Genomic DNA, 126,693 nt, shown 5'->3' with positions numbered 1-126,693 from the left:
TAAACATGAACACAACATCACTGGAATAAACTGAAACATAACATGTCATACACTCAAGTGCAAGAAAGAGCCCTCACCAAATAAATATAATGATGAATCAAGGCATAAAGACGAGATCAAAAGATAATCTAAAAGAATTACTAATATTCAATAGTGAGGCATAATTATCCCACTGGAGCATTCAAAATATATCCCTAAACAACAAGGAAATCAACCTCTTGCTGGAGCAACACTACGAATATGCACAACCCTCAACGGTAAGGCATGAATCTTCCTACATATTCCATATAAAAACATGAAAGGATCAATATCAAATCAAAAACACCTTTGAGAATATCAACATGAATCACAAAAGCCTTTGGTACAAACCCCAAATCTGAAAAAAGTGACCAATTTGAGCAAAACTGACAAAACCAACTGAGAAAAGCAGTTTAGCACAACAAAGGACCAATCTGGCGCATCCATAGGCCAGATTAGCACATCTGAGGAAAACATTAGCGCATCCATGAAATAATTTAGAGCATCCATGGCATACTTTAGAGAATCCATGGAAAAATTTAGCAAATCCATAATTAAGTGCAAAAATGAAAGGAAATGAAGTCAATAGGTGATGAATGCACCCAAAATTGAATATATGCTTACAAGTTGACTAAAAAAAACTCCCAGAAGGTGTGGGAGGATGAAATAACATAAGGGACACACTTAAATGAAAAATTATAATCATACCAAAAGGATTTGTCATCAATCTCTAGCCATAATCGCACTCAGAAACACATAGATCTACCACATCCAAATTTGTTCAATGAATTTGAGAGATACAATAATGCCAAGAGAGGCAATAAACAACATTTCAAAGGTTTCCCAAGACCAAACATAAACCAATACATCCACAAATAGGATCATGACAAAATGCAACACATAAGGCTTCCCGAAAACAACTCCCGACAAGGCCATATTTACTCCAAATTCCAAATAAACACAGAACCACGGAAATATGCAGAAAAAGCATAAAGGATCATATAGAAATCCAAGAACTCTTAAAACTCAAGCAAGATCTTAGGGGAAAAAGAAAATAGAGATTCAATCAGGAAAATGCAGAATATGCATTCCTGACAGCACACACAATTCCCAGATTTACACCAGAATCATAATATATTATCATTACTTATAAATTTTCCCCAATCAAAATGTAATATTAAACATCAATCTCCAAACCCCCAAACAATCATTCAACAGTCACAATGTATACAATCTTTTCCAAGTAGAAATACAGAGAATGGAGTTTGAAGCTCCAACCTGGAATCACAATCCCGACAAGATAACTAACAAAGAGCAAACAATCCAACAACTTCAATCCAAATCTACGAATGAAAATCTCCCAACAATCCAATCCAAAGACTCAATTGAAAATTGAAAAGCTCTGATTCAAAATTGCAGAAAAGGCAACCAAGCAACGCACGATAAAACTCCATTAAATAAAAATTAAACTCCAAACTATAGAAAATCACCAGCCAATCAGAAAATTCCAATAAACTATAGATTATACCTACCATGCACATTACCGAGGTAAGTATTATTAAATAAAATTATTTACTTACCCATTCAAAATCGACCAATATAAATAAGGGGTAGGTAAACTATATATTATATCCAACCATGCAAATAATATTAATGTAACGATACAAATATAGATGGGATAATAATAAATCAAATCCCAATAATAAAATAATAAATAAAAGGCTTGTATAAATAGAAACTAATAATCAAAACATAAGAATCACATTAATAATAAGACATGAATATTAAATAATTAATAAATCAATAGCTAATAAAACAATAAATAATTAACACAAATCAATTAAACATTAAATCAAATAAATTAATAAATTAAGTATCAAATAATCAATTAATCAAATAAATCAAACTCAATTAATTAAACTTCAATAATTAATCCAAATAATTAAATACCATACTATATAATAAATTAATTCAAACATTAATAAATCACATTAATCCAATTATTAATTAAATAATAAACACACACTCACATCACCTCAAGCAACCCGACAAAGGGTCAAAATCGGCTCGAGACACTAACCACCAACTTACACCACAACATAACTAACAAGGTGAACAACTAAGCCTAGAGTATGAGATGGAAACACATGACATCTCTGACAACTTGCCATTGGGATAGGACACACTCAGACCTATGAGACCAGGTGGAGTTGATGTTCGGTACCTGCAAGCCTGCAATCACCACTAAAGCACAATACGACACACGCATATACACATACACATACACACACACATCATGATAAACAGGCAAGTGAAAAGAGAATCACAACACCTTATCATGCTCACAATCAGTGATAAGGCGTTGTCCCTTTCACGAAGACAACCACACAATAACAACATCAATGCATCACATGAAATCATAATCGCGAAATAGGGGTTAGGACTATCATAACATCATAAATCATATAGTCTACATAGGAATATCAAGTGCATATAATCCATCCAATGTAAATCCATCCATCAAATAATCCAGAACGTATCATCAATCATATAAATCATCCAACATCACAAATCATATCAAATATCCATAATCATCAATGAGTATCTAAGGTCTAAATAATATCATAAGTGTCGAATGAATATCATCAAAACATCAATCATAAGACTAGATAAGTCTATCAAAACATAAATCAAAATGTGAGTCTAGGAGGGACACTACATTTTCTCTCTAGAAACAGATATGGATGACAAAGGAATTTGTCTTAAGGTTTCTAATTTGATTGTTGAAAGCTCATCCTCTAAGTTGGTTAATGCTCTTATTTATAATTTTATAGGATCTAAACCAAACATTCATGTGGTTAGAATATTTGTATGTTGCCATGTTGAGATCATAATTATGAGTAGTTTTTTTTTCTTTGTGAACCATAAGGACTACATTATGACTCTACCAGACAATCATTGGTTTGATTGTAAAATATGGTTTTCCTTGGAAAATAGAAATAATTTTCAACCTAAAAATGGAGTACATCTATATATCTAATCCCAATTTGGATCAGCCTTCTAATTCTAACATTGGAATATGAGGAGGATGAGTCAATGGTGGATGTGTAAATATTTTCACAAAATTTATACATTTGATGTAGTGACCAAATCTAGAAAATGACTATTTATTACTAGATTATATGTGAATGCAGATATGGAAAATGAACTTGTGACATCGATCACTTTGTTCTCTAAAATGGTTTTTAGATGTAATTCATTGAGTATGAGCATACCTTGATTGCTTATCAAAAGTAGTACAAGTCTAGGCACTCTATGATTGCTTGCTAGCCCAATATACAAAAGAAATATATATGGGGAAAGGATACATATGCATCATATCTTCATTAGGTGAATGAAGATATGTTTTCTATGGAGAAGGATAAAGTGCAAAACCACTTAGCTGAAATAGAGGGATTTGCTTCAATTTTTAGAATGGTGAAGGTGGCCAGTGGGGAGATGGAATTGTGGTTTCTTATAAGATCCCTCCCCTTCACAAGTAGTTTATCATTCTTTGTGTCATCTCTCTCCATCCAAGGAAAAGAGAAAATTTAAGGATTCAAGTCCAAGAACATAATCTAGCAAGAGGATTTCAAGAATCGCTTTGAAAGATTACAAGTTAAGTTTGACAAGTAAAAATTAAACTTTCTTCAACAATGTAGTATCTAAGACTACTATTAGTGTTCATGAATCTCAAGAGCTCTACAAGTTTAATCTATATTAATAGCTTTTGTTGGACAGCATGTCCTAAATTTGATTCTTCAATTTAATTTTGTGAGTTATGACAATGTTGTTATTATTGTTTGAAGTTGTTAGTTTACATACCTAGTCTTGTTTCTCCATGTCATAGATTCGTTGTTGTGTTTAGTACTTCAATGTTACATCTATTTTTTTTAGATCTGTAAAAGTGTTTGGTCCCTTTAAAAAAATGATCTTTACCATTGAGTCAACAAAAAAAGGGAGATGATTTAGTGAATTGCATTATATAAATAGATAGATTTGAAAGTGTTCATTCTTTGATATTTTCCAAAATGAGAGCAAGAAAGTTGTGACTTAACTTACCTCATATTTATTTTCTATTGAAGAATTAATCAATCACAACAATTTCATCTTTTAACAATGCATTAGGTGTTTCATGCACTTTTCAACTCTTAATGTTCAAGTGGTTTAATCATTTATTGATCGTATTATTTGCCACCTTTGAACCTCCTATAACTATTATATTTTTCCAATTTCATGAAATGAGCAACTCCCAACCAAGCAAGCAATGTTTCCAACTCTACTTTTTTATTCAACTTAACACCAAAGAATATCAAACTATTGTAGACCACAATAGGATTCCCTTTAAAAGCCCCATTAAAATTATGTTTACAATAAAATAAATTTAAGAAATTCCATCACTATATACTACTTTTATCTTTACTTTTATTCCTTTTTCTTACAATATATTTCTTTCTTATTCCCTAAAAAAATCTTTAATAACATTACAATCCATCTATATTTAATTAACTAATTTTATTATAAAAATGTAAACTCAACCATGTATGACAATCCTTACTAAGAATAAAAATAGAAAATAGAAAATAAATTTTACAATAAAATATTGAAGTCCCATGAAAAGATTTAACAAAAACTAATAGGTTAGAAGGTATGAACTAATATCCAATTAAACACTTCAAATATCCACCCTATCTAACAAGCCTAAAATACTTCTTTCAAAAAGTCTTTTCATTGGTCTCTTTCAAACTTTTCATACCTTTATAATTACTGGCTACAATCTAAAATCCATATGAAGACGAATAAATCAACATAAAACTAAAGCATTTATTGGCTATTAATGCTTATAAATGCATTTAATTGCTATCTTCTTAAAGTTTCAAACCTTATTTTATGGTACACCACTCCTTTTTTCCATTTGGCAAAAGCCCTCGCAAAAGATAAGTCAATTTTATGGCAAGTGTTGTGAACTTGATATGTGTTTTGCCATCGCAAAAGATAAGTCAATTTTATGGCAAGTGTTGTGAACTTGATATGTGTCATCAACATGTGTCCCTAGTCAAGGGAGTCATATGGCGGATGTCGTTAACAAGTGTCGTCATCATAGGTGTTTGGGGTGAGGCCTAGAATTTGATGGTCATTCTTATCTTTCATTTAAATTTTTTGACGGTTTGGTTAAAAAATGTTTAATTTATTAAAAAAATATTAATTGTATAAATTAAATATGAAAAAATAAATTTATATTTTTAATAAAATGTTACAAATTAATTAATTATTATTTTAAATATATACAACATTCTTTAAATTGTCAATAAACAATATACAATATAATAGTTTGATATAAATATTTAATACATATAAAAAATTCAAAATTCAATTTTTGTATGTTATCTTCCTATATATCTAAAAAATAAATGCAAATTTAGAAAATAATGAAAACTTTAGTGATAAGTGAAAAAAAATCAATTTAATGTTACAATGCACACTAAGTTTCTAAATCCATATTTAAATAATTCAATATAACTTGTTAAATGATATATATTAATATTATAAATTAGAATACTATTTATATTTACTTTTCATAAATTTTTAAAAGTTTTGCATATATGATTATATAAAAATATTGTTAAATCATACTATCAAAAAAACACTCTTAACCAGTTTTTTTGGATGGAGGTTTCATATGTTAAATTAAAAATTATTTTTGCAATTTGAATTGGGAGCATAAGTTTAAGTCAAGATCTTTTTATCTAAGAGTCAAGGATTGAGGGCTATGGATTTTGTCAAAATTTCAAAGGTCACGACCTCACAATCTAGACCTTTGCACTTAATAAGACATGATCCTTGGTGGGTTCAATTAAAACATTCAACTTCACTAGTAGATCAACAACCTTTTGATAACAAAAATAACTTTAATAAATTTATACAATACTAGCTGTAAATATATAAGATTTTAATTAGTATTGCTTGTTTCATAAATTCAAAGAATATATAAAAATCAAAATACCATTTTTATTGAAAAATATACAAACGACATGTCGGAACCATCAAAATTATATTTTTTATTATTATTTTATTCAAATTGTATAGATTTTCAAAAAAATCCATAAATTTCAAAGACAAATCTATAAAAATATTTAATCCCTTGTCTTAAACCCAAAAACAAATCCAAAATTGATAAGCCCACACTACCCTACATTTGTTAGTACTTGGTAAAAAGATGTAGATAAATGATAAGGGGCTTAAAGCATTTAGATTTGTGTTGATAGTTGATATCATTTCTAAATTGAGAGTGATGACTAGATAATATTTGCTATTTATTTGGAGATCCATGATCCATTTTGTTGATGGGAGATGAAATATATGTATTTAAGATCGCTAATTTTTTAAAGAAGTCTCTTGAGCCTCCAATGTTAAAATTGAGGAGGGATATTTATATAATGAAACTAAAATTTATCTCCAATCTTCAACACAATTAAACTATTGAATAGGAAAAATCCCAATAGAAAAAATCCCAACTCATGGGTGATATATATATATATATATATATATATATATATATATATATATATATATATATATATCACTCCACGCCACATGATATATGTGTATGTGTGTGTGTAAATTAGAAATTATTTTTAAAATAATAAATTAGAGTTTATTTATAACAATTTTGGAAATTATCATTGAATATATGTCTTAGAAAATGACATAGGAAATAGAAAGCGGGGCTTTGAATCAAGCTAACCTAGAGGGTGTCAATGAGGAAAATGAACAAAGGATCATTGATATTATTTATATAGTGCTTCCAATTAAAAAATTATATGGAGAATGTTAAGGCTCACCTTGAGTATTTGAGTGGAGAAATTTTATGGGGATTCACTGAACTAATTGTTATCTAAAATTTCATTACCCATGTAATTTTAGCCAAAGGATGCATATTTATCAAATGATTGCATTTACAAAAGGTACATTGCAGTGTTTAAAAAGAAGAAAGGGCGTATTTTTCATTTGTATTGAACAATGATAGATTACAAATTGAGTTCATGCATCTGAAGCATATTTATATACACTGAGTTTCTTAAAACCTCACACAAGCCGTGAGCTTAGCATTTCTATCTTTCCTACATATCCAAAACAAAAAAGGATAGAATCAAATAATGAGTGTGAGGATAACCAGTCATTGCCTTGGGTTGCTTTGACTGGTTATTGGCTGCCCCGTTGCCCTTATGAATGTTTTCTCGATCTTCAGACTTTAAAAAACTCCTACTTTCCTGCACAAAAAAGAAGAGGTGTTAGATCCAACCGATCTAAGCAATGAAAGATTATCCTACAACATATCATTTATTATAGCCTATCATATTTCTGTTTTGAAAGGGCGGGAAAGATAAAGACAAATCACTGCTTCAGGAAAAAGAAATGTTTATGCTAATGTGTTTGTTTCATGTGCAGATAATTAGTTACTCTAATTGGCATGTGCCCCTGACCGAGGCTCCCTTCGGCTATGAGCCCGACATACCCTTTAGAGTAACTAATTTCAGAATATCAAGTGGAATGATGAAGAAACCAACTGAAGTATCAAAGGGACATGTTTGTTTTAAATATGAAACCTTTTACTTTACTATCCATGATATGCATAAAAGAAGATATTAATGAATAAACTGTTTTAAGGGACATATTATTTCAATGTGAAACCTTACAGTATTTAAAAAGGGTCAATACCACATCGTGAAGATAAACAATTCAATGCAGCAAGTTGGTAAAGAAACAGAGTATTTGAGTTTTAAATGCATGTTCAAACAGTGAACTTCAATGAAATCAGAATCAACTGGTAATGAAATGAGTGTCACGAGCCCGTGCTCGAACTTCATTTCCTTACATGGAATTGAATTGCTGTGACGACAACTTGGATAAAAGGATATGAGGTCGAAATCTGGCTGCCCGCTATGATCTATGTTCTTGCTGGCTGCCCTGGGTCTTATATTTTATGGAGAACTACCACAAGTGTCATTGTACGTGAATCACATGTTCAAGGACCAGGTTCTGTACAGGATGTTGAATATAAAATACTTAATGTCTTGGAGTTTAACAACTCAAGGAAACGGCAGTCTGTTATATGTGATCATCCAACTGGCCAACTGATTTTATATTGCAAGGGTGCTGACTCTGCCATTTATCAGAGATTGGAAGACAACAAGAGCCCAATTGCAGTTGCCACCTGGAACCACCTAGGAAAATTTTCTTCAGAAGGCATCAGAACACTTTGTGTTGCTTACCGGTTTCTTGATTTTAGTATGTACCAATCATGGAATGCAATGTTTCAAGAAGCAAGGTCTTCTTTAACTGACCGAGAACAGAGAATACATCAAGTTACAGAGTTAATCGAGGAACAATTTATTTTACTTGGGTGTGTAGCAATTGGTGACAAGCTACAAGATGGTGTTCCCATGTGCATTCATATTTTGCTGCAAGCTGGTATCAAAATTTGGGTTTTGACTGGAGACAAGATAGAAACTGCAATCAATGTTGGTTATGCATGTGGTTTTATTGATGGAAATAGAAGGCAAATAGTCATTATTTACTAATGATTCAAACACAAAGGGGATTTTGAGGGTTTTGGGCAATCGAAACTGGTTACACTAGCGCAAGTGGGTGGTTACTACAACTGATCTTTTGGGTACGACAAAGCTTGGGTTTTGTTGTCGTGATTCAAATTTGAACGGCCATGACGCCGTTTGCAGGAGTATTGATTATTGTGGCAATGTATAGCCGATTTGCAGAGTCTGCAATGGAGCTCCCTGGATGGCTCGGTGAAACGTATAGGATACCATTGAGAACTAGCAAGGATGCATCTAAACTTTCCATATTGAAATATGGTCCACCTTCTGGCTTTGATCCAGCTCGAGTAACTCAGTTGTCTTGGCATCCCAGGGCCTTTTTGTACAAGAATTTCCTTACAGATGAAGAGTGTGATCATCTCATTGCATTGTCAAGAGACAAGATGGAGAAATCCATGGTTGCAGACAATGAGTCAAGGAAAAGTGTTATGAGTGAAATCCGAACAAGCTCAGGAATGTTCTTGAGTAAAGGCCAGGATGAAATTGTTGCAAGGATCGAGGAAAGGATTGCAGCTTGGACATTTCTTCCAAAAGAAAATGGAGAGGCAATGCAGATTTTGCATTACGAAAATGGCCAGAAATATGAACCTCATTTTGATGATAAACTCAATCAAGCCATGGGTGGTCACAGAATTGCCACAGTGCTGATGTATTTATCTGATGTGGTGAAGGGGGGAGAGACTGTCTTTCCTAATGCAGAATCAAAGCAGAGCCAGCCAAAAGATGATTCGTGGTCAGAATGTGCCAAGCGTGGCTATTCAGTGAAGCCCAACAAAGGGGATGCCCTACTGTTCTTCAGTCTTCACCCAGATGCTACAACTGCTGAAACTGGATGGGACTTCAGTTCACGATGGATGAGTAATTAGAAGAATCTTACAACATTGCATACCACTTCTATCATACCTGTAGATCTGAATACTTATTTATTGCAGATGGAATTGAATATAGTTTTTTTTTTTTTTTTGGCCAAAGCTCTTGGTAAAAATTCAGTTGCTAAAGATTTCATTCAAGCTCTATTGCTCGGCAACTTGCAATTGATGCTATCTTTTGGAACAATGACATGGGCCAGTGGCTTGATTATTGGCTTGACCAACACAAATGTGAAAATAGATAGCGTGCATTTTTTCTGTTAAATATGTATGCAAACTATGAAATACAAACAGATCATCTCACGAAATGCAATGATTGTAAGTTACACACAAAATGTTTTAAAAAAAAAAAAGAAAAAAGGGCTTTATACAGAGTTGAGATCTCGAAGAAACAAAAGGAAAAAACCCTCTTCGTACTTCCAGCAATGGTATATTAACAGAGAAACATTCATCAGGAGTCATTTGTGTACCTGTGAAAAACGAAATTTGCATTTAAAGAGAAGACCCAGAAAGTCCAACAACCTTCATCCATGGCGGCACCAAACCCTCGAGAACCTTCCAAGTTGTTTTCATTTTGCAAAATGAGGAAAATGCGATGGGAGTGAGATACTTTTAGGGTTATAAAACCCTTTGTCATATTTGATAATTCTTCCTCAAGTCCGTTGGGATTAAATAAATGTTCAAAATATAATAAAAGTCAGACATATTTGATAAATGGATGTTTATTAAAATATCAAATATGTTTTATTTTTATTATATTTTTGTTTTCATTCTTATTTCAAAAGCTGGTATTTATTTGTAAAAGATATTTAATTACAATGCAATTATAAATTGTAATTAAATATTATTCGAAATGTAAAAGGTATACTCATATGCAAGAAGGAGACTAAGTCTTTTGACTTAGTTTTTAAGGAGGAGTTAATTCAGGAGAGATAAGGCTTTTATTGAAAGAAGTCTTTTCAGTTTGGAGACATAAGGAGAGCATATAGGATCACTCATAACCACTTGGGAAGCATTCAAAAGGAGTTGAGATATTTTTGGAGACAAGAGCGTCTTTATAGGAACATGAGGTTGTTTGAAACCAAATGGAGCAAATCTAGGGAGGTTGGAGCATTTTTAGGTAAAGGGTCGAAGTTGGACTTTTCCACCATTTTGGGGGGCTTTTATTACTTGGTTAAGTGTTTTGAGGCTGTTTCTAGTGCTCTTTTGGGTTGATTATTTATTAAGGAAGACTTTTCCAGGTTTATAGCCCTCTTTGGTGTCTTCTAGACTCCTCTTTTTGAGGCATTTTTCTTGCATCCGACCCAAATCAGTTGGGGTTTTTTGTACTTAGTGCCTAAAGACACTTCATTTGGGGGAGTTCTGATTATGCAGAGAAGGCTCTCGTGACAACATTTTGTCCTTAGCATATTTTCTTGTATACTTTCTGTAACTCAATCTTGGAGACTGAATATATGATGACAACATCTTTTGGAGCAAGGTTTTATTAAGTTTCTTTTTCAAGCCTTCTTTTCTTTCTGTATCTTTGTGTTCATAGCATGATTGATAGAGGTAACCAGTGAATTGTATTATTCCTTGTTATTTTGTCTCATCAAGAGCCTAGTTGCAGAAGTGTATTTTGTTTGCAGGTTGCAGTTTGTGTCCACAAGAACATGGAGCTTTTATGTGAATATATATTTTCCTTGATTGCTCAGTCTAGGACCTTACTGTGAAACATTTATGCAGGCCTATATAGAACAGAAGTGTTACCCACTAAAATAGAAATTTTTTGCAATTAGAGACCTGTCATTATCATTTTAGTTTCCCTCAAAGTTTGGTGAATCACCTAGTTACTTAGTTTATTTTTATTTTTCCTTTTCTCTTCCCTTTTCCTACCAAGTTTTCAGTTGTTAGAAGAGCAAATAGGCGATTTATCCAATAGGAACCGGCCTAGGAACCGGAGGCTTCATTTCAAGTTTGTGCATTGCCCACATGCAGAAGTGAATCCCATGTTAGGCCAAATTACTAAACTTGTAGTTTAGTAGGGTGCAAATTTGAGTCTTAACACTAATACTTGTGCCATTAGGTCATATTTTGTAGTTGAGAATGGAACAAGGCCTATGTGGATGTTGGTATGATCAAGGGTTTATAGTTAAGTTTTCTCCTCTCCTCAAGATATATTTCTTGAAAGGATAGCCTTACACTTGTTGACCTTGTTGATCTTCTAAAGACCCTTCTAGGGCTTATTCACTAGACATTTCATTTGAAGAAATATGTGAGTCTTCTAGACCCTCTATTCGTATTAGTGGATGCATCATTGATATTTTAGGTTTAGTGGTTAAGAAGGAAATTGATTTGGGGGGTTTCTAGGATGCCTTCTACTCGAGGTTGTTTTATAGAGACCCTTGTTCATTCTTCCTACCATAGAGATAATTAAACATTAGAGATAAAGGCTCTCAAATATTTATTCTTGGTAGAAGTGTTTAGGAAGATAATTATTTGAGGTATCATATTCATGCTATTGAGGAGAGGATTTAGACTTCAAGAAATGTGGTTTGTTAGAGATCCTAGGTGTATTTGAGCAAAGATAATTTGAAAACCATAAATTTTATTTATCTTTCTATCAGAAATAGATATGGATGACAAGGGAATTCATCTTAAGGTTTCTAATTTGATTGCTAAAGGCTCATCCTCCGAGTCAGTTAATTCTCTTATTGAGAAGTTTATAGGAGCTAGACCAAACATTCATGTGGGTATAATATTGGCATAAAGGGAATGGAAACCATGTGACCATGTTGAGATCATGTTAAAATAGATAGCATCAATCGGATAAATCAAATGACTAATTGGCCTTACGACCTTAGAAATTTATTTTGTAGCTATCCGTAAATCTATTCGGCTTATTCTAATCACATATAGATGTACATTTATCTGTGTATGATAATCTATCAATTTGTCTTATGATTAATATCATAATCAATGCTATGAATGATTAGTAACAACCTTGTGTTACTAATCATTCATAATATTAATTATGTTATTTCATTAGAGACTCTAATATCGTGGGATATGCATATAAACACCGACGTGACTCCACATGGGAGTCACGACTCCTTGGGGAACCATGTCGGTTCCACAAGGCATCGTGAATCCTTTGTGGATCACTACTTGCTTAAATAATTTGCTATCGTTGGAAGCAAAGAGTGAAAAATACGAAAAACGGTGAAGATAAGAAAAGCTCTGCAGATCGGAATTACTTTCAACAGTCGTCATCATTAAGAGAGCAGTTTGCAGCCAAATATTATTGTGATAGTAAACAACAACAATCTGTAAGACAATAAGTTGTTACATTAGACAAAATATTGTGTGATATTCAAATAAAATTAAAAATATCAACCTATATAAATCTGATCCAAACTTTAAAATGGTATCAGAGCCAACATAAGGATAAGATAAGATCAGATTTATTTAGGATAATCTTCATACACCCTTGATTTCTCATTATCTTCTATAAGTCACAATGGTGAATGGTGTTAGATTCGAGGATTGCCTTGAAGGAGCTTCCAATTTTGTATCTTGGAAGTTTAGGATTATGATTGCCTTAAGAGATAACGAATTAGATGAATTCGTAAAGAAAGTTGTACCTGAACTAGATGACAAAGGTGAGAAGCCTCAATGGATAAAAAGAATAATAAAGCCATGAAAATGTTAGTGGATGCAGTAAAAGACCACATTGTACCACTTATCTCAAAATTGGAAACAACCTATGATATGTTCAAGTCATTAGAAAGTATGTACGAGATAAATAACACTAGTAGAGCTCTCACATTAAAGCAACAACTCCACCATGTTAAAATGATCAAGGACGAAATGATCACCGCATACTTCATGAGGATAACTGAACTAAGAGACCAACTTTCCACTATTGATCATACCATTGACAGTAAAGAGTTAACCATGTTGGCTCTTATTGGATTCCCTTCTTCTTGGGAAGCTTTCATTCAGGAGATAAGTGCACGATCTAAACTACCTAAGTTTGATCACCTAAAAACTGATTGCATTCAAGAAGAGTCAAGACTGGTCACAAGAGGGATTGGACAAACCTCCACAAATGAAGACATTCATGTACTAGCCGCAAAATCCACCAAGAAGAAAGGAAAGAAAGGATACTTCAAGAGGAATAAAGACAAATAATCAAATGGTGGTTCTACGTCCAAGAGAAGGAAGAATATGTCAAAAGTACAATGTTTTAGATGTGACAAATATGGTCACTATGCAATGAAATGTCCCACTAGGACCATGCCTCAAGCCTTCATTGCACATGTTGATGAAACCCTTTCTCAAGGAGATTCAGATGTATTCATCTTCTTTTCAGCTCTCTCAAGTCATGTGGCCACCAGTCACAACACATGGATAATTGCTAGTGGATTATCACGCCACATCACAGGATTTAGAGAACATCTAGACAACTTGGTGGAAAATACCTCAAATGAGAAAGTTACCATTGGAGATGAATCTAGCTATTAAGTAAGAGGATTTGGGAGTTCTACCTTGCATCTAAATTCAAGCATCTCTATACAATTGATTGATGTATTATTCGTACTAGGGATAAAACAAAGTTTGGTCTCCATATCAGCCTTGGAAGACAAAGGTTATAGAATTGCTTTCATAGATGGCAAGGTACTTGCATGGCCTAAGAAGACAACTATCAAGAAGACTCAAACTATAAGAGTTCGCCATGGGAGCCTCTATCAACTTAACACTACTTCTTATCAAGCACTAATCCATGATTCCACAAATTCATGTGAGATTTGGCATAGGAGATTGGGACATCTTAATTTTCGTGCTCTACCCTTGATGGAAACGATGGTGACAAGACTCCCCATGATTAACCAAGATAAAAAATGAACTTACAAATGATGTGCCTTAGGGAAGAACACTAAAGGTACTTTTCATAACAGTGAAAGTAGATCTAAATATATTTTAGAACTTGTTCATTCAAACTTATGTGGGCCAATGACAATAGCTTCCTTAGGTGGATTCTTGTACTATGTTACTTTCATTGATGACTATTCTAGGAAAACTTGGATATATTTTTTGAAAAGTAAAGAATCTGACGAAGTACTAATGAAGTTTAAGGAATTTAAATCCCTAGTTGAAAACATGTCAGGGAAAAGAGTCAAAGCCTTAAGATCAGATAATGGAGGAGAGTATAACTCGATTAACTTTAGAAACTTTTGTAAAGATGCTGGGATTAAGAGGGAGTTTAGTGTTCCCCATAATCCTCAACAAAATGGTGTGGTAGAAAGGAAGAACAAGACCATTGCAGAATCAGCCAAAGCCATGATCCATGACCAAAATATTGATACCGCTTTTTGGGCTGAAGCTTCTAGAACTATTGTTTACATTCAAAATAGAAGCCCTCACAACATTTTGGAAATGAAACACCTGAAGAAGCATTCACAGGAGTAAAACCTATTGTAAGTCATTTGAAAATTTTGGTTGTCCAGTATACATTCATATACCCAAAGATAAAATATCGAAACTAGAACCTTCAGGCAAGAAGGGAATGTTTGTAGGCTATAGTGAAACAGCTAAAGCCTATAGGATCTATATTCGAGGACAAAAGTTGATTGAACTGAGTAGGGATGTGATATTTGAGGAAGATGTTGCTTTCAGAAAATACAACGATATTCATGAAGACATTGAAGATCAAGAGCCTCAAAGCATGGAAGAAGACCACGCTCCTAAGATTCAGAGGGAGACTCATGACCTAGAGACATTGTTGTAAACTGTAAAAGACCTCTTTGGGATAGAAAAATGATAAAAGAGGATGAAGGATTTGCAACACCAAAAGGAACCTTCAGGGAAAGTAAAAGACCTCATAGATTCTCCAGCTATGTTGCATTAATGAGTAATATCATTGAGTTGGAACCCTCCAGTATTGAAGAAGCCTCTAGTCTTCAAGTTTGGAAAGATGCTATGATAGAAGAATATCAATCTATTTTGAAGAATGATGTTTGGGACATTGTTTCTAGACCTGAAGGTAAATCAGTTGTTTCCTCCAAATGGCTCTTCAAAATTAATCATGCTGTTGATGGAAGCATAGAAAAATATAAAGCCAGATTTGTAGCTAGAGGGTTCTCACAAAAGGAAGAAATTGACTACGAAGAAACATTTGCTCCTATTGCTCGATACACCTCTGTCAGAACCGTGATTGCTATTGCTGCATCTAAAGGGTGGAAAATTCATCAAATGGATGTAAAAACGACCTTTCTCAATGGTGTGATTGAGGAAGAGGTCTACATTCAGCAATCTGAGGGTTTCATGATTCATGAAAAGGAGTCTCATGTTTGCAAATTAAAAAAGGCATTGTATGGTCTTAAGCAAGCCCTTCGTGCTTGGCATGAGAGGATTGACCAATATCTTTTGGGTTTAGGTTTTTTCAAGAATGATACAAATTCTAACTTATATTTCAAGAAAATTAATGGGGAAATATTAATCCTAATTCTTTATGTAGACGATCTATTAATTACAGGAGAAGACCATCTCATTATCAAATGTAAACAAGAACTAGCATCTGAATTTGATATGAAAGACCTAGGTCTATTGCACTATTTCCTTGGTTTAGAAGTATGGCAGAAACCTGATGGAATCATTCTAAGTCAAGGAAAGTATATCATTGAAATTCTTAAAAGGTTTGGGATTGCATCTAAAGGGTGGAAAATTCATCAAATGGATGTAAAAACAACCTTTCTCAATGGTGTGATTGAGGAAGAGGTCTACATTGAGCAACTTGAGGGTTTCGTGATTCATGAAAAGGAGTCTCATGTTTGCAATTTAAAAAGGCATTGTATGGTCTTAAGCAAGCCCTTCGTGCTTGGTATGAGAGGATTGACCAGTATCTTTTGGGCTTAGGTTTTTTCAAGAATGATGCAGATTCTAACTTAGATTTCAAGAAAATTAATGGGGAAATATTAATCCTAATTCTTTATGTAGACAATCTATTAATTACAGGAGAAGACCATCTCATTATCAAATGTAAACAGGAACTAGCATCTGAATTTGATATGAAAGACCTAGGTCTATTGCACTATTTCCTTAGTTTAGAAGTATGGCAGAAACCTGATGGAATCATTCTAAGTCAAGGCAAGTATATCATTGAAATTCTTAAAAGGTTTGGGATGATGAATTGTAAATCCATGGTCACACCTATGGAAACAAACTTGCATAAGTTAAGAGAAGATGCAGCTTATTCAAAATTGGCAGATCCCACTCTTTACAGACAATTGATTGGGTCCTTGATGTACTTGGTCAATACTAGATCATATATTTGTTATGCAGTTAGTGCGCTTAGTCAGTTCATGAGTGAACCAAGACTAATACATTTGGTTGTGGCAAAACATATTCTGAGATACCTACGTGGCACAATTGGGTATGGTTTAAAATATGATAATGTGGACCTGAACCTTCATTGGTATATTGATTCTGATTGGGCTGGGAGTGTAACTAATCGAAAGAGCACATCTGGGTGTTGTTTCAGTTTGGGTTCAGCTATGACTCCTGGTTCAGTAGGAAGCAATCTTCAGTTGCACTCAACTCCATAGAAGCAGAGTATATTGCAACATCCTTGGGGACTCGTGAAGCTGTGTGGCTCAGAAAACTTCTTGTAGGATTGTTTGGACAATCCTTAGACCCTACTATCATCCATTGTGATAATCAGAATTGTATAAAGCTTTCTATCAACTCTGTGTTCCATGACAAAACTAAGCATGTGGAAATTCCTTATCATTATGTTAGAGGCATGGTGGAAAGGAATGTTATTCAATTGAAATATGTCAGTACACATGAACAGACTGTAGATATCCTAACCAAGCCTCTTGCTAGAATAAAGTTTGCATACTTTCGAGGTAAGCTTGGTATGGTAGAAAGTATAGCTTTAGCTAAGATTGAGTAAGATACATTGATTTGGTTTCATAATACTAATGTATTCCATTAAGATGTTTAAAGAGTACTCTTATTGATAAATTTTAATCTGATATGGCTCATGATTAAGTGTCATGTGTGTGACTCCGTGACTACATTGGGTCAATGCTTGTTGAGCCCCTGTGATCATTATTTAGAGGTGATGATCTCTCAATAATGGGCACTTGTATTTATGATCTTTATTGTAAGATGATGATCTAACAATATTGATCTTACCATCATGATGGATATCATGAGACGTGATATCCATGGACATGTCATGATGATTTTCATCTCTAAGTAATATATGTTCATGGTGGATGTCATGAGAAATGATATCCATGGATATGCCATGCTAGATGATGTTACTAATGGAGATGTTCATGGTGGATATTATGTGATGTAATATCCGTGGACATGCCATGAATCAATATCCTTAAATTTGCCATTAAGGTGGATATCATGAGACATGATATTCGTGGACAAGCCACAATGGTGGGTATTACATTATGAGATCATGGTGGATATCGTGAGATGTGATATCTGCAAATATGTTGTATCTCCTAATATCATAGTGAGGTGATATATATATCTCTCTCTTATAGATGAATCTATTGTGATCACAATAAAATATTGTAGGATAGAAGATTATCCTCCCTTGCTAAGAGGGAGTGTTAAAATAGATAGCATCAGTCGGATAAATCAAATGACTAATTGGCCTTACGACCTCAGACATTTATTTTGTAGCTATCTGTAAATATATTCGGCTTATTCTGATCACATATAGATGTACATTTATCTGTGTATGATAATCTATCGGTTTGTCTTATGATTAATATCATAATCAATACTATGAATGGTTAGTAACAACCTTTTGTTACTAATCATTCATAATATTAATTATGTTATTTCATTAGAGACTATAACTGATACTATGTGTTTGACTGCATATAACTAATGGTTTAAGTGACCGATCAAATGTTTGAAGAACCCGATACTATCGTGGAATATGCATCGGGCCATAAACACCGACGTGACTCCACATGGGAGTCATGACTCCTTTGTGGATCACTACTTGCTTAAATACTTTGCTATCGTTGGAAGCAAAGGGTGAAAGATACAAAAAACGATGAAGATAAGAAAAGCTCTGCAGATCGGAATTACATTCAACAGTCACCATCATTAAGAGAGCAGTTTATAGCCAATATTATTGTGATAGTAAACAACAACAATCTGTAAGACAAAGCTGTTACATTAGACAGAATATTGTGTATCAACCTATATAAATCTGATCCAAACTTTAACAGATCATAACCATGAGTAAGTTTTTTTTCTTTGTGAACCATAAGGACTAGATTAAGATGAGCTCCTAGACAATCCAAGTAGTTTAGTTGCAAATTGTAATACTTTTAACCTAAAATGGAGTACACCTATAGTATACCAATTTGGGTTAGGCTTCTAAGTCTACCATTGGAATACTAGGAGGACAATGTTAGTGATGAATTTTTAAGTCTTTTCACAAACTTTATACAATTTATCTAGTGACTGATTCTAGAAAGTTACTATTTATTGCTAGATTATATGTGAATGCAAATATGGAAAGGAACCACTCTACAATTCCTTGATTGCTTTCCAAAAGTACTACAATTCTAACCACTCTACAATTGCTTGCTAGCTCAACATATAGAAGAAAAATATATGGAGAAAGGTTAAATATGTATCTTATCCTCCTTAGGTGAATGAAGAAGTGTTTCCAAGGAGAAGGATAAAGTGGACAACCACTTGGCTAAAATACAAGGAGTTGCTTCAATTTTTAGAATGGTGTAGGTGGCTAGTGGGGAGAGGGAATAGTGATTTCTTATAAGATTCCTCACCTTCACAAATAGTTTAGCCTTCTTTGTGCTCTCCCTCTCCATCCAAGGATAAGAGAAAATTGTGGATTCAAACCCAAAAACTTAATATAGTAAGAGGATATCAAGAATCTCTTTGAAATATTATAAGTTAAGTTTGACATCTAAAAAAAATTGCTTTAGCAAAGTAGTATCCAAGAATACTAGTGGTGTTCAGAACTCTCAAGAGCTTTGCAAGTTTAAGCTATCTTAATAACTTTTGGTGGATAGTATTATGCTTCAATTTAATTTTGTGAGTTATGACAATTTTATTTTTATTGTTTGAAGTTGTTAGTTTACAACTCTAATATTTTTGCTGCATGTCTTAGATTTGATTTTTTTGTGTTTAAGGCTTCAATTCTATATCTATTTCTTTCTTTGTAAAAGTGTCTAGGCCTTTTCAAATATTGATCTTTATCATTTAATCAACGAAAAAATGAGATGATTTTGTGAGTTGCATTATATAAATAGATAGGTTTGAAATTTTTCATTCTTCGGTATTTTCCATCTTAAAATTGAGAGCAAGAAAGTTGACTTAAATTACCAAGTATTTATTTTCTATTGAAGGATTAATGAACTGCATTAATTTCATATTTTAGAAGTGCATTAGGTGCTTCATACACTTTGAGTCTTAATGTTCAAGTTATTTAATTTTTTTAAGTGCTCTAATGAAATGGGACATCCCATTTCATGCCTTGCCCATTATTCCATTTGTAATTATTGGTACTAAATATATAAATATGCATGTGTAAAAAATATCTCGTCATGAAGAATTTTTGAGAGCATCTATGACAATGATAGAGGTGTAATAGATATTATAACTTGTAATAGCATTGATAAGGAGGTTACATAGTAAAATTATAAGACAATTTTCTATTATTAGTTGGGCATGACATTTAATTAGTGCTTCATGGGGGAGTGCTTGCAAGTTACAAATACCAACTTGCATAATGTAAGTCAAAGATGCATTTGTTGAGAGTTGCATTCTATTTTGGAGGATGTTCTCTTGAGTGGGTCACAATAATTCATACCATGGTATTTTGAGATCCTGTTTGGACCCATGATATTTTTTTTGGTGATTTTCTACGTCTTTTTTAGTCTATATATTAATGGTATGAGATCTTACATTAATAATAATCATAAATAAAATATAAAATAAATGAAATGAGAATTACAATATCTTCTTAGATTTAATACATTATACAATATATATACATGGGGAAAATCCTTTTGGGTAAAAATATCATAAAGCATCATTATATTCTAAAATACAAAGAATTTTATATAAAATTGTAGACACAATCAAGGGATATCACTTCTCCTCACTTCCACATGGCCAATGATACCTCTTATTCATAGTGACAATATTCACTATATATCCAAATTCAATCGATTCTTAATGTGAGAGAATATTTTTAAATATAGGAGAAGGGTGGTATAATACCTAGAATGGTATTAGTCACATCTATTCAAAACTACTAGTATAATAATAATTATTAAATGGTATATGATTTATAAATCATAATAGTCATAACCTTATATTATTACATATGGGCATTGACCTCTAATAATGTAATATTTTGTAGTGTAGCAAATTGTATCCCCTTACAATTTCACACTCTATTTGGGCCCTTGCTTTAGTGTGCTCTCTCCTAGCTTACTTCAAGCCTATTTTGATCTTATCTTGCCTAACTATCATCATATACTAAGATTAAGACTAGATCTACTGGAAACTTGAGTTGTTGTATTGTGTTGTCATTGATGTCGCCGTGTGTTGTAGATGGTCCAAACATGAATATTCTAATGTTGTTGTGTGTGGTATGGTAGTGATATTGAGTTAAAATGAGGTGTTTCTAGAAGTTTGGTGTAGTGGAAGTTTCAATATGCAAGAAACAATATTCATATAGTAAACAATTTTTAATGTCTCAATAGAAGAATGCTTTGCATTCCTTCGCTATGTGAATATTATGTAATATGATTATGGATAAATGTAATGTCCCCTTCTCAAATTGCACTAAATTTTATCTAAAAACATAAATTACACAAATTAGGGTTAGGGTTTGAACTTACCAATCAACAACTTGTTAAACAAAATGAAGTCTTGCATGTAGATCCCGCATATAAAGCATAAGAGAAAATACAAATACATATTCATCTTATTGTTAGGGTTAGGCAAAATACTTAAATCATAATACATAAGAGTTGGAGAGAAGAGACATGAAGGTTTTCTTGGAGTCATTTCTACACCAATCCCAAGAGAGGTTGCCTTGTACAACCTTCTTACTTCACTTGGTGGCTCACACTTGCTACCTATCAAGTCTATTCCTCTCATGTTATCACGTCTTGTAGGGAATGGGTAGAGAATGTTACTAGGTTCCTCGACTCCTCTATGTAAGAGCCCTCCAAGTTCTAGATGCCACTTTGGTCATCCTAGAATGGCCTACTTACAAGCCCCTTGTTACCCATTCATTACATTCCATACCTTCCCCTACAAGATGAACTACCAATAAGCCTAATTTCTATCCTCTCTCTTGATGTATATTATGAAGGTCGAATATGTGAGAGTGAATGGAAGGATGCAAACATGCAAATAGAAGAAGCCTAGTAGAATTATTTGGCGAGGACGAAAGCGATTAGAGTTTAGATCAATAAAAGTAGGATGGGGGTTTGAACTGAAGGAAGAAGAAGGAATTGAAGTGTGAAAAAAGCGATAGGAAGTAGCGAGGTTGAATAGGTTTAAGGCCTACATAGTGATGAAGAATGTTATATTATTTTATTGTAATCATCTTGACAAGTTACATAAATAAAGTATTCATTGTGTTGTTTGTCTCAGAAATGATATTTGTGTTGCTCTGCGTATTTATCCATTTACTTGAAGTTCCTATCGTCCAAAATGTTTTGTTACAAAATTCAGTTATTTACGGTTCTGCTCTTGGCACTATTTTGATAGGAAGTCTATAGAAAATTGTAATTGTCTAAAATCATAGCATAGGTGTCTGGGTGTGAGTCATCATGTGAGAACTGTGTAGATGTTTGAGGGTGGTTGTCATCAAGAACCTAGGGGTAGACCAGGATTGTACTTGAACCAGGCTCAGACCCAACTCCAATTCCCGGGGGTCCCAAGAGAATCCTATATCTTAGGTTGATATTTGTTTTGTTCTAGATTGTTGTTATTTGAACTCTTGGGATGTGACTCTTTCCACCACCTTTTTTTAACTCTTTCCACCACCTTTTTTTAAATGTTTGTAGATCTATTTTATAAAGTAATATAGACACTTACTCATAAAAAAAAATCAAGAACAAAATATATTTGAATAAATTTCTATATCTTGATCTTCTTCTTAATTTCTTTAGTTTAGAAGATACATCTTTACTAGAGAAAGGAGTTTAGACCTCATTATTTCCATAAATATATTTCAAGTGGAGAATTTTTGAACAAGCTTAAAGACCATATAGAAGAGTGAGCAATAATGATATCTTAATTGTATGTTCACAAAAGCTTTCCAGAGTTCCATAGTTTGAGAAAGGAGATTAGACGACATTATTTTCATAAACATATTTCAAGTGATTTTTTTTTTAAACAAGCTTAGAAACACATACACGAATAAGACCATAATAGTATTTTAACTGAATGTTCACATAGGCTTTCCAAAGTTCCACAGTTTGAGAAAGGAGGTTAGACCTCATTATTTTCATGAATATACTTCAAATGATATTTTTTAAAATAAGACAATAATAATATCTTAACTGAATGTACAAAAAGGATTTCCAGAAATCCATGATTTGAACATTGAAAATGCTTCTCTAGGCTTGTATTCCGGTGCTGTATGTCCAACTCCCTATGAAAAAAATGTTTCAAACACTTCAATATCATACACAGATTAACCATCCCTTATTTCAGAAAAAATTGTGACTTTCTATTCAAATATATAATAAAATAAACTTTTGAACACTAACTAAAAGTAGGATTATAACTTTCACCTTCACAGTTGCAAATGTTAGGTTGTGATCATATGTTCTTGTGTATCTAGAAACCACATTCATCAAACATCATTATTTCTTTCTATAAATAAGCGTTATTTCTCGCAAAATATACTTAGACAATGTAATCTAGAAAAAAACAACATTAGTAACGAAATTATAGATAGTAGAAATTTGATGTCATTAAGGATTATTTCTAGACACCACAATCTTGATTCTATCCTTTCGGTCATATTTAATAGAAAGCAACTAACATTACACTAAGTTACTAAGTCCGTGAGAAAGCAACTAACATTACACTAAGTTACTAAGTCCGTGAGAAAGCAACTAACATTACACTAAGTTACTAAGTCCGTGATTAAGGAACAATATAGAGCCTTACCCACCAACTTGTCCATCTACACACCATGTCCTCCATTCCACAATCATTGAATACCCTAATGATCTCATCCATGCCTCAGTTCGAACATATGGTACAACCATATCATGATCACCACTAGTACATAAAAATCAATCAAATTCATTGGTGAGCATTGAGCTTATACTGATATATGACATGCAAGCAAAAAGATTGCATTTGTATAGTAGCACTTTACCTGAAGATCAAAGCACAATAACCTCTCATGGTCAAATTTTTGTGATATTTAATCACACTTAAGATATTAGGTTTATATATAAAACGAGGTGTGCATCTTTTCCATACCCCTGTTATGTTTTCTTGTAAGGAAATGAAGAGAAAGAAAGAAATAACTCGCCATTAATTTCTCATTACATTGTAAGGTTTGAACATACAATTATGACTCATAAAAGAAGAAGAGTTAACAAAATGATAGACAATAATAACTCTCTACAAAATATATGCGCAATGTAAATTCACACATTTGTGAGAATATGGTAATTTAATTTTTACAATTTTTTTATAGTATTTTCATTCTATTTTTCGCTTCTGTATTTGCATATATTTTCTATAAAATTATAATTTATGGTTCTCAAACTTGCTAGGTACTTGCTTGACTAACTAAGTCTAAACCAAGCTAGGTCATTTGATGCATGTAGACTAAGTTGTGGGTCTTTGTGAATTTTTAATTGGAACATCTAAGGTTTAAGAACAATCTTGCATGAACAAAAAGTATTTTCATTCAGGCTTGTTTTTTTAGGTCTCCAATAAATATCATTGTCATCCTACACTTACCTCGCATCAATTATTATCACAATGTTTTGTTCTTGTTGTAGTCCACATTAACACATCAAACTTAAGAAAATTATTTCTACTATGCCCTATCACATTTGCATTGCAAAACTTTCAAACTCATACCAAAGCTTCAAAGAGGTGCATTCTACAAGGCCACATAATTACAGGTTATTTTCTCAATGGCTAATGCTATGTGACAAATCAAATTCACTCAAGGAAGGTCTAGTTTAGTTGTGCATCAAATATTTGAATCTTTTTTTTTTTTATTGGAGTAAGCACAAATATTTGAATCTTGCACCAATTCCTAATCTCATACATAAGGTTATTAGCCCCAAGGAGGTTAATGGTTAAGACCAATTTTTTATTTTGATGCACACTCATCTTAACAAGGATCATCTACACATTCCCTTGTGACGAACAAGGGTGACATAATCTAATATTGGTCTCACGATTCCTACTACTTGTGTACAAAGTAGTCTCAAGGGATTCACCTCTAAAGAAATACCTTATCATGTGCATATTTAACAAGGTTTTTTAAATGATCAACATGTGACCCAATATTTTGCTTTGGTATTAGTGGGAAAAAGAATAATTTAATCAATGTGATATGGGTAGGTATCGAGAGTTAGGAAGAATGCATTGAAGGGGGAGGAGCATATATAAGTGGCATTCTAAATAATCTACTAGTCACTTTGCTTAGATCAATTAAAGGAAATGTCATTTATTATATTGATCTTGTCAAGATAATGAAGCTAGCTCTCTCTACATCACTTAATCATGTATTATGTTAAAGCTTTGTAATCGTAGGTGTTCCTACTTAATCCCAACTCTTATGCAATTAACGAAGAAAACAATGACCACATCAAAGTTGTGCAATTTCAATACAATCCTATTCAAATTTCCTAAAACCAATTAGTTGAGATCTTTTGGTAATATCGTGAACCTACCCAAAAAATCACTTGTATCTCTAGAACCCTTTCATTATAATTTAGATTATTTATAGTATAATTGAGATATTTTTTATTAGGGGGATTCACTATTAGAGTTGGTGTGGCAAATATATGGGGATTTTGATGCATAAATACTTTTAAATCAAATTTGTCTACAAGATGACATATTTGTTAGAGTTCATCTATGCTTTTTTATCAAGAAGTTAATGTATAGGATGAAAATCAAAACTATTTTTGAGTTAGATGAAGGTGTGAACAATAAGCATAGTTAATAGGGTAGAAATAATACGAGGATATAAAAATGTAACAAAAAAATAGGTACATTAGATATGTAGTGAAAATAGAAAGATGTTCTAATTTTATAAGTGTGTGCAAAGGGGTATCAAAAACATTAATATAAATGAAAGAAATGAAAATAGAGGTGTTTATTAGTGCCCTATGAATGCATGTGCTATTACGTTAGTTTATGAAATAATTCCATAGGAAGGTACCATACCACATTTCTGGCCAACACTAAGTTATTTCATCCTTGTTTGCTATAAATGATCATTCATTTCACATTGCAAGATAGGAAGGAGTTACCTTATTACTAGCTCAGGGAAGTTCAATAGCAGATCTATAACAAAGAGGAGAAACGAGCACCATATTATACAATATTAGCTTAGAAGACTTAATATTAAGGGATCACATATGGATTGCAGTTGTATTTCAGAGACTTATGTCATATTCTAATTGTGAGCCCTTGCAGTAAATTTTTACTAGAAGTATTTCAAACAATGAATCAATAAATTCATTGTTCTATTCATATCTTGTGTGTTACATTTCACTATGGAAGCATGTGATTGTTTTATGTTGAGGCTACATGGTTTGGTAGTTCTTAATTGAACACTTTGTTCATAACTACAAAAGTAGTATTAGAGTAGAAATTGAGTCTTAAAAATTTGAAGAAAATTGATAGTAGATATCTTCTAACACTATGTTGGTTATAAGGTATTAAGAAAATTTGGTTAACATAGACCGCTAAATTCCAAGAAATTTTCATCTTAAATTAATAAGTCAAGATGCCTCCAGGGAGAGTGGATAGAGACCAAGATGTTAATAATTTTGGACAAATAGAAGAAATGTTTGAGATGATGAGGAATGTATAGATTGAATTAGATAATTACTAAAAAGATAGATCAAGAAATCATAACTCTAGAAATGATAAGAGCATGGGAGAAGAAAATGAGAGAAGAGGAAAAGAACAAGTTCTTGAGCCAATTACAAAAGAACATTAAGAAATGGTGGGGAACAAGTAAAAATGAGGAAATCTATTTCAAAAATTGATAAGAGACCTAAAATTGAAGTTCTTAATTATTTTTGTACTTTGTAATGTAAAGAATTTGATAGATTGGAAAAATGATATTAGAAGAATACTTTGAATATGATGGAATTTTAAATATGGAAAGATATTATCTGCTAAAATAAAATTGGACATGCTAGATTATGGTGGAAAAAAGTGTAATTAACAAGAAATAGAAGTACAATAAATATTGCTAAAGTTGAGATTAAAAATTAAGAACGTGAATGATTACATTGAATATTTTTATAGGATGACAATTAATGTTGAAATGTTGAAATTGGTCAAAAAAAAATGTGGTGGAATAAAGAAAAGAGAAAATACTTAAATTTTGATAAAGGATGGTGAAAAACATATTACTACATTGAAAGAGAAGGAAGGATAGTTACATGGTAATGCTTGAGTTTGTTTATTGAATGGTATAAAGTTTTTAGATGATCTAAAGCGTGAAAAGGTGTGTTTTAAATTGATGCCAATAATATATAATAGCATAGATGAAGTAGGACAAAAAAAATATGAATTTACTGTTGTTAATAAAGTACAGCGATAGTGTTAGATAATATGCTAAATAGATTATAATCAATGAGGTGTATAATCATCAAATGGATTTGATTTTAGAAACAAGTTTACCAAATTAAATTGCACATAGAATGAAATTAGTAGAAGAAAAAATGTTTGATCAAAGAGACTTTGAGCCCCTGCATTACCAACAATTCTAGCACCAAATAAAGGAATTGAAAGGAGAATGTGCATAGATTCAAGTGCAATAAATAATATCATAATAAGGTATACATCTCCATTGCCAAGAATGGATGAGCTGATGAAATGTTTGAATGGAACAATTTGAATTGAAGATAGCATTTCAAACAAAAGAATTATAATATAAAGAGTTGATTATACATGTTGGGTTGACTAGTGCACCAAGCACATTTACGAGATTGAGGTTAAAGTCACATTTGGTAAATTTGTGTTTTTTTACTTGGATGGTATCTAAGTTTTAATAATTAAGGACTTGGACATTTGGAGCATATTGGGTTAGTATTGCAAATATTGAGAGGAGAATGGTTGAGAAATATAAAAAAAGTATAGTTCCATGAAAGATGAATTAATAAATTTGTAGTTTGTATATTTCAGCTATTTTAAAAATGGGATTTAGAAAAAGGTGAAAGCAATTGTTGATTGGCTTACATCAAAAGAGTGTTTTAAAGATTACAGTTTTTTTTGGATTGGGTAATTTTTATAGATATTTCAATCAAATATATGTACTAGTGATTGAGACAACAAGATGATATAGTCAAGGAGTTCAAATACTATTGCAATAAACAAAAGTTTTGAATTCTTAAAGAAGGTTGCTAAACAAATAGTATAAGAATTGCTAAACTTTGATAAGGTATTTCAAGTGGATAGTGATGAAAGAAATGGCGTAAATAGAATAGTATTGAGTAAAAAAAGTGTTGCAAGAGCATCGAAGGGGTAATGACACTTTTGTTTTTTGGTTTGCTTATTTCCTTCCTTAGTTTCCTTGTAGGATTTGATCATTTATTTTTGAAAAATTCCAATAAGTTCTTGGCCATGACACTTTAAAGTTAGGCCAAATGGGTGCTCACATTTCAAATTTGATTAAGTTTGATGAATTTGGAGCAAGTTATGAAGTTAGCCTATGTTCATATATTGCAAAACTTTTGGCTCATCCTAGATGTCTTTGAATCCCCATCAAGTCCTCATGGTCATGGAAACCCCATCTAAGCCTTTTCTCATCTCGACTTGCGAAATTTTTTCTAGTAATTGGGGTGATCCCATAATACTGGGTTACACTTCTTGGCCAACTTTGACACTGGAATCAACATTTTGCATCAAATCTTTACTTTCGAAAACCTATAGCAGCTAAACCATTAAGAATTTGAAGATGAAGTAAACTACTAATTTATGAGATTTTTCATATAGATTATAAATATTTTTTAAAAATAATTAGAAATTAATTGTCCATATTGTTATGTAACTTTTAATAACTCAATATTTATAGTAATCAACATTTTTCAGAAGTGATATTTATTTGGTAATGCATAATATTTTTTATAGCAAGAAGGAAATTATAATTTTAGAAATATAGAATTGTCACACCAATATCTAGTGAATGGATATTTTTTCATCATTTTTGTTACATATATATATTTTTAGTTAATTTTTGAAGACAGAGTAATTGTAATTTGGACAATGTATATTCTGTAATGCATAACTTTTTTGTATGCATTTGAATTAAAATATTCTTTTTGTGTTGAAATGAGGATATCAATACTTGGGGAAAAGATAGTTTTTATTCTTTATTTTTCAATTTTTTCATGTGTGAAACACAATCTTTAATGTTTGATAAAAAAACTACATTCATAAGAAATAAAACATAAATATATTAATGAAATTAAATATATTAAAAATTATACTTTTTGGAAAGCTTATAATAAGGACCAAATACTTAAAAAAATAAATCTTCTAAATGAAATCATTTGACCCCCAAAAAGCTAATGTAAAAGTGGGTTTTTATTAGGATTTTGATAGGTGTGAAGGAGACTCCATTGCAGGTATGATTTAGAAGAAGAGATGTTCTATCCAAGAAATTTTGATCTAAGAGCCTTTGATCTAATTCTCCTTAATTAATTACTTCAAATGGGACCTCTTAAAGCTTAAATCATTATATTTTCTAAAAAATGTATGATTTTAGCAAAAATCAGAATGTACCAAATGTGTAACTCAGTATTGTGGGATCACCCATTGTATATTATAGAACTTTTTTCCTGTTCTAGATTCCTTCAAATTACCACAAGCCCTCTCGAGCATTGAATTTCTGTTGAAGCTTGCTTTCTAATCCTTTATAGAATTTTAACAAGCATGTGGAATGCAAAAGTTTAAGGGGTTCCTGAGAATATGTAAAGTCCTCATTTTATGAAATATAGTTTTGTGAACTTTTGACTAGTCTAGTTTCCCTGTAAGCTTCTAGGTGTGATGGGGAGAATTAAAAAATTCTTGTAAAATGAATATTCATTATTTTTTATTTGAGACATTGAGCTCAATTGGCATTATGGATCATGGTGACACTTTTAGAAGCATATTCAAACTCTTGGGATTTTCTTCAAACTTCTTGGAGAGAACATCTATTTGTAGTAAGTCTTTGAATTGGCATGAATCATCATTTGATTACTTCAGTTACTTCATGGCATTATTAGAAATGGATTCCAAAGCCTTGGTAGTGCTTTTAGCAACTTGAGTGTTTTTAATGTTTAATGTTAAAAATATTTTCTTCAATGTTATATTTTAATCAAGTGTTTATTCCCCCCCTCAAAAGTAGATGCCTAAGGAAAAGTGAGGGGGACTCACACATGAAAAGTCATTTGATAATTCAAAAAGGTCTTTTATGAGAAAATAAATTATTTTATATTATTTCAATTTTCTTTTTCCCTCCTATTGTTTCCCAAATCAACAAAATATCAAACGATTGCCAATTCTAAAGCTCAAGTTTAATACTAGAAATAGCCAACAAACAAGAATCAGTTCACTTGAACCTAATTTCTCTACACTTCTGAATCTATTAGACCTTGGAGGGTAATCCCTTTAGCAATAACCTACTTAATTTTCTGCACCTTTGCAGGTATTGCTTATATAGATGTGCTCTCACATATAGACTCAATAACCATAAGATATTCAACAACTTTTGCAATAATTATTGACACTTTGATTCTTTGATTAGAGAGCATGAACTACTTAAAACTAATCCAGATACTCTAATAAAATTGGAAATGAAATGCTCTTCAGATTATAAAGCGATTCAACCATGACAAAGCTAGAAAACTATGGCCGATGCCTATCCAAGGTTATGAAGTCAATCAAGAAAGCAAAGAAGATGATACAATAAGAGATTTTAGGTTCAATAGACTTAGCACTAACACCTTGTAGTAATACTTCCATATTAAAATACGGTTGCAATTCTTTCCTATAGATCTCAAACATTCCACTCATATACTTATAATTTATTTAGAGCTACATTTAAGCTTTTACTATGAGAAGAAGCAAAGAATAAATCATACACCATAGCAAATGCAGAGAGACTTGAACAAAATGAAACTATTTTCATTAATATTTCAAAAGTATATTTGATAACAGATGATTGCAAGGACTTGGTATATTTTCGTTGCACATTGTGAACCAAAACTTTAGATATATTGATATTCAAATTTGCAAGCTTGAAGCCTCTACAAATAGACATAGACATGCACATGACATAGATGTCTAGACTTAATAAAAAATCAAAACCCAGAACATATGGCCTTGATTTCCCTTTTATAGAATAATGGAGCATACAAGATTCAAGCCACTTACAATTAAGAGTAACCATTTAGGGGCCACTACAAGACAAAAGACCTTTTACAAACCTAGGAAAATGACAAAATACTCCTCACTTCTGTAAATTGTTGAAGAAATTAATCGACCTAGTGAATCATCTGCTAAGTGAGTTGCTTGATCCAAAACTAATCTGATTTACTTGACAACTCCTAGAACATATTAATTCCTTCATCTGGCGCTATAACTCTCAAAACTATTGAATTAACACTTCTAAGATAAAACTCATTTACTCCATTCCTTGGGATAAAAAAGTGGCGGTTGTGATATGATCGATTGAAGTGTAGATCAAATCGTGCACTTAATTCATTCTTCATAAAATCTCAAAAGATCATATTTTAATATTATGCTTCTGACAATACAAATTCATTCATTCTATCTGCAAAAAACACTCATATATCCTCTGCACACCTTGTTACAAACCATAGAAACATCAGGAGACCATGTGCTAAAGAATACATCGGTCCAGAGGAAGACACTTTTGTAGCCAAACCTTCAAGAAAAATCACGCTCTACACACACAAGTCAACACTAGCATTGTGAAAATAATAGTTTTTGAATAGTGTTGTATTGAATTTACTATGTCTTCCCTACATAGAATATTTAAATCATAAAAGTGATTTAAATAAGATCAAATGTTAACACTAAGTGGCCATCCCCTTGTAGAATAAAGGCATCGAACATCTACTTGGTTCTCAAAACCTTGTCGAAGTCTGACAAAGGTTTGAAAACCTCCTTTGAACTCTACCTTTTGACTAACTTTCTTTTTTCCTTTGTCTTTCTTTGCTATCACCCTTTTTTGATTTAGTTGTGGAAATGATTTCGGAGTTTGAACCTTGTCAGCATCTGAAGCTAGTTTCAAAACTTAACACCTTTGCCAAAAATTGACTTAAAACTAATCTTTCCCCTATGCTTTCAGAAAACCAATCGGTTCCAAGAATTTCATTGGAACCTGACGTTGGTTTCAAAACCACTCATTCGTTTTGCCCCTAGCTTTATTTCTTCCCCAACCCTTTTTCTTCAAGTCTAGAAATTACTTCCGATTCTTGCAAAGTTATGAGAACATGTCAGAGTCTGAACCCACTTTTGAAACCAAATTCCATCACTGAAACATGACTTAGGTTTTTCTTCTCTATTTGCTTTATTAAGAAAAAAATTGGTTTTAAGAGCCACATCAAAGCCCAATGGTGGTTTCAAAACCACAAATAAAAGCCACCGACTTAGAATTTTGAAGGAAAAAATAGCTAGTTGAGACATGGGGGGGTTTCAAGAACCTTGTTAGAACTCGATATAGGTTTCGAACCAAGTGAAACCTCCAACTAACTAGAAGACTAAGCCAAATTTTTAGATTTTCAAGTGGGTTTTTAGATGAAGGCTAAGGGCAGACCCATTTATATTTTTTCAGATCAGTAATCAATGATGGGTAACAAAAGGGGCATAAAGTTGTAACTTTTTGCATAATTTTTTAGAAATTTTGAAGTTGTTAACAATGGTTGTAGCTGGGGACATATGCCCCTTGTGGGCATGGTGCAATTCCAAATCTCTAGGAAAGCGCAAACCACAAACAAAAATTAACAAAAACCAATTGAGACCAAGAAACAAAACTTATGAACAATAATTCCAGTATGATATAATTTTTTTATTTTCAAAACATGATTATGCAAAATAGGGCTTAAGGAATTGGCCATGTACTAGCAACTCCCCCATCTCACCATTTAGACTCCACAAAAAGTATGAATTATGTCCATGTAATTCAATGATAACATATGGGCTTAACCACAGCCTAAAACTTGCCATGCTTTCCTTTATCCTATGACTTCGCATTCCAAAGCAAAATAAGATCATCAACCCAAATTTTTTCTCTAAGGTCCTCTTATGAAACAAGTATTTGACATGTTGTCTCTTCACATTGACATCCTAGGCTGATTGTCGGATTTCATCCAACTCAACCAATTGGTCAAACCTTTCTTCCATAGGATCAAAGATGTCATCATCATTCTCTTGAATAAATCTCTAGACCGACAACCTTGTAGTGGCACCATACACTAATTCAAATGAGGATTTATTTGTTGCTTTCTTGATGGTAACACTATCAGCCCCTAGTGCCATCTTGAGCTTAGAGTCCCATGATCTTTTGTTTCTTCCCAACATTCTCATTATGATTTTCATCAAACTCTTATTGTTTGATTCAGCTTGACAATTTCCTTGGGGATGGTATGGTGATGAATATGACAAAGAAATACCATAACTGTTGCAGAAAGAAGTGAATTTATCAGACCTGAAACACATAGCATTATCAACGATAATCCTTATTGGTACTCTAAATTTGACAATAATGCTGTCTAAGAGAAAATCCATTACTTGTTTCCTTGTAGTTTTTCTTGTTGGGATTGCTTCAATCCACTTAGTAAAATAATTAGTAGCAATAAGGATCCATTTATGACCTCTACTCGACTTCTTAATGATTTCCCCAATAAAATCTATACCCCATTGATAAAAGGGAGCCTCAACTTGCATTGGTCTTAGGGGAAAAGTACCTGAATATTTTAACTTACTAGAAAACTTTTGACATGCTTCACATTTCCTCACCTTCTTATGCACATCAACAAACAATGTGGGCCAATAATAACTGTTATCAACAAAGTTGCACCCATGATTACATTCACAACTTAACCACCTATTGGTGCATGGAAACACTCCTAGGCCTACGGGTTCCCTAAAAGTTGGAGTGGACCTCTAGAGTAGGCTGGTTCCTTTATCTAATTACCTGAAAATGAACTAAACTACTAACTTCTTGATGGAAAAGAGTAAGAAAAAAATTAAAAGTGACTTTAAATTGCTTGGAAAATGAAAACAATAGCTATCTAGGTGATACACTAGACTATTTTTGAGACTTATATCATAATCTTGACACATAGACTTCAATGAATCAGATATTTTTACACAACTGAAGCATCACATATATTCATGCAAAAGTGTTTTGCGTGAAGGCTTGGCTGTCTACACAGTTTTTGAAGGAAAACAAAGGAATTTTCACAACTAAAAGTTTGATTTTCACCAGTGTTCCACGGAAACGCGTTTCCCCCTCCCAGGCCCAAGTCCCCCCGTCCCCGAAACCCGTCCCCAAAACTTTTTCCCTTTGTCCCCCCGTCCCCGAAGCCCGTCCCCACGTCTCCCCGTCTCCCCGTCCCCAACGGCCGTGGAACACTGATTTTCACCCTACACAACTAGCAACCTGCACTAATATAAGTGTTTGTAATATCTACAATTGAAACATTACTTGAGGTTTTGATGAAAAGACACATAAATATGCAACAAGTACAATAGAACACACAAAGAGAAGGCTTCTTGAAAGAAAAACAACTGATTTTTATTGACATAAAATGTTCTTATAGTGATATATCTTTGAAAATGTTTGACATCGCTTGTAAAAATGAAATCTACACTTTACTGTTTAGTCATAAAATGACTGGTTTTCAGTTACAATTCAGTCTCTTTTGCTTGAAAGAGATTGAAAAGCTACAGGCTTTGCCAAAATGAAAAGAAAGAACTACTCAAGAGATTAAAGAAGGGGTCCCATGGGGGGCTTAAGCTTCCATTTTTAAGGAAGAAGTGGTCTCATGAAGAAATTATTTTGTTGCTACGGGATTATTTGGAATCTTTTCTTAAAAAATGGAAGCCCCTACTTTTTAGGCTTAAATTTAAGCAGGTGAAAATGGGGTGGGGCTAGAAATTGCCCCACCAACTGAGGGATATTTATGCCACTTGTCAAACATCTAAATTTTAGAGGGAAAACTAAATTTATTTACCACCATCTTGCTTAATTTTAGGAGCTTAAACTTAAGCTGATTTGCACTACAAAGTTCATGAAACTGCTGCATCCTTAAATTTAGGAGCTTAAACTTTTAAGCTGAACTATAATACAAAATTCATGAGACCGTCATCTTTAAAGAATTCCTAGAAATGAATGCCAATGAACTGGTCCAGCTCCTTGTCTTTAATGCATGACTTTATCTTTATGTCTCCACTTAATGACCTTGCTGATTTGTCTTGCAACTGCTGTTAAATCCTTGGAAGGTGGTTGAAAGTTGGTCAAATGCCTTCAAACTACCCCTAGATTTTCTCCTCAAACTTCTAAATTCCTGCTCCAGCTTGATGAAGTGTTCAAACCTAAGTTACCGGTTCTTCCCCTTTTGGCCTAGGTTCCGGTTCTGGTTCTTGCCCAGTCCTGGTTCTCCCTGGGTTCTCCTTGGGTTCCTCCTGGGTCCTTCCTAGGTGGTCGGGTTCCCTACCCTTGGGTTCCTCCCGGGTCCTTCCTAGGTGGTAGGGAACCCGACTACCTAGGAAGGACCCGGGAGGAACCCAAGGAGAACCCAGGGGGACCCGCGTGAACCCAGGCCTGTGGTTTCCCAAAAACGGGGCCCACAGGTCAAAAAAAAAATAAAAAACAATAAAAAAAGACTTTTTAAAATAGTTTTTTTATAATAAAACTCTAATTCACCCCTTTATGACTTTTTAAACAAGACTTGAAACTTGAATATTATCCTTTTTGCAAATTATGAATATGATATTAGACTTTAGTTATTAGTTTACTGGTTACATTTGCGATATATGAATATTTATTGGCATTGGCAATTAATAATTATGGATTTATGATTTATGATTTATCATTTATGTATGAAAAGTCACATTGTATATTTTATTTTTGTATGGATTGTATATATTGACCATATATATAGTATATGGGTATATATATATATATATAATTAAAATATATATATATATATATGGACGAACCTGTGCCCGTACCCAAGAGTTTTTTTTTTGCCGAATCCGCGAATCCGTACTCGAATCTGAACCCGAACCGGTAACTTAGGTTCAAACAAACCCTACAAATTTGCAAACCTCTCCCCAACTGCCTTGGGTCGGATGGGATTGAACTTGGCCAGTAAAGTCTTCTTTAATTACTTCAAACTAGCTAATAAAGGCTTAAAATTGCCACTCACATGTGCCCCAATCCTTATGGTATCTTTTTGCAAGTGAAAAAGCCACTTGGACTCGTAAAAAAAACATCATATTCCCAGTATATGTGATGTAAACCAAAACTGTCAGTGACACTTCATCCTTTCTTCTTCATAGTTGTAGCTCTTACATTGCTACAAACATGTCACTCAGAACTTTGAGCATTCACAGGCTATTGTCCTTGATACCAAAACTGTCACTTTAAATAGGTCACTGCTTCCCTTAAGACTACTGCCCATGATACATTCATGACTTATGTTCTTGACAATCACTGTGATGAAAACTGCCTTTTTGAAGTATGCCAGGCATGTTATAGGTTATCTTCTTTCCAAGGTCTGAACGTCACCCATTGTTCCATTGTATCTTGCATTTTATAGTCACTCTTGACTAAGACCTTATCTACTGTGTCGTCTATGATGAATGGAACCACACATGATAGGTGTTCTTGTGTCCTTGAGCTATATCCACTAATCACAAGGAGTGTCACACTTGTTTGTTAATCATTGTAAATATAATGATGTGACTTGTAGGCTGTCTCTTTTCTTTTCATTCATGCAAGGATTGTCTTTCCCCTTCCTCTACGGTGGCATTCAAACTTTATAGATTGCCTTCTCATATTTAATATCTGCAAGAGGAGTGAACAAAATGATGCACCAATAACATTGGACTGCCTTCTATCCCACCTTCGACAATTGAAATGAATCTACATACTGCTAATGTGATAGTATTAATGACCATTCCCTCTCTTTCTTTCTCTTTAACATTCTCATTGTTATCTCTGTTGTGCACCATGCCAACTTTTAACTTAACTCTTAGTAGTGTGCTGCAATTTTTGTCATTTCTTTTCTTTTATGACTTTCATATGAGAAATTCATTCTTCATTTATGCACTTAAGGTAATTGTCCTCTAGAAAACTGTGCACTGTTGTTTACATGTCAGTTCCTCTTACAAGAATTCTGCAAATTCATTCTTTCTTTTTATTCACTGCCCTATTGTTGTGGCTATGATTCTCACTGTATATCAATGGCTAACTACCTTAATGATTTTGTTTTCATCCATGACTTGACATTATAGAAGAAGCACCCTGTCACTTGGTTGAAGGCATTATCAATAGTCTCATTTGGTATCACTTATAGCATATAAAACTATCCATTAACCTTGTATTGTCAAACTGTCACTCCTATTTCCACTGTGTCTTGGCACTCTTGATGACAATTCTTCTAAGACCCTAATGCAGCAATCAGTTCCTCTTCGTATGCACAAGTTACTGCCTTCATGTTTTTGCTGCCATATATGACTGTTCTTCGACAACCACCATGATTGCCCAAAGTTCTTTTTGCAGGCTGTAACCTATTCATTTGATCTCACTGTCATTTTTCCTTAGAACTGTCCTTTGGTGCCATTCTTTCATATTTGTCTTTGCACATGACGCTATAGAATCTAAGAGCTTCTTTTGACTATCCATAAATGTGTCCATATGGGACTGTCTTTTGTGATTATCCATTGTACCATGCCACCGTGTTGTCTCATACCCCTAATATGCATTCATGTTTGACCTTTTACCTCTATCATGACCATCGGTCCATGTCATATTTCCTTAATTTTGATCAACAATTCAATTTTAACCTCTGTCAAGTAATATTGTATCAATACTGCCATCCTTATAAAGTAGCATGTATCCTCTTGATCTGTGGTTGAACTGAGATGTTCTTCGTAATATTAATGGTTGTCAACCCCCTTTATTCCCTTGCTCTTTCTGTCCTCTTGAATTTGGTTAATCTTTCAGGTAGTAGGTTTCTTTACAGAGGCTTGAGATGCTCTATATTCATAAAATACTATAGCCTTGGATACTCTGTTTCCCACATGACTGAGATATCAAGTCTCTCTGTCCTAACCCATCATGACCATCAATCTAAACTATTTGTATGCTTTTCACTATCATTTGACGTATGCTCTATATATCAGTTACAAGCCATTTGCATCTCCTGAGTGCTGTTTTGGCACATCACTGATCTCTGATGCTTGCAAACCTCCATTCAAAGTTACTTTTGGTTGTCCATCTATCTATCTATGCATTGATTTTTCTAAGGAGTCTGGGGTTGTCATGTTCTTACACAAATCTAAGAGAAAACTTCTAAAACTCTTGCAAAAAGACTTCTAGCTCCAATTTTTCACACAAAGTTCAGCAAAACTTCAGGCACGCATTCATTTATGATAACGAAAAGATTGTAACAGCAGACACTTACCAGCTTTGATGATGGATTCCACGTGTGATAGGGCATAAGAACTGAATAAGTTCTTTTCAAAGACCTTTTCAAAGCCTTCCCGTGAATCAACAACCTCCAAACTGCTTCCCAACTTTGTGGCCAACATTATAGCTCGTTCCAACTACTAGAAATGATGAACAAAGGAAACTAGGTTTTTCCTTGCGAGAGATCTTAAACATGATCCAGTGGACAAACTAAACCTGGTTTTAATACAATTGTTTCCCTCCAAAGCTTTGCAACGTGACCTTTTTCTTGACAACTAGTGCAATGTGGATCCGAAAACTCTCAAGCTTTGACACTTAGAGGCTTTGACAAAGTCCAAGAATTTTAAAACCTTAACAATTGCTAAGCTCCCTTTCTCACGAAGTAAAAGAAAAATGACCCAAGGATCTATTAAACATGACATAAATAACATATATTTTATTTCCTCTAAGAAAAACCAATATTGCCATTGAAACATTAGGACCTAATTGACCTTGCAATCCCAAAACTCCCCTGCCTAGCTATTTTAGGTCTAGATCACAAAAATAAGTAACAATAACCAGCCCTCAAAATTTTATGTGTTGTAGTTTTTGCAGTGAAATGACCACCGCATCTCATTCAACACTTGATCTGCCTGATGTTTATCTAAATAGAATAATAGCACTCCATCTCTATTCCTCCAATACAAGTTCCCTTGAACAAACACAGTTTATTTCTTGAAGTTTCAAAGTTCTCTTCTGATTATTATTCAGTCCTTCAGGACAATTCATGTGTTTGACATAATAAATGATATTTGTCAACCAGGGGGTCATCTTGAAACTGTAGACCACATTATACTCATTCATAGTATTGAGTTGAGCAGCCTCAAGGTTTCAATTGGCCATTAATCTCGCCAATCCCTGACCTCTAACAAGATTTGTAATCTGAATTTCAATATTAAACTCTATCTAATTTATCCGTCTGCATCTTCTACTAGTCACTTCTTGTTATAGAAAGACATCTGTAACCACTGCATTAGGTACATAAGCAATAATTCTTGAACCTACCAAATATGGCCTAAAAGTTTTAATAGCTTTTACTAATGCTTAAGATTCTTTTTCTATGATGTCATACTTTAGCTCTGCAGCTTGTAATGATTTACTAAAAAATGCAATGGGCTGCTCAAAACCTTCACCATTCTTTTGCAAAAGAATAGCTGCTATAGCATGGAAAGAAGCAAAAGAATTTTTTTGAAAAGGCTTACTAAAATCTGGTGACTTCAGTACTAAAGGTTGTTTGATTGCTTCTTTAATTGCTTTGAATCCATTAACAGCTTCTTCCTCCCAAGAAACCTTTTCACTTTTTCTTCAACATTTTAGAAATGGCCTTTGTAGTTTCTGCAAAATTTGAGACAAATCTTCCAACCAAGTTAAGCTGACCAAACAAAGATTGAATACCTGTAATGACCCCTTCTCAAACCTGATCCTTTCTGCAACCGTTGGTCTCTTTCTAGGAAGCTCGGAGGCCAGTCGGAGGGTAAAATTAGGGTTTCCTATTTTTGAGGAGGTCTTTTTGGATGGGTTCATCGTCGGCTTTTTCTGATGGTTCAGAGGGCTTCGCAACGATGTCTTCATCTCAGTTTTTGGAGCAGTTTTCAGAATTTACTATTTTTAGTAAGTTCTATTTTTGGCAGGGCTCGCGTGGCATCGGGCAATCTCTAGATCCTGTTCAGTTAACTCCAGGAGCATGGTCAGGTTCTAGCTTCAGATTTTGGAGTTGTGTGGTCAAGTAACTTTATTTTAATTAAATAATCATTATAATTATAAAGTTGCTTATCCCCCCTTGGCCTAGTCCAACAACTTAAAAACATCACTTAAAAGGGGGACTTTATGGGTGGCGCCCTCATGGAGGATTTATTTAATATTTTATCCTTGGCCAAAGTCAAAACATGGCGAAAACTTACCAAGGTGATATTTTTATATTATTTCATTTGACTTTTTGGCTAGGTGTGATGGCGCCATGTTGAGGAGGGGATTAGGGTTTGCCTTGGAAATCGAATTAGGGTTTTGAGGAGGCAAGTGAAGCTATTTATTGGAGTCTTGGGAGGATTGAAGGGATCTTTTGGCAGAATTTGTATTTGGGCAGCCGTCTGGCTCTGGACATGCTTCAAGGAATGGAAGCCTTCTAGCATAGGCATCTCTTCTTGCTTGAAAAATAGCAACTAGGGTGATTATATTCTCTATGTAATTGCATTTAGCCGTAGTTTATCATCAGAGTTTTCATTGTAATCATTTAGGCTTATAGTGCATTCAGTTTTCTGCATCTAGAATTCCCGCGACTAATTTCATGTTTTGTTCACAACCAGAAAATACAAAAAAATTGCATTGTGGGTATTAGTTCTTTGCATTTGCCTCAACTAGGCATTGCATTTCCTAGGGTTTCAGCAAGTTTGGTTAATGCATTTATTTTTAATGACAAATCGTATTTTGCAGCCAGCCGTACCATTTTAAATGCATTGGAAATCGTGCCATTTTTCATTGTGAGGGTTTTGCAGTGTTGTTTGAGTCTTTCGCAGGTTTCCACGTCACCAAGGCATTTTGCAATTAGTTTCCGGAGGAAAGAAGATTGTACGAGGACGAAATGAGCTGTTGGCAGTGATCCATGGGTTCGCGGCTGAATGTGCAGATTTATGTTGAATCAGAAACTCTCTTCTAAAAGGGGAGTTGTGAAAGAATTTCTTTGATTGTACTCTGACCAGTAGTACTGGCAGTCTTGAACTGTGATCTTGATTGTAATTGTCAAGCTAACCAAACTTATCTTATCTACCTCCATCCTATGGTAGCTCCTCTCCCTGTTGGGATTGAAAGCACATCCTGGATGTCGAGTGTCTTTTCAATTTCTGCAATCAATTAAATTCAAGCATTTAAGTTTCACTCCGTCATATGGTAGCCCCTATCCGTCTGGAGTGGGTAGCACATACTTGGCGTTGAGTTCCTTCCAGTTCTAGATTTCAGGGACCCTCTGACCAATGCTCGCCATCCCGGTGCCATACTGGTTAGAGTTCTTTGCATAAGCAACTAAGACCCTCTGACCAATGCTAGCCATCCCGGCGCCATACTGGTTAGAGTTCTTTTCATAAGCAACTAAGATCCTCTGACCAATGCTCATCCATACGGTGCCATTCTGGTTAGGGTTGCTTCAGCAAATCAAATACTTTTTCTCAGAACTAATTGATCACTCATATAGTTGTTGTAATTAAGTTGATCAAAAATTTCAAAAAAAAAATTGGCTAGGGATATTTCAATACCCCTTACATTCTTAGGAATAGGAATCTTGTCTATTGCTGCAACTCTTTCCCGATCAACTCTTATTCCCTCTTTTGACACAATATGACCAAGTATTTTCCCTTTTGTAACTCCAAAGTACACTTCTTTGGGTTGAGTGCTCCAAGTAGTTTTTGTCTTTTGTTCCACATTTTTTTAAATCCAATTTTTTCCCGTTTAAATCCTGATTTTTTCAAAAAAATCTTATACTTTTAGTATGTTGTTTTTTTCCCTAAAACATTTTTGGTGCTATGATATATATTATATACTATATAGTGAAAAACTATCAAATTTTATTAAGGGCAACCTATATAGCTATAATATGCAGCAAATAGATATTGGAAATTGTACTAATGTTAGAAAAAGTAAGGTTTACATTTTAATAAAGTCATTTTAGTGACTTAAATTAGTAATTAGTTAGAAGTTAGTTCCTATAACTAGTTTGGCAAGTTGTACCAGAATACAATGCTTATATATATGCATTTGCACAATACTTTGTAATCTCCCAATGATTAATAATAATATTTTATTTTTGTTGTGCATATTATAGATTAGATTAAATTTGCAATACTTTTGTCTGCAGTTTTCAATGTGATATCAAAGCCAATAACTTAAAAAGTATATTTCTGTAATTTTTTCCATGCTTCAGAATTCTCCTAAAAAAAATCATGAAGGGTGCATTTTGTTAGAAAATAAGATTTACATTTAATAATCTAGTTAGTTAATTTTTTAGTTGGGTAGGAAATTATTTCCATAATGAAAAAATAATGACTTTGTAAAGCCAATCTACTGAATGTAATAAACATAATGACTAAAATGAAATTCTTTTTATTTTGTTATTGTTTGCAAAGTAAATCTTTTCTTTTCTATTATTGCTGTTTAAAATTGGTACCAAAATAGTTTTTATTTCTGTCCACGTGGAGTTGAAAGACGATGTCTGGCGTAGCATTGAAATGAAGCTTTATTGGAAGGGAGAATGGCATAATGGAAACTTGGTGTGTGTAGAATTTTGAAGGTGTTGAACAATGGATTACAAGCGTTGAAGGAAGAATGTCAAAAGCGCTACATTTAAACATTGAAGCGATTATCTTTCTATATGGCATGAACACTATAAGTTTATAAAAGCTTGTGGATTAAAAGGATTTCTACTCACAATCACTTCTGTAGTTAATTTCTCAAAGCATTGTGGAGATATGAAGTGGCGTATCAAAACTCATATTCCTGTGCATTGATATATTGTTATGCATGGTTAAAGGTAAGTTTGAAAGGCATATTAAAGGGCATTAATATTCATTGCTAGACATATTTTGAACATTATATGATACTGTAGAGAAGTGTAGATCATTATCTTGTTGTGCATATAGGATTAGTTATGAATTTTGTTACTAGTGGTAATATCTGTTATAAATCACTTGGAGTTTAAATGTGCTTGAAATTCTAGATTTAATTGTTGTTCATAAGAGAAATATGTCATTTAATTACTTTTTAAATGCCTCTACCAAAATAAAAAGGAGAAAAGAGGTAGTTTCTAACTGTATGAGTTGCAGATTTAGAAGTTTTAAAATTTGAAGTCATATAATACCATTTCATAGATTCATTTTCTAATAGATACCAAAGTATGTGAAATGAACTTTATGAATGTGGTTGGAACATTGATTGGTAAATGATGAATTGAGGAAGGAGGTGAAACCAACTCAAGGAATTAATTTGAAAAACAAAATTAAAGCATTGGAGTTTTGGTCATATTATAAAAGGTGCATTTTCAATTGAATTTGAAACCTTGAAATGGAATTCTTTATCATGCTTGGACTTTTGGGATCATCATTGCTATACCTGACACAACATACCAAGATTCACATGCAACGTCAAATGAATAGAGTGTAAAAATAACAAGTTGGAGGTTGGAGGAAATGGAGGCAAGAGGACATCCATCATCCTGAGCAAACTTCTCATTCAAGGATGATTCATTGCATGAGAAGCATATTTTCATCACTAATCCTTTTAGGAGTAAGAGGGGACATGCAATGGTTTGTTGGTTCGTGGCTAGTTGAATCCATAAACTTGGTGGGTTGTTGTTGGTTGGTGGATTGTTGAATCCACAAACTTGGTGAGTTGTTGGTCTGTGGATAGTTGAATCCATAAACTAAATATGTATAGTTGTGTGTTGGATAATCAAAACATTTTCCCAGACATGATGATACAGAGAGACTCTCCCTCCCAAACACCCGCATTCTAACTAGAAATTATCACGAATAAACATGTTGCAAATCAGCAAACAACTTGAAATAGTAAATCTCAAACAAGAACCTTCATCTATTCCAATTCAAGAAAATGGCCTCAAATTAGCCTTACATCAAAAATGGGATTCAAGAACTTCAATCTATAGCAACATGGGCTGCATTACATCAATTATTTCTACACTTTTGGAGATGACAAACATGAAGTTTAATTGCAGCTTCACCTGCAAACAAATTTGAGGTCTTCCCCTACCCCATAGCTGCAACTTCAATACTTATTTTCCCAATTCTCCAACTAGCTCCTCTTTATCAAGCTCTCCCCACTCCCTTTGACCTTATAATTTTGTTACGAATGAGATTGTTTTGTTGAAAGGTGCAGTTGTCAATGACTACACTACTTACCATAACCCCAGATTTGGTAACCTTCCCAAGCGCTACACCAAAACAAGAGAACGTTGTTCACACACTTAGAAACTTTACTCAATTGCTCAATGATGTCTTGACATCTCCACCCACCAACCTGATAACAATAGGAGTCAACTATGACTCCCACTTAACTCACCAAGACCCCAAAATAGCAAAACAAGACCCACTCATTCTTAGGTGCCTATTTTAAATGTTTATCATTAAAGGAAAAAATATGTGAGTTATGGCGAGTTGTAAATCTCAAAATCTGCACCAAGAAAGACATTTTTGAATATTTGCCTTAAAATTGCCTCCAAAATGAATTCAAATTACAGTACTACAACTGTAATGTCCTTGATTTTAGCCTAGAATTGTTTGAGGAGAAATAAGGGGGAAAATTATCTAATTTAATATTATATAGGTTGTCTCATTATATTTATTTAAAATCACACGTGAGATGACTTTACATTTTATTAAATTAATAAAGTGACTAAAGTATAAAATAAAAATAATTAAAAAGTCAATAAATAATAAAGTGTACCTACCCTCTTCTAGAGGGAATCTTATGATGGGTTATGAAAAGGATAAATAGAAGAGGGTGATTCATGATCAGGCATGAGTTGTTTTGTTATCTCGTGTTGAATTGTGGAACCTGGGGGTTGTCTACAGAATAGATCCTAGGGAATGATACCTCCCTTCGATCAGCATAACTGAGGAGGTGAAAGACCCTCTGAAGGGTTGCTTTGTGAGTGAGGAGCACTCGTATTTTCACATCGGGCTTAAGGAGATTTCATATCAGTTTGGGAGATTTGCTTCAGACTTCCACTAGCTACGATTTTGTCTTAGGGGAATGTTAGATGCAAATCTTCATAGTTGGGATCAGCAATTTTTTGTCTAGGAAGGAGGCCGAAGCTATCTTGGAGTATTAGAAGGTGAATCGAGTTGAATTGCTGGCTTACATCAGATTGGTGCAGACTTCTTGTTACCCACGATTTGGTTCATTGCTCATGGTTGATGCATCGATTCTCACCTTGGAGGACAGCAACTTCATCTAGGAAGCAAGGCGATTCTTTTTGGACATTTTGGTGTGAGTTTGGTAAAGGTTTGAAGACACATTGTTGGTGAATTATCAGTTAGGCTCTCAGCAACTAGAGACCTTCGATTAGGGGCATGACCTCTTAATTTGGCATGGATTTCCATCATTGAGTATAGCACCTATCCCTAGCATTAAGTGTTAATTCTGGTAACGTTGGTCGTACAATTTCATAATTCCGATGCTTACATGTTAACATATTAGTTTATACCTAAGTCACAAGGTTCGAATTTGAATTCGAATTCGATTGCCATGAAATTCGGATGAAATTCGACAAGGAAAAAATTGGGAAAAAAAAATCGGATAAAATTCGCCTTATATAATTTTGTTTATTTTTAAATATATGTATACTTCTTATAAACTATCAAAATAGCTTAGCATTGCTAAATAGATTTGAAGTCATTATAAAAAGATGGCACATTTATAAAATATAAACCATAAGAAACATGTGAAATCACTAAACAAAACATTATATTGTCATTATATAATTGCTTAACACTATAAATACATTAAACAAAACATTATATTGTCATTATGTAATTGCTTAACATTGCTTAACATTATATAATTTCTTAGCATTGCTTAACATTATAGATTTGAAGTCATTATATTGTCGGGCAATATTGAATACGGATTATATGAATACTGAATATGGATTATATGAATACCAAAACATTAAACATTAAAAATTGGGGCAAACCAAAACATTATATGAATATTGAATACGGATTATATGAATACAGTCGGGCAAACCAAAACATTAATAATTGAAGAAGCCTTCCTGAACACGGTTGTTGGCAACGATGGAGGAGGTATGCATGGCAACAATGGAGGAGGTATGCATGACAGCGGCAACAAACAAAAAGATAACCCGCCACAAACACAAAGAACCCACCGCAGACACAGAGAACCCACTGCACACACAGAGAACCCGCCGTAGACTCAGAAATCGCTGCCGTAGACCTGTTGTAGACTCAGAAACCCTAAAAAACTACTTTTCAGATTTTTCCTTCAGTAAAAAAAAAATGATGTCCTTGTCCGTACGAATTAATGGTCGAATTTAAATGAATTTTTTATAGATGTTTGAAATTCAATGAAATTTGAACCTCATCCATGAAAATCGCTGTATTCTGTGACTTAGGTTTATACGATAAACAATAAATGTTATCTTATGTCACCGGTTACACCCCTTCATGTTAACGGGCTGGGGTTAAACGATTTATAATAAATCGTGATCAGTCAAGCAAGCAAATTGTTTGTTAACGTGCGGTGACATTAGGAGTGGTACGTAGGGAAGAGATGTGTCTTCCCACGTGGGAAGACATATCTCTTCTCTACGAACCCTCTCATTCACATATATAACATGCATACAATGGGAGGAGGACAATACCGAAATTAATAAGTGTTGTGCTTCCGTTCCATTCACATTACTGCAATTCGAAGTAAATTCCAGACTATATATTCATCTGTTCTAGCGTCTTGATCACAGAATTTATATAAACTTAACATGGTATCAAAGCTACGTTAAGGAAGATCAAATTAAATTCTGTAACGATCATATAGACCTTCACCCGACTCTTAGTAGATCACATTCCTATAATCCTAATGGCAACTGGAGTTAGGTTTGAAGATCGACTAGATGGAGCATCAAATTTTGTATCTTGGAAATTCAGGATCATGCTTATTTTGAAAGAAAATAAAATTGACTCCCATGTCAAAAGTGAAATTCCTGAACCCTCTGATGATACGGAGAAAATTCAGTGGAGCAAGGACAATGAGAAGGCTCTTAAGATAATTGTGGATTCAGTGAGAGACCACATTGTGCTAGTTATTTCTAAATATGAGATGGCTTTTCAGATGTTCAAAGCCCTAGCTGACATTTATAAAATCAACAACACTAGCAGGGCTCTCACCTTGAAGAATCAACTACACCATATGAAGATGAATAAAGGAGAGACAGTTACATGCTATTTTGTAATGTCCCTACTAGTTAGAGATCATTAACCTGCAAAACAGATTGTTAGAACATAACAAACATATATATATATATATAGATAAGTAATCCAAATTGCAATCTAACTTCAATGCTCAATTAACATAATCATAATTCCTATCTAAAAAAAGGATACAATGCCATACGTAAGTATGTCCTTAGGTGGCCGTGAGGCTCACCTTCTTGGAACCCCTTGGTCCCAAGCCCTCCCAGGAAATCGAAGATGAATTCGAATCCCGTCTTGGGTGTAACCTCTTACACCCAAGCCCTCCAAGGAAGACCCTTGCCTTTCCTTGCCTTGGGTGATGCCTTCATCATCCAAGTCCTTAGAGGGGATCGGTCCGACCTTTGAGTCCTGTCTTGGGTATAACCTCTTACACCCAAGCCAGCCAAGGAAGACCCTTGCCTTTCCTTGTCTTGGGCGATGCCTTCATCATCCAAGTCCTCAAAGGGGATCGGTCCGACCTTTGAGTCCTATCTTGGGTATAACCTCTTACACCCAAGCTAGCCAAGGAAGACCCTTGCCTTTCCTTGTCTTGGATGATGCCTTCATCATCCAAGTCCTCAGAGGGGATCGGTCCGACCTTTGAGTCATGTCTTGGGTATAACCTCTTACACCCAAGCCAGCCAAGGAAGACCCTTGCCTTTCCTTGTCTTGGATGATGCCTCCATCATCCAAGTCCTCAAAGGGGATTGACCCGATCTTCCTCTTCTTGGTTGAGTTTGAGTCAACCAAGCCATGTATTTGCATAACATTTTCAGTTCATAAACGATCCTTTATGTTAACATGAATTCTTAATGCATTCTTTAATTAATTTATATATATATACATCAACATGATTTTTCATCCTTCACATTTGCAATATGTTTCTTAAAATACCTTGTATTCATAATCCTTCTTGATATGCAACTTATGTATATAACATTTACAAGATTACATTTTATCCCTATTTTATGACTAGTGAATACTATACCTTACAATGTGTATAAATATTCACTAGACCACCTTGAACATTACCTATCAATGGACCTTACCCATTACCCATTGTTCATTAATTAATACTAACTAATATTAATGAGCCTTTACCCATAATACTACCTATTAATATTAGTAATAATAAAAACCTTTCATATACTATACCTTTTATTTAATATAGGGCAGGATTCTTACCTTGTTGTTCGCTGACCTCCTTCCTTTTCCCTGCAGTCTGCTCTCCTCCCTTCCCCTCCTTTAAGCTTTGACTACTGCCTCCCTTTATAACCCGTGAGGGGTTGTGCCCCTCCACGGGCCCCTTCCACGTGAAGGGGTGCGGAGGTAATCGCAGCCTAGGCTGCGGTTACCCACACACCACTTCGTGCGGAGGTAACCCAGCCTATTTTTGGGATTACCTTTATAATGTTTGGTATATATTAAATATATTAATTATTATGCGGAGGTAATCGCAGCCTAGGCTGCGGTTACCCACACACCACTTCGTGCGGAGGTAACCCAGCCTATTTTTGGGATTACCTTTATAATGTTTGGTATATATTAAATATATTAATTATTATATCTTGTTTCCTTTTTTAAGATTTTAAATATTAATTACATTTCATTTTAAATATATAAAATACAATATATTATTTCTTTTTAATATATTAAATATTAATTGCATCTCATTTTAAATATATAAAATACTATATATTATTTCCTTTTAAATATAATAAATATTACATAACATTTCTTTTAAATATACTCAATATTACATATCAAAATTATATTTAAATACCTTTCCATTTAAATATATATTAATTATTTAAATGACATTTCCTTTATTAAAACAAATTAAATATATTTCCTTTATTTTTCATAAATTACTTAGATTATTATTTTAATTTATTCATTTACAATATCCTTATCCACGCAAGTGATTTTACATCTCGTGATACCGTAGGGGTTATCACAAAGGATGTTCATACGTTGTACCCCTCTTGCAATTCTCTCACACCCTCCTTCACCATTGTATATATATATTTATTATATAGTATAAGTGATAAAGAATCAATGTACATATCATGACAGTAGTTGGTTATGGCTGAACCCATTTATCATATTGATATTAACAATGTCACTAACAACATTATATTGTGTTGTATTATTAACATTATTCTATGTTACTTGCATTTTATTACATTCCAGTATTGTATTACATTGATAATATCTTACCATATTAGCAATATTATATCAGATTTGATTAACCGTATGAGCTTTAGATTTTATTAACATCATTATGTTATTTTGCCATCTTTATATTATATTACATTAACAATATCACTATGTTAATATGTGACTGAATTAATGTATTGTATTACATTAACAGTGTTAACAGTTATTATATTATATTAGCAGCACCATAATATATTAACAACATTGTGTTATACTAGCCGTATCATATTGTATTGATCATATTAAATTGTATTATTAATATTAAATGTAATAACCAAATTAGATTGTATTAACAATACCATCGTATGATATTGTTAACAGCCTTTATATACATACCGTAATGTTTTCCCGGACAGTATGTCTCCAGACCCCATAGTCTTCCCCGTATTCCTCCTATCTTATTCTCTCGTGGTGACCTCTACCTTATACCCCGTGAAGGGTTACATCCCTCCACGGGTCCCTTCCGCACGAACTATAGTGTATTAATATTTTAATTAATAATACCTTTTTCTTTATTATTTAATACATTAAATACCTTAACCTTTTAATCATTCATTTAATAATATTTTTCTTTATTATTTTATATATTAAATACATTAACTTATTTATTTATTTATATTATTATAGTTTTATTGTTTATTTTTATTTGAATATTTCAGGATTAGTAATAATTATTAATAGATATTACTTAAATAATACATTTAATAAATAAATAAATTTCAAATAGAAATTCGTTATTATTATTATATTAATTAATAATAATAATTACTTCCTTAGGATATATATAACGATCAAGGAGGGGACATGACATATTTCTTGAAGATCACTGAGCTTAGGGATCAACTATCCACTATTGTACATCTAGTAGACAACAAAGAACTTGCTATGATGGCCCTAAATGGACTTCCTACCTTGTGGGAATTGTTCATTCAAGGAATCAGTGCTCGTTCTGAATTTCCTAAGTTTGATAGATTGAAAACCGATTGCATTCAAGAGGAATCTCGGCTTGTCACAAGAGGAATAAAACAAAACAATGGTAATGAGGGCATTCAAGTTCCAAACTCTAATTCCCACAGAAAAGGAAAGAAGAACTTTAAGAGAAAGAGGGACAACAACTCAAATGGAAAGAGGTCTTCAAAGAAGAAGAGAGACATTTCTGAAGTACAATGTTTTAGATGTGACCAATATGGGCACTATGCAATGAAGTGCCCAGACAGGATCAAGCAACAGGCTTCAATGGTAGAAGTTAAGAAAGGGAGTGATTCCGAGAGACTAGTCTTCTACTCAGCCCTCTCTAGTCAAGTCACCTCCAGTTCCAACACATGGGTGATTGACAGTGGAGCATCTCGACACATCATTGGATTTCGTGAGCACCTAGATACACTTGTGAAAAATTCAAATGAAGAAGTAACAATTGGTGATGACTCAAATTATCCAGTTATGGGAATAGGAACCTGAAATATTAACCTAAAGTCAGGCATATCCCTATAGCTGACTGGAGTTCTATTTGTACCTGGTATAAAGAGAAACCTTGTCTCAGTTTCTGCACTTGAAGATAAGGGTTATAGATTAACCTTTATGGAAGGAAAGGTACTTGCTTGGCCAAAGAACTCCACCATCAAGAAAGCCCACACCATTGGTGTAAGACAAGGGAGCCTCTGCAAACTTTGCACAGCTCCACCTCAAACCTTGATTCATGAGACTCCAGATTCGAATGAACTCTGGCACAGAAGATTAGGGCACCTTCATTTCCATGCCCTACCTAAGATAGAGAAGATGGTAATTGGCTTACCCAAGCTAAGTCATAGTTCTGAAGGAGCCTGCAAGGGGTGTGCCTTGGGAAAGAATACTAAAGGGTCTTTCAATTCTAGCAACAGCAAATCCAAAAATGTATTAGAATTAGTTCATTCTGATTTATGTGGACCCATGTCTATACCCTCCTTAGGGGGATTTTTATATTATGTAATATTTGTAGATGATTGTTCTAGGAAGACCTGGATATATTTTCTGAGGTACAAAGAGTCTGAAGAAATCATTTCTAAATTTAAGGAATTCAAAGCTCTTGCAGAAAACATGACAGGTAAGAATATCATAACTTTAAGAACAAACAATGGGGGGGAATACACTTCTGATATGTTTAAAGATTATTGTATAAATGCTGGGATTAAGAGGGAGTTAACTGTACCTTATAACCCACAACAAAATGGGGTAGCTGAAAGAAAGAATAGAACTATAGTAGAAGTTGCTAGGGCTATGTTGTTCGACCAAAATATAGAAACCTCATTTTGGGCTGAAGCATCTAGGATAGTTGTGTACATTCAAAATAGATGTCCTCATTCTCTTCTTGATAATAAAACCCCCGAAGAAGCCTTTACTGGTAACAAACCTGACATAAGTCATCTCCAGATCTTTGGGAGTCCCGTCTATATTCATGTTCCCAAAGAAAAGAGATCAAAGTTAGAACCTTCTGGAAAGAAAAGGGTATTTGTTGGGTACAGTGAAACCTCTAAGGCTTACAGAGTATACATACTCGGACAAAGGCAAATTGAACTAAGCAGAGATGTCATCTTTGAAGAAGACATAGCATTCAAGAGGTCCAAAAGCTCTAATGAATTAGAACACCAAGATCCTCCTACAAGCATGGATGAGGATGCCATCCCTGAGATTCAGAAGGAGACCCCTGAAAACGTTGAACATGAAGTTCAAGACTTACCTTTGGAAGAACATTATCCCGAAACTAGGAAGAGACCACTTTGGGCTAAGAAGATGCTTCAAGAAGCTGAAAATTATGTTGCTCCAAAGGGGACCTTCAGAGAAAGTAAGAGACCTAACCTATTTTCCAGTTATGTTGACTTGATGAGTGAGACCATTGATGTAGAACCTTCCTGCGTTGGAGATGCTCTCAAGCATCAAGTTTGGAAAGATGCTATGTCAGAAGAGTATCAGTCAATTCTGAAAAATGATGTCTGGGATATTGTGCCTAGGCCTAAAGGCAAATCTGTGGTATCTTCTAAATGGCTCTTCAAAATCAAACATGCAGCAGATGACAACATTGAGAAGAACAAAGCAAGGTTTGTTGCCAGATGTTTCTCACAGAAAGAAGGTATTGACTATGAAGAGACATTTGCTCCTGTTGCTAGATACACTTCTGTCCGAGCAGTTTTGGCTATTGTAGCATCTAAAGGATGGAAAGTCCATCAAATGGATGTTAAGATTGCTTTTCTGAATGGTAAGATTGAAGAAGAAGTTTATTTAGAGAACCCTAAAGGTTTTGTGATTCATAAGGCTAAATCACATGTCTGTAGATTAAAGAAAGCCCTATATGGACTGAAACATGCCCGCAGAGCATGGTATGAAAGAATTGATCACTATCTCTTGGAATTAGGGTTTTCCAAGAATGAAGCAGATCCAAATCTCTACTACAAAGCAATCAATGGTGAATTATTAATTCTTATTCTTTATGTTGATGATCTACTAATCACAGGAGAGGATAATTGTATTTCTCGATGTAAGAAAGAATTAGCCTCTGAGTTTGATATGAAGGATTTAGGAATTCTTCACTACTTCCTTGGATTGGAAGTTTGGTAGCAGGCAGATGGTATAATCCTTAATCAAGGAAAATACACCATTGATATACTCAAGAGATTTGGAATGATGGATTGTAGATCCATGACCACACCTATGGAGACAAATCTGCACAAGCTAAAGGAAACAGCTGCAGAATCAGAGTTTGCAGATCCTACCCTCTACAGACAAATTATTGGATCTCTGATGTATTTGGTAAACACAAGACCTGATATATGTTATGTTGTTAATACACTAAGTCAGTTCATGTGTGAACCTAGGGAAATACATCTTGTTGCTGCAAAGCATATTCTGAGATATCTTCGAGGAACTATTGGTTTTGGTCTGAAATATAAACATGTAGACCTTGACCTACATGGATTCACTGATTTTGATTGGGCTGGAAGCGTAGTTGACAGGAAAAGCACATCAGGATGTTGCTTCAGTTTAGGATCAGGAATGATCTCATGGATATGTAGAAAACAGTCTTCAATTGCTCAAAGTTCTACAGAAGCTGAATACATTGCAGCCTCCATGGGAGAAAGAGAAGCAGTATGGCTCCGGAAATTGCTTGTAGGACTGTTTGGTCAGCCCTTAAATCCTATTGTCATCTATTGTGACAATCAGAGTTGCATCAAGCTTTCAATGAATCCAGTATTTCATGACAGGTCTAAACACATTGAGATTCCTTATCACTATGTTTGAGATATGGTGGAAAGGAATGTGATCCGACTGAATTATATTACTACAGGTGATCAGATTGCAGACATTCTTACCAAGCCTCTCTCTAGGATCAAGATTGAACACTTTAGAGATAAACTTGGTATGGTTGAAAATGTTATTTAATTTTGAGATAGAGTTTCATTTATTTTGATATACTAATATATTTAAGATGTTTAATGTGTAAACTCTTTCATTTGTCATGTGTGTGACTCCATGACTTCACGGGCCCCCTGTGAACATTATTTAAGGGTGACGACTTTTCAATTTGATGGATATCATGTGACTTGATATCTGTGGACATGTCATGATAGTATATATCTTTGAGACATTATGGTAGATATCAGTTGGTTGGTATCATTAAATAAACCATAATTATGATAGAGATCTTCATGGTGAATATTATGGACATAATATCCATGGGCATGCCATGAATCATTATGAGTATGGTAGGCATCATGTGACTTGATGCCAGTGCACATACCTTACTTGATAACTATGAGTTATGGTGAGTATCATGAGACTTGATATTCATTGTTGAAACATATCTCTGAATATCACTATGGTGTGATATCTCTTCTCTCCACAATGAATGAATGAATTGTGATGTTTTCTCTAAACATGAAATATGTCCTCCCTAGCTAAAAGGGACTGTTAATTCTGGTAACGTCAATCGTAAAATTTCATAATTCCAATGCTTACATGTTAACATATTAGTTTATACGATAAACAATAAATGTTATCTTATGCCACCGGTTACACCCCTTCATGTTAACGGGCTGGGGTTAAACGATTTATAATAAATCAGGATCAGTCAAGCAAGCAAATTGTTTGTTAATGTGCGGTGACATTAGGAGTGGTACGTAGGGAAGAGATATGTCTTCCCATGTGGGAAGACATATCTCTTCTCTACGAACCCTCTCATTCACATATATAACATGCATACAATAGGAGGAGGACAATACTGAAATTAATAAGTGTTGTGCTTCCATTCCATTCACACTACTGCAGTTCGAAGTAAATTCCAGACTATATCTTCATTTGTTCTAGCCTCTTGATCACAGAAATTATATAAACTTAACATTAAGATTGATCAGTTTGGAGTGGAATTTGGACATTTTGTATGTAGATTACATCTGGTTCTCAGACCTACCATTGGCAGCAGCAGGGACGACACTAGGCATGGTTCGATATTGTATTTTGGAGGATCTTTGATCTTGGATATTGTTGCTTCTTCATCACCTCACTTGGGCTAAATCATATCAGGTTCCAAGGCATATCATTTTGATGTAATTCCAGTTGTTTGCATGAGTCATGTGAGTGCTATTTGTCCTCAGAAAATCTGAGAATTAGTAATGATTATTAGACCATTTGTTTTGAGCTTGTAATGATTCATTGTGCTATTACATGAATAACGATCAAGCATATAGGGCTACACCATATATAATTGAATTCTGAGGTTGTATGTCACTCATTTGACAAAATGTCAGCAAGTATATATGCCTGATTATAAGCTTCATTGATTTCATAATACATTTGGGGTTTCTGTCCAACATTTCTATATTGTTATACTTCCATTTTGAGAATGTTCTTAATTGAAGAATTAGCGTTAGATGTCCCTGATATAAATCTGAAACTAAGATCAGCAGATTGAAACAATGTTAGCCAAGTGTTTGACAAAATATCTAAGTGAAAAGAATTAGAAGTTTATATCAGAGATAGCAAGGGGCATTACAGTGGTATCAGAGCTTTCATCCTGCCATCCTGTGATCAAATTTTGGTGAATGAGTGCAAGAGAAGTAAGGTACTATAATAGGGAACAGTGGAGACAGAAGTACCAAAACCCACAAGTTCCTGAAGTGGACACATTATCAGCAGCATTGAGGGATAGAGACGCTGGTAAAATGGCGGAAGAAGATAAAGATGCTCGGATAGAAAGGAAATTTGACACCATGTTGGATATGATGTTATGATTATTGGGCAAAATGGAACAACAGTCCAACAACAATAACAATTACCAAAGAAATGAAGCTGAGCATAGTGGGAGCAATGAAAATACTAGGAATATTGAAGGAGATAGGTTTGTTCACAAAACTCCTATTAGGCGATCAACCTCTAGACCCCTCTTCCCTACTTTCACACCAAGGGAAGATCCTCCTATAGTTGCTGCTACCACATTTGGAGAAGACGCGAGACAAACTTACCAGGAGTACAATGCATTACTTGCTGATTTGAAGGACCAATGGACCTTTGACCAATATATGAATCAAAGGAATAGGAGAGGAGCTAGAAATTATCATTTTGTTCCAAGGAATGATTATCAGTAGACACTTGGTAAGATCACGATGCCTTATTTTGATGGCAGCAATAAAAGTACAACTAGGTCTTGGGTGCAGAAGCTTGACAACTACTTATCATTAAGACTTATGCCTGAGGAAGATGCAATAAGGTTTGCCACCTCACATTTGGAAGGGGCTGCCCATGAGTGGTGGTACCATGGTTTGATCACACTTGGACACAATCTCATTACCACTTATGCTGAGTTTACGGATAAGTTGATTGAAAGGTTTGATGTCAAGGATCTTGAAGTCAGCTTTCGTGAGTTGGCGCAATTGAAGCAACATGGGACTCTTGATACTTATGTTGCTGATTTTAAGAGATTATCAGTTATGGTGCCTAGCATTAGTGAAAGGAGGTTGGTTGTCTTGTTCATGGAAGGATTAATGGAGCCACTCAGAGGATGGTTGAAAGCCTTTGATCCACCTACACTACAGGAAGCAAGGAGCATGGAGTTCGCAGCACCTAGAAACAAAAGTTATAATAAGGAAACTCCTTCTACCAGACAGGAGAGTCCTCAACAACTTGTTGAAAAGAAAAAGAAACCGACACCTATGATGGATGAGGAGACACGAGAAGACCTAAGAAGAAGGAAAATATGTTTTTGGTGCAAGGAACCCTACAGTAGAGAGCATGATTGCCCCTTAAGACCTAAGGGTAAGGCAAATCATGCAATGTGGGTAAACTATGAGGATCCTGATTCTGAAAATTTGGATCAACCAGCTGCTTCAGAAGAGTTTGAACCAGATGGAAATCTTTCTCCTATGGCCCTGTTTGCTGAAAAGCAGGATGACGTTACCTTCAGATTCTGAGGAACATTCAATGGGCAACGTTGTATTGCACTCTTAGACACTGGAGTATCACACAATTTTATTGATGAAGGGTTTGTGACTATATGCAGGTTGTAGACAGAGGACTTCAACGGATTTAGAGTCAGAGTAGCAGATGGTTATACCCTCATGTGCACCAAACAGATAGGTAATCTTACTTTGCAGTTGAATGATTATGAATTGCAAACTGATTTCTATGTGGTCAACATGGGTGCAGTGGATGTAGTCTTGGGTATGAAATGGCTCCAAGACATTGGAGTATTTACCCTCAATGTGCCTAAGATGGAAATGAAGTTTGAATTGAATGATAGGACTCATGTATTTAGGGGAATTGTAGACGGGAGCTTGCATTCTATGTCTCTTTGTAGGGGGGAAAGCAGGAAAAGGGATCATATGATTATGCAGGAGAAGCTTGAGTTGATGGACAATCCCTTGTTTGACATGGTTGTTAGACAATCCACTCTATGATTGGGATGTGGATCATTCTCTTGACAGTGATGATTGGGATTCTTCTTCTAATATTTCAGGACTTCATATAGGTTCCCCACAAGGAAACTCAGAAGTATATATAGTGAGGAGTCTCTACAGTGTCACTTAAAATCCTCATTCATGTGCATGACTTACTTCAGATACATAATTCAGGACTACAAGTGGTGGATGGTTTATTTGATGATTTACTTACAGCAAAGATTGGGAGCAAGAAAGATCAGCCACTTGATTTGCTACCTCGTGAGATTTGTACTCCTGTAGCACATGATGATGTTATTGATTTGATTCAGTGGATTCAGGTGATAGTGCAGCAGTTGTGTGGTGTTCACAGTGACATTACATAGTTTTCCGTGGGATCCAGGTGGGGGAAGAGTTCCTTGCAGCCGTGATTGTTTGGGGACAAGCAATTTCAAGAGGGGCGGATTGTATTGTCCCTGATTTTAGCCTAGAATTGTTTGAGGAGAAATAAGGGGGAAAATTATTTAATTTAATATTATATAGGTTGTCTCATTATATTTGTTTAAAATCACACGTGAGATGACTTTATTTTTTATTAAATTAATAAAGTGACTAAAGTAAAAAATAAAAATAATTAAAAAGTCACTTAATAAATAATAAAGTGTACCTACCCTCTTCTAGAAGGAATCTTATGATGGATTATGAAAAGGATAAATAGAAGAGGGTGATTCATGATCAGGAATGAGTTGTTTTGTTATCTCGTGTTGAATTGTGAAACCCAGGGGTTGTCCGCATAATAGATCCTAGGGAACGATACCTCCCTTCGATCAGCATAACTGAGGAGGTGAAAGACCCTCTGAAGGGTTGCTTTGTGAGTGAGGAGCACTCAGCTTTTCACATCGGGCTTAAGGAGATTTCATATCAGTCATAACAGTTTGGAAGATTTGCTTCAGACTTCCACTAACTACGATTTTGTCTTAGGGGAATGTTAGATACAAATCTTCATAGTTGGGATCAGTGATTTTTTGTCTAGGAAGGAGGTCGATGCTATCTTGTAGTATTAGAAGGTGAATCAAGTTAAATTGCTGGCTTACATCAGATTGGTGCAGACTTCTTGTTACCCACGATTTGGTTCATTGCTCCTGGTTGATGCATCGATTCCCACCTTGGAGGACAGCGACTTCATCTAGGAAGCAAGGCGATTCTTTTTGGACATTTTGGTGTGAGTTTGGTAAAGGTTTGAAGACACATTGTTGGTGAATTATCAGTTAGGCTCTCAGCAACTAGAGACCTTCGATTTGGGGCATAACGTCTTAATTTGGCGTGGATTTCCATCATTGAGTATAGAGCCTATCCCTAGCATTAAGATCGATCAGTTTGGAATGGAATTTGGACATTTTGTATGCAGATTACATCTGGTTCTACGTAGCACTGGCAGCAGCAGGGACGGCACTAGGCATGGTTCAATATTGTATTTTGGGGGGGATCCTTGATCTTGGATATTGTTGCTTCTTCATCACCTCACTTGGGCGAAATCATATCAGGTTCCAAGGCATCTCATTTCAATGTAATTCCAGTTGTTTGCATGAGTCATGTGAGTGCTATTTGTCCTCAGAAAATCTGAGAATTAGTAATGATTATTAGACCATGCGTTTTGAGCTTGTAATGATTCATTGTGCTATTACATGAATAAGGATCAAGCATATAGGGCTGCACCATATATAATTGAATTCTGAGGTTGTATGTCACTCATTTGACAAAATGTCAGCAAGTAGATATGCCTGATTATAAGCTTCATTGATTTCATAATACATTTGGGGTTGCTGTCCAACATTTCTATATTGTTATACTTCCATTTTGAGAATGTTCTTACATGAAGAATTAGTGTTATATGTCTCTGATATAAATCTGAAACTAAGATCAGCAGACTGAAACAATGTTAGCCAAGTGTTTGACGGAATATCTAAGTGAAAAGAATTAGAAGTTTATATCAGAGTTAGCAAGGGACATTACAACAACATTAGAATGTGATCAAAATATTTGGCCTTATTGCTTCAAATTATTCACCTAAAACATTTATCCAACTAAACTATAGGAAATTAAAAATAAACATAGTTTTGGTTGATGAGGATAGCCCTTACACCGTGGATGCTCCTGCATCACATGAGGAGTTTGGGTTGATGTTGATGCAGGGATAGTCAAGAAATTTCCCAAGATAGAGAAGTTTGGGTTAATGTTGATGCAGAGTTGGATAATCGGGCCATTTGCCTAAACTAAGAAGTTTAGGTGAATGTTGATACAGTTTTTTTTCTGTTTCTCTTTTTTATAATGTAAACCTGAAGGGAGTTGATAGGAAATAAGGTTTACATTTAATAATCTAGTTAGTTAGTTTTTTAGTTGAGTAGGAAGTTATTCCCCAAACAGGAAAATAATGGCTTTATAAAGCCAATCTATTGAATGTAATAGGCAGAATGGCTATAATAGAATCCTTTTTATTTTTGTTATTGTTTGCCAAAATAATCATTTCTCTTCTATTATTGTTGTTCAACACAATTTTATGAGTGCATAGGTACAAGTAGCGTTGAACTTCTAATTTTTTAATTTTCTACAGATGTGTTTAAGTTTCTACAGAGGCATTAATAACGACTAGTAAAAATGATGAAAACAATTAATTTGTTGCTGGTAAGAGGTGTTGAGTGGTGAATTCTCAGTCAATTCATATGTAGTCAATTTTTTCAATTAACAACCATGAGGAGCACATGGGAGATCCTATTACTCAGTTTAGAGGCTGGTGGTAAATTTTGTTTCTACATTTGAGTGTTTCCATCTCATGTCTACAATGGATGCCTATGTGGAAATGTGGAGGTTTTGGTAAGAGATAGTTATTTTTATTTTTAAATTGAAGTGGCATGTTTTGTTTTTATACATATTATTTATTTTTGAGAAATAAGGGCGTAGTTGCATCATTGAAACAGTTGAAGGCTTATTTTATTTGAAGATATAAGGTTTATCTTTTTGTAATTTTAAAATGTATTGTAAAGATCATTTGTGAGGCTATTTTTTTTCTTGTTGGAAACGTAGTTATTGTATAGAAACATTTTCAATTGAACCCAACATCCTATTGCATTATAAGCTTTACAAACATGTCCGAAAATATTTATTGTGTTGATTGTGCTTTCAAAAATTGTAACACTACCTCTGGTGCTACCTTTGGAGGGTAAGGACTAGCAAGTGCCAAATAGGAGGTTGGGGCACTAGACGCTACATGAATCTCATCATCTCAAGCTAGCTTCTTGCTCAGAGATGGTGCTTTGTTAGAACTTAGAAGCATACGTTTTAGTTTTAGTTTTTGATGCTAACAGTATTGAAGAATTAATCTATTATGAAGTTTATATTTTGAAGATAGTAAGGGATCTAGTATAAAATCAACATTTATTGTTTCCCAATTAGTTCAAAAGACTAAGGATCTTGGGAATCATATCTTTACAAGAGTTATGAAATAAATTCATAGAGAACTATGGATGTAGCTCAACATGGATTGTTGTGGACAATAATTTGGGAGATCTGTGATTCTGGAGTTTGGGGAGGTTGGTAACCAGAGAATTGGGAAATTAACCCTAGAGCTAAACCTTTATGAGAGTTACAAGGCAACTTGCTAGATTTCTACCTGGTCCAACAATTCTTTTCAAAGAAAAACTTCCAGAGAATATTTATTTGTATTTTTAAATCAGTATGTTTTGTTGTGTTGTAAACTATAAGGGGAAGTGGGGGTGGGGGTGCGGGTGGGGGTATAGGAAAAATTAAAGTTCTCATTTTAATCAGTTGCAAATTAGTTTCTCGTGGGGTAGTTTGGGAAGTTTCACAAGAATGTAATGCCTATATATAAACATTTGCACAATTGCTTTATATTATGAATAATTAACAATAATATTTTATATATTTTTGTTGTACACATTATATATTAGATTTTTTTAAAATAATTTTTCCTGCATTTTCAACAAGTAACAATGATATCATAACTCAACATATTAAAAAATAATTCACTAGGGTATTAGAATCCTATAATTCTAACAATGTGGAAATAAGGAAATTAAATTTGGTTCACCTGTCAAGGGAGGAAGTGAGTTAAAGAGACTACCGGTAGGGCACGAATTGTTTTTCTGACGAAAGGACTTTTTGCCCAGATATCTGAAAGGATATATTTCTCCTGTTTCACAAGATGAAGCATTATATTAATAGAATGTATACAATGTTTGGTTGTAATTAAACATCTAGCACAAACAATTCCTATCAATATGGCAAGTCGATAATTCTTTAACACCAAAATTTCCATTTTGTTTATCATTTCCAACAAAAAAAACTGTGCCGTTAAGGATATCTTTATGAAAAACTAACAGCTATAGTCTGAAGGTTAAATAGATGGGAATATTAAGTGTATACAAAGATTAGATTCTTATTGCATTGGATAGCTATACAAGAAGCCCAAAAGAGAACTGGAGATCAAAATTCTTGCAACATTGCAAATATAATATGCTTCAAATATATGCCTGAGTGCAATGTGCACTATGCAATAGGTTGAAAATTTGTTCAAACAAGGATTTTGCTTTCTTACATCTCCTAGTGCTTCTAGAATAAATAAATGAAGGCACCATGTTATTGGATTCCGATATGTAAGTTTCTACCTTCATTGCAGGTTATAATATGTATTCTCAAAGTTGGTGACAATATAAGTGTTGCAAAGATGCATTAAACCATTTACAGTTATTATTCAAGCTTCCAGTTTTATGTATCAAAGAAGGATGATTTTGATTTACCAGAAGAGGGCAAGACTTGTCATCATAACCAAGTTGAAGGGGAATTTGGAGAAATCCATCTTGAGCTGCAAACCTTCTGGACCAAACTTGAGAAAACATTCTTCTCCTTGCTTCTTTAAGTTGATCTAGTATTTCCAACTTCTCGTATCTCTTTGCTGGTTTTTTCTGACCACTTACATTTTCTTGCTTCATTGAAATGGTGTAACAAGCTGGGTCGAGGATATTAGCTTCATTGAGATGAGAAAGAAATTGCTGTTTCAAAACAAAATATTAAAACAAGTTTTAGAAAGAGACCAGGAAATTTGGATTACTAAAATGTAGTAGTCATAGAAGTAAGGTAGGGGTTGTGAACTTCACCTCAAATATTGAGTGTATTTTGGATTTGACATGAAGAATTTGGGGATGAAAAATTACCATTGCAAGCCCCCTTGGTTGCCTGCCATGTCAGAAATATCATATCAAGTATTTCCTAGAATAATAAATGATTGAAATATTTGAGGCATTACAATATATCTTTAAATTTATCAGATTTTCACAATTCATATCTGTATCATTTAGCTGCTTCTAGATTCGATTGTGTTATTTTTTTTGCATCAATGTTTCGGATCACACTCCGTGATCCATCATCAAGATGATAGATAGTGCCGGGAGATGTATTATTGGTCACTTACAATTATACATCTCCCCGCACTCTCTATCATCCTGATGATGGATCATGGAGTGTGATCCGAAACATTGATGCAAAAAAATTCACACAATCAAATCCAAAAGCAAATAAATGATACAATATATCTTTATCCAAAAAAGTCCATTTCAAACTAATATTCATTTTGTACCACAAAATTGCCTTGTAATTAGCATTTGTTCATGAAGAATGTATAAATTACAGACAACTTTTAAGCTTTCAATGGATCTCATGGATAGAAACCTCGTATATTTCATTTGGTATGAGGGCCATTCCATGTGCAAAGGGCACCTGTGCATTGCCAAATATTTTATCTGTCATCCCATTACCAATCAAATAGCCCTGAAATATACCAATTAAAGACATCAGTCTATGAAACCATCTAATCTTGAAGAAGTGGTAATGCAAGAAAAATAGTTGGTCCACAGCCAAAAACACAATTGGATGTACTGAACAAAAGAACTTTGGCCTTCACTTAATTCTATCAAATAATTTGACCTTAATATTTAGGATTGGCTTTGCACCGACTTCAATACCTGTCACAAAGAAAAGGAAATATATGGTAGAATGCAAGCATGTAAATATAAATCGAAAAAAAAATGCAACAAATTTTCTCTTACTGAATAAAGCTATGTTAGCAACATAAACAATGTTATACACAACAAATACACTATTCATGATCCCATATTTCTCCAAAATACAATAATGATGGGACATCCCAGCCCAGAACTTCGTATTTATGTCCTACACTAAATCTTTTACATGTAAATTCAACTAGGCCATTCCTCGCTAATTCATTATTTTAAGTATTTTCTAGATTTTTTTTAATTAAAGATAAAATAAAAAGCTAAATAACCTCCCCAAGTGACATCTTGGCATGATAGGCATTTTGAAGTGATTATTTCATAGGTGATCCTTGTGCAGCATGTTTTAGAAATGTAAGAGGAAGCAAGTGTTAGAGAACATCTCAAAACTGAATTATAATAGTGTTGTGTACGTGTCAATAAAGATTTGTAGAGGTGTTGGTTAAGCTTGTTACCATCACTAGTCTTCTCTGGTTGTTGTCAATAATCACAATTTGATGTCATCAGTTTATATTTTGCCGTTGAATACACAAGTTAGTTGTCATATATATTAGCTTTTATAGGAAAGTTTTTGGGTTTATTGGAAATATAAATATGTACATATGTTATTTAATAAAATGAAATGAATCATACAATAGTTTCATTCTCTGTTTTTTTACTATTATCATATTTTTTGATTTGGTATTAAAGCCATCATGTGCTCCTCCCCTTCTTGCCGAAGAGTATGTTCTGAAGTCTTCGTGACAGTTTGAATGTTTGGTGGGAAGTTTAAAGATTTGAATGCTGCAAAGAAGCTGATCCATGATCTGTAACTTTATGCTCATAGAAACCAATACATAGATTGATTGGAGGAAGTTGCCGCCAATGTGTTTGAGGGTGCTACTATGTGGACCTATGATGGATATCTAAAATATTGCAGAAGAACTACTTATGCTTTCTAGCTGCCAGAGGAAGCAATAGAATACAAAGTAAAAAACCAAAGTTGCTAAAACCCCTTATGCTGCTGCGAATCCTTCTATTGTGATACAATCATAAAAGTATTTTTTTTTGTTTTCATCGTAGAAGTATCTAAAATGGAAACACTTCTAAAAAACATTAATGATCATAATTTTTACACATGGAAGGTGAAAATACAAATGCAATTGAAGAACAAAAATTTATGGAATATAGTGTATAGCATAGAAGTAGTATCTACAGATTCTAAAAGGAAGATTGATTGGGAAAATAGAGATTGGATTTTATAGTGAATAGCATAGAAGTAGTACCTACAGATTCTAAAAGTAAGATTGATTGGGAAAATAGAGATGAAAAATCCAAGTCCATTGGCCTTTCTCTTTTGGATTAAAAGTTACATCATGTTGATTTAGAAAAATCATCTAAAGAAATTTGGGATGAATAAAATAAGTTGTTTGGAGCAAAAGAAACAAATGTAAAGTTATATTTAAATGTAAAGTTCTATTTAAAGTTACAATTATTTAGATTCAAGATGTTTGATGAAAATACTATGTCTAACCACATAAACAATCTAAGATCTCTCGTTAAACAACTAGTAGAAGTTGGTGTTGTGGTAGATAAAAGGATGCTAAGGCTATCTTGTCAAATAGTTTGTCTTCAAAATATAGCAATGTTATTTTTACTCTTAGTTAGATGCCTTCACAAACTTTAAAAATGTGATTCAGTGCTCTTAGTTGTAGAAAAGAGAGCAACTATAGGACATTCAAGAGGATATACTCAGCAAGAGCTTGCATCATACTCAAAGAAAAGGATGGGAAAGAGAATGTCAGGTAAGAATAAAATTGAATGTTACTATTGTAGGAAAATAGGTCATACTGCAATCAATTGTAAAATTCATGGAAGTGACCTCAAAGAGAAAGTTAAAGAATTAGTAATTATAGTTGTTGAAGAACCTCTAGATATTGATAGGACCAACACTTTGAAGATTGGGAGGTATGCAACAAAGCATAGATAGACGCTCAATAATTTGAGGTGCATGTGGTTTAGAGAAACCATACCTTAGTGGGTTATGACACATACATGTGAGGATTGGTGTCCGATAGTTAAGAGGATTTGAAATTGGGAAGTTTAGCATCATACCTTTACAAGGGTGTGAGACACTTCATGTCCAAATGGTGTCCAATAGTTAAAAGGAGGATTTGATATTTGGAAGTTTAGCATCATACCTTTACAAGGGTGTGAGACACATCATGTCCAAATGGTGTCCAATGATGTTGGGAACTTCGATGATTGCAAGGTGACTATATTTGCAGTTTTGCAGTTGGGAAGCAACTTGAAGATGTCTTATTGGTCCAAGAACTGTTTTCAAAGAATAACTTCTACATAATATATTTTCTATTGCTTTGGTTTATGTTGCTAGTTAGTTTATTTTCTAGTTTGTACTATGTAGAGATATGTTAAGTCCATCAAAATTCAGTTTTCATTAAGGGGGAGTGTTAGAGAATATCTCAAAAATGAATTATAATAGTATTGTGTATGTGCGAATAAAGACCTGTAGAGATGTTAGTTAAGTCCACTGTTGTCACTAGTCTTCTCTAGTTATTGTTAAGCCGAGAGGCTTCTTACAACGACAGCAAAAGTATTAGTTAACATTTGTCTTTTTGAGTAAAATTGACAGCCGTTTGCTTGTCTTATAAAGTGAGTTGGCAAAGTAGTGAAATCGGTGGACATGAGTAGTGAAAGAATCTACGCATGAGCTCAATAGCTTGGCACCACCACAACCTCAACTCAGTCTCTCATTAAGGTACAATAAGATATCTCTTGGCTTATTTTATATATATTATTAAATATATATAAGCTATTTAATAGTCACAATTTTGTCAACAGTTTGTAGTTTGTTGTTGAACACACTATTAGTTGTCATAAATGTTAGCATATTTATAGGAAAGTTGTTGAATTTGTGAGATCTATAAATATGTACATTTTTCAATTAATAAAATGAAATGAGATACAAAAATTTCATTCTGTGCTTTAACTGTTCTCATATATTTTAATTGTAAGGACAATAAATAGTTGCTTGTCACATCACCACCTCAAACCCTTCCAACGGAATATTAAATAGATAAAATATTAATACAAATAAAATAATGGAAAGGATGGACATGTAACAATCTTCGTGTAGAAGGTAAGGAGTAAAAGCTGCGATGTCATTTCAGCTAGCTCTACACGCTAGGGCTTTGGTGAAAGGGCATTCCTGTTGGCAATTGACACTCATCCGGTGGATATCGATGCTTGATTGATGGTTTAGGGTTGTCATTGATAGAAAATCTCCTTGTAAATCCTATCCGATAATCACGGATTTTGATATCCAAAAGTTATTGTGGTCGGGTAACTAGTAATCTGGCTCCGATATTTCAGGATAAGCAGTGCAATTTTGGTCCGGAAGCTTTTCGGTGATTGTGGTGGTGAGAATCATGTATGGGGTGAAAGGGTCGACTTGTGGAAGTCATTTTGACATCATTTGATGGATCCGCATATGTTTTAATGATCCGGTTCAAGCCGGCTCATGATTACACATTACATTATAGGCCGACTTGATAATTGCTTAATTTGTGATTGTGGATATATAAGACCGGTGTAGAAGATCTTTTTGGTGGGTGGTATGAAGTGGTATGAGCGAGTTGTGATCGAGAAATCCTTTTGGCGCAGTTTCACGTGCGCATTCTTGATTCGGCAGTTGACTGAGACAGAAAACAAAGTAAAGTAGCAGAGGTGGTATAGTCAGACTTTGTGCACTTAACCGAAACCCATCCAGGCAATGTTTGATTCTATTTTGGAGTTCATGAATTGTAATTCATCATTGTAAATGATTTGTAAGGCAGTGAGCCTTCTGGATTATTGTATCTTGAGCTGTAAGCTCTAGGTAGTGTGCCTGAATGCTAGTGCATTCCCCTTTTGTAATATTGTTTTGCTACTAGCCATAGTAGAATAATATTGTGGGTTCAAATCCCACCATGGTTTTTCCCATTTGGGTTTTGTAATATCCCAATAATTTTTTTTTTGTTTTTTAACAATAAGAGTTTGCAAGCAAACACCACAACCCGTTAAGGTTAGAGAAATAATCCAAACTACTGAAAGGGAACCCTTCCACCTTTTGTTCACCGAGAGCCCAATCTGGGAGGGTGAGAGCATATGGTGTTCCGGGGATCGTTAGCACCAAAAATCAAACTAAAATTACAATGCCTGGGTGGCAAGCCAACCCCTTTTGCTTATCTAGTAGGATAGAAACCAAACTCTTGGCGGTAAACTAGCCAAGGGAAAATGACAAGAAACTGAAATTCAATCACTCTACCGCATATTTCAGCGGGAGGACATTACATTAAGCTATCACTCTACCACATATTTCAGCGGGAGGACAATTGCATTAAACTTATCACTCGACCACCTATTCAGTGGGAGGACTGAGTACATAAACTGAATTCAAAGCAAGAAGGCGGCTAAGCCAGCCTCTTCCACTTATGCAGTGGGAATTACAAATAAGGACAGCAAGAATGATTGATCAATACTACTTGAACAACCTTACAAAATAGAGATAAGATGAGAAGAGTGATGCAGATTATAATATTACGAACAATGAATTTCTGCTACATCCAAACTACAGGCTGGAATTACAAATCAGCAACCTATGGAAATGCTAGAATGCTCATAACTCCCTCATTTTACATCCGAATCTACTCAAACCAGTCCCAAACCCACCATATAACATGTGCAATGACAACCAATTAAAGCCACAACCCAAACAACCCCTTATTTAATTTGCACGCATCCCAATGCAATATTAGAAACCCACGCCATACCTAGGAATTTCGATTTGATCTAGGAAATTCAAAGCTTAATTAAAATTTCTATAAACTCACAAAATGCATCGCCATTGTTGGGAAGGAGGATAGAGCTGATACCCATAATCGTCAGTCACTCTAGCAGAGAGGTGTGATTGAAAATGTGCTTCAGCCATAAGCAAAACAACAAGTCTCCAGCATCATTTCAACACCAAAAATGTCTAAGCAAACTCTGAGAATGTAAAGAATACAATGCACAACTAGGTACTGTATTTCAAGTACAAAACCGGGTAGCACTAGGGAGACGCACTCCGAAGCCTCAAGTCCCGTTGCCAAACCGACAGCATAACATTACAATTTTTCAAGATGGTGCAAATGGGAGCCCAAGTCTCATATTTATAACTTCACACACCTCAAACCCAAATGCAAATTCCTTCAAATTCAACGCCTTTCATTTGCATTTCATTCCACTACATGTGGACCCCAAGTGTGGCGCCATTTCCCAAAAGTCAAACTCCACGCCCAAGGCATGGACCCACGTTACACTTTGGCAAATATTAGAGATAAGTCATAAAAATAATATCTCTCTCAAATATTTCGACATCTCTTTAATAAACATGAAATTCGCCAAAAACTTAGGAAAAATATAGACATTAATCCCAAATTTGATAATCAGTAGCAATTAAACAGATTAATTGAATATTAAACCTTAGGATAAGGAAATAATATTTAATTATATCACATATGACTCCCGTACTAATTATTATCAAAACTAGGATGAAATTGAGCCAGGACGACCACAAAACTGTTGCAGAATCAGAACCCTGTCCACTGCCAAAAATAGAATTATGCCACATTGCCACTTACTAAAAATAGTAAGTCAAGAATTAATGCTCCGAAAAGCATGATCTTCACGTCCAGAGGCAAAGCATGGAGAGCTCAAAATGACAGTATCACCAGAATGGCCATTCCCTGACTTACTAAAAATAGTAAGTCCTTGTTTCATCAATGCTGGACCCTCATTCTTCATTCCACCTAGCCTACGGGTCTCAAGAATAGGCTAGTGGACCACTAGAAGGTCGTCAATGAGAAGGGGCCATTACAGGTTTCCACATAAAAATCTTGGTGTTACGATTTTGTGGTTGATTATCTTGTGTTTTTGCATTTTACTTTCTTGCATATGCTTCCAATGGTTTGAGATTAAGTTAGAAAATTTGTTTATCGGGAGATCACTAATTCACGCCCCCCTCTCAGTGATCCTTGATTCCAACAATTGGTATCAGAGCCTAGTTCCTCCAAGGAAGCCTAACTGCTTGAGGAAGGTCTGGGAGATTGAATCAATGGATTTCGGCTTTCAAAGACAACTTTGTGTGGCACTTGAGGATCTTGATGCAGAAAGAAATGAGATAAGATCCTTAAAGAGAAACTTGAATGCAGCTGGAGACTTCATTAATGATTTGAAAGATCAGGTCAACACTTCAAGAGACAAGAGGAAAGAGTTGATGGACAAGCTGAAGGAGAAAGAAGATCAGAGCATGGAAAATCAGGACAAAACCGATGAATGTGACAAGCTTGCTAGTGTAATGTCCCCATTTTAGCAGACTTGGATTTTGTGAGATTAGCCTATTATCCTGACCCTCGTAGGCTAATGTGTTGGATAAAGGGTCTTTTGAGGATTGGTATCATCTCCAGTGTTCAGAGTGCTTCAGTTTGGTCTTCGTTCGGCATCATTCGGACATCATTTGCTCTACTTCCTATTTTTAGTAAGTCTTGGGATGTTAGAGATGGACCCCTGCTATTTTTAGTAAAGGGGGTATGGTCATATGCAGTCTCCTCATGTTAGCTCCCAGTTCAGACGACGTTTGAAAATACAAAGTATTCATGGAGATATTAATGTTTAATTGGCTCAATTAAACATTAATTATTTGGAGATTATATTATTAAGTTATAAAATGATTTTATATTATAAAGCACTTAAATGAGGGTCTATTTATCATGATAAGGGGGCCAAGTTTATTAATAATTTATGAGCACATAACCCAAGGTTTAATTACATTATTGATGCCAATGAAATATTATAACATTTTAATGTTAATTAAGAGCTTTTTGAAGAAGTTCGAACTTCTTGAGGAAATATAAGTGTGCAAAAGGAATCGAACTTCATTATGTGATTGGAGTTTTTGATTGAAGTTTCTTTGGAGCATTGAAGTGTAGAATACCAAGGGTTTCTGCAGGATTCAAGGCTTGTCGGCATTGGAGAGCGTGGCTTCTTCATTGTAACAGCATATAGAGGGTGTGCAATATCATCTGATTATGCTTGTGAGAGTTGGCTTCATTCAGAAGTCAATATTGAGCTGATTGGAGGGTTTATTTCAGAGTTTGTTTGCAGATTGAAAGAGACTACAGTGCGCTATAGTGCCGTGAACAGTGCGCATGAACAGTGCGCTATAGTAGTTTGAATTCTATAGAAAGGGATTTAGAAAGGTGAACAGCTATATATATTTGACAAGGGCTTTGCGTATGAGGAGAATCAAACCAATATATCAAGGCAGCCATTGAAATTCCAGGTTTTCTACCTATGGTTATTGTATTAGAAAATCATTACTTCATTGCATCATTTTCTATTATGATTATATCATGAAATACTTGGAGGTTGCATATGTTTAATGGAGATATAAGTTGCATATTCCACATTCATGGTAACATTCAACATTGATCAGCCACTTAACTTTCATGCCAATTGTTTGCTTAAATGCCTAATGGCTGTAGGTATACATTGGGATGCATGACAAGTGTTTGTCTTAATGTCAACTAGCTGTACTAGTTAATTTCAGTCATTACATGTGTGTGTAAAGGTCTAAAACAGCTAGTATATCATTTCTATAACAACTTTGCATTGTTAGAAGCTTTCCATAACTTCATTTGCAGCCTACAAACCCAAAGAAGACAAATAAAGAATTCACTACATCAGCTTCAAACATTGTATGCCAAGTGTTTGACAATATTCCTTGGGGTTCAAATAAGCGAAACAGGGTCAGATTAGCCAAGGGATATTACAGTGGTATCAGAGCGGTTTCCTGCCAACTTGTTGGGTAGATTGATTCAGCTAGTTAATCATGGTTACTTCAAGTACCCAGAATCAGTGGGACCAGAATATGAAGCAAGTGTATTCCTCACTAGAAAAGTTAAAACAAAACCAGAAGAAGCTGGATGAATTGATTTCACACCCTGCAAAACTTGATAGAATTGCTCGGTATATGACATCTATTTTTAAGGATAAAAAGGTGAAACTTGAAGAGAATGTCGTGATTATTGGCACTCAAGAAGTTGTTATCAGTCATGATAACAAGTCTGATTTTCATGACAGCAGCCTTGCACTTGAGCGTAATGATGATTTGAAAGTCATGGAAAGTTCAGAAAGTGTTGTGGGAGTGACCTTGAGTATTGACACTCGTGATACAAGTGTCAAGAATGAGGATTGCATGGGAATTTTGGCTCATAAGAGTTTTGATCTACATGACAGCAGTGATGAAATTTTGCATCAGCATGAGAGAGCAGTGACTACACATGTGCAAGATGCTTCTATTAAGTTGCCGCATGAAGGTACTCGAGATTTGGGTACTAATGGGGTAATGTGTGATGTGGATTCATGTCATTTAGAGTCTGATTTTTCAGATCAGACCTTAGAAAACAAGTTTGAAGATTCATGCTTTGGCATAGGATCCCAGAATCATAAGTTGGATGGCCATGTAGTTACATTGGAAGTGGAAGTGTGTGAAGATATTGTCATAACAACAACTTCTACCTTGCCAGTTGAGCCATCCTACGAGGTACATAGCAGTAATACCTTAGATATTGATGTGTGCACAATTGATTGCATGCATGATGTTGTTGATCACGAGGTGAGTGATGTTGATTCAGTTTCATACCATAGTGCAGATTTGGGTGGAAAGAATGAGTCACAGGGGTATCATCATCTGGCTGGGCAGTTGAAGGTTAATGATGATATGATTGCTACAGCTTTGAAGCATTTTGATGTTGCTCGACAAATGTTGGCAACCTTTGGTTGGAGTACTCCTGAGACATATGAGCACGGTGATAGTAGCCTTTCCCTAGCAGAGTTCCATGCACTCCGAGCAGCTATTGGGATAATGAAACAGAATTACTTGTTGATAGGGATTATCTTCTCGAGTGGGATTGCACTTGCTACGATGCACTAAAGGGAAAGGAGGAGGAGGTTGATGAGCTCACCCATGAGCTTGTGGTGACTATGGACTCGTTGGAGAGCACTCAATCAGCCCTTCGTGAGTCACAGTCACAGGTTGAGGAACTTACCGTGGCATTGAGTTTAGCATAGTCTTCACCATCTATGGATACACTTGAGTTTCCTATAGCATCACTTGGTGATGAGTTTACACCCACGGGTTGTAGTGATGGGTGTGTTGAGGTTGTGGTTACATCCGTCACCGATGCAGGTACAGGTGACTTAGCTGGGATAAGTATTTGGGTTGAGAGCAGTAGAGAACCACTTGTTGCATCAGGTTCTCCCGAGGTTAGTGCTATGACAGATGATACAGGTCAGATTGTTGATAGCTCTTGTGTGGCAATAGTGGACTCTCCAGAGAGTTGTGTGTTAGTACACGACGTTACTCCATCCACTTCACATGGAACTCGCATAGTGTCATCTGGTTGGGAGTATGGCTCTCATGTAGATTTGTTTCCCTCTCCTGGAAGCAAATCTGTTACTTCATCCCATGCAGCTGATTTTGGAAACCAGCTTGTTGTTTCTCAGAGTCAGAGTGATCAGCTGCAGGTCTTAGAGGATAAGGTTGACTTAGCCTTATATTGTTTTTACTGCACAGATTCATTTATTGAGTACCTTCTTGAGAGTCCTGAGTTTCGAGAAGGTCCATTTGGAGCCACCAAGGATACTCTCATCCGAGGTTCTCTCGCCATCAGGCGTGGTGTGGGAGTAATTATTGATACTCTGACTACAATGCTTCCTAATAGAGATTTTGTGATTGGGTTTGCAGAGAGGGTTACCAGAGCCCCTACCCAATCAAGTGTTTGGGGTCAGAGATTGGAGCCATCTCATGATTCCAGTATTGTTAGAGATGAGCCCTTGACCGAGGTTGGAGCGTTTTATCGCAACTACACAGCGAGGAGTGCTCATCACTTTTCTTTTGATCCACACGTGGAGGACTTGATGATGCATCGATGTGGATTGGCTTCAGGATTATACCATCCATTGTGGGATGGAGAGTTACCATTTTCAGTAGATGGAACTAGCAGTTGCAAGTACCCGACTCAGTTGATTGTTGGTGGCTACTTGCTCGAGCAGTGTTCAGTTTCCCATCATGTTGATGTGTATCCGGTGGAGATTGTTACTCCTATGACACAGAGGCTATCTTTGGATACATGGCTTCAGAGAGACTATGGTGACAATGGGCATGATGGTTTAGTTGGATATCACATCCATGAGGGTTTAGCAGAGGTTGTGGAGAGATGTTGCATAGCAGATGTTTCCAGGTACTCCTATCTTCACAGTACAGATGGATGTGTGTATAGATTGCACTGGGATCCAGGTGATGACAGAGTTAGTGTTGCAGTTTGGATAGGTCTCATGGGTTGGCTTCACCACATCTCGCATGGTGAAGTGGCGATCACTGTTGAGCAGCGAAAGTCTGAGGGAGGTTTACATGGCAGATTTCTACCCTGGATTTGGAATCCAGGTATACTATGTGGGACACTAGCGAGTATGTTGAGGGATCCTTTGTGTGCATCCAAGTTCCTGTTAATGTTCCCTGTTTTGGGAAGCAAACATTGTCAGTTTTCAGAGTTGCTTCCACTTGATGTTCATGTTCTTGTGACACCTGCTATTGAGGTTGATTTAGTTTGGCAGGTCTTGTTAGTTGTGCCCTTGGTGTGGGCATTACAGGAGTTGGTTGGTAATACCAGGGACATTACACAGGTCTTCATTTGGGATCCAGGTGGAGGAGTTTATTTGCAGTCGATATTGCTTGGGGACAAGCAATTTCAGGAGGGGCGGACTGTAATGTCCCCATTTTAGCAGACTTAAATTTTTTGAGATTAGCCTATTATCCTGACCCTCGTAGGCTAATGTGTTGGATAGAGGGTCTTTTGAGGATTGGTATCATCTCCAGTGTTCAGAGTGCTTCAGTTTGGTCTTCGTTTGGCATCATTCGGACATCATTTGCTCTACTTCCTATTTTTAGTAAGTCTTGGGATGTTAGAGATGGACCCCTGCTATTTTTAGTAAAGGGGGTATGGTCATATGCAGTCTCCTCATGTTAGCTCCCAGTTCAGACGACGTTTGAAAATACAAAGCATTCATGGAGATATTAATGTTTAATTGGCTCAATTAAACATTAATTATTTGGAGATTATATTATTAAGTTATAAAATGACTTTATATTATAAAGCACTTAAATGAGGGTCTATTTATCATGATAAGGGGGCCAAGTTTATTAATAATTTATGAGCACATAACCCAAGGTTTAATTACATTATTGATGCCAATGAAATATTATAACATTTTAATGTTAATTAAGAGCTTTTTGAAGAAGTTCGAACTTCTTGAGGAAATATAAGTGTGCAAAAGGAATCGAACTTCATTATGTGATTGGAGTTTTTGATTGAAGTTTCTCTGGAGCATTGAAGTGTAGAATACCAAGGGTTTCTGCAGGATTCAAGGCTTGTCGGCATTGGAGAGCGTGGCTTCTTCATTGTAACAGCATATAGAGGGTGTGCAATATCATCTGATTATGCTTGTGAGAGTTGGCTTCATTCAAAAGTCAATATTGAGCTGATTGGAGGGTTTATTTCAGAGTTTGTTTGCAGATTGAAAGAGATTACAGTGCGCTACAGTGCCGTGAACAGTGCGCATGAACAGTGCGCTACAGTAGTTTGAATTCTATAGAAGGGGATTTAGAAGGTGAACAGCTATATATATTTGACAAGGGCTTTGCGTATGAGGAGAATCAAACCAATATATCAAGGCAGCCATTGAAATTCCAGGTTTTCTATCTATGGTCATTGTATTAGAAAATCATTACTTCATTGCATCATTTTCTATTATGATTATATCATGAAATACTTGGAGGTTGCATATGTTTAATGGAGATATAAGTTGCATATTCCACATTCATGGTAATATTCAACATTGATCAGCCACTTAGCTTTCATGCCAATTGTTTGCTTAAATGCCTAATGGCTGTAGGTATACATTGGGATGCATGACAAGTGTTTGTCTTAATGTCAACTAGCTGTACTAGTTAATTTCAGTCATTACATGTGTGTGTAAAGGTCTAAAACAGCTAGTATATCATTTCTATAACAACTTTGCATTGTTAGAAGCTTTCCATAACTTCATTTGCAGCCTACAAACCCAAAGAAAACAAATAAAGAATTCACTACAGTAGCTTCAAACATTGTATGCCAAGTGTTTGACAATATTCCTTGGGGTTCAAATAAGCGAAACAGGGTCAGATTAGCCAAGGGATATTACAGCTAGAGAGAATGTTGTATTGAAGAATGAAATGCAATCCATTGTGATGAAGCTGACTAAAGAGATTTAAGACCGGAAGAAGAATGAAGAAAGTTTGACTCAATCATTGAAGGATAGAGCAGATGAATGCTTCAGGCTTACCTATGTGAATGATCAGTTGAAGCTTGAGTTGATACAATGAAGGAATAATGGTCAAGAACTTAAGAGATAGATTGTTGCCCTAAGAGATGAACTTGCTACTGCAAATGAATACAAAGACAAATTCAATGCTAGCTTAGCAAGGCTTGATGAGATGCTGGAAGGTCAGAGACATGGAAAGGACATGCGAGGACTTGGATTTGAGAAAGGTGAATCTTCCAGATCTAGACAAGGCAATGCAAAACCTAATCATAAGAAGAACAAGAATCCTCCGGTAAGACAGCCTAATGCTCATAAATTCAATGGTAGATGTTTTACTTGCAATAAATTTGGTCATATGGTGAATCAATGCAGAAGTAGGATGAATAATGGAATGAATAATATGAACTATGGTCCTACCTTTATAGGTCAGTGTTTCATATGCAATAATTTTGGTCACAAGTCAAAGATGTGCAGAGCAATAATGAATAACTTTCAGAATAAGAGATGTTATGCTTGTGGGATGTTTGGACATATCTCTAACCAATGCAGGATGAGACCAAATCGGATGAATTTCAGACCTATGCAAAGAAATGTTGCATCTCGTGCATGCAACAAAACTGATCACATTGCAAAGTATTGCAGAAGCAAGAATAATGATCTACTAAACAAAGGCAAATCAGATGAGAAAGACAAAGCGAAAGTAGAAGAGATCATAGACAAGCATGAGAAGATGTGGGTTAGAAAAGATGAATCCAAGGCAGACAATGGATTTGCACCTGAATCTGGTGCAGGATCTTCATCCGGTAACTAAGGCATTTGGCCTTAGGGGGTAGCATCTTCATGCACAATATTACTGAACCCCCTGGAGAGATCTGTGATCGGTCATGGTTGATTACAAATGATTATCCGAAATTCTTCATATCAATCTTGGAATCCGGTTGAATGATTTATGTTGAACAAGGCATCTGGTTGAACCTTATCAGTACATTTATGTCAACTTAAAATTAGGGTTTGTGAGGTTAAAAAGGGATAATGTGAATCATTTCTCATATTGCGAGTGAAGAGTTGAAGCAGAAGAGCGAGGCAAACCAGTTTCCAAGGCGATCCTAGCACTTTATAATAGACACCTCTGGGACAGAGATGGAAATCTCAAACCAGAATATGCTCGGTTGTAGAGGAAGGGTTTCACGCAATTTGTTCACTTCCCATTATTTGATGAAGATGAGTGGGTGAGATACATTCTAAGCCAAGTGCACGATGAATTTTATAGCTGGACAGACCTTACAAGATGACCAAGAAGGCCATCCATGTAGTCACTTGCCTGAATCAAACTGGTGACAAACCTAATTTGAGGATGGTAATGAACCCTACTGTCACTAAGCTAACCAGTGCGCAATTTGATAACAGATCCATGACAATTGATGATATCCTAGAGCATGATGTGAGATTTGCATCCATGATCATCGGATATAAAGTTTACCAGTCTAGCAGATTGAATTTTGTCTCTGGTACAACAATTTATGCAACATATCAGATGGTGAAGGAAGATGTGCAATATGATCTATGTTTAGTCCTTCTTGAAGAGATTCTCAACAATTTAAAGAAGATTAAATCAGATAAGAAGAATGTTTTTAAATTTGGTTCTCTAATCATCTGTCTTGCACTTTATTTCATGAATGAGATTCCCGGAATAGGGAGAGTTCAATGGGCATTTGACTTACCAGTGGCCACCCAAATCAAGCAAGGCATGCAGAGATTGGGAAATAGGGAGAATTAGACTGCTGCCCTGTGGAGCTTTTTCAAAATCTTCCAAGGAAAAATGAAGGATAGGGAAAGGATTCCTAAGCAAGTTGTGGAGAAGTATGAAAACTCTATCTGTTTCATGTTCGACAAGGACCAAAGCCATATGGAGGCAGTAAAGCCCAGGTCTGTATGGATTTTGCGAATGGGATATGAGTTTGATGCTCTAACACTTGAGGTCTATGTTCAACATCTTTTGACCAAACCAGTGGATCCTAATGAACCAAGATTTGGCACCTTCAAGGAGAAAGATATGGAGCTTCATAAGAAGTTCACCTAGCCGGCAAGAAAAATAAAAGTATCCAAAATGGATGAAGAAGTGGCTGTGCAGATGGATTCACTAGAGAGACAATCAAGCAAGCGAGGGAAAAGGCGGCACAAATGGAAGAATCAAAGAAGCCTAAGGCTGAACCGATCCCTTCCAAGGCAAAGCCTAAGGAGACCAAGTCTGCCCCTACTCCAGTAAAGCCTTCTATAACACAAAGCTCATCCGGCAAAGGAGTTTTGAAGCAGAAAGAGAAACCAAAGAGAACCTATGTAGCTGTATCCCCTGTTGCTTCCGAAACCGAATCAAATGAGGAAGCAGAGAAAGCAAAGAAGAAAGGTGAATTTGTCAGAGTAATCAAGAAACCTTAGTCCGGTGGTGAGCAAAGACAGAAGTCAAAATCAAAACCCTCTCTAACCGACAGGCCTAACAGAGGAAGAAGGCTAAGAACAGATTTTGATAAGGACCTTCAATCTGGCAAGGTAGAGGGTAAATATACCTTTATTCCTCCATTAACTGTAAAAGAACTAATTGATGAAATTGTTAAGGATGGTAATCTTAAGAATATCAGTGTATACTATGATGATTTTGATGAAAATGAGAAAAGGGAAGTTGAGGAAGTTGTTGTGTTGCTTCTACATAACTTCAGCAAGTCACTAATTGAGCTAGAACACAACATTCCCAAAGCCTTGTATAATATTCTTGATGCTAGGAGGCTAACAACAAGCAGATTAGATAAAGAAATGAAAGAGCGAGAATTGATAAACATAAGTGCTTGCATATCTCAAGAAGAGGTTGATAGACTTATGGAGCTGGCCAACGAATCGTGATGTTGCATTAACTCTTCTAGATTTTCATCGCAGTGTTACAAGTTCTTGTTCAATGACCGATTTGTTGGCATCATCTTCCCATAAGAAGATGAAGTACAAATATGACAAGTACCAGAATGAGATCTCTCCTTCCCAAGTTTCTTCTTCACTGGATGAGATTAAGGATACAAAGATTGGACACGCGGATATGTCATATTTTCTCAAAAGGATTAAAAATCTCGTGGATCATGGTATGCAGCGCTTGCTGAACAGTCATCTCCACCTTGCTTCTTCTTTTCTAGTGGCTGCCCTAGATCCAAAGTTTGTGCTTGCTTGTGCCTCACACTTTGATCAGGAAACTAGAACTATAAGGGATGATGAGGGTGAAGTAGTTTTTTGTCTCGATGCTGAGACTATAAAAAAGATTTTCAAAATACCCATAGCTCCTGTTTATGTAGAGATTTCAAAGGAAAGTGCAATGGAATACTCCATGAAGAGGGAGAAAGAATGTAAATGTCATATCAACAAGTGGATTCAGGAACCTAGAACATGCCTTACCCGACGGGCAAAGCTGTACCGTTGTGATTTCAAAGAGGAAATTGGTGATACAATTACCCTTTTGAGCAAAATCATGGGTTTAGAACATTCAAATGTTTTTGAACTATGGATGTACCAGTTTATTGTACTCCTTAGACAATCTCAACACATCTTTTGGGGCAAAATCATTAGTGATACTTTGTGTGAGCAGCTTGCCAAAGTCCCCACTACTTTGACGTTCTACATGAACTCATACATAGTGTACATAGCAGCATTCGGTGACTTCATTGGTGCAGCAATATGATGAACTCCTAACAAAGAAAGACAAGCTAGAGGAGGAAAATTTGTGACTTATCTCAGTCATTCAGAAGATCACCAAGTCTTCTAAAGAAGGGACTAATCCATCAACTTCTTTCAATGCCAAAGAATCAGTTCGGGAAGTTGAAAGAGCTGCTCAAAAAGTGCAAGCACTAGATTCTTGGGTAAGTCAAACTATTGATTCATGTATTGGGGTTTTGGAGGAATTTTTCCAGGTAGTAGTCAAGTTGGAAATGATCAAAGAAAAATTGAATCAAACTTCTGCAACTTTCAAACAAAATCTGGAGAAAGTTGAAAGTGACTTGAGAGTTTGGCATAGGATGCCCCAGGAAAAGTTGAGTGTTCTACAAGAGAATGGCATCCTTCCTACTAGAACTATGATTTGGAGAGCTGCTAGAAAACAAATCCCTTGTTCTAAAAGCACTTGTTGAAGAAATTGATGACGCTTTGGGATTGCGCATGGAAGTGCTGCAAGATATTATTTCTCACTGTGAAAAGGTCTCTTGTAGAATTGTAAATCAGATTATGGAGTTGATTTCAAAAGAAGAAGTCCTTTCAGATTTGAGAAGGAAGATTCAGAAGGAATGGGAGGATGAACAATTTTCAGCTGCATCGATTCAAGCTTTGATGAAATACCAAATCTTCTTGCAGGAAATCTAGACCATTCTTGAGAAGCATAGCCCTACAATTCTTGATTGCAGCGATGTTATTGTGAAAACACTGATTGTTGCAAAGAATACTCATGAACCGGATCCTAATGAGCTGCAAATGATCATCCAGAAATTCGAAGGATATATGGCCAAGCACGCTTCCATATAAGTGTTTTCAACACTTAGTTTATATTTCAGAATTGTAGTTTTTCTTTTGACAAGTTTACTTGTATAAACACTTTTGTAATTGCAAGTTGATCACTCGCACTTTAGTAATTACAAGTAAGTTGATTACAAGTCAATTTAGAATAGGACTTGTAATCTTGAATAAGTCTTAGTTTGTAGTTTGAATAAGTCATGGTGCTTGTTTGGATCCTCCCACCTTTTTCTCAAGACTTCTCTCCTATAAATGCTTGAGGGGGTCTATTGTATCTAGGATCTTTTGAAAAGCAAGCAAGTAAACTCTGCTAAATTTACAGCAAGAAAGACTTTGTTCTTTTTATGTGTAAATTGAAGTTAATAGAGGAAGATTCCTCAAGGATTGAGACTTTGTGCTAAATATTTTGAGTTTGTGTTCAATATTATCTTTCTTGCTAGTGTTTCTTTAAGAGCTTAATCAAATTTGATTTGCAAACTTTGTGTTGCGAGTATTAGGGATTAATATCAGTTAGAGTAGATATTTTGTTGAGAGAAGTTGTAGGACTTTGTGCCTACACTTGTTCTTGAAATAAATTAGAAGTAGATTTCATGATAAGGAATAGTTGTGAGACTTTGAGCTCACACTAGTTATTGCTGTTTTATGTAGAGAAGGATAAGATATTTCAGACTTTGTGCTGATATACTTTATTCTTATTATCATTAATATAGAAAGGGGTAGATAGGATTTCACATATTTAAGCCTTTGAGCTTGATATTCATGTCCCGTCCCGAAGGAAGTGACGAAAGTCTTTGTGCTTTCAGGAAACTTCATTTCCTTTCTCTCACTTTGTTTTATAAGTTATTGCTACTGTTATTTTCAATTGCTATTACTTTTTTGTGAAGACAAAAGGATATAGTTTTTCTTGAAAGAAGAAGAAAGGTTGTTGTCTCATCCAGTTTTAGTTTAGGTATAGTTTATAGATAGGGGGAGCCTTCCCTTAATTAGGAGAGTATCATACTCACACATTGTGGCTGAAACCACAATTTTGTACATCCTTCAGGTGTACAAAATTTTCAACCAATGCCCTCCAAATGACAATGATGAACATCCTAAATATTAACTCCTCTTAAATACTTATGAGTGAGGATGCAAGCCCAAATCTGATTCTGACTAGTACACCATCACTAATATGATTTGGCTGCAACTATATCTTGTACAACTTTTTGCCAACAACATAAGGGTTTCTCCCATCAGTGTACAACATCTTGGTCAACTCATCATATGGCAAAGACACCTTCTCCTTTGGCAGGTTTGGTAATCATTCCTTCTGATTGGACAAGGCCCCTCCTTGTCTCCTCCATCATTGATCTAGTTTACACTGTTTGGTGCCAAAAATTATTTCCCCTGTACAATGCTAGTCTCTCATTCACCTTACATTGTACAACATCCTTGGAAACCTTTGTACATTGTATTTCTGAACATGAAGATGAATAAAGTTCTCACCATATGACCTAGGCATCAATTCCTTGTCTGGTGAACATAATCTCACACAGGTGTGGTACGACATCATTTAGCATTCCATTTTTGCATCATATGGTCCCTCACATAGCTAGGCAGTTATCGCAACCATTTTTTAAATTGGCATGGGCAATTAAAACAATTCATTCAGGCATTCTAGCAAACACATTTTATAGAAGCCATGGATAGTAGTAACAAAGGAACGAGCAAAAGATTGTTACAAACCAAGAAGTCTATCAAGAAAAATTGGCAAAGGGAACGACGGAGACAATACAGTGGATTCCATAACTTGGGAAAGCCTCACATGTAGCAAATGCTGGATGTGGTGGCTAAACAACATAAATAATCATCCATTGAAACTTGCACTCCAACATGCATAGGTGGACAAGGGTTCTCAACTTCCCTTCTTCAATTCTCAAGAGTTCGAGCCTCAATTGAAATCTATGATTGCTAATTATAATTCGGATACACACAAATCAATAATTGACTATATGGGTTGCTCAATCACAATCTCCCTACAAGGACGACTATGCGCAAACTCATTGGAAAGATGCCAAAACTAAAAGAATCCTCCCTTCGTCGATTATTGCAATTTGATTTAACTCCATAGGAAAAATAAAGCATATGGAGTGGAAGAAACCAAGGGCTTCATAAACATTTATTAGCAAATGCAAAATGGAAGTGTCTAATGGATTTGATCAAATGTTGGTTGATAGTGATAGGAGATAGCCATGCATTTGGCATTGCCATTTGGATGGTGGATTACATAATTGGCCTCACCTTAGGGAAGATTTGTAATTGGGTACGACTTTTGGATCAGATAAGGGAATTCTTGTCCCTTAAGCACAAGGCTTCCTACATGACACAACATGCTATAGCCTTGTTTTTGGATGCTATCTTCATTCAAGTTCCTATTGATAAATGGGGTAAGTTTCAGTGAGCCCCTCATTAGGATTCCTCCTAGCCATTGGAATCCTTTAGATACCTAGGCTCAATCAAGGGAAGAGGGTAAACCTGCACAAAAGAAAACGAAGCATAAGGATGTGTCAAGTGAAGGTGAAGATAGAAATGACAATGATTATGAGCCCATTGAGTTGTTATCATCTACATCCACCACTACACCTAGGGATACTCCTATAGCAGAAATTGTGTCTATAGTTGTCGATGCTTAATTCCTTGTTCCACCAAATATTGTTGTAGTGGAGGCCATTGTTGTAGATGGAAACATTCCTACTTTATCAATTCCAACCACCTTGCTTGTATTAATTGAGCCCTCCACATATCAATAGTTGGTTAAAAATCCTTGGAATTCCCATTGATGTCCAGGATTTTTCTCCACTCAGCCCTCCTCGAGACATAGTTGAAGGGATAGAGAAGCCCATGATGGTTCAATCTACTAGTCAGAGTGCTCAACCATGCACAACACAAGCAACTATTGAGCCAAGGCAAGAAGGTGATCCTTTCCTACTGTAGCAGTTGCCTCTAGCCACCTAGGAGCTACCTCCAGGCACCCACAAGATACCTCCAAACATCTAGGAGCTACCTACAAATGTCCTTTTTGACTCATATGAAGGATTCTAGCGAATTTGAGGGGATTATTATTGAAATCTCTAAACCAAATGAGGTAGAACCCTTGGGTACCATTCAAAGGTACATACAAGATTTGGAACGAGTGGTCATTGTCATATAGGAGGTAGTGGATATTTCTTGATGGTTGGATTATAGTCATTCTCATTTGGTTGGGAAAAAGGCCCAACATATCCTAGATTTCATGAAGGATGGATGTGAGGTAGAGTTCAACAACGTATTCGCGTCTTGAGGATGGCCTAAGATTGAGACTACTGAGATGCTGACAACATGGCAACCTACTAGGCCTGTTGTTGGGGGAGGGATGGTAATGTAATTACAATTTTATTTGGTATGGAGGCCACATCCTGAGAAATGTACTATAGGCAGAAGAGACAAACAGTTTCCAATATCCAGCTAAAAATCAAACTAGATGCTGCCATATAGACGTTAGAGAAGGTACACGTGGAAACAGATGAGATTACTCAGAGGTTTCAAGAGCAATTAGCTTAGTGATCACATTTGACAGAAATTGAATAGGCAAAAGTGGCAACCAAAGATATAGAATTAGTTGAGAAAGGTGGCTAGCTAGCAGAGAAAGATAAGGATCTTGACTATGTGTCAGTTGGTTGAGGCTACACAAATGGTGAAGGCTATGAGGGAAAGGGAACTGTTAGTGGCTTATCATCTCAAGATGCCCATAGAGGAGGTTTATAGGCTACACTATCTCAGCTCTCAGATGTCCCCTCCTTCATCCTTAGTGTATCCAGCTCCAGGGACATCCTCTCACCCTCAATAAATACAGTAGACCATTAGTTTTGTTGTTTTGCCTCCCAATTTTGTTTGTCAATTGTCCAGAAGACGACTTTATTTTTGGGGGGCTGATGTAGTATTAGTATTATTGTAATAAAAAAAGTTAGTTCCTCACAATTGATAGTTGCCAACAGTTGGTAGTTCTCAGTAACCGTTGGCCATCCTATATATCCTTTTGTTGGAAACATGTTCAGGACCGCAATTGTGAAATTTCTGAATCATATTGTAATATCTTGTTAATGCATGAATGAATTGACAGATCTTTCTGGAATTACTGTTGTAAGTTAGTATTGTTTTCTGCTTTATCATATTGTTTACTTTGCAATTTTCATTCCAGTAGCAAAAGAAGTAAACATAGATCACCTGAGAGAAAAAAGAAAAAAATATTCTAAAGAAATAACACAAAGTGCGGAGTCCATGTAATACCATCTGCTATTTTATGTGCCAACATTGGTACAATATAGCCTGAATAAGATTCTCCTCCAATGTATAGTGGATTAGATAGAAACTCAGGGTATGCCTCAAACCACTGTATTGTACACAATTATCTATGTTCAGCTTGTTGAAACTCTTAAAGATGATAAATATTGATAGTCTTTTAAAATTATTTTTCTATTAAGACAGAGCTGGAATACCTTCATAAGAAAAGTGTATGCATCTGAGACAGTCTTAAAGTCTCCAGTAACAGTCTTCGGTTGAATTGGAGTAGGAAAACCCAGTCCCAGCCGGAGAATCAAGAAAAATAATGTTGCACACCTAAGAGTGCAAAACAATTTAGCGGATATGTTACACGAAAGAAAAAACTGCTGTGATACATTACATTCAATGCCATACAGGAAAATTTTGAATTAGGAATACTCTCTGTACTACAGTAATTATTTACAAATGGAAGAGTTACTAGACATGGAAACAGATTATATAGATCCAAATTGGAAGACCAATCTGCAAAGAGTTGTTTAGGGTTATATTACAGTCTAATAGGCCTTCTTGGCCCGAGTAAACAGTGTATGAGATAAAATGTGCCATGGAATACTAATAGTAAGTTGTTGTTAAAGTATTCTAACAAAAACAGGAATAATGAATCAGACCTTAGTCCAAGAATGTGGATTATCAATGAGCTTGGGTAAACCCCCAGTATAATTGAGATCAAAATACATTGGGCCTGCAATAAGTGGAAGACAATTGCCATCAAAGTCAATATAAAAGGTAAAGAAAAGAAAAAAGGCTGTACCACCATTTTAAATTTTCATGAAGAATAAGGAAAATCGTTAGTGTTACTTCAATTTGTCAATATAAATACACGGGGATATAAGTCAACAACCTATTTACTAGAAAAATACAGTAGTGTGAGAGAATTGCATATAATATAATCAATGGTTAGGTTTGCAAATAGCATCTTATACCAGGATTGTTGTGTTACTAGACACTGTTACATCTTACACAGTCCAAGCGGCAAAAGAAGGATCCAAGGCACTCAATTTTAACTAGAGTTTTCCTGATTTATATTATCAATCCTTAGCCGCATGAGACAATAGTGGAACCTTAGAAATAACATTGGGTGATCTAAAGAACTGTACTTCAACTGCGTGCCTATTTCCTAGATTCTCTAGTGTTGATATATATTTCATTGGAAAATGTAAAATCACTTTTTAAAAATGGCAATATTGGAGCATTCGAAAAAAACAATAATGGTAATTCAAGGTTCCAATTAACTAACCAATCTCATAGACAAATCCAGTGAAACTTGAGCAACCAGAACCACCAGTAAGCCACAGAAGAACTGGGTCTTCTGTTGGATTTCTTTCGGATTCAACAAAATAATAAAAGAGAGCTCTACCGCGAGTCTCATTGACTGTTATATACCTGAACCATATAAGGAAAGATGTTATATTGATGTATGTCGATCAAAACAGATTAATGGGACTTGAAAATACAACCAATAAAGATAACATGAGCAAGCAAATTGAATCGCTAAAAATTAGCTAAAATTTAACTGAAAACACCTTATTTCAATAAATGGCTACTCATTTGATAATTCAATATATTATAAGCATTAAAGAATCATATATTTCAAAACTCTTTTGCATATCAAATTTTCACTTTGATTCTGAAGATGGCAAGATCAATCTTTAGAGTATGGATTCAATTAGAACTTCTTTTTGGTATTATATACATTAAAAACTTTTCTCAAATAATATAGAACTACTCCATATATAAATTTGTTGAAATGGAGTATACCATTTAAATCCAATGCATACCAAATAATCGAGATATCTCAAACAACTTCTATAATTTCTAAGAGAGATATTCTCGGTGACAGCCTTAATGCATTTCTTGAGTGATTCTACAGAAATGTTCAAAGGTTTGAAGGAGAAAGTATATCCTTTGCATTCATGCTCTGCACTACGGGATATCCGCTTACCATGCTGGGACAACTGATTGTTACTTGGATCTATGCCAAGCATGCAAAGAAAATAGAAATCGTCCTTGTGAAGAGGCCATTCCTTTTTCGAACAATAGGTCGGTCCTGTAATTTTTATTCTCATTGTCCACGAAATCTATGGTCCGTTTTGTATATGCAACGGTCCTAAGAATATATAATATATACCTGTTGTAACTACCAAATAGTCAGGGACCATTTCTTGCACATGATAGAGACACAAAATTCAGCTTTCAACTCAGTGGAACTATGGAATATGAAACTCTAACAACCAAATTTATTTTTTCAATGCTATTTCAAACGTTTTACTTGATATTTTAAAATTAGTTTGGGTTTTGACAGAAATTTTAGGAAAGTGAGAGAAATTAAGATGTACTTGAAAAACCCCTCAAATTTATGGATCAAACACTCATAAAATGAGTTTGTTCACAATCTATTGGTTTACGCATGCAATTATTCAAGGAAAAGTAATCCATAGATGGCAGGAGGTGGACATGAAGGAAGTAATGGATAGTTCAGCTTCTATGGGAGACACTTTATTGGATAGTTCAGCTTTTATGGATAGTTTGCTTTCATTCTCTCTTCAAACAAATTGATATCAGACTTGTAGGTAAATTCTCTTATTGCTCAATGTTGTTTACAATTCATCCATAAGAATGAGCTTAATTCTTCCTTCAGCTTAAATGAAATCTAATAGAAATATTGAATTTTCTCACATCAATTTTTTTTTGGAAGAGCTTAAACAGTCACACATTCAAATGTCCAACTTATTGAAACAAAAGGATATACTGTTCTTCTTGGCTGAAGGTAAACACACCTTGTTTATTATTTGAGATTTTGGAAATCTATGATAGCTAAGGTTTAGCCATTTAATACTCTTGATATTCTTATTGAATATCATTCAAGGAAAAGAGTGAAAGCATAGGTCAAAGTTGGTTTCGGTTGAAAAACTCGCAGAGTTATCGCGAAACTCGCGAGTACTCGCGAGCCAGAAATGGCCGCGAGTCACTCGCGGACGAGTTTTAGGTTAATCACGCTGCGATTTTTACCCTAAAAATCGCAGAAAAACGCTTGAACTCGGCCAGAAACTCGCCGGAAGTCAACACCGAGCCATTTCCGTCGAACCCTAAACCTTTTTTTTTTCCCGACCTTCATTAACGACGCCGCCTGCATTAACGACGCCGCCTTCATTTCCGACGGGAATCAAAATTTTCATAATTAAATAGGTGGTTATAAAAAACTATGACGCCAAGTAAATACTAGTTTTCATTTATATCTATAATTTTATTTATAATTAAAATATTATTAATAATTGATATTATAAAAGAATTTTGAAATTTAATTATTATATACTTTATCAATATATTGTTTATTAAATTATATATTAACAATTATGTGATATGATTATAAATTAAAAATAAAATAAAATTTAAAAATTACAAATTAAAAACTTGTATATTTATATACATCGTAACATTATAAAATATATATTATAACTATACTTATTTTTAATTAATTTATAACGTATATATCAAATTTTTAATACATATATTAATTTTAATTAATATATTTAATTATAATATATATTTTTCATTTATATATTTTTTTAAATATTTGATAAATTTGTTGAGTTATTGTCGATTTTTCCTCCAGTTTTTGGGAATCCCGAATTTTTAAAATTTTTTGGGATTGCCGAGTCCGAGTTTTTCAACTCAAACTATTATAAGAACTAAAAGAAGTTACATCCAATGTCATATATTGATTCTTAGATCAGACTCACAAAAGTACAAAAAAATACTTTTTCATTTTAACTTTTTAAGTTAATTATTTGGAATGCTCAACAATTTCAAAAGTTTATGCACTAGACTCAACTGAAAATTTGACAATTTAGTAAATGGTCACATTGCATTCATAGAAGAAGAACAACTGATATTTATCTCACTGTTAAAGTTTCATCTACCAATTCTTACAACATATTGTCTGCAATTAAGAAAACATTAAATTTCTAGATAATAGTTTTTGATATAATAGTTTATTTTAGAATGACTCATCGTCAAAAGACAAAGTTCAATTTCTTTAGAAATGATTTGGACATAATTCAACATTTCATCCTAAAGTGCACTTTAGTTATTTTCGTGAACATATATAATTTAACTTTAGGAAAAAATAGTCATAAAATAGATATACAACTTTTAATAACATAAAATATTAAAATGTTTTAAAAAATCAAATAAAATTTTTAAGTATTGAAATAAATGTTAATATAAGGCAATTTTAATTATATTGATATTGCAATTAGCCATTATAGCTTATTGGGATATTCATTTGGCTAAAGAGTTAGATGTCATGGAGGGTGACTTCTTAAACATTGTAATATGCCTAAAGATAAATCCCTATTGTTGAACTACTCAAAATTTTTGTGTATGATACCCTAATATTGATTCCTTCAATGAGGTTAGGGTGGGACACATATGCATAGAAAGCAACTTTGTGGCAGATTGGGTTGCGAAAGAAGGAGTTTCTAGAAATGGACATATTAAATGGTTTGATGTGAACCATTTGCCTAAAAGCGAGGTTAACCTGATTAGCGATGATAGATCCTCAACTTAGCATTGTTTGACTTGCTACCTTTTTGCTTTAATCATTTCTCTTTCATGCTAATGATTGTGGGTGAGCTCAAGGCTAGCATTCCACATCTTAGAAGAGCCTCTCTCTCCTATGGGTACTATAGTGTCCCTTTCTCCTCAATAATCACACGTGAGTCGATTAGCATATTTCACGTCATCCCAATAGGTTAATTTGGAGAAATAAGGAGTGATAAGCTGGACTTGTCATTAATTTTCATTGGTGGAGAAATAACAAGGTGAAATATTATTTTACTAGGTTTAATATTAATATTTGGAGAGGAAAGTCACTTTATGCTATAAAATAAAATTATAAAATTAAAGAGGGGAAAGTCACTTTATGCTATAAAATAAAATTATAAAATTAAAGTTACTTTTATTTATAAAAATGACAATAAAGTCATAAGGTGACTTTATAAGGTAAAAATAAAATAAAAGTGATTTTTTAATCCCACATTGAGGGTGGAGGCTCACAAATGGTTTGCAAAGTCTTTATAAAGGAGCCTCGTCCTTCTCCAAGACACATAATATGTGACCATTTGATTCTTGAAATTTCTCCATAGTTGCTCGTGTGACAATGACTGACATTTCCGAGAGGTGGATTCATTCGAAATTCACTACTAAGCTTATTCACAAAGTTCTGGATTGAATGATGGAGCTAATGTGCAGATTGGAGGTTGTATGAATCTATATGATCTTTCCTAGTTTGGGCTTATTTGCAATGACATGAACAGTGTCGTGAACAGTGCATGAACAATGTTGTGAACAGTAACATGAACAGTGTTGCTATAGTAACATGAACAGTGTTTGCAGCAGAAATTTCAGACTTGTTGGAGTCCAAATTTGAGTTTGTTTCATTATCATATGGTCTTGTACATTGCTCATCTCATTACCAATGGCATTATGCATTGTCCAGGTATGTTGTAATTGTTGAACAGTCAAATACTTAGAGTTCATACTTGTTGTTACGGTTTAATAAATACCTGATTTATTTGTAATCAAATCTCATATTTCACCAATAAAGGGTTCCTTTGGTATTGTTAAGTTGTTTTTTATGTTCTCTCTTATTTGGTACATGTAATTGTAACACAATCAATCCAGCATTCAAACAACAAAACTCAAAAATTCATATCAGACCTAGAAAAATCAGAATTCAGAGGTTTGCATGCCAAGTGTTTCACAAAATGACAAACCATCAAAACTAAAAATGAAGGGCAGAATAAGCAGGGGTTCTTATAGTGGTATTAGATCTTGGATCCTGCCATACTTTGGGTTCAATTTTATATTTGTTTCATGCAACCAAGTGACAAATATAAAAGGTATGTAGCAAGGGAAGAGAGAAAGCAATTTCATTTGCCTAACCCTCATTCAGAACATGACACATTATCAGAGGCTATAGCTGCAAATTAGCAACATATTGAGATTGGGACATTGAGCAAGATGGATGATAGGAGATATAATATTCCACTACGCAATGATGATAGAGAAGCAAGGGACATTATGAGAGGTATTCAAGCAGTGCAGCAGTAGGTAGCCAGTGTTTTACAACAACTCGCAGTTGCCATTTGACAGTTAAGCACAAGACCTAGAAGACAACAACACGGTCAAACCGATGGTGACAGTCTGGTTGGTTCCCAACATGGAAGGAGAGCTCCTACACGCACTACATATAAACTTATGATGCCAAACTTCTTGGCTGGAAATGAAGAAGAGGAGGTCAATGTTGATGACGAGGTGACATTTACGCATAATGTTATGACTATGCATGATGAGTGGAATGCTCTACCTCAACATGCCAAGGAAGTATTACCCTTTCACCAGTATATGGGACAGTGAAGAGAGTTTAAATATGCTACAAACAAACTTACTCTTCCTACATTTGATGGTAGTGGGAAATCTAGTGCAAGAGTCTGGATTCACAAGTTAGACACCTTCTTGACTCTTAAGCCAATCAAAGAGGATGAGGCAATTAAATTTGCAACCATGCACTTGGATGGTATTGCGTATGATTGGTGGCATCATGGTTTGGTCACTCAAAACCATGGTTTGATTTACTCCTTTGAGGAGTTTAGCAATAGATTGATTGCTCAATTTGATCGTAAGGATGTGGAGGTGTACTATAGAGAGTTGGTACAATTGAGGAAAAATGGGTCTTTGGATTCCTACATCAATGAATTTAAAATGATTGCTGTTATGGTTCGGGATGTGACTGAAAAAAGGATGATAATGTTGTTTATCGAAGGATTGAGTGATAAACTTAAGGGACTTGTCAAGGTGCTCAAGCCTAGTTCACTTCATCATGCTATCAATTAGCTTTGGACCTTGATACATCATCTTCAACAAATTAGCCACCTAAGAAAAACTTCAGGAACAACAAACTAGATGACAGATTAGATGAGAGAGATCCCAATCAGCCTAAAATGACATCCCCTAATTTGGACCTTGAGTCAAAAAATGAGCTAAGAAGAAATAAATTGTGTTTCACATGCCAGGAGCCTTGGGCTCCTGAACATAGATGCCCTGGTAAAGGCAAGATACATTACATTGAGGTCAAATCTGACAATGAAGACACTAATTCGGAAAGTGAACATGAGGAGCAGCCACCACCTTTTGAGCATGCTGACCTAGCACAAGGTACGCTTGCTTTTCTTTCCGATGTTTCTAGAAATTATCCCTTCATGTCAAAAGGAATTGTCAAAGGACAAAGAGTCATGTGTATGGTGGATAGTGGTGCTACATATAATTTTATTGATACAAGTAGAGGACTTTTCCAGATTCAATGTCATGTTGGCAGATAGATTCAAAGTTAGTTGCACAAAAAGGATACCAAGGTTGAGTTTACAATTAGATGGCTATGCATTTGATGATGAATACTATGTCATTGCTATTGGTGGTACCAAAGTGGTATTGGGAATACAATGGTTGAGATCTCTTGGAAGACACATCCACGATTTCAACAAGATGGAGCTTGAGTTCACACATGAGGGTAAGAAAATTATTTTGAAGGCAATCACTGATGAAATACTCAAAGATGTGGCAGCCAAGAGTATGCAAGTTCAATTTAGTGTTGAAGGTTTCAAATGCTGCACAAGGGAAGGTGATGACAGTTGTAATTTTTTGATCTGGGACAAAAGCACTTTACCTTTTCTTAATCAGGAGTTAGCAGCCCAAACTCATGAAGAAGACGATGAATCGAAGTACCCCAATGATAGCACTCAAGTTTTTGAAGATGGTCATAAGACATTGGTTGAAGATACAACTAGTAAGAGGACTGATTTTATACATTATGACATAACTGAAGCAAAACAATCCTGAAGAATGTGTAAATGAAGACATCTGTATTGCACATTTGATGAGACACCTACTTCTCTTGGGAATGTGGATATTTGAATGATAGGTGACTGTCCTATATGGCTGTTCATTACATTTTCAGAATTGTTTGGATCTACAACGCTTTCGGTATGCATGGGAGTGTGGGGGAAGATGTTTACTTAATGGGTAATCCTCATGAGGTGAGTTTTCTACTCTTGCTTTGGTATGATGACATCATTGCCATCCTATTTGTCGCTGGTCTGAGTTATAACAGCAATATGTGGCGGCCTAATATATTTTTTTTTGGAAATGTGAGAATTGCTTATCACATCCGTTAGTTGATCTACGCGTACAGTTGGATGGTCGATGATGACTTCTTGGAATTGGATTACTTATTCATCTCATACAGTAGGTTCTATATTTAGGTTTTGGAACCAGGTATTGATTTGTTGGGTGCATTGTCTCGTATGGATTCCATTAGGTTGCTTCACAGTTTGTGGTACTTTAGCATTTATATCAGAGTAGAGTGCAACAGGGTAATATATTGTTCTTCATGCAACTAGTTTGGGATCCTAGTGGTGCAACAAAGAATTGCTTGAGGACAAGCAATATTTGGGCAAGGAGTATTGTAATGTCCCCTTCTCCTTAGTAATCACACGTGAGTTGATTAGCCTATTTCACATCTGTTGTGCCTTGCACACACTCCTCGTCGTCGACAAGGTCCCCCCTTTCTGTTTTCTTGTCTTGTCCTCACTCAGGTCTTGAGTAGGAAGTTTTGGTAATTCGCAGAGAAGATTCAATAGTTAAAAAATTTCGACAAAGGAGATGATCCTGTAGGAGACTGAACTAGCCTGAGTCTTAGGTCCTAGAGAATTCACCTTGGAAGTTGATTGCGATTTCGTTCGCAAAAGGAAAGTTGAATGAAGAGCCTGAGGTAAAATCACAAATAATGTCAACTTGGCATCGTCATCTTAGGCACACTTCAAGCCTGAAACCAGTTGAGACAAGTGAGCGAGGCAGCTTGGAAGACTCCCAAGATAGCCTTTCGGGTTGAAGATAACTTAAAAATCTCCAAAATCGGCTTTTAAAGCCATGACGCAAAGTTAGAAATTCAAAAAATTCAAGCCAACTGTAAAAAATCAGCCTCCTAGGCTAAAATGGGAGACAAAATTTGCAAAAAGGCCTTATAGGCTGAAAACGACTTAAAATCACACAAAGTCTTCTTGTAACCCGAAAATGTCATATAAAGTGAGAATCGCGAAAAATTTGTTTCTAAGCCAAAAACCCAATCACTAAATGAAAGTCGCGAAAAGTGAGTTTTTGACCTGAAATGAAGGCAATTAGAAAATCTCTCAAAATGAGCTTGTAAGCCGATACAATAACATGTTGGAGTCCATGCGTCTTCCCTCCATAAACCGAAATGCATTCAAAAGTTTGAAAATCGGCTCACAAGGCCGAAATATGAGAAACAAAACAAAGCTAAGAGTCTCACAAGACGCATTCAGGCCGAAAACAATTAAAACTTGCAAAATCGTGATCTAAGCCGAAATTGCCAAGTGTGAGCTCGCAAATACATCATTTAGCCCGAAAAAGGCTTAAGTGTGGAATCACGCGAAGTCTACTCTTTTGGCCTGAAAATGAAAATGAGAAAAGTTTGTGGAAAACGGTCTTTTGGCCCGAAAATGAAGAAGCAAACTTAAAACTTGCAAAATCGTGATCTAAGTGGAAAACATTAAACTTGACCGAAAATGAAGAAGCAAACTTAAAACTTGCAAAATCGTGATCTAAGCCGAAAACCTCGAAAAGTTCACATCGCGCGATATAATCATTTGACCCGAAAATCCTAAGGAGTTCACAAGTTCGCGTGAAGTATCTTTAAGCCGAAATTCTGAAAATCAGCCTATTCATCCGAAAATGAACTTAACTCCAAATCGTGCGAATAGAGCTCATAAACTGAAAAGAGAAGTTTGCAAAAGGCTTCAAAAAGCCGAAAATAACAAGCAATGAGAAAATCGCGACAGAGCTGATGAAAGGTTGAAAACGTGAGAACTCTCAAAATTGTTTAAAAAACCGAAAAGTTGCGAATCGACCAAATTAGCCGAAAATAGACAAAAGGTCACTCACATCCAAGTCATATATTTCAACCATTTAGCCCGAAAATCATCAGAAGAGAAAATCACGAAAACTATCCAAAAAGGAAATCAAGTTAAAAGCCAAAAGAGTGAGAAATCGTTCAAAGAGGAAATTGTGAAGAAAGGTCTTCTTTTAGCAGAAAATCGCGAGACCTTGTGCATCGCGCGAATCATCCAAGGAGCCCAAAGTTGGAAGTGGAGGACGTGATAAAATCATACATTATTCCCCAGCACTTCGAGTTTTTTAGAGCAACGAAGACGCAAATGAGTAAAGACTTTGCCAATTTTGTTTAAAATTCACAGTCAGTCCAAAAGGGATATTTTGACTTGGAATTGAAAATCGCCCAAGCTAGTAAATCGTGCGAATTTCTCAGAAGGCGTTCTCTCATTTCGTTATATCAAGCCAAAATCGCAAAGATTCCCTAAACGTCGAGTTTCACCATTAGCATTTGCAGTCGATAAACCTCTTCATTGCACTTCCAAGTAAGTTCGAATTCCTCCTCCAAATGGTTTAGATTTGTGCGAAATGGTTATGTTTCTAACGTAGGGTTTATTGTACAAGGTAAGTTTCAAACTAATTTCTGAGAACCTAAACACCCGAATAATCAATCCTCCTCTGTCAAAATTGGCCTTCAGACTGAAATTTCAAACTTAGGCAAACATTAGAACATCAATTCATTATTCCAAGTGCCTTCGAAACATTTAAATCTTCCTTCAGTATCCGATAAAGCAAACAAGTCTTTAAATGAACGCTTTTAAACTAAAACCCCCTTTTTTTTCAAATCAGCGGCATCGTTTAAAGACGCTCATTCAATATCAACGACCCAACCAACAACTTTCAAATTTCAAACTTTCCAAGAGTCAAAACATGTAGGATCGTCTTTCTAGAAAATTGCATGCACAATCATCTTCAAAACAATCAGCGCAGATCAAAACGGAAAACTCAAAACGCTGAATCACGCAACCCAGAACGTTTGCAACAATTTCCGCACCAACAAAACAAGGAGCAACGAAAGCTTGAAAATTCACTCCTCCAAACCAACTGATTTTCAACTTCAAATTACACTCAATCCCCAACGATCATAATTCAAACTATTTAAAAGGCCTGTTTCAGAATGCTTTCAAATTTTAAGTTATCTTGTTGATCATCTATTTTAATGCTAACGCCGTCTTCTGGCCTTGCTAACTTGCTTTTCCTTAATCTCGTCTCATAATCCATGTCTGGCTATGTAGGATAAATGCCTAAATCAGTGGCAGAGTCTTCAAAGGCACCTGACGCGACCGAAGCATCATGGACTTCCAAAGCTGACATTCCCCGCAAGGTTGAAAAAATAAAGTACCAGTACCAAGGAGGAGTCAAGGAGTCAAAGATCCAAAGTGTGTGGGACAACATAGGAGATACAGACTTGGGACATATTGATATTCAGGACTTCAGAAACAGGGTATACTCTCCTAACGCCTATGGCAAGCCCAGATGGATGTTGGAGAGTGGTATGGCTCAGGCAGCTGGTTTCCCTCTGGCCGTGCAGATTTATGAATTAGTTGTTGAGGCTGCTAAGCACTATCAGCCGGAAACCAGATTAGTGGTATTGAAAGGGATGGTACTGGCTGACTTCACGCCTGAAGCCCTTGGGGAAGCATTTGATATCCCGTTTCCTGATAATCCCACTGCCACAACTATCGATGAAGCTCAAATTGCTTATGACATGAATCCTGCTAAGTGCAAAACATTGATAAATGAAGAATGGTTCAAGGAGAGAAGACCACCAAGCACTAGGATCAATAAAGACCCTTAGAAGCAATTTCTACAATGAGTATGGTGATATGGTTACCTTACTTAGCCGGGTCATGGGACTTCCTCAATCCAATCTCTTTGAGGAATGGATGTTCTACTTCATCGAGCAAGTCTTCGTTGGGAAGTCTAAGTTCGACTGGGCTCAAATCATCAACGACAATATTCATACGCAGCTGGTTGAGATTGAAGAGAAAGTATTTTGCCATGACTTCCTACTTGGTCTACATGTTTGCTCGACATCAGCCACTGTCGAGATTAATCAAGAAAGGTGAGATTGGGAACGGGCTGAATCAGGTGAAAGTATACGACTACTACCCTCAGTTGCATTACTATGACATTGCACAAAAAGAAAAAAATAACATCACATATGTGATTGGTCAATACGAGCATGTTAATGATGCTTTTACAATGCGCCTGGTTAGATTAATGCAAGGAGGATTGCATATAAGGCTGTCAAAGCAGACTACCACCCTGATTCGGAAGTACGGTGCATGGTTCATCCAGTTTCCCAGATTCACCTACATTAGAATAGCTGGCTTTGAGGGAACACCGTATCGGCTTCCGCGTTATCCATCAGATAGATTAGTCCTCATGGAGGTCGCAAGGCAGGCACACCCGACAGGCAACATACTCAAGGACAAAAAGCAATCAGGATTCACCTTCCCCATGATTTTAGGTAATTTTGATTTACACTTCAAAAATTCGGTGCAAGATGAAGAATCATTTGCCGAATTAGCATCCTATTGCTTACAGGAGCATATCCCCAAGAAATGCTTTGACCATGATGGATTGGGAAAGAAGGCCTATGGCAAGCATTACAGGGCCAAGGCATTGATAGAGGACTATTGGAGCAATTGTTCAGATGATTTTGAGGTCCGTCGGCGGGAATATTCAAGGTTGAGTATTCAACAAATGCAGCTTTATGAGTACCGCCAGGTCCTAGATCAAGTAATAGACTATGGAAATTGCTTGCAAGTCCAGGAATTCGAAGCAGTCAAGGACCTCCCGCCAGCCATTGATTGGACTCAGGTTCCTATCACAAATTTTGGAGCGGTCATGGAAGGTCCAAGAAGGTACACAGATAACTGGCTATCACAACAAATAGAGAGGCTAACCCATGAAGGAACCCAATTCACGTACAATTTGATGGGTAGTCTCGATTCCCAATCTTCAAAGGACGAAGGAACCTCAAGCGCGCCAAAAGAAGAGGTTGAGAAAACTGAAAAGAAGAGAAAGAAAGCAAGGGCCAATAGAGGGACTCGGACATCGAAAAGGACTAGAAGAGAAAAGATCCCAATCAAGAGGCCAGAGGTTACTTCCTCATCCAAGGACCCCAGTTCAGAAGATGATGTGATTGAGCTTGATCACCTTCCAACTTCACCTTCACAGGATGACCCCGTTGCATCAAAAACAAATGATCGGCAAATACAGAATGAGCAAGAAACACAGGTGAGGATCATTGGTTTGGATAGACCTGAGAAGCAGGTCGAGGAGGGAGAGATTGCACTTGATCAAGGGATTGGTAAACAAGGGCTCACACAAGGGAGCAGGCATGAGTTACAGAAGGAAGGCGACAACAAGGAAGACACCACAGTTGAGGGAGAAAGGGAAGAAGATAGAACCCAAGAACCTAGCAGAACTGAAGAACAACCACTACTAGAGGATACCCAACAGTTGCTCAGTGAAGTAGGAGAGAAATCAGCCGTGAGTAAAGGATTAGATACTGCACCCATTCCTCCTATATCCGATCAGTTACGGATAGGCAGTGAGTCAACTGAGGCCTCCAAAGAACAGAGTGGGAATCTAGCAATTACATATGGAGAAACCATCCCTCAAGACTGGTTAATAGCTCATGCACAATGGAAAGCGGTTGTCAAGCCAACAATTAACCTGGAGGATATCTTCTCTCGGATAGGAGAAATAAAATCTAAAGGCAAGAAAAGGCCAAAGACCTACTCTAGGATGATTACCAAAGATGAAGAAAGGAACCGTATGATTCATATTACTACCCCACCAATAGACAAACCAGCAGATCAGGTTGCCTTAGCTGACTATAATGTCACGACCATCCCGATACGGCGAGCAACCAAAGAGCAGGAGAGGGAAAAATTCAAAGATTCCGTGCAAAATATGCTCAGACAGCTAGACGAAATGGCTGCTGAGAGGGATATGTATAGAGCTCGTGCTGAGCAGGCTGAGGGTTACATAGACCCCCTGTTAAGGCCGTTACAACATATTGCTGAATCCCATGTTCCCCCATTGGCGTTAGCAGAAAAGACAATAGCTGAATTCGACGGAGTGCGTGACACCGCTAAGGTTGTCAGGGAATGGATTCGGGGCATTAAGAAAAAGGGAGAGCAGATCATCAAGGATGTGCGGAAAATGGCCCACGACCAAGAGACCATTTGCGTCAAGATGTTTGAAGTAAAGAAGGAATGTTTTAAAGTCTATGAGATGATTGGTATGGTTTTGCCCCTCATGAGGTCTCTTTTCTGGACCCACACTCAGATTCCCACATTGCATACTATCCTAAATCCCTACGACATCAACACTTTCAAAGAGTGGTACTGGACTGCCAGCATGAAAAATGATATGAAGGACACCATAAATAAAGAGCAGGATGAATGGAAGGAAATTTTGTCAAACATGAAGGATCTTGGTGAAAAGATCCTCAGATCGATGGTCCCTGGTTGGAAGAGTAGCATGAAAGATAATGAGGTACGACCACAGTGGGAGGATAGATTGAGAATTGATAAAATCACGTACTCCATAGAAGACCTGGAATTTGCGAGTGAGCTGCATGCAAACATATTTGGTTTTGAAGCTTGTCGATTGATCTAGAGTGATGAGATGAAACATGTAGATCGCCACTGAGAGGGTATACGGTACAAAATATGTCATCCTCTTATGCCTCCCAATTGTGCATGAGATTTCAGGATTACGTCCGGGTAGAACGTGCAGTAGATCGAGACATCTGGAAGAGTTACTTGCAAGGGGAAGTTGAATTTTTGGAGAAAGAGTCTACCTCGGGGAAAGAGAAAGTGTTTTTTTGAAAATATTTATTTCTTTTAAAATTCTAAATGCACTTTTTCAGCATAAAGTTTCTTTCCAACTACCAAAGTCATTGTAAATTTTTGAGCTCCGTGCAAGTGCACTTTTTGGAGCAACTTTATGTTTGGTAGTTGGTAGCTATTAGTTACTTTATGGTTGGCGGTGATATTTTGTTTTCCATTTATGGGTATGGGCAGCCATGTTTGTAGGATGAATCTGGGCCATTTGTAAAATCAAATCCTAGCCATTCATCAATTTTTGAGAATCTATATAAGGGATAGTCCCTTCCTTTTTTTTTAGTAAGAAATTGTGGATTGTTGCAAAAACTCTGCAGAAATACATTCAAACTTAATGGAGATTAAAGTTGTTATGGTTCCATGTGAGTGCATGGTCTATTTCTTCACTCTGTGAATTTATGTATGCATTTTGTTTTACAAAATAATATGTGCAAGTTGATATCTGATAGAAATCTTAGTTCATACCATTAAGGATTGACTAATTGCCAATTCCTCTGCATGGTTAGTCTGAACTCACTAGTATGCTTAGTTCGGTTATTAAACATAGAATGTATGAATGTCTTAAATTCAGCGTTTATGTTTAAAAGCATGAAAATTTGTTTCCCCTTTGGAGATTACATCAATTTTATCTAGTTGTGTGATTTGCTGGCGAAATAAAATTTGATTATTGCAAGATTTCTATCTATCAGCTTGAAGGTGTTATTTTTAGGTAAATTAATTAGGCTTTTTTTTTTCTACCTCTTTCCCCTTCCTTTTTCCCTTTTTTTTAATCAAAGTTGAAGTCCAAACAACATCGTATTAAGGCAAAATCTGATGAAATCAAATCTGTAGGATCTTAGGGAATCTGTGCGAACAAAACCAATTCTGTCTAATTGGAAGTCCCCTTTGTGTTTTCAGCAAAACACATCAAACCATTGAGCTATCCTGCAATCAAGACCTGACAACCGAAACCTTGAGGTCGTCCTTATTGATCAACTAAAACAGCATTAGGGATTTCCTTATCTCAAGAGAGGATAGGATACTTAGCATTATATTATGCGTTGATCAGAGAGAGTTGTAGCAACACGACTTTAGCCACGTCAACAACATCATCCCGATAGGCTAATTTGGAGACATAAGGAGTGATAAGTTGGATTTGTCATTAATTTTCATTGATGGAGAAATAACAAGGCGAAATATTATTTTATTGGGTTTAATATTAATATTTGGAGGGGACAAATCACTTTATGTTTTAAAATGGAATTATAAAAAAATTAAAGTGACTTAAGTTATAAAAATAATAATAATGGTATAAAGTCACTTTATGTTATAAAATAAAAGTGACTTTATTTATAAAAATGATAATAAAGTATAAAGTGACTTTATAAGGAGTAAATAAAATAAAAGTGATTTTTAATCCCACAATGGGAGTGGAGACTCACAAATGGTTTGGGAAGTTTTTATAAAGGAGCCTCGTCCTTTCCAAGTCTTATAATATGTGACCATTTGATTCTTGAAATTTTTCCATAGTTGCTGGTGTAACAATGACTGCCATTTCCGAGGACGGAAAGCCGACTCTACTTGAGAGGTGGACTCATTCGGAATTCACTACTGAGCTTATTCACAGAGTTTTGGATTCAATGATGGAGCTAATGTGCAGATTGGAGGTTGTATGAATCCATAAGATCTTTCCTAATTTGGGCTTATTTGCAGTGACATGAACAGTGTTGTGAACAATAACACGAACATTGCATGAACAGTGTCATGAACAGTATGTGAACAGTGAATGAACAGTAACGTGAACTATGCTGCTACAATAACATGAACAGTGTTTGCAGCTAATTGTAACTGGGATGAACCATCAAACTTATAACATTTTTAGGCTCATAAGCCATGTCCAAGGGATTTATATTCAGTCCAATTTGCTTGGAATTTGCACTTAGTCTCATTTGGATGCAGTCCAAATTAAAACATGTAATGTAACACACGGAAGATACCCTGAGTGATTAACCTTGCCACTAAGACCATGATTAGCAAGAGTTTAGCTTTAATCTTTTGGTGTAACTCTGTTTTTTTTGGTCAATCTGAGTATATACAGCTATTTGGGATGCTTATAATACTGTTTTTAACTATTTGGCCAGTTTTAGTAGACATTGCTTTCTGAGTTGGTGTTTAAGAATATATACTTTGGGGTCTGCTTCTCTCTGTGAGGGTTGGTGAGCAAGAATTCAATCTGTCATTTTATATAGAAAGTTTACAATTCTGACGTATCAAAGTGTTTTAAGAGCAAGAATCCAGATTATGTTCTCAATTAAATATATATATATATATTCTTTCTTAATTATTCATATATAAATTGAATATAATTGTGAATATTCATACATAATACATACATTGATCTGTTCATATATAATCCTCTGGACTAATCATATATACATTGAATTTATGCTCTTTAAATATCCATATAAACATTGAGCTATACACATTGTGTATTTCCTTAATTGTTCATATACTCATTGAATATACACTTTGAATCATCGATATACATTGAACTATATTCATATACTTTGAACTATCTATATACGATTTGAACTAAATATACATCCATTGAATATAGAATTGGAACTGTCCACCATAAATATACTCAAATATTCAATACATAATTCTTGAATTTTTCATATGCACATTGAATATACACTTTGAACTGTCCATATACATTCAATTACGCAGATTATCCATATATGCATTGAGAATACTCTCTAAACTACCAATGTATATTTGAAACTATCTATATATGCCTTGAATTCAATATATAACTAATAAATATGTACTTGAAACTATCCCATATCCATATCTATACACATACATATAACATGAACTGTCCATATAACTTCTCTGAACAATCCATATATAAACTGAATACAGACTTGAACTATTCATATAACTTCTCTGAACTATCCATTTATGAACTGAATATAGGTTTGAACTCTTCATGTAACTATGTTTATATATTCATATATACAATGAATATATACTTACAACATTATAAGGATGGATACATACCCGGTATATATATTGTAATGCTGGCTTCCAATGTAGCCAGTGAAGGACTCGACCCATGCATCTGCTGGTGCTTGTTCAACCACCTGAAGTGAACCCACTAACAAAAAGTAAACAACAATGCACAAAAATGCTTCCCGAGTGCATTTGTTAGAATACATTCTTGCAGAAGCTGCCGATGCAAGTATAACATCACAGAAGTTGGCATTCATATACTTAAATGATTCACAGTAGTTTCTAGAGTCTTCGATTCAATTAAGACTAACCGTTGTACTTTTTTTGGAATTCTAGTGCAGTTATCGACATCTCTTTCATTGTGGGACTGGGTGTCATTGTTGAAGATATTGTAGCTTTAGTCAGATTAAACTGAAGCGCCAAAATATGACACGAATTAATATCTTTGTCTAAGATAAACTTGAGATATATATGAATTAATATATCAAATGCTGGAGGTGCGATTGAATTACCATTCGATCCATGTTTGTATTGATAAACAAACTAATGGTTAGTTAGTACTAACTAAACGGATTCATATGAATCGGGTTACTAACCATTAAGACACACCGTTTGATGATTGAAGGGACACAACCGATCATGAATCGGTTCTAAGCTTCATATTATCCTCATTCGATGGAAGAATGCAATCATCGAAATCAATAAATGACTTGCATTCTTCTGCAGAAATAATCCCAGCGACCTGAATAGTCATTCGATATTACAGACTGATAACAATATCCAAGGCAGTTTATACTACAGATCGAATACATATTATAAGTGTTGGGCATTCACGTTTAGTGAATTAATCATCATAACAAACATTACTATACACTTACCTGCATATTCAAAACAGAATTTGATTTAGTTAACGTTCATCTATATCTTTATTAAGTTCAATTTGCATTAACATGGTATCAAAGCCAAGTTATAAACTGATCCTAAATTGAACTTGAGTAACCTAAAGATCACACAATTTGAAGACTAATCAAATTCCTTCATCAAACATGGCAAGCACGATCAGATTCAAAGATCGATTAGATGGAGCAAATAACTTTTCATCATGGAAGCTAAGAATCACTATGTTGCTAAAGGAAAGCAAAGTATACCCATATGTATGGGATGAAATCACCGAACCTAAAGATGAACTGGAAAAATCTCAGTGGATAGAAAACAATGAGAAAGCCATGAGATTGATCATAGATGCTGTTCGAGATCACATTGTTCCAATCCTAACTAGACAAGAAACTGCACATCTCATGATGAAATCACTTGAAAATGCATTTGAAATCAATAATACTGGCAGGACACTCGCACTCAAGAGGCAAATAAACAACATAAGCATGAATAAAGATGATACTATAAATGCTTGCTTCATGAGGATAACAGCACTTCAAGATCAACTATCTTCAGTTGGATGCAAAATTGATGAAAATGAATTAACTTACACTGCCTTAAGTGATTACCCAACTCATGGGAACCTTTTGTGCAAGGCATAAGTGCAAGACCTGAACTTCCTAACTTAGACAGACTAAGATCTGACTGTCTTCTAGAAGAAACTAGACTACTCACCAAAGGGAGCAAACAAAAGGGTTTAGATGAGGACATTCATGTTCTTAACACTAATTTCAACTCTAGAAGAAGGAAAAGAAGAAGAATTTCAAGAGGAAGAGAAAATTTAATGGAAAAGGCAAACCAAGAAAAGATGTCTCTCAAATTCAATGCTTCCGATGCGACCTATATGGACACTATGCTGCTAACTGTCCAGATCGAACAAAGAAGCATGCAACATATGCCAAGGTTGGAAAACCATACTTTCAAGAGGAATCTGAAATGTTCACATTCTACACAGCACTTTCAAATCAAGTTTCCAACATATCCTGCACCTGGGTGATTGATAGTGGATCATCCCGACATATCACCGGATATCGAGAAAACATGAAAGATATGGTGGAAGAAATTGATGAGGAAGTTACCATTGGAGATGATTCTGCACATCCAGTGAAAGGAGTGGGGTCCTGTACAATCAAGTTAGAATCAGGAATAACTATTCAGTTGAAGGATGTACTATATGTACCAGAAATCAAAAGGAACCCGATATCCATTTCTGCCCTTGAGGATAATGGCTATAGGGTCACCTTCATGGATGGAAAAGTCCTGGCATGGCCTAAAACATCTATAATCAAGAAAGCTCAAGTTATAGGAAAGAGGCATGGATATCTTTACAAATTATGCACTGAACCTAAACAAGCCCTTGTTCATGAAACTTCAGACTTGAGTGAAATTTGGCATAAAAGATTAGGGCATTTACATTCCCGTGCTCTAAACTCTTTAGACAAGATGGTAACAGGATTACCTAAGTTAAACCTCTCACACAATGGGACCTGCAAAGGATGTGCTCTAGGAAAGAACACCAAAAGTTCTTTTCAAAATAGCTCAAGCAAAACCAAAGATACATTGGAGCTAATCCACTCAGACTTGTGTGGACCTATGTCCAAACCCTCCATAGGTGGAGCCTTATACTATGTGATTTTTGTGGATGATTTTTCAAGGAAGACTTGGATCTATTTCTTAAAGTACAAAGAATCTGAAGAAATTCTAAATAGATTCAAAGAACTCAAAGCCTTGACTAAAAACTCATCCGGGAAGAAAATCAAGACTTTGAGAACAGATAATGGGAGAGAATATACTTCAGAATTGTTTAAAGAGTTTTGTGCAATCGCAGAGATTAAGAGGGAGTTTACAGTACCTTATAATCCCCAAACAAAACGGAGTAGCAGAGAGGAAAAATAGAGCTATTGTGGAAGCTGCAAAATCAATGATGTTCGATCAGAACTTAGATACCTCATTCTAGGCGGAAGCATCTTGAACAACAGTTTATATCCAAAACAGATGTCCACCTTCTCATCTTAACAACAGAACTCCAGAGGAGGTATTTACAGGCCGGAAACCAGACATAAGTCATTTAAGGATATTTGGTTGCCCTATATATATTCATGTTCCAAAAGAGAAGAGAACAAAATTGGAACCTTCCGGAAAGAAAGGTATTTTTGTGGGATACAATGAGACTACAAAGGCTTATAGAATCCACATTCCTGGACAGAGACAAATAGAGCTAAGTCAGGATGTAATATTTGAGGAGGATATTGCCTTCAAAAGGGCAAAGAATTATAATGAGCTGGAAATACAAAATCCTCCCTCAAACGAGGAAACATGTTACTTCCCTGAAGTTCAGATGGAAGCTCCTAAAGACACGTCTTATGAAAACCCACCTGAAGCTGAAATTCAGAGGGAGTATCAAGAAGAAAATCCAAATATCAACAAAAAGAAACAACCACTTTGGGCTAGAAAAATAGTAGAGGAAGCAGGAAGCTTCACGGCATCTAATGGTACATTCAGAGAAAGCAAGAGGCCCTGGAAACTAACTTATGATGCACTGATGAATGAAATCCTGAACTCAGAACCTAGAAGTGTTAGTGAAGCCCTCTAAAGTCAAGCATGGAAAGATGCCATGAAGGAAGAGTACCTATCCATCTTGAAAAATGATATTTGGGACATAGTGCCCAGACCTAAAGAAAAATCAGTTGTGTCCTCCAAGTGGTTATTCAAGATTAAACATGCTGCAGATGGTAGTATAGAAAAACACAAGGCATGGTTTGTTGCTAGAGGATTCTCACAAAAAGAAGGTATTGACTACGAAGAAACTTTTGCACCCAGTAGCTCGATACACCTAGGTTAGAATAGTATTAGCCATTGCAGCATCCAAAGGGTGGAAGGTTCATCAAATGGATGTTAAAACTGCCTTCCTAAATGGAATTATTGAAGAAGAGGTTTACTTGGAACAACTTGAAGGCTTTATAGTTCATGATGCCACAACTCGTGTGCAGATTGAAGAAAGCTCTTTATGGGCTAAAACAGGCTCCCCGAGCCTGGTATGAAAGAATTGACAGCTATCTCATGAACTTAGAATTTTCAAAGAATATTGCAGATCCAAATCTCTATTTTAAGGTTATTAATGGTGACTTGCTGATCCTAATACTTTATGTAGATGATCTCCTAATCACAGGTAAGGACCATCTCATTATCCAGTGTAAAAGGGATCTAGCTACAGAATTTGATATGAAGGATTTGGGACTCTTACACTACTTCCTAGGGTTGGAGGTATGGTAGAAACCTGACAGTATTTTCTTGAATCAAGGAAAATACACCATTGATATATTGAGGAGATTTGGAATGATGAACTGTAGAGCGATGTCTACACCCATGGAAACAAACTTGCACAAGTTGAAGGAATCTACATCAAAGTCCAAAGTGGTGGATCCTACTCATTATAGATAGATCATTGGATCGCTTATGTATTTGGTTAACACTAGACCTGACATATGCTATGCAGTTAATGCTTTAAGTCAATTTATGTGCGAACCTCAAGAAATACATCTTGTAGTAGCAAAACATATCATGAGATATCTACAAGGCACTATTAGATATGACCTTAAATATGAGAAAGTTGATTTCGACTTACATGGATACACAGATTCAGATTGGGCTGGAAGTGTGACTGATCGTAAGAGCACTTCTGGATACTGTTTCAGTCTAGGATTTGCCATGATCTCTTGGACAAGCAAGAAACAATCCTCTGTAGCTCAAAGCTCGACCGAAGTAGAATACATAGCAGCCTCTATGGGAGGCCGAGAAGCAGTGTGGCTTAGGAAGTTGATTGTGGGACTATTTGGAAAGCCTCTGAAACCTACCACTCTTCTGTGTGACAATCAAAGTTGTATAAAGCTTTCTGAAAATCAAGTATTCCATGATCGATCCAAGCATATTGAAATCCCCTATCACTATGTAAGAGACATGGTGGAGAGACATGTTATTCAATTAGAATATGTTAGTACAAGTGATCACACAACAAACATTCTCACCAAGCCTCTTTCAAAAGCTAAAGTGGAGCACTTCAGGAAGAAACTTGGTATGGTTGAAATATAATTGAAACACAATCTCAAAACTATTTTATTTGTACTTATATAAAGTTTTTTAATGTTTAAACTCTTTATTGTCATATTTGTTGACTCTATGACGGTTATGGGCCTGCCCCCCTGTGCAGATTATGGGAAGGTGACGATCTTTCTAATAATGAACACTTGTATGCAGTATTGTAAGGTGACGACTTTGCAATACTTATTATCATGACGGATATCACGCTGACTTGATATTCATGGAAATGTCTTGATAGTAATCATCTTTTGGAAATATTGATAGATATCATGCTGACTTGATATCGAGTATGTATTAATATTCCTTATGGATAAATCAAGATGGATATTATGCATATCCATGGATATGCCATGATGAGTTATGGTAGACATCATGATGTTAGGACACATACCATAACCAGGGTATTTAAATATCAAGGTGACTTGATATTCAATATACTCCTTGATATCACAAGTAGTGTGATATCTAAACCTGTTCATACTTAGTTAATCTTTCCTAGCTAAGAGGGAGTGTTGAATATATTGTAGCTTTAGTCAGATTAAACTGAAGCACCGAAATAAGACACGAATTAATATCTTTTGTCTAAGATAAACTTGAGATATATATATGAATTAATATATCAAATGCTGGAGGTGCGATTGAATTACCATTCGATCCATGTTTGTATTGATAAACAAACTAATGGTTAGTTAGTACTTACTAACTAAACGGATTCATATGAATCGGGTTATTTAGTAACCATTAAGACACACCGTTTGATGATTGGAGGGACACAACCGATCACGAATCGGTTCTAAGCTTCATATATATCCTCATTCGATGGAAGAATGCAATCATCGAAATCAATAAATAACTTGCATTCTTCTGCAGAAATAATCCCAGCGACCTGAATAGTCATTCGATATTACAGACTTATAACAATATCCAAGGCAGTTTATACTACAGATCGAATACATATTATAAGTGTTGGGCATTCACGTTTAGTGAATTAATCATCATAACAGATATTACTGTACACTTACCTGCATATTCAAAACAGAATTTGATTTACTTAACATTCATCTATATCTTTATTAAGTTCAATTTGCATTAATAGTTATGAATTGCTTTATGTTTTTTTTTTTGGCTGTTAAAAAGCATATGTCTTGTGCCAATTCCTGGACGTTTGTCTTTGAAAGCAACCATTTTCTTCTCGTGGTGTATTGGAATCGTCCTTATTCTGTATTGTTGCCAATAAATATGAAAAATTAACACATGCTTATCATGATGATAGATTTTCAGATGATTTGGCTTACCTCATGACAACTGTTAGATCTAGGTAGAGGTGTTTACGACGAAGGGTAGATAGATAGATGTGTTTATGATGAAGGTAGAGATCCTTTTGGGACTCTGCTGGGGCATCTCTATTGTCACTGTAAGTATAAAACAGACTCACTCACCAAAAAGATAAAGGCAATAAATTCACAGAATTATATATATCTATATATGTGGAGAGGAGCCATCAATTGACGGATAGGTAGATGTGCTTTCCATTAATGGGAGAGGAACTATCCATTGAATGGTAGATAGATAGATTTGCTTTCCATAAATACGTATGTGTTTTTTCATAAGATGGATAGATGTGCTTTCCATAAATAGGTGAGATAGATAGATGTACTTTTCATAAATAGATGTGCTTTCCATAAATAGGTGAGATAGATAGATGTACTTTTCATAAATAGGTAAGATAAAAATACTTTTCTTTTATCTAGAAAAATTAGAGTAATTTGTGTTGGTAGTTTTAATTTTTTTTTTATGTATCATAGATGTGCTTTTCATAAATAGGTAAGATAAATAGACTTTTTTTTTTATCTAGAAAAATAGAGTGATTTGGGTTGGTCGTTTTAATATTTTTATATATCATCTAAATTAGTATATATATTTTAAATATATATAGAAAAGAGAGGTCATTAATCAAATAAGCTATTTTTGTGATTATATAGTGGTTACATGAAATTTAGTAGGACCACTATTTTTATTGATATATGATATGGGTCTTCTTGTTTATCTAAAGGTAAGGTTTGAAGGTTTGACTAATTATATAGCTTTCCACAAATCATATCTAGTGAGAAATGTCTTTAAATTTTATATTATTTTATAAATTTGACCAAAGCCTTGTCATAGAATTCCTAATAGTTGAGCTTAAAGATATCATTGTTGTTACAACATCATTTTTTAGTTTAAAATGTAACTTATATACAACATAAATGATCTCAATACTTTGTAGAATCTTGTTATGTACATAATAATTAAATAAAATATTGTGTCATAACAAATTTATTTGATCACAAAAATGTGGTTTGAATTAGCATATTTTGTCCAACAAAGGGTGAACACGTAGAATGAGTGCCACTTAGACACCTTCATTTGTAGATGCTTCATATGAAGGTGATCTTCAATCTACAATTTTTCATTGAAACATTAGCTTCAATTGAACACCATGTGAAATGACTATAATATATAAAGCTAGCATGAACTCGACCCTTAAAATGATATTTTACTTGGTCACATTTTTACAAAGCAAAAGATAATTTGGTCATATTTTTGCAAAGGAGAATATTATTTCATCACATTTTTGTAAAACAAAAGATTATTTGTTAACAATTGAAAAAAAATGGAAAAGAATTTAGATTTGTTCATATTTAGTAAAAAAAACATATGGAGTTAAATGAAGAAAGGATTTTTAAATATTAGAAAATAGAAGATATGTTTTCAATTTTATTTTTTAAATTTAAATCTCAAATAATTTAATTATGATGAAGATGCCAAGTAGATTATTTTATCTCTCCTTCTATGGTTTATGCTTCATCTACATCTTTCTTGAGTACGTCTACTCCTTCCTCTTCTTCATTTATACCCATTTTCACTAAATTATTACAACCACTAATGTACTAACACATTATACATAAATTATACACCCACAATTGCCTTTAATTCCTCCACTTTAAGCCATCTTTATGGCCTATCTCTGAGCTATATACTTGTATAGGTCACAATTCTTGAAAGATGGGTTAGTTGATTATTTTATTTACTTATAGGCTTCAATTAACTAAATTCTTAGATAAGATTCATATAAATGATTATAATGTTTGAAATAGATTAAGAAAATAATTGCATTTTCTCTAAGATCAAAGTGTATTGTGAACCTATATAAACTACTTTTATTTTTTAAAGATGAAAAGACTAAGTTTTTTTTTTCTTCAAAATACGGAGATTTAGATAAATGAGAATTACATGGAGAGAGCCTAGTAAATGAGTTTATAAATAAGGATATGAGCAAGACTAGAACCTAGAATAAGAATGAAAAGAAAAATATACTACAAATGATAGTGCACTTTAAGGACAATAGAACAAGTGCATTTACATTTCTACAACTACAATATATTCAATAATGTATGAAAAGCTATACTTCATTATGAAGATAGAGAAATCTACAAAATGGGAACAAACAAACAAACAAAAAAGCTAGTCACATGGAATAATGGAAAAGACAAATTACAACAAACTGTAAAGTATAATTTGTTGTTAAGTGTTTTTTCTTACTAGAATAATAGTCATGCATTCATACTTTACAATCAATTCAAATTGACCTAATGAATACTCAAAAATGATTTCACTTTCCTTAAGATATCTCTACTAAAAATGAAGAGAAATTAGAAGAATAACTCAAGTGAAATTAGTCAACCTTGTAGCACCAAGCTAGAATAAGACAAAACAACATAAAGACCAAATAGAAGACAAAAATAAACACAAGCTATGTACAAGAAAAATTTCCAAAACTAAAGAATCACTATGTACTTAAGGAGATGAGAAAGCAACTCTAAAAATTGACCCACCTCTACTTATTCAATGCACTTTATAAGATCAATTGGATTGTTTAGGTGAGGAGGCAAATGGGTTCACATTCTTTAAATCAAAGATTATGACAACACTAGGCTTGGGATTTGAAATATCCCCTATAGTGTATTGACTGAAATACAAGGAATATTTGCTGATAGGTGTATGTCCAATCTGTGTATTATGCAATTTTTGAGTTTGCGTGTTATGTTGTCACGGTGTCTCAGAATTTTCCAAATTGGTGTAGAGGTGAACCATCATATATTTATCATAAATGAACAACTACAAATGACTGCAAATGAAAGTATGATAGCCAAGATGCATATACAACAGATTTATAGTGTTCTTCACCCAACTAAATACATAATCATGCACTTACAGGCAGTTGACATTATGACAAACAGTTGACAAGTAACCTCAGATAATTCATGTAATAGAAAAGCAAACTTGTTCTCCCTTTTTATTCAAAATGATGTTCAATGGATCCTTACAATGACAATAACATGACTAAAACTCAACTTACTTATGACTCAGAATTTTCTAAAGACATTGGCAACCATGGTTATTATAACTATCTGAAAATAGTACATCGATTGATGTCAAATACACCTGATGTAAATCGCCTTGTTGGAAAGTTGAAGCAAGCAATATCATATAGATTGAAGCTAGCCTTCAAACTGCCAAATTTTCCTTATCCAAAAATCACCCATGTTGCAACATACATGATCTGATAATAATTGTTGAACAACTGCTAACCTTCAATTTCTCCTCTTAAAATGTTTGCCTTCACCCTATAAGTATAACACCACCTTTTGTGTTGAGATTCGATACCAAGAAGGAGAGTTTTGAGAAAATCTGATGGGAATGGAGGTTTGATTCAATTTTTGTCTTCAGACCTGTTTGTCACTGATTCCTTCTTGAAATACTCCTCCATAATGCTTCTAAAGAATCACCCTTGACTCGCAATACCAGCGCTATCCTCTTTGCATTGGTAAGATGCTTCAATGGTGAAATAGAAACAAAACCATGGGTTTTGGATGGAGAAGCCCAATCTGAAACTGACCTACAAATTGATTCAACTCTCACCTAATCTCACTTCCAAATCTCTCCAAAAGCATTGTCTCCCTCCACCAATGCTATCGATGCCTTCTTGAGGATGATTTGTGGCCTTAATGGTGAGACATGAACCAAGTCGTGGGTATAAGGGTAGAAATAATGATTTTATCTCGGATCTAAAATTCTACCAGCATTCACCCAAATAACACTTCCAAAAGATCTTCAATAAAATCGGCTTCCTCCTTCAGTATAAATCGATGGATTTAGGACTCCAATAGGATAAGTCTAAAAATTCATGAATCCCTACCACCATGACAATGTAGTATCTCAATAAGCTCAATATGGAAGATTGATTTGTCTCCCACTCTCAACTGCAACCCTTTGGAAGGTCTTTCACTCCCTTAGTTATGCTATTTATGGAAGTTTTTGTTCCCATAGACAAAGTTTACAGACACCCCATGGTTCTACAAAACTCAATTCAATATCAAAAACCAATCCAAGCTGCCTTGAAGCTTCAACTACATCTCCCTTTATACTTTTTTTCCAATCCATCTCTAGAAGCTTCTAGAAGTGACTTATGATATAAATTTTAATTAAGTCAGTTTATTAAATTAATTAAATATAAAGTCATCTTTTAATTTTTTTAATTTATTTGATAACTTTATAAATAATTAACTTAATATTATTAATTAAAATAATGAATTAATCTATCCATGAAAAATAATAATAATTTGGACAACTTAACTAATTAAATTAATTAATTAATTCTTCTCCAAAAATGGGGACATTACATGATCTAATGTAGGAATGCCATGTAGGATCAAATATTGAGGCAACTCATCCTAGTAATTTTCAACCCATTCACACGATTTATATATTGAATCACCATGATCAAATTGAAGATTACTATAAACTAAGGGTAAAGGTAGGGAAACAACCTAATTTAAGATGTCATTAGTTGGAAGAACGATAATAAAATTTAATAGATTATTTGTATTCAATAGTTGGTTCCTCAAGCACACTGTGTTTCTCTCTATACACATGCACACCCCAAGGATTTAACCATTAGTGAAAATTCATTCTATCATTATTCATTTGTATAACTAACATCAAAACACTTATCAACATAATAAATAACACTATCTAAATTGAAGAAGTGATGAAGGGTGATCTCCTTGTAAACTCAAACACACAACAACAATAGAGAAATAAAAGACAAAACACAAAAAAGAAACAGATGATTCATATTATCTCAATGAAATGAAATTACAACATTCAAAAAAATTACAAGCTACAACTGCATGGGCTTTCTGATTACAACCATCTACAAGTTGGAACCACAATCTGCACTCTGAATTGTCCTTTGTAGCCCCTATTTGCCTTCTTTATCCTAGAAAGTGTAATCACCCTAGATTTAAAAAAAAAATTGGAACTCCCCTTTTGGGTTCCAGAATTCCAACTATCCATTTTTCCACTCAAAAAAATATTTTATTGGAAATTGGAAATTTGGATTTTGGTAGAATAATTTTTTGGGAGCTATAACTTTCAATTTGACTATTGGATCTTCAATCATTATATATTGTTGGAAAGCTTGTGAAGAGATACGTTGAATTATGGTAAAGCAAATTTACACAATTTTCAAACCCAAATGAGTCTTCTAAGGCCCTCAAAATTGCATTTGAAGTTGTATTGGAGAAGTTGCCCATAATAAAACTATCATATCTCTCAAATGCTAAAGGATATTGAGATTAATATTTCACCACACTTATAAACTATCATATCTCTTAAAATACTGAGAGGGGGAGTGAATCAATATTCCCACACTTATAAAAAATTTACTGATATATTTACCTTAGAAATTAAACTCATCAACATGAATCAACAAATGCATAATAAGAAAATAACACAACCACAAATTGAACACTGGATTTTATATGTGGAAAACCCAAATGGGAAAAACCACAAAGAGGGTTAACTCTCATGATAATATAACTAGTTATATGGTGCTTACAAACTAGGTGGCTCGCTACCAGATTACAAAGTGGTTCACTGCCGAAATGCTCATTGCAAGAGAAAATAAATGAACTGAGGAAAATTGAATCTCCTAATGCATGAGGTCAATTCCAAGATAAGCTCATACATCAACTCACAGAAACTCACAACAGATCTGGTAAGGGATCTCTCCAAAACTATCCATAGCTACCCGCAGTAGATTTGGTAAGGGATTACTGCAACACTGTGACTGCACTCGACTAATCCAACTTCTTGCAGCTGATCTGATAAAGGATTATTGCAACACTATCTTCACTCTGACTCTTCTTCATACACACCTTCACTCATACTGCTCACATTGTATACTGTTCTCTTACCGCATCTACTCTTATATCCACAACTCTATCACTCGCACACTTCTTACTCTCCCACACAACACACACACATACTTTACTATTCCACACTCATACTCTGTCGAATACCACATACACACATATTATATATATATATATATAGGTAAGCACATGCATTGAGATATTATGTCGGTCGAGCACAAATGATCTACACAATAATGCATTGCTCGGATCAACACATTATCCAAGATATGCCTCAACCAAAAATAGTGTAACCAGGTTGGCCTTCATCGATCTTCTACACACTTCAATTACATGACTCAATTACCGAAACATACACCTCAATTACCGAAACAAAACAAGGCTTGTCAGACCCAAAGATACAAACCCATAAGCACAACAACTCTTATCTGCAAGATACAAATGCCATAGATTCTAGAACATAAATCATGATGTAATATAATCATTCGGCAATACAACAAACACAACTGATACTAAAACACAATACAAACCATGATAAGTAAAACACAAGATTCTGGAGAGGAGGATCTTCTGGAAATAACTCCAGTCAATCATACATGCCTTACTGCTTCATATCACATACATACCTATCTTCCACTATTGCTCGACATCACATACATCTAGTCCTAACTGAATTATCGTGTTTGACATCAATGACAACATTCACACAAATCTAACAATCCCCCCCTTTGTCATTGATGGCAAAACATCTCAAAAACATGTTTGCATGCATATAACTCCCCCTAACTCATATAACTCATATCTTCGTTTACCTTTCTCGTTGTTTCTCCATTTACCTCAAGGACAAAGGGTGCCTTTGATGAAAAAGAAAGAAAAAGAAATGCATTCAACAACAAAAAGAATGTCAAAGTTGTATGCCAACCAAAAATGATTCTTAACTGTTTTTCTTCTTAAATATTTGCTTGTATTTCTCATTAAGCTCTAGAAGGAGAACCTTCCAGGAATAAACAACCAATTCAATGCTAACAAATAATCTTTTGCATTCCACTGACACATCAATAGCATAGGAAAATCTATCTGGAGCAGTCGGACTCTACTCATACTCAACTATATCACCAAGCAATACTGAGAAATGTTCTAGTTTAGCTTCAGTAATCTCCTTAACTTTCCAGAAAATACTCACATAGTCTTCCTTCTGCCTTTGCAAAGATAATAACTCAGACTATACCTAGAATTTACCCTTTTCCTTTTCTCACCATCTTTGTCGCTCAGAAAATTAAATGACTTACCCATAGAATTCAATTTTTCTTCAACAGATTCAACTTTTTCTTTGTGATTCACCATAGCAATTGGTCATTGAAGACAATATCTGTAAACTCTGTTGGCACTATTGATACAATCTCTCATCTCATTTATGTATTCGAATAAAGTCCTTTTAACATCTTTACATTCCTCCAACATATCTTGCATGTTATCAACTTCAACTTCTGAATCATCTCTCTCTTGCTCTACAACCTACAATTCTTCCTTTTAACAACAGGGGGTTCCGGATCATCTAGCTCAATTACTTCTTCCTACTTCAATTCTTTCTGCTTCTTCTCAAGTTCAGGAGAACCAAAGGACACAATCTCCTTTAGCTTCCTCTTTCTGAAGGTTGAACCCAAAGATGGACCAGAATATTGAGAGGGGGGTGAATTATTATTCCCACACTTATAAAACTTTTACTGATATATTAACCTTAGCAATTAAACTCATCAACATGAATCAACAAATGCATAAAAAGAAAATAACACAGCCACATATTGAACACCAGATTTTATACGTGGAAAACCCAAATGGGAAAAACCACATAGAGGGTTAACTCTCAAAATAATATAACTAGTTATATGGTGTTTACAAACTAGGTGGTTCGTTGTCGGATGGCTTACTGCCAAATTACAAAGCGACTCACTACAATAGAAAATAAATGAATTGAGGAAAATTGTATCTCCTAATGCATGAGGTCAGTTCCAAGATAAGCTCATATACCAACTCACAAAAAGTCACAACAGATCCGGTAAGGGATCTCTCCAAAACTATCCACAATTGCTTGCAGCAGATCCAATAAGGGATTATTGCAACACTATGACTGCACTCTGCTAATCCAACTACTTGTAGTTGATTTGGTAAAGGATTACTGCAACACTATCTGCACTCTGACTCTTCTTCATACACACCTTCGCTCATACTTCTCACATTGTATACTGCTCTCTTACTGCATCTACTCTTCTGTCCACAACTCTGTTACTCACACACTTCTTACTCTCCCAAACAACACACACACATACTCTACTATTCCACACTCACACACTGTCAAATGCCACATACACACATACTATATATATACATACTGGTAAGCACATACACCGAGATACTATGTCAGCCAAGCACAAATGATTTACACAATAATGCATTACTCAGATCAACATGTTATCTGAAATATGCCTCAACCAAAAATAGGGAAACTAGGTTGGCCTTCACTGATCTTCTACATGCTTCAATTACACGCCTCAATTATCAGAACAAAACAAGGTCAGTCGAACCCAAAGATACAGACCCATAAGCACAATAATTCCTATCTCCAAGATACAGATGCCATAGATTTTGAAACATAAATCATGATGCAATATAATAATTCGGCAATACAGTGGACACAACTAATACCGAAACACAATACAAACCATGATAAACAAAACACAAGATTCTGGAGAGGAGGATCTTCCGGAAATAACTCCAATCAATCATACATGTCTTACTACTTCATATCACATACATACCTATCTTCCACTATTGCTCGACATCACATACATCTGGTCCTATCTGGATCATCGATTTTGACATCAATGACAACATTCACACAAATCTAACAATATGCACAAATGAAAACTTACTTAAAATAATAACCTTACCATTTTAGCCCTTATTGAAAAATAGACAACATTTTTGGGTGACACAATATTGCTCTTACACCCTCGATGCTCTTGCATCAAACATGAGGTAATTTGAGAAGTGGCCTTGTCACATCTCAAGTGTGCTAAGGAAAACCAAGATGTTAACAAAAATTCTCTAATAGCCATGACAAATCTTCAATAGGTCTTCCTTTCCATTTAACTAAATACTCTTCATATTGTTTGTTTCTTGTGCTTCTACCTACATGACAATCCAAGATGTCTTCTATATCCTCCTCTTGTGAAGTAGGTGTTGGAATATTCCATTGTGATTCAATTGATTCACTTCAATGCCTCCATGATACTTTGTCGAACATGAAATATTAAAAACAGGTGAAATATTAAGTTCAAAAACATCTAGTTTCTTAGGCGAACCATGCTTCATCTTCTATATGAAATTCTTTAAATCTGCTCTTTTGATCTTTCTTATCCTTGTACTGAATATTTATCTTATTAATATGTTTCCTCACCTTTTCATGCAAATTCTTCAAGTGCTCTACAAAGTCTTTACCTTCAACACTTTTCTTTTCTCCTTTTTCCACCTTCCTTAACTCTGAAGCATTTATGGGACTACTCCCATATGCAATCTGGAATGATGATTTACTAGTGCTCCTATCGATGGAATTATTGTAAGAAAATTCCAACTATAGTAAAATCAAACCCCATCCCTTGGGAGTATTTCCCACTAAGCATCTTAGCAATTTACCCAAGACCATTTTTGTTTGCCCATTGATCTATGGTTGGTGTACATAACTAAACTTCAAATATGTCTTCAATTTCTTCTACAATGTCCTCTAGAAATAACCAACAAACTTGGTATCTCAATATGGAAAGTTCCTCTTTGGTATACCATGTAGTCTCACCACTTCTCTAGAGAATAACTTTGCAACATGAACAACATCATTAGTCTTCTTACAAGGAATAAAATGTGTCATCTTTGAGAATCTATTCACCACCAAAAAGTGGAATTGTGTCCCCTCTAAGTCCTTGGTAAACTAAGAACAAAGTTCATGTTAGTATGCTCTTTGGACTCTCTAGTACATGTAATGGTTGTATAGCCTTCTATTTGACGTGTTCCTTTTGCCATCTAACATACTCTATAACTTTGCACAAAATTATCCACATCCTATTGTAATTGTAGCCAATAATAATGCTCACTAACCAAAGCAATGGTCTCATCCTAACCAAAGTGTCCAACCAATCCTCCACTATGCTTCTCCTTAATCAGGTTCTCCCTTGTGGAACTCTTTGGAATGCACAACTAGATTCCTCTAAATAACATATCATCTTAGATTATAAAATTCAACCACCTTGTCCTATCTAAAGTAATAGTCTACATGCAAGCTCTCCAAGCCTCTCTAAAATCAGGATCCTCAAGATACAAACTCTTGAATTCATTGAACCCAACAAATTCGATCCACGTCTTTGTCAACAAATTCTACCTTCTACTCAAGGCATTTGCAACTTTGTTGGACCTTCCACTCCTATAGTTCAAGACAAAAATGTGACTCTGCAAAAAAATAACCCTTTTCAAATGCCTTTGATTGAACTTTCCTTGACTATTCAAATATTGTAAAGCTATGATCAATAAAGAAAACAAACTCTTTTGAAAAAATATAATGTTTCTATTTCTTCAATACTTGAACTAAAAGATAAAATTCCTAATCATAAATAGGATATTTTATTTTAGCATCATTCAAATTTTCATTAAATTAAGCAATGGGTTTACCCTCTTGACTCAATACTGCTCCTATGGCATTACCATTAGCATCACAATTACTTTAAATATCTTATTAAAATTTAGAAGTGCCAAATCACGTTTCTCTATGAAATTATTCTTCAACGTCAAAACTCTTTTCTATTCCTATAGTCCACTTAAACTCTTCTCTATCCTCTCTCATTGTTTCAATTAGGGTTGCACAAATAGTACTAAAATTCTTGATAAACTTTCCATAAAAAGTAGCCAAACCCTAAAAAGATATCACGTTGGTAGCACTCCTTGGGTTAAGCCATTTAATGATAGACCTCGCCTTATCTAGATCCATTCTAAGACCATTTGCTAGTACAACAACTTCCAAGTACACGAAATCCTTCAAAAAACTACACTTCTTCAAGTTAATCAACAGCTTCTCTTCTTGTAACTTTTCAAAGACTATATGAATATAAATTAAATGCTCCTCCAATGTCTTATTAAAAATCAAAATATCATCTAAATAAACAATAACAAATTTTTCCAAAAAATCTTTCAATACCTTGTTCATGAGCTGCGTGAATGTGCTTGATGCATTGGTTAGCCTAAAAGACGTGACTAGCCATTGATACAAGCCCTCCTTGGTTTTGAAAGTTGTGTTCCATTCATCCCAAAATCTCTAATCAAGATCTAGTGATATCTATTCTTCAAAGTTATCTTCATGAAGTACTCAACTCCACTCAAACAATCCATAATGTCATTCATCCATGACAAGGGAAATATATACTTGATGCTTAGGAGTTTGTACACATCCTCCATTCCCCATTCTTCTTCGATGATAATTGTTAGCAGATCTTCATCATTAGCCTAAATAGTCATTAAGGGATTTGAAAATCTTATTAAAGTTTCTAAAATCCATGTTACAAGGCTTTATTACTTGATTCAAAACCACTTTTCATGAAAAGAAGGGAAATTCAATCTTGGTGTCTCCTTTTAATTCCACATAGCATAAGTATGTCTAGGGTTTGTTTTTATTGCATCCATCTTCATATCGTAGCAGATAAATATAAGGAATGGCATTGAACAAGTCCATCGCTTTTCAAGGTAAGAAAATTGCCTTGCCACATCAGTTCACATGACACATTGCAGATTTTTGGAAGGAGAATAGGCACGTTGCAGCTATTAAAAAAATATGGGAAACGTTGAAGGTGGTTTTCCTGTACACATTGAATGAGTCCAATGTTTTGCTGTCCAGCATTGAATAAGTCCTCTATCCTTTGTGTGAGACCAATATTTCTTGATGCTCAGATGCTACATCCACTTTGCTACAATTATGAAGAGACTTCAAGTTTCATGCTATCGTATCCATGTTGCAAGGAAAGAAATTAAAGTTTGGCATGTTGTTGGTTATTGCAGAAGCTTAGATGAGTCATGAATGCTCACCCATGTGTAGGGGGAAGATGGAGGATTTAAGGGGTTTGTTCATGCCTTCTCCACGTGTATTGGAAATGGTTCTTATTTCTGCTACCACAAGAGGTTCTATTTTGTAATTTGTCAAATTCTCTTATTCTGTCAAAAGTGTAAAAAATCCTTTTAAACCATGGAAAAACTCATTTGACAAAGTTTTTGAGTAACCGGGCAGGCATGGTTAGATGGGGATGAAACGACAGGCATAACGAGGGAGAAATAGATGATTGGGCACTCAGCGGGGTGAAAATGCTTCAATATGGCAGGGCGCCCCCGGAACTCTATCCACCCACCCACCCTTACTCTAGCAGGCTAATTAATAAGAGGAGGAATTGGACATCGACACCCCCTCCTCATATAGTTGACCACGGGCGCTATATCCATGGTTTAAAATATTTGGAGTTTGAGAGATTCATGGGCTTTTAAGGCACTCGATTTAGAAAAAACATAAGAGAACACAGTGGAAAAATGGGATTTAGAGGTCTTTTGTATAGAGATGAGGTATTGCAAAGCCTTAAAAGGCAATTTTCAAGCATCCAACATCTAGGACATCAATATGATAGTTTACAAAGTTGCAGATTGAAAGCTACAATCATTGACAAGAATGAAAGAGGATCACATATAGCTAGAATTTACTGCAACACATATTCAAGGACAACATATGACTGTCATAATCAAAAGAAATGGAGATCAAATCCAATAGTTGGATGCCTCTAAGAAATGAATGGAGAAATCTTTACATATAAAGGGCAACAAGCTAGTTTGAATTTATGTCAGCATCTTAAGGCACTTCCTCTTTGTGATTTTGTAAATCCTTTGCAACAAAGTACGAGCTTGGTAAACAGGGTAATATGTGAAGTGACAGTTGATAGTGATAAAGTTCTGTGAAGGGACAGAATGATAGTCATGGATGAAGGGATTACAAAGATACAGTCACAAACTCAGTCTTAAGTGATAATAATCATGCATAGAAATGCAAGGGGATAGTGGACAAATTTAATGCCTTCAATTTCTATGTAGATAAATCCAAAGAGAATGTCAAGGCAATCTGCAATGCATCTTTTCGGAGAGATAGAAAGCATGATCAAGCCTGGATTGGGAGTTTACACAGTAGTCTCCATTCTAATGGGCATGAAAGGTTACATTGGTAGTCTTATGTAAAGACACTTTATACCCATGATGATTATTGAAGACAAAGTTATTAGGAAAAGGACGGGTACTATAGATGACAGTGGTCTCAAAATGATAGTCACTAGCAAGTTTCCAAAAGATAGGTTACTTTGTATGACAGTCCATAAGGCAGTCCAAGGGGAAAAGCCAGCTAGAAGATTGAAGAGCAACACAAAGACCAGTAGTCATAAGGTGTCATAATGTTAAGGGATGGCTAAGAATTATCATGTCTTCAAGAGGGACAATCTCTAAAAAGGTTCCCTAAAGGGTTACATTCTTGTGTTGACAGTCATAGTCGTATAGGGCAGATTGGACACAATGACAGTAAATAAAAGATGATGAAGGTTCTCTAAAGGGTTACATTCTTGTGTTGACAGTCATAGTTGTATAGGGCAGATTGGACACAATGACAGTAAATAAAAGATGAAGAAAGTCATCAAGGTATTACCAAGAGTCATTAAGATGCTAAAGTGACAATGAGGATTCATGAGGCCAAGAAATAACTACATGACAATACTCAAAGCATAGCCATGAAGACCTATCGAAGACAGCCTAGTGACCTATCAAAGAAGATAACTCTAAGATAAAGAAGATAACTGCAAATACAAATATGAAGGTAGTTTTAGTGAGGGAGACGTGGCATTTCTCAGATATATGTCTTATCCTATGCCCGCTAAGTAATCTAAATTATTTCAAACTCTTCAAATCACAAATCACATGTCCTAAAAGTATGTTAGGCTGGGGTTTCATGGAGGGGGCTTCCTAAAAAATAGAGCTGGAGCTGTTGAGATTTTTTAGGAATATTTTAAAGCTTTTTGTCCCATGAATTTTGTAGTGTTGTTCAGCATAAAGATTTAAGCTCCTAAATTTAAGAAAGTTGGTGGTCCCATGAATACATAGCTTTGCCTTCTATTCTTTCTGCAGTGATAAAAACAAGTTAAAAAACTTATTTTCCCTCCAAAATTGTTTTTTAATAGCAATACAAACTTAGATGTTTGACAAGTGGCAACTATTATTCCTAAGCTAGTGGGGCAATTTCTAGCCCCACCCCAATTTCACCCGCTTAAATATGTAGTCCTAAAAAGTAGGGGCTGCTATTTTTTAGGAAAAGATTCTAAATAATCCCGTAGCATAATTTTTTTTTGTTTCATGGGACCTCTTGATTCATGAAAATAGAATCTTAAGTTCCCTCATGGGACCGCACCCTTAGTAAGGTTGCAACAGTTTAAAGATTAAATGAGAAGATGTGGCTTCTTTCATACACACGTTGACAACTTGCAAGCATCTAGGCATCCGTTTGGGAATATATTTATAAGTAGTTGGAGACATATTAAGAGTTGTTTTAACTACTTACCCTCATCTTTATGCCACCAAGGAGTTTTTTCAACAATCAAACAAGATGGAGACATTTTCAAGTGCTCAAAAGAAGGGTGACTTAGCAACCAAGAGACCATTTGTCTTTTGTCTTTACTGCTTATTGATAGAACTTTAGGAAGCTATTGCAGCTATAAAAGGCATGCCTAGGGTCTGATCTTTGAGAGTTCTTACTTTCTTTGGTTAGGGTATGTAGCTTTTCTAAGCTCTCTCCTCAGCAAGAAGTTGTTGTGTAACTCGTAAACCAGCCTTTTGAAGACTAAAACCAATGTATTTATTATCTTTTCAAGCATTTTCAGACATTGTACTGTTGTTGCAACACCTTGTATATCAATAAATCAGTGATTCAACCTTCTCATCTTTCTATTTTCTTGTGTGCACCATGATGATTGATGAATGTTTTCTTGTGATTTCATAAGTCCTTGATATGTTGTCTCATCCCAGCACCTTGAGATAGAAAAAATATACTTTTCAGGTTATAAGTTGTGCAATGAATATGAATAGTTCATCATTGTGAAAGTTTACATTTTCCTTCTCAAAACTATGATAACTCAAGATTTCTTATAAAATGTTGATGCAAAATGTATGTGAAAATAGTTGAGTTGTGCAAAAGAATAGCTAAGTACATGATTATTTGTGTGCAAGAAATAGTGGTATGAGTCTAAGTATTTGGTGCATCACCTCATTAGCTATAGGTTTCATTTTGCAAGCAATCTTTCTCCCTTTCCTAGTGCATGTAGTAGTTTAGTGTTAATTGAGGTGAGTTCCAAGGGAACCAACCCTCTCTAGAGGTTGACTTCAGCTTACCAAAGCCCACACTTTGAGAAGTCATCCAATGTTTCACCAGTAAGCTGAGTTTGCTCAACTTAGCAAGGGTGCATTATTTGGTGATAACAAGTACTACAGGTACTACATATGGACTCAAGCTCTCTCGAGTCAATCCATTTTGCAACAGTTCTTACGCTTGTCTATTCAACTTTTCATTCTCCATTGGAGTCATTATATTGGTTGCTTTATTTAGAAAACTAGCTCCAAGAATCAAGTCAATTTGCTGACTAATATTTCTTACTAGAGGCAAACCCTTAGGCACATTATTAGAAACAATATCTTGAAACCATTCAACAAATCTAAAATCCCTATAGATATCTCTTTATCATCTTCTCTATCAACTCTAGGAACCGATGCTTAACACATATTTTCATGATTCATACCTCCCAAAATATTTCTTCCATCAAATAAAATGATTCTATCATTACTGTATACATTTCCCTCCGCCTTTTTTAGGGGCTTCAATTTATGATGAACTCCATCCTTTATCAAGGAATATGTGTTGGTGTGTCCATCATGTACTGCATGGTGATCAAACTGCCATTGTCTCCCTAACAACATATGACAAACACTTATAGGCATAATATCACATAATACCTCATCATGATGATTTCCAATCTTGAACTTATTGGATATTGTTCAATTGCCAAAGATTTATGGTGCCTCTGGAACCAAGAAATCCTATATGGATTCATATGCCTTATTCTCTCTATCTGCAACTTGATAACCATTTCTTCTAAAACAAGGTTATCACTATTACTTCCATTGATAATAGCATTGCAATCTTGCCTTCACATTTACATCTTGTGTGAAACAAATTCTTCCTCTAAGTTGGTTATTTCTCTTCATTTGGCAAGGCTCTTTTCATTAAAAGAATCTCTACTCTTTCAACATCTTCAAAATGTGAGGACTCAACCTCCTCATCTACATGTGCAACTTTTTCACTATCCCCAAGTCTTCTATTTGTCTTCCTTTGATGTTGTGGACATTCACATACTCTATGTCCTTCTTCACATTGGAAACGGGTTTGATGGAAGCCTCCTCTTCAAGATCCTCATCCAAATCTTTCTCTTCCTCTTTAATCTCCATTATTTTGATCACATGATCAATAATTGTTATTTCCCTTCTAGTTATGGCTGCTACTAGATTATTCATTCTTTTTCTAGCCTTTATTTTGGCATGCATAAGACTGTCCTCTAGTCTTTTTGCCATGACCTCTTCCATTTTTCTTTCTCTCAAATCTTTTTTTCAACTTCTCTTCTACCTTCAAAGAAAATTGATATCCATCTTCAATGGTAGACATTCTTACCAAACTAAATTCTTTTTTGCATACTCAACTTCAACCCATATGTAATGAAAAAATTTCTCCTTGTTGGCCTCAAGAATGGCTTGTTTTAATTAGGACTTGATAAACCTCATCTCTATACTGTGATAGATTTTCTTGCTTGCTTGAACCCGTCCATATTCTTTAGTAAATAAAGCTCATAGTCAACAAGAATGAACTATTTGTTCAATTTTTCCACCATCCAATCCCATCTTGTTATTTTGTCTTTTCCTCTTTTATTTCTTTATAACTTAACTTCTTTCCACCAAATACTAGCATGCCCCTTTAGCTTCATTTTTGCAAACTTGACCCTCTTAATATCTTCTACTTCTTCATGCTCAAAATACTCCATATCATTAATCTAGTTGACCAACTCTTTCAAATTCATATTTCTATAAGATGTAGACACTTTGATCTATGTTCTCTTTCCAATCTTGCAAATGAACCTCAAAAACTTATATTTCCTCAAGATCTCTTGGTACTTGTTCTTCTTTAAACCGTTATCTTTCATATTCATCCTCACTTTCATCTCTTCCTCTAACATCAACTCATTTACGTGACTCCTCTTATAGTGCTTGAACTTGTCTCTGGAGGGCTCTAAAACCCCTCTTCTATCACAACAACAT

The 126,693-nt window shown here is 35.1% G+C and overlaps 3 protein-coding genes across 4 annotated transcripts; 2 read left to right on the top strand and 1 right to left on the bottom strand.

Moving 5' to 3' along the window:
- The first annotated feature begins 8,738 nt into the window (after positions 1-8,738).
- On the top strand, positions 8,739-9,603 carry LOC131876127 (probable prolyl 4-hydroxylase 7). The gene has a single exon (XM_059220921.1). The coding sequence runs from the start codon at positions 8,780-8,782 to the stop codon at positions 9,536-9,538; it is 759 nt and encodes a 252-aa protein (XP_059076904.1). The 5' UTR covers positions 8,739-8,779; the 3' UTR covers positions 9,539-9,603.
- A 3,437-nt stretch (positions 9,604-13,040) lies between these two features.
- Positions 13,041-17,127, top strand: LOC131858332 (uncharacterized mitochondrial protein AtMg00810-like). Its single transcript, XM_059211539.1, has 2 exons — positions 13,041-13,182; positions 16,538-17,127. The coding sequence occupies exons 1-2, from the start codon at positions 13,041-13,043 to the stop codon at positions 17,125-17,127; spliced, it is 732 nt and encodes a 243-aa protein (XP_059067522.1).
- A 5,864-nt stretch (positions 17,128-22,991) lies between these two features.
- On the bottom strand, positions 22,992-62,692 carry LOC131050428 (putative serine carboxypeptidase-like 52). Of its 2 annotated transcripts, none has more exons than XR_009372490.1 (5): positions 62,445-62,692; positions 61,736-61,837; positions 23,738-23,851; positions 23,356-23,401; positions 22,992-23,213 (listed from the first exon to the last, which is right to left on the bottom strand). XR_009372490.1 is itself a non-coding variant. In XM_059220917.1 (5 exons), the coding sequence occupies exons 1-5, from the start codon at positions 62,501-62,503 to the stop codon at positions 23,118-23,120; spliced, it is 384 nt and encodes a 127-aa protein (XP_059076900.1). In that variant the 5' UTR covers positions 62,504-62,692; the 3' UTR covers positions 22,992-23,117. The 2 variants fall into 2 exon arrangements, 1 of the variants encoding a protein (XP_059076900.1); XM_059220917.1 differs by having other exon boundaries at positions 61,769-61,837.
- Between the last annotated feature and the right edge of the window lie 64,001 nt (positions 62,693-126,693).

The sequence above is a fragment of the Cryptomeria japonica genome, chromosome 1, assembly GCF_030272615.1.
Source record: "Cryptomeria japonica chromosome 1, Sugi_1.0, whole genome shotgun sequence".
Lineage (NCBI taxonomy): Eukaryota > Viridiplantae > Streptophyta > Pinopsida > Cupressales > Cupressaceae > Cryptomeria > Cryptomeria japonica.
The sequence above is the reverse complement of the archived record's forward strand: the minus strand, read 5'-3'. Positions and strand labels throughout refer to the sequence as shown.

Bases quoted from the DNA above. Each gene is read 5' to 3' on its own strand.
- LOC131876127 (XM_059220921.1), top strand. From the start codon at position 8,780: ATGACGCCGTTTGCAGGAGTATTGATTATTGTGGCAATGTATAGCCGA.
- LOC131858332 (XM_059211539.1), top strand. From the start codon at position 13,041: ATGGTGAATGGTGTTAGATTCGAGGATTGCCTTGAAGGAGCTTCCAAT. The intron at 13,183-16,537 runs GTGAGAAGCCTC...TATTAATTACAG, and splicing joins ACCTGAACTAGATGACAAAG to GAGAAGACCATCTCATTATC.
- LOC131050428 (XM_059220917.1), bottom strand. From the start codon at position 62,503: ATGGATTTCTCCAAATTCCCCTTCAACTTGGTTATGATGACAAGTCTT. The intron at 61,838-62,444 runs GTAAATCAAAAT...CTTGTGAAACAG, and splicing joins ACAAGTCTTGCCCTCTTCTG to GAGAAATATATCCTTTCAGA. The intron at 23,402-23,737 runs GTAAGGCTCTAT...TGTGGTTTCTAG, and splicing joins GTAGATGGACAAGTTGGTGG to ATACACAAGAACATATGATC.